The 144,179-nt window shown below is 41.6% G+C and overlaps 2 long non-coding RNA genes across 3 annotated transcripts; one reads left to right on the top strand and one right to left on the bottom strand.

Moving 5' to 3' along the window:
* Nucleotides 1-45,612: 45,612 nt before the first annotated feature.
* Nucleotides 45,613-104,274, bottom strand: LOC109994687 (uncharacterized). The gene is made up of 5 exons (XR_002278421.3): nucleotides 104,068-104,274; nucleotides 101,992-103,640; nucleotides 64,552-64,614; nucleotides 48,843-48,907; nucleotides 45,613-46,366 (listed from the first exon to the last, which is right to left on the bottom strand). It is a non-coding gene; the product is annotated as an uncharacterized lncRNA (long non-coding RNA).
* An 8,669-nt stretch (nucleotides 104,275-112,943) lies between these two features.
* Nucleotides 112,944-130,582, top strand: LOC109995229 (uncharacterized). Of its 2 annotated transcripts, XR_003809288.2 has the most exons (4): nucleotides 112,944-113,314; nucleotides 115,286-115,478; nucleotides 127,467-127,675; nucleotides 128,038-130,582. It is a non-coding gene; the product is annotated as an uncharacterized lncRNA (long non-coding RNA). The 2 variants fall into 2 exon arrangements; XR_003809289.2 differs by lacking the exon at nucleotides 127,467-127,675 and having other exon boundaries at nucleotides 113,066-113,314.
* The last annotated feature ends 13,597 nt before the right edge of the window (nucleotides 130,583-144,179 follow it).

Here is a 144,179-nt window from a genome sequence, read left to right as displayed (position 1 = left end):
GCTTGAGATGGCTAATTAGCACCTACAATGGGTGCGGTTTTACAAATAAACAAAGCAAAATAACGTGTAGGTTTAGGTAAACAAATGATTTAAACTTAATAGATAAATAACGCTGTTAGAAACTGCTTTTGGGAACAACTGTATAAATATAACATTCAAATCTGAAGACTCCAGTTTGTGGTTTACTCGCATGCTTCAGGGTTTGTTGAAAGTGGAACTAAATCTGGGAATGTGGGCACAGCTGAAAGAGAAGTTACACTATTTCAACACAATATACCTCATGGAATTCACTCACAAACTTAAGACCCAGGTGCATTTACAATAGTTGTTCAAAATTGGGATTCACAGTTTGACTTTACTGTCTTGGCAGAATTGCTGATACAGTGCAGTCAAATCAATGACATTTTCTTCTCTGTTTATCAGCATTTTGCAGTCTAAGCTTGTTTATTATGCTTCTACTTTTCTTGTCAGACCTGTTTGTTATCTCTGCCCCAGATTCTTCTTCTGCTGGTGCTTATTATAATGCTACTCTGGTAACTAGCTGAAAATGAAACCAATACTGTGTTATATAAACTGCCATAAGAAAATAGAAAAAATTAACATATCAATATGCAATGATTTAAGGCTTGTTGTGTTGATGACAAGATAATGATCGTCCTGCAGGCTTGACTCTTTTGTCTCTGGCTAAATTTAAAGGCTGCTATCTTCCCCTCTGACGTCGAGGACCAGGCAGAGTGTGAGAATCCCCGAAGCTGCCCCCCACAGAGAACCCCAGGGCCACATCCATCAATGGATCTCCAGCGGCTTAGACCTGGAGGGAGGCAGCGGGGCCTTAGAGCCTGACAGGGTAAAGAGAGGCCAGTTAGAGAGGACTGCGCAGATGATGGTCCGCGGAGATCACAAGGAAAGGTCAGAAAAAAAAAAAATTAATGACATGCCTTGAATATTAATGTGCCACTTTTGTAAATGTCTGCAATAAGACACATTCTCCAAATCTGGTACAATACTGACTGTATTTTTAAATAATAGCCTACAATGTAATGTATCTTTGGTTTGAAAAGAATCATTAAACAAAGACTTCTCAAAATTATCTGCAGCAAAAAAATAATTAATTTGCTTTACCGACTCATATGAAACGATCACCTATGGGGGGGGGGGGGGGGGGGGGTCACCCCAATCTACAGCACTATTTTTGGTCAGCCCTATTACGAAACTTGGTGTCATGATCGTTGGGGTGAAGGACTCACTTTAGGTTCAGATGGAAGCCAAACTGCTTCAGCCCATGTCTCTGAGTTCTCTCGCATTCATAACATGCTTTAATAAGATATTCTTTATATATATATATAGAGAGAGAGAGAGAGAGAGAGAGAGAGAGAGAGAGAGAGAGAGAGAGAGAGGGACCAGTGTTTCACTGTCTTAAACACTCTTTTGGCCTGGAGGGGCTGTGCTTAGACATTTGGTATGGCCACTGATATTTCCATCCATTCCCTTATTCATCTCATCCAGATCTGAGGAAGTATCTTCCAGTAATCAATATAAGAAAGTGGATAAACCTGGGTATTATTAAATTTATTGAAATAAGTTCAAGATTTCAGTTCAAGAAATTAAATGAGCAAATTTTTCTTGCTGCGTTGGAAGCAATCATTGCTTATTACATGCAATTCAGGCCTTATCATTTCCATGTAATTTCTTAAAATGAGATGATTATCTGGACTTGAATGTGGCTTATATTATGTGTAATGAGACATTTATGACTATGAATAGGACAAGTTTACATGCTATGAGTGTCTGCAGTGTAAGAGAGCATTCATCACTTACATTCACATAATAGTTGTTAAGTGAAGTTGTAAAGCCAAGTAGTCGTAAAAAAAAAAAATTGGCATAGATTTCACAGGGTACGTTCACACTGTCTGAGCTGGCTCCATCACAGCTCTCCTGATTGGCTCCTGATGGAAGATATTGCCTGAAAGGTGAAATTGGGCCAACATCTCCGTTCAAGAAATACAGAAAAAAAGTCCACTTTGGTAAACACAGATCTGTGTCCCACCAGTTTTCAGAGAATGAACAGATCATTTCTGTTGAATTGTTTCATACTCAGCTTGTTGGCAGCGTGTGTGTGCATCTGAGGAGTTTACATTTGCAAGTCCAGCTCCTCAAAAAGCAATCATGGGTTCAGATAAAGTGAAATCAGGTGTTCAAATTATCAGTTTAAGGAAAGTATTATTCCTTAAAAATTATAGCTGATCAGTGATTAAAAAAATACTTTAGCTAATGGTTACTTTTACTTGAAAAACCTCTTTTAAACCAATTTGCATGACGTTATGATCCAAGACTCCTCTAGAGCCAAACCAAGCATCAAGCAACCCTGTATGCTAAGTCTGAGGCGAGACAGAGTTCCTCTTTTTGCTTAAACTTTTAAACAATGATGACTTGTGGATAAGAAAAAGGTTAGATATAAGGATCATTTTGTTGTTTTTTAAAACAATTTGCTGGAACAAAGCGTGCTAATATGCCTTTAGCAGTAAGCATGCAGCATTGATGACAATTTTCAGCATATTTCATCAGAATAGTTTGTCATGTGTTGGTCACAGAGGAGCACCCCTTCAGGAAATGACTTAAGGATTGAGGCTTTCTCGGTGTCAGACCACAGTGACTCAGTGGAGGGGTTGACACAGACAGTCTTGCCCAGTAGCAGCCCAAACACACTGATGGATGTTATGTGTTTCCTCCAGCAACCGTGCAAGAGAAAGAGCAACATCTGATATTAAGGTGTGAGAGAAAAACGTGCTATCAAACATAAATCTGTATTTCAAAAAGTCATCACAAGGCAAATTAAAAGCATCTTTCCCAAATCACGTGCCCCAGCCTCCTGACCTCAGCTCAGAGAAGCCTTGGCAGCAGCGGAGCGACCCAGCCAGTGAGTGGATTGGTGCAGCGATGGTACACAGCTCCCCTCCAAACAGCAGGAGTGCACTGATGAATGTTTCCGAGGAAAGGAATCGGAAACAAGACCAAATTTTTCTTTCTTTTTTTTTTTTTTTTCCCAGACGGGCCTTTACATGGGCAATTTTCCCAGGACGACCCCATTATTATTCCACAGAGACGTCTGCCCCCTCGAACCCTATGGGTGGTCTCTGTAAAGGCGAAAGGAAGAGGAACAGAAAGAGAAAAGGAGAGAAAAAAATGTGGTAATACACAGAGAGACTGGACAATAATAAAAACACGACAAAGTAAAATGAAACAAAACGAGATGACGATCGAAAAGCAATCCAATACATTTTAACTGTCTGCTCCGATCGACTGTTTGGCATATGAGTGTATAGTTTTGCCTGACAGTATATTGGGGGAGTATTGACTCTAAAATGACCTTATCAAGGAAAAATAAAGATAAAAGTTGTAATTCTTGAAATTACTTATGTCCTGTATATTGTATTGTTTGGTATCTATTTGTTTGTATTCCTCTCTTGTGTTTACCCTCAGGTACAGTTTATTAGGTACCGTTTGAAGTGACCCTCACAGTTGCTGTTAAATTGTCCAGACAATATTTCTTAAAACAATTAACAAACATCCAGTGGAGGAAACATCTACTAAATCACTAAGAAAGACAAGCTGCTCCATGGAAAATAGGAAGGCACATTTCTTCGTTTTTTAAAGTATTGATTATTTTGAACTTTAAATCAGAATAGTGACTTGAAAACAGTTAAATCACTCGAAGGGAATGGTCCTTATTTAAGTTTACGATCCCCTCTCCTCACAGTGTGATTCTGCTCCCTGATGGAGCAGACTTAGGAAGTGAGACTTTGCCCCGCAGCCATCCATCTTGCACCGCCCGGCCCCCATGAGGACATCGGCCTGTGCCAAGAGGCCGAGCCGGGCCAGCCTGCTGGAACCCTTGGTGAGCTCCCTGCCTTTGTCTGAGGATGTGGAAGAAACCTGGCACCGGCCCGAGGTCAGCGTCACAAAATTATATTACCATAATCCCATTAAGTGTGTCTGAGGCCTCATGAGCTTCGGCTCAGTCTGGGAGGAAGGTAGATGAGGACTGCCAGTGGGTGGGTTGGAAGCTGAAGAGAACAGGCAGTGAATGATATAAGATGGTAGCTTACCTGTACTTTACATGTGTATGTGTTAGGTGAATTTTATTATAGAAAAATATGTTGTACATCCATTTCAAAATACAGGGGCATATGACTATATTGTGTCCTTTAAAACTTAATTATCAGCTGCACACTGTCTAACACACATGTATTGGCAACCTCTTGGTAGACTGATAAATGTGTAGCACTGTAACAATGCCAATGGAAGTATATCAGACAGTGTGCGGGAGTTAACTTGTATTTTACTTTGTGATATTTGTAGCTTTTATGCAGGATGCAAAGATTACCTGCAACTATGTGCATTTGGTAAATTCAACTGAAATTGACTGCACAAAAAAATGTATACGTGCCAAAGAGCAAAATAACCCTAAATAATCAAAGCCAGGAGCCTAAATGAGATGATACGTGAAGTGGGTTTGTCTCTAAGCTTAATACAACCAAGATTCCTCATCCTTATCTCTATTATCCCTCATTCTCGAGAAAAGGATTCTCCCCAATAAAAAAAAGATTTTCCATCCATCTTTCCATTTGTTTCCAATTTAGCATCCGAGGGAAACTTTTGGCTGTGCAGCTCACCACGGATACGGCAGTTTGTCTTTTCTAATGCCTCATGTCTGTACCTGGTAAATCTCCACAGAATGTATCACTTTACAGCACACATATACATTAGATGCAGGTTATTTGAGGGGACGCAAATGGACATGTCAGCAAAACTTATACTCTCCTCGCAGGGCGTGAAAGCTGAATATAAACCAAGCTCTTGCAGTTGATCCTTCAGGCCTAACTGTGGCTTTGATATATAGAGAGAGATTCTGACTTGTAACTTAGGAATGCTAATACGTTTCTGTGTTGTTTCCTTGCTCTATATTGTGACCACAGCCTATGGAGTGAACAAAAACCAGCCAGAGATTGTTTTTTTCCCACCATGCAGTATTTATAGATTGGTTTACCATCTGTCATGCAAACAGGATGATACCTCATTTGTGTTTGCTTGCCTTGTAAGATCATGATTAACTTCTATATTTGTCCTGTACTGGATGACAGCATGAAAAACAATGTTAGCGGACTACTTTTTGCTGAAATAGCAAGCTAAGCTAAGCTACAAATAGTGTTAGATCAGAGAGAATGGGAGGAGTTTCACATGGTATGGGAGTGTACGTGAGGGCATCTTCCTAAGGAGAACAGAGGTATTAGCTGCTAGTATTTGCGGTGACGACAGTGAGCTAAAGCATTTCTTTACTTACAGGGCCAAGCTTCTCAAACATGCCTCCCTTATATTTGTCCATTCCTTCTGCAGGACAACCAGTAAAACGTAATCCCTTGTCCAAATAAGTTAATACCTAAACTAACATGTAAAAGTAAAGTTCAGGGCCGAATGCAGATTCCTGAGCGACAGACGGAGCTGAACCTGGCAGTTAACCAATTAATTACACACAGAGTCACTCTGTTTGTCATGGAGACATGCAGCAACACACACAGCTCTGCAGGCTCTCTATTACACATAGTGCTTTTGTTTGGTTTTCAAATGTTGTCTTAGTACAATCCTCCACTTTGCATACCTTTTTGTATTAGCGTTGTTCATATGTGTGTCTTCCCCGATTCTCACTCTCTTTTCTTTCCGTAGCCCCAACATGTGTTCTGAAATGGGTTGTCTCTGCAGCCTTTTCCTTTGGGAGGGCAGCTCAGTGAATTATGGGCAGAATGCCTCACGGTCAATGGGGTCTTCACCAGCCTCATTTCCTCCATGCAGAGCTCTGTCAGAGAGCGCTAAGCAGAGACCCCCAGGCCTGATGTTGACAGCACAGACGGAAGCAGACGGTATTAAGTTCCCTTAGAATTAAAGCAAATATCACTGTAATAAACAGAAGCAGTAACTGAATTTGAGGTTAATAAGACATAAGTTGTTGCTTAAAGTTTGCTGGTTGGACTAATCTTATCATCAAAAAACTGGTTGACAATTAGCTGCAAGTTAAACATGCAACGACTTTGTAAATATCTGTAATAATGACCCTAACCAAATGTAATAGGTACACAGGAGAATGCATCATGTGCCCATGCTCTCATCCTGCAGCTTGCACAGAGTTATGTGCGCAGCCTCTTTAGTGCATTAATTGGTAGCAGTTTTGGCATGGGGGGTTGGGCAGGCCTTGGGTTTGTTCTGCTGTGTGCCCCTTTTATTTTCTCCACAGGCAGTTTAGTGCTTTCCAACTACCTCTGAAGCATCAGCAGTTTTGGTCTTATTGTGTGCAGAGGGCATTTCATTGTAACAAGGTGCATTGGTACTCTCGGCAGGAAGCTTTTATGCAACTTCAATTTTAGACAAAGTTGCTTTTACATGTGTGCATTCCACCTTAGACATGCTGTCAATATTAACAGTTACAAAAGTTAAGAGTTAAAACCAATGGAGCTGCTGTATTTTAAGCAAAACTCAAACTTCCAAATAGTCTTTTTCAGCTTTCTTTTCTGTTGGACACTTAAAAAAAAGAGGGAATTAGCATCATGTCCCAGAGTCCTTTGCAACAGCAGCTGGGGTTAACAGGTGTGTGTGGTGACAACAGGGCAAGGGTGATGAGGTCTGCCACATGTTTAATGCATAAAACACAGCAATGCTGCCAGACTGATCCAAAGAGGGACAGAAAGAGATGCCTTCTTCTGCTGGACCCATGTCTCTGTTAGATTATACGAGTAAAAAAAATAACTAGTCAGTCCATCTGCAGAAATAGACAGTGGAAAAATTGGAGAAAATGTGCCAGTTAGGTGTCTGTATGAGGTTGGCTAGATGAAGGACACATTTGAATCACTCACTTTAAAGCAGGATCACACAGTGAGATTTCAATAAATCAAAGAGCACTGTGCTCTGCCAGACAGTACATCCAGACCCCTCTCTCTCTCTCTCGCTCTCCCTTACTCACTCTCTCACCCTTTTTTTTTCTCAGTCACTTTCAGTAACTTGCTGAGAAATTCCAAGGAGACATCAGGAAGAGTAGAATCAGGGGCAGACATTTGGTACTGGAACTAATATCTTGAATCTTTTCTTCTTGTAGGACAAAATCTACTTCTATATTGTATCTTTGATATTGCTGTCAAAACACAAAAAAATATCTCTATCTGTAATATTTCATCATTTTTTATTTTAACAACAAACTGATGATAGGGAGAGGCCTTGGAATCATTGGTAGCCATGGTAATAAAGCGTGCTGGTAAATTGGCATTGGCCAATAGCAGGTAAGATGTGGCTCCCATCCCTGGGAAAAATCATGCCTTCTCCTGATTTATGATAGCTGTGAAAACTTCAAAATTCTCTCCCAGACGTGTCAACAAACATCACAGCGCAGGTCCAGCTATGCATGTGCTTATGTGCTAAGATCCACCGAGCCTGTTGACACCTTGTTAAGGTTTTCCTCTCCTTCCTCCTGAACTGTCTACTCTTGCACATCCATGCTTCTGTGGCCCTTTGGGCTTCAGGCATTGACCCCAAAACTCTGAAGATCAATGAAAAATCCCTACTAAAGAACACAACACACTGGCAACATTTGGCATCCAGATTGCTCTTTCCCTCAAGTTTTATAAACAAATGTATAATTGTTTAGCAGTTTCAGTGGCACTTCCTGATTTACTGCTACTTTTGACAGACACCAAACACAACCTTATCACCACAGAATCACAAGCTCAAAAGACTGGGCAATAGCTGAGAAGATTTCTATAGTTTCAAAACTAGTTTTTCCTGATAATACACTGTTCTGATAACTTCCACATTACAGGTTTTATGTTCTACCTAAACCATTACAAGGACCTGTGTCCCTGTGTCTAATCTGCCAAAGAACTCCACAATGACCATGAGAAAAGCCTCTCCTGTAAGATCCAGGAATGCACTGTTGCATATCAATGACCCAAATCAACAGAGAAAGACAGAGAGAGAGAGACAACAAAAAGAGAGGATGAAAGGGCCCCTTCCTAACACTGGCCAAACACACACACACACACACACACACACACACACACACACACACACACACACACAAACGCACACAGGGGCAGGCAAGTCCGTGAAATATGACAGCCCCACGGTGAAGAAGGTGGGGGTGAGGGAAGCCATATTGTAACAATCTTATTCTGTGGTCATTAATCGTATCCTGCTGTTCCAGCCTCCCCGACCGTGTGCGCTGAGCGTATGTCAAACACATTTCCCCTCTCTCGGTGGGCGCACTCCCAGCCAGCTCCAATGCCGCACAAAGATACAAACCCTGAGAGCTCCTGAAGCTAGACAGGCCAGATAATCTCCCCCCTTGGACTCCAGCGCCAAGTCCAGAGCTTGCCATAGAGACACACAGAGACACAGGCCCACAGGGAATGGCCTATTGCCTGGCTGCTACTGATGCTGCCACATTATATTCATTACAAATACAGCCATGAATCACTTGTATTGTGAATTAATAGAAACTATTTCATAAAATCTCCCACAAAAAAGTAAGGAAGTGCTACAGGAAGTGTCAATTGTTTTACAGCTAACATGACAGAAAACACTCCACCTTAAAATGTACAGTAGCTGTGAAATAGCAAGCATAGACTTTATGATAGCGGCTGAATTTTCTCTGGTCTAACAATGGAGAATAACACAGAGAATCTTGTTATCTGGAGTCAGATACAGCCCTTAAACACTTCAGCATCGATTATAGGTAATGTCCACATTGTGTTCCCATGCTTGTGCTCGTGTGTGAGCAACTGTACCCGGCCGAAGCACACCTATTCCAAGAGTGCCGCAGAAGAGTTTTGAATTTATCTCAGTCTGTGGACTTTTTTGTGGCCTTTTAACCCAATCAGCGCGTATCTCCTCTGCCATTTTTTCAAATATCCCCCCAGTACAAATGCAACTGTGGGTCACTTTTTTAATGCAGTTTCCGAGTGCCCTGACATATTAGCTCAATTATCTCCACTTAAAAAAAGAGAAACTTAATATGACAATCCTGTACAAAAGTACTCATCTGAAATGCACTTGTATTATATAACTCATTAAAGTTTCAGTATTCTGAAGCATTCAAAATTCTGGTCATTGATAGACAAAAAATTTCTGGGCAGTGATGCGTATTTGGCAACAGTAGAGTGGTTTTTCTCTCTGTTCCTTTTCATCCTTCTCTCCCTCCATACTGCCTGTCTTGCTCCCTCTTTCCCCCTCCTGCTGGGAGCTGCCTCATTAGGGAAGTGATAACGTAACCCCTCTGTTTCATCAGGCGCTGCCATTTGTCATTATGACTGACAAGTGCCGAGTTGGGCCAACTGAGTGGCGGAAAAAAATGCCTCCCTTTGGCCCACTATCTAGTTTTTATCTAGTTTTATCGATGGTTATATTTGGCTCTTGCAAATAATGTATTTGCTTAAATAAAAACAAGCTTGGAAAACAGTAAATGCATTGTCACTGCCAATGCTTGCAAATATAAACGTAAAGACAGGGTTGTGATGACGAATAGCTCTCACATTTCTAAATGTTTGGAGGGTATGCCCTAAAAACTTCAACTGGCTATTGTTGGAAACCTGAGATGTCTCCTGACAAGTGGATTCTCTTGAGTACTAGAAAATCTGTCTGAAACCCATCAATCACAGGCACAGGAGCTTGTTGAAGGACCTGCTTTTCACTGACAGTTTGGACTGAGTTCCTGACAAGATAATAGATTGTGAGGCTGTCAAAATAGCTTGATTGCACAGATGGATTGATCATAATTCAAATACTTTCCAGGCTGTGCAGCTACTGAACGTGATCTGTTAGCACGACTACTTTTGCTATTAATAGCAGACTGCTTTTTTTTTCTTGGAATTGGATCTTTTGTAGGGATATTTCATCTTACCAGATTAGCTGGTCTTTTGTTACATCCATGGTTTACACCAACACCAATATAAAACAGTTATTTTTTTTATCAGAAGCTACCAAAATAGCCTAAACAGGAAACTATTTGCCAGGACATTATTCTGAGTACAACAAACTCTACATTCATGGCAATACTGGACAAAATGACAATCTAAATGTGAGAGCAACAAATAAATGCACAGTGAACACTTCTAGCCTAAAGAAACACTTAAAATAATCAAGATAGTTTGCATGTGGTCAAGGGAAGAGTGTTGGAAGCTGGAGATGCCTTGACAGAACCCTTGACCTGTGGGTCCTAGCTGTGTGAGTGCCCGTCAGTAGGGGTGATTGATTGGGTCCCTGTCGGCAGTCTCAGCTGGACATCCTAGAAAGATCTTCCCATCCATCAGATCACCCAAACCCACGGAGAGCCTCTTCCAGATGGGCCGCATTGTTCCAAGGCCACCCTAGCAGAAGTCCAGAAGACTCTGCAACCCCAAAATGTTCCTGACAGCAACCACAAACTACCCACAACCTCTGCATCTGTGCCTGTCTGTCTGCACCCTTCTAGAGTCGTAGCACACACCCAGACTAATCAATACGGTACATCACATTGGACTTGCAGAAACAATAGCTGTCATTACAATCACTATCAAGAGCTCAGGGATCGTCCATAGAGTGGAGATAAGAGGTACCAGCGATGGTGCGCTGGCAGCGATCACTGAGTCTAGTGCCTAGTGAGGCGTAACATGGAGTCTTAATTGTGGTGCAAGGCCTAATTGCACGGTCAGGACAGGGGGTAATGAGTTAATCCCAAGGCAGTCATCCATGATGAGGAGAAGCAAGTCCTCAGCACAGTAATTACACTGCTGCTCATTAACCTCTATGCCTCAGGACACTGGAGAGCGGGTTTTTGTTTTATATTTTTTGTACAATATTTAAATTCTGTTGTCAAGTGGGTTCAATATAAGGTTTTCAATTTGTTAGTATTGATGTTAAAAGTGCAAAACTGGCAAAGAAGCATCTACCAGCTAAACCAAGGAAGCCCGAAATTCAGTCAGTGATTTTGAACACCTCAACTTGCCAGGTTGCAAGCCCTGTTGACAGATTTGAATGTATTTTCAAGGAGGGGCTATCATAGAGAGGAGGACCAGGGAGATGTTTGAGGGGAATGGGAGGGGATATATTTGATCCCGTGGCCCCACTATGACAGGCGTCACGCCACCCTCTATGTAATGATCTTTTCCATATGGACCAAGGAATGGTCAGTCTGTGTTTACACGAGCTGATCCCCAAAACGTGTCCCAAGACTCGTTCTCTGGCACTGCAGCACAGGAGGAGAGCAGACGAAAGGCGCTTGAGCAATCAGGACACCCCCTACTGAAGATCCATTAACGTAGACTCCAGAGTGGCACCAAGCAGAGCAGCAACCTGCCAAAAAACACAGCCAGTTTCACATGCACTTAAACACACACCGAGCACTGTTAGAGATTACACCCATCATATTTTCATAATTGTTGGAGGCACCTGAAGTCAAGGCCAAGTCAACACATTTTGCCTGGCAGCCTCTGAAAAGGGCCATTTATGTGGAATGTATATCAAAAGTATTTCATCTGTGTTTGCTTCAGAAAATTTGAGAAAATATCAGTCACATTTAAATGACACCCATACAGAATGTGAGATTTTTTGTCAACCTTGGACTGAAGGTGTCAAATAATTTTAACAAGGTGGACCTCAAAAGTCTCCTAAGTTTCAATGCCAAACTAAATCTTGGCAACTGGGGGGTAAGATTGGAAAAGACCATTTCAATAGTACTTACAACCCTCCGCTCTGAATGAAATACAAAATTTGAAGAACTTTGAACATACTTTTTGGTCCTTTCAAAGGGTGCATATAGAAGTCTAAGAGTTTTATCATGTGATACCCATCTATGTTAAAGTGACAGAGACATTTATCTGTGGTACTTCATAAAGGTTCACATTGGATCAGCAGAGCGTTAATACAGAAAAAAGGAGAGACATGTTCAAGCTTCTGATAGCTTCACCTCTTTTCAAAACAGAGTTTAAACCCTTCTGTGGATGTTTGGAAGAGGGGGCTCTCCCCATAGTCTACTTAAATAACCACTTCCCCTGGAATGAAAACAGATCCATTATAGGACACTGGTATCTCCCTTCCTACTGGGGTACCTCTCTCAGTCCTGACGGGGTTCAGGGTTAGGGCTTAGCGATGGGCCCTGCGATGGCAGAAAAATGCCCCTTCTCTGTTGACTCAGAGCTGGAAGTGAGTAAGCTGAACTCGGGCCTTGTCTCACTAGGGACCAGCCGCACCCCACTAATGACATCCAGCCCCTGACATTCTTAAAAAGTCTCTGGTTATTAAGGAAAACAAACAAGGACATCAGACTCACTCACATAAACACCATCCCCAAGCAATCCAGTAGATTGCTGCTGCAACCTAATAGTCCCCTGTTGAAAATCAAATCAGGTTATGGTGATTTGGAATGTAAAGCCAGTGTAGCCCCGAATTTACTCTGTGAAGTGAATGGAGGAGACAGCCGTAGATTTGATAACACTTTGTGTGCAGGAAGGGAGCATGCCTTCCCGACTTAGGGGATCAAGTTTTCTGACAACTATTCTGGGAGGGACAAATGAGAAAATTCATGCACACACACATTTTTTTATTATTTAGTTTCGTGATGGGATGTGGTTCTCATCCCATTGGAGGGAGCTCTTCTACCCCTTCCACCTTCCCCAACATCCCAAGCTCCTCTTTCCCTCCCTACCCTCCCTTCCTCCCCCGTCCTGCCACACTTCATTGCCCCGCTAAATGCTGACAATTGGTGACAAATGGACTGCACAGCACACTGTGCATCAGTTGCCCTGGGAGACGGATGGTGGCGGACTCGGGGCAGGGTAGAAGAGAAGAGGAGGAAGGGAGCGGGGACCCATTGCATCAGCAAGGCGCCTGGCACAGGTGGCTGAAAATCAATACAGATCCGGCCTCTGATTTGGCCTGACAGCACAAGAGCAGTGAAGTGTGGGAATCCGCTGAGTGCCACACACTGCTAAATTGGATGATGGAGGGTTAGAGAGCAAAGGAAGAGCAAAGGGGAGTGGGAGGGGCGAAGACACGTTATTCCACATTATCACAATGACATTCTGACAGGTTGACAAGGACACACTCCGAACACATGGACACATTATACAGGATAAATGAGGAAGACAGTTTAACAGATTACATCTGAGCACTTATGCACAGTTCATATTTTGCATGTTTTTGTAGCTTAATTATAGCTACCACATCCCTAAAGCATATACACTGGTCGGGGTTAAACGTGCAGCTGCTGATAAAGAGGCATGTTGTGTGGCAAATTACAACACCCTCTGCATGCATTAATATTTGCCTTTGCAGACTTGCTTTCTTTTGTGCAAGAAATACAATTACAGAGCTTGCAGTCACACTAATTTCCGCCATGGCTGAGTGCACATGAAAGTGTGACATTGTGGCCACTTTTCAGCTGACAGGCTCAAACATGTGACCGGCAAGTCATGCAGGCCCAGAGAGGTGCAGCTTATTAAAAAGGGAAACAAAAGAAATGAGCCGTTGAATAAATAAATAAATACATTTTAGCTAGTAAAGTTACAAAAGCAAACTCTTGAACACCATAGTCAAAGTTTTTAGAAGGCTGTCATCACTTCTGTCATGTCTCGGAGGAAATAAGTTGGCAAGTTCACATAAACAAATGACAAAATTGTTTTAACACCAGAAAGTAAAAAACATGTTTTTGCATTTTCCATTGTTTACCTTCTAGATCAGAATTCATCAACACGCTTGTGTGTAGGAAAATTCAAATTTCCTCCCCGGAGACAGGTTAACCTAACATATGTAAGTGTAAGTGCTATCACATTTTAATGCAAGAAAGGAACAGCGAAAATCATGGAAAGGATAAGTCACACAAGGAAGAGGATTTCATCAAACTTTTATGGAAAGAGTTCCTTATGGTGGTTTTTGGCCTGTGCTCACACTGTGATGTTTGCTCACCGTGACTAAAGATTCCATTTTACAGATATCAGCATATTGTATTTTCTGGCTGTGGTTATGTAATTTGTATAAATTGGAAACACTTCTGATTAACTGAGCTTTAAGCCAGAAGTTTTCTTCAATGAACAGTTGGAACCAAGTCATGGGGGACCCAAGTTCACTGCCAGTCTATCTGACAGGGAGGAACGTTTAGTTAGTGACATTCCCACCCTGCACCCCCTAATGAAAGACCCATCCCACATATGACAGTACAAATTAATCAAGATCCCAGACAAACCCTCACCCTTCATGCAACAAAAGGATTTTCCCCATGCCTCTGTGGCCTCATCAGGCAATTAAACTACATGTGCAAGTGAATATGCTTGTGTGCATGCTTTTATGCAGTTATATCAACAACTGGCTCCCATTTCATAAATTATTATTCATGCATTAAAGATGAGCAAATATCTGTGTCAAAACCAGCAATGTATATTTATGTGTGTGAGAGTGTTTGCTTTGTGTTTGTGTGTTTGCACATGCATGTGCAGGGAAGTGTGTTTTTGTGTGAAAGGGGGGCACAGAGGGGCGCTGCGATCAGCTGTGTGCAGGTTGCCGTCTTTGAGGGGATGCTGGGTGGGGGTGTGAGGACATGTCGGCCCTGTGTGTGGGAACCCCGCGCTCCTCACTTCTCATACATTGTTCTCCTGCTCCTACAAACCGTTAATGCCACAAAAGATGCTCAGCCTATTGTGGCCCGGGACAGCTGAGGGGGGAGGGCAATGGGGCGGAGGCTGGCAAGGGAGGAGGGGTCTGGCCTAGCCTGAGCCTGGTATGGCTGCCTTGGCTACCTCCCCTACTTTCCTCCTCTCTCCTCTGCTCTCATATCTCGTCCTCTCCTGTCCTCTCTCCTCTCTCTGCACCCCTGTCCTCTGCTCTCCTCCTCTTTCCTCTTCTCTCTTCACTCGGCTCTGCCACTTAGCCCCTCTCAAGAGGATTTGGCTGGGCCGGATTTAGGGGGTCGATGCTTATCATACAAAAGAATTAAACCAACTCAAGGTCCGAGCTTTCTCTTCTAGTCTGCTATGGCTAATCTGAGAATCTGTGAAGGAGGGCTTAGGTGATGTTACATTTTCATTAGACTTCTGATGGCAAACGGGACACTAATAGTAAGAGCCCTGGGTGCCATTGTGATGCAAATCCTGATTATTTCTTTAATTAAAGCATCAGAGGGGGGGGCAAGAGGGGAGAAGGGGTGGAGTTGACACCGACAGAAATGCATGTCCTTACCCCTTCTAGACAAGGATTCTCACGTCCATCCCAGACTGGAGATCTGGGGCTCCAGGGGATTTGGCTGGTTTTCTGAAAGGCTGGTTGGGTTAGGGGATTGAGGCTGAGCCTTTGAATCTGTGACACAGGTCGCTTATATCGCCTGAGAGAATATTATTTTATCTACACCCAAAACAAGTCTACGCCTGCCAAGTTCTTTGATCCAATTCTTTGAAAAAAGCTTGTTGACAGCATCTCATACATATTTATTGAAATGGCTTCCTGCAATGACCAATGCCAATCACATTTGTGCTCATGTTTTTAAGGGCTAAGTCACAAAATGTTCCTCCAAACTGTTCACATTTCATCGTGTTTATCATTGCAAAATTAATTCCCGAAAAACCACAAACCCCAGAGAAGATGGATTTTATGAGAACTAAATTGGAACTGTTAACAATAAACAAGCAATGCGATTAATAGCTGTGATGACTGTCTGTTACTTCAGGGGGAAACTGCAGGCTGTTGCTGCTGGTTTGTGTCCACAAAAGAGGCGGGCAGAAAAACATTGAATGTTGGGTAGCGGAGCAATCCACCCTGAGGATCTGTATTGTTTGTCCTCGCCACGGTTCTGGTATTCATAGGAAGACTCTGTGTACCCTGTGCGGCTGTGGACCAGATGTGGACTGGGTGGAAGGACTGGGAGGACTGTAGGCGCTGGAGTCAGAGGGAGGGAGAAAGAGAGTGGTCAAGGTGCCTCCCAAAATGCCCTGGACTCTCCAGTAGCTTGTGAGAACTATATGGGTGTGTGCATGTGTGTTTGTGCACACGTGGGTGATGGTTGGTGGTGGAGCACGCTGCTGGTTATGACTGTCGGAGGTGGAGGGATGGTGAGGGGAGGGAATGGAGTAAGGGGGAGAGGAAGGGGTGTGCAAGGAGTGTGTGGAAACCCTGAGAACTTTTTTTTTCTCTTGGCGTAGCTGCGCTGCTCTCCAGGACCACGGAGTGTTGCCCCCCTGCAGCTTAAGCCTCTGTCTCTTTTTGTCCCCAGCACAACAGCCTGTGGCATTCCATGGCAGCAAATCTGGCTGTGCTGTCACATGGGGGAGATTAGCCAAACTAAGACCTCAATAGAATGCTCACTTTACTCACCCATTCCAGCAGTGGCCACCCCCCCTGTGCCCCAAAACACCCTTGCACACCCAATTTAACCGTTCCTTGTCTAGACAGAGTGCAAAGCGATTATTATTGGCATTATTAAGACTTATATGCAGTGCTCTTTTTTATCAATGTCACATTTCCAGCAGAACAAATAAGCTGCCAAGCAGTGAGCCATTTTTTCCCACTGTGACGGACACTTTCTGGTTTGTTGGGACCGTGCAGTGATCCACTTGATCAAGCTGAAGCGAAATATCTTATTGCAACATGCATCACTGTTGATTTACATCCACTTCCGATCCATTTTCTACAGTAAGTGTGGTTACTCCTGCCTTCTGGCTCCTCCGGTCCACCTCCCCTTTATAATGCAGTTATTCTGGGCTTGGTCACAGATATTTAGAGTTATTCTAGCCACACCACCACTACCCCCACACACACTCATGCACCGTCCTTATCTGGCTGGGGACTCGACTTGGAGGAGGATCTTCCAGGAAACTAAACTCCAGCAGGCAGGAGAGGTCTGTGGCTGCCTGGAGGGACCTGGGATGAACTGGGGAGGGGGATAACAGTGGAGCCGTGGGTAAAACAGAACCTACTCCTAGGAGGTACTGCAAGAACAAAGCCATCTGACTGCATTTATAGACAAAGAGGGAAACACATATGGTTCATGTTTGTAGCATGTCAGACTTACACCATTTGCCCCTTTTACACAACCCCTCCAGCCTCATTTACATATGTATTCATGCCCAAATGGGTATTATTAGATTAAGATTTACCAGATAGATTCCCTGGTTATGTTTTTTTCAACCCAGCTTACATCAGGTTGGAGTTAATGCACTGAAAGAGGACACTTCACAGATTATTGTAGTAGACAGAATCTGGTTATGAATTTAGAGTTAAGTCCATTGTTCCAGTTATTGGTTAAGTGAATCAATCTTACGCTTTGGGTCAGCTTTGCAGAGATGAGGAAGGCTGTGCTTCATGAGGCCCAGGAACTGGGGCCAGAACATTAGTCTGAGTTTGCAGCTGGAACTGGGGGCCACGATTGCTGCAGCACAATGAATAATTAGGTTTATTTTCACGTAATGGTCTACTGCCCAGAGCAGCACCATTGCTAAGCATAGGCAAAAAGCTATTTTATCGCTGCCACATAAAAGGACCTCTCTTACCGCCTCTCAAAATGGATGTCATTAATGGAGCAGGTCTGGTTGAAAAGGGGTGAGGGTTGGGGCATCGCAGGCAAACAGAGTGTTGATAGATCAAGGAGGATATATGAGCGAAAGCTGCCCAATCCAAACTGGCGAACCACTCAAGCCGTGCCTCAGTGGCACTGCCTCCATCACCTGTTTTAAATTACAGGCCGAGCAAAGGCAACAGTAAACCGTGAACCATGAAGTTTAACCATTAAGCATTGCAATATAATTGCCATCTAGAGTATTTCTGCTCTGAAGTCACTAACTTGACACACATATTGCTGAACAGAAACACACAAAATCCAAGCTGCATATTGACCAAGGGGGAGAACCCCAGAAACCTCCGCTTTATTATGTTTTAATCACAATCTCCTGCCAATTCTATGAGAGGTCACAGCAAGCCTTTTGACCTAAAAGCTGAGAACATAATTCACTGAAATTGAACAGATCACAGAAAATAAATCAATATTTTAAATTATTGCGAGTTACCCAACATTTCTCCACCAAAGACCAGCATTTGGTACTTCTTTTTAACAGGCAGAAACTTTGAAAAGAACCAGACCCATTGATAGACACCCTTCTGCCGAAACCAGGTGGACAAGAAAGTTGGATAGAGGAAACAAATTGGAAATGGACAAAAAAAAACAACAGAAAAAAAGAAGGTCAAAGAAAGAGATATTCTGAAAATCAGACCCTGTCATTGTCATTGTGCATGTACAATGACATTTGGTCAGTTCAAAAACCTTCATATTCAATTCTAGTTTAGATTTTCGTTCCACTCACATTAGAATGTTTTTATATATATATATATATATATATTTAAAATAGATATCTGGTAGCTGCATTCATCTGCAGCAAACCTACAGCTCAGTCTCAGCCCAGTCTCGCCAGTCCTGCAGCAGCAAAGGACCTGCTGGCATTTATTCGGCAAACTGAGTAACGCTTTTGCGTCTTGGAGACATGTGAAGCCCAGCGATCATCTAAGCCATCAGTGATCCAACACGACAATTGGAGGGGAGCAACAGTGACGTCTGTAGATCCCATAATTTTCCAGCTAGTGCAAACCCTTGGATCTCCAACCCACGGAGAACCCTATACAGAGTGCCTTTTTCACAGTGCTCCCCTGCAATACACGTCATGGTTGTCAGTGATTTTTGCAATAAAATGCAGTATAGCCAAGAAGTGTTAAAAAATAAAGTCACAAAAGGGAAAGTAAGGCTTTGGATCAGAGCAGAAGTGGAGGTCATGGGCATTAAAGTGAGTAGAGGCTGGGGTGCTCCACCCCTGTAGGTCTATGGGATATGGGTGGCTGCCTTCATCTTTCACCTTCATGAGAAATAAAGCGCCTGAATTAAGTTTACCACTCTTTATCAGGCTTTTGGTGCATGTCAAACAGACAAACCTTAATCACCTTCTCTTGGCAGTTGACCCAGTTCTTAAAGGCTGGCTTTGCAACATGGAAGCCGACGGTATATTCAGCAGATCCATTAAGTATGGATTAATCCCAAATCGTTACATCCCCAGGGGGATGGGATTACCAAAAAATCTCAGAAAATGAGGACCAGATTATTTATGGGGAGACTGGGGAATGTTTTTTTCACTGATGACCTCTTGGCACTCACGCACACACAAACCCACACATTTAAGAGCAGGAGTGAAGTCAGCCTTGGCCCCAATAAGCATGTGTTGGTACCTGAGATGTCAAGCTCCTGGCTCCACTGATTCAGGGTGTTATTGTCTCACTTTTTATTCCACCCACCCACCCTTCCGACTTTCCACTCTCAATTTCGCTTTGATTTGCCAGTGGGGTCGCCATCCCACACAACAGTCTCTCACAATGCTGTTTTGTCCATAATATGCTAATACTGGTAGTAAAAGCAAGTGATTTTTACACAAAAGCTGACCAAAGGATTGGGATTTTGCTCAAACAAATGTCCCCCATCTTCAAAAGATTCAACTATCAGGCATTTTCCAGCTGTCTCATGTGGTAGCCTTTTGGCTAATAGCACCTAAATTAGTATTCATGAAGCATCCTACACTTCCCTGCTTGTTTGCTCTCTGCTGTGTTCTCACCATAAATTTAGCTCCCAGAGCAGCAGCTAACAATAGTTAAAATACTTCTTGTTTTGTGGCTGTGTGCATGTGCATAAGTTGGTTACACATGTGTGAAGTGAAATGTGTTTTAGCATGTAATAGATAAATGTTGCACACACAAAAAAATAGGAATCTTATAAGTGAATCTGGAATTTCCATAAAAACTTGTGACCTTTTGATGTTAAATTGTTGTTGTAGTTTACAGGAAAGCGCTTTTCCAAATTTCTGACCTTTTCAATTAAAACACAAACTTTTACTGCAGCTTTGAGAGGCACATTTACTGCCTTTTGAGATGCAATTGGAAATTTTGAACCCATGCTCTGGCGTGGAAAACATACAACCACAGAGGCAGGTTGGACATGCGAACAGAGGAGTAAGCAAGCTGAGACAGAAGTTGTGAATCCCCACTCCTTGAAGGCTACAGCAGGGAATGTGTGACATTTTGTACTGCCCATGGCAAAGGGAATGCACGCCTAGAAGCCACTGGATTCCCCAAACCAACTGTGGAGAAAAGAGAAGCACAAACCATAAAGGTTACCACAAAATACAACTGAAAATGAAATCACCACAATAATCACGTCACTACACAGTGAAAATGACGGACAGCAGTGTGTGTCAGACCCAGACGTTCCCTTTTTCGAGTCTGGTGAAAAATGTATCTGTATGATGTCAACTTTGTCAGACAGACGTGACAAAATTAAGAGAAGTGAAAGTGCATAATGTCTGTGGTCGCAGTGATGATCTCAAAGCGTCTCATGCACTATCAAGGGAAACATTACTTGGAAACATTAAAATCTGAACTTTAACTAATATTGCTGACACCTCACTATAACACAGTGACAGTAAACCTAGCATTTCTTACACCTACCGCTGTCCTGCCTCATACTCCACCAGAGTTGCCAAATTAATACAACTATACTTGCACGACGAACGTGTCATAAAGACCACAGAAACAGTGCACACGGTGAGGAAACTGCAGTTGTTGCCATAGAACAAGGATTTTTCCAGCACCCGGTCTGAATGTGGAACGAAAGTCTCATACCAGGTATCACTTTCCACTTTCCAGCTCCCTATAATTGAACAAATTGCTTTGAATCAGATTTTCTTGCATGGTCTGTTCTTTGTTATAGGGGTTCAGAGAGATTACAGGATCATGACTGAGCTTTGCCTCAAATGATGACAAACTACATGGATTCTAATAGTAATGTGGCCCCCCCACCCCCCAGCAGGACTTATGTTGCTGTATTGCTGGCACACTGCTGTGAGGAGAAGACTAGCTCAAGTCAAGATGGAAAGATTGGGATGTTTATATTGTTGTATAAAACCAGGGCCTGATTATGTTTATTTGTGAGTTTTTTAAAATACTTACTTTATAGATAAGATAATAAAGAACTTTTTTAATCCTAAAGGAATTATTGTACAAGGTTTCTCCAATATTAGAATACAAAGAATATATATATATACCTGACCTTTCATCATTCAAGGAACTGGCTTCTTAAATTGAGACTCAATGTTTTGCATTATAAAATTATTTGGAAACTCATTTTCAGCCAAGCTATTTAGTTATTAATTGGCCACTTGTTGCTACTTACCAGCTAGTTATTACACTTTCCGAGAAAAATCCTTCATGCAGATTATTTGCCAAAAGCATGACCATCATCAGAACGTGCACTTCAGATTAAGTATCTGATGAAATTTCAGGCTGATACTTGTACAGAAAACACTCCCACAAACAGACACATACATATGCATTGTGTTTAGAGGTGCACTGCAAAAAAAGCAAGTAACCTTTGACAGCCTCTAAATACACATAAAAATAAATACACTCCTTTTTCTACTTCAAAGTGGAAAACAACTCAAATAGGAATCTTTATATAAAAAAAAGTTGAGTTTTCTGTCATGTAGACAAACAGAAAAATAAAAAGGACCTAATTTCTTACAGCTTCAGTAGTTTTTCTGGATTTCTTTTTTGTCAAACTTTCATCATAACAAACTACAAAAACTGAGACATACCAATTTGTAATAAGAAACAACAAAAAGTAAAAAAAATAAAATAAACAAGTTAATGACAACCATAAAGCAGAGTGTCCCTGTGACAGACAGGACAAAGTTGTAAGTAAATTGAAACCATTGAAAATTGATTCCTTGGTTACACATTTAAGAGACCAAAAATCATTTAAACACAGCTTAAATGAGGGAGGTGAGTTAAGGACTCTGGCCTTATGGAAATATAGTATACTCATAAAATAAAGAGGGTGATATTGCACATATTTTTCTTGCTTTATTCCTTCATATAAAATTCTTCTTTGTTTTGTGAACTAATAGTTTTGGCAGTAAAATACAACTGTGATTGAAGCAAATCAGTGAATGCACCATGCTTTTCTTTGTTTATCGATGTTTGTCATTTTAAAGAACAATGAGGCCAATGAGGCGTACGCTCTCTATCATCAGCTGCACTAACCAACAACAAATCTGCTGGCATGTGAATATCAAACAATTCAGCTGGTGCAGGCCCCGAGTACACGCTCAATAAGAAGAACAAATAATGAAAGCAAATATATCAACAATGCACGCAATCCACAAATCCTGCAAGTGATCTTGCACAGTTCATTACACAAGAAGAGCTCCAACAGGTTCCTTTTTTTCCCATAAGAAAAAGCTTCTCCACAATGTATACACAGCACTGCTGCACAATGCAATAATAGAAGTGCCCTGAGTTTCTGTTGGACTCACATTCCCATGGTTTCAGCTGTCCAAGGTGCCTGCCAGGATGTTGCTGGCCCATGCCACAGACAGCCATTTCCTCCCAGGACCAGGTGATGCATTGACAAAGACACAAGGGGCCACAGAGCCAAGAGTGCCCGTTGCTTTACTGCCAAGCTCTCTGGGATATTTTGCCAGTCCCATACTGCACAAAAGCAACAGGAGATAGAATGCCATATCAATTACAGTTTTAATGAGCACCTTCTTCACTCAAGGTTAATAAGCAGAGTCAGCAGCTTTTATCTGAATGCGCACCTTACAGGAACATGAAAAAGTGCACTTTATGATTGTGGTTGTTATTCTAAACCCAACAACATGAATGCAGCCGGTGGCAGATTTATTCTTTGATAATGACAGCATAGTTTATGTGGAAGTGATTCATGTCTTTAAGCTATCATATTTATCTCAACACAGTACAAAAAACATGATTGTGAAGAGACTTGCAACGGAAGAGAGTAAAGTTCATCGCAGTAAAAAAAAAAAAAAGGGACGTGATGGAAGACCCGACCTAAAGATTTGAGGCTGTAAACAACTGCGTGTTATCCAGCTTATGGCAATGAGACGTGACCGATCATCTCCCCCGCCCCCCCCCTCGGTGCATCATCTCCCAGGTACCAGAGATACAATCAGGCGCTTAGTGATAGAATCAGATGCAGGCCTCCAAACATCCCTCTGCAAACAATATCGCTAATTTGTCCTACTTTCTCGCTTCCCTTGAGTTCCCCTTAGTGTACGTAACCTGCTGGTCTGTGTAGCAAAGACAGCGAGTCAGATTTCTTGTCAAAAGTGTTTTCCTTCAGGCCTCTTTCATGAAAAGTTTGACTTCCAATCTGTTGACTGCACTGATGACTCCACTCATCTGAAAAGATCTGTGTGTATGTTGTGTACATGTGTGTGTTTGTGTGACTGTATGTATGTGTGAATGGACAAACATAAGACTGCACGTTTCCTCGCAGTAGCTGTTGAGCTCATCAGGTTTTAAGGAGACGGCCTCTCTGACAGGTGTCGTTAAAGAATGAGTAAGTGTATCTGTGCACGACGCCACTCACGGGCTCACAGTTGCCTATTATTAAAGAAAACATTCGGCAGTCGCCATAGCGATGGCAGCGCTCTGAGATGGCTGCTGGGAGTGCTGACAGGCCTGTGTCAGAGCAGAATTTCCACCCTGCCATTTAGGCTCACTCCATCTCTCCACCCCTCTTCACATTTCTTTTGTCAAACCACTGAAGCGTTCTCTAACACTACTTTTCTTTGCACTTATCTCGTTCCTACCCCTCAATATATTGTCATTTTCATATTTTTTTGAGCTCCCTCTGAGCTCTTATTGGCAGCCCCCCATTCTCTATCACACTTATAAACTAGAATGAAAACACACCTCTATTATTACTTGAGAGACAGGCAGCAGCAGGCAGAACCGCCTCAGTTTTCACACCCTGTCCCAGGAACTACCATGTCTTTTAAGGTCTTCATATTTACCATACAATCCCATTATATCACACAGAGGCAGCAAAAGGAAATGCATTCTTTACGTAGAAGTACAGATACTTGTTCACAAAAAGACTGGTATAATAAGGACTTATTACTCAAGTTAAAGGCTTTTAGAGTTTCTAACAGAGTAAAAAAAGTAACCCTCAAATTTTGCTGGCTGTTTTTGTTGAAAACTAACTTTGCCAATACATAGACTGTTAATATGATATTGCACAGCAAACCTGTTATTGCAGCAGAGTTTTCAGTTGCTGTTTACTGTTTATTCCTGCATGAATTGCGTAATAATCTGAAATAATGTTGACTGAATTAAGGGGGTTCAGAAAGTTCAACAGTATTGGGTACATACATTGCATTCTCACAGTACAACGCTAAGCTGACAGGTAAAGCCCCGTATTCACATGTCACTCACTGTTTGGTTTATTAAGTGGCCAAATAATTGTGTGGCATAAAGTAGCACATACCGGCCCATGTGTAACAGTTCACCCACCCTGCTCGGTTTACTGGGCACAAGCTGTCAGCTTATGTGTTCTGCATGACTCAGATTTTCTGATTAGCGGCCTGTTTGCTTAGATACAGCACAACAGGAAACAAACGGGGCTGAACTATAACTTCTTACATGCTCAAGTGAGAGGACTGATTTAGTGACATTTAAAGTTCAAATTATGGTCAGCAACAACCGACTGTGATTTATGCCTTTGTGTCACGTGTTTGCATGTACAGTATATGAAGGAGTGAAGAGCATACATTACGCTTATTCACAGCAATACATCCACAACTTAATGTTGTCAACACGCATATTAATTTTCATGTTACAGACAATAAATCACCACATCTATCTTTCAGACAAAGAACACAAGAGCAACTGTTCAAATGACGTGACTAAAAAGCCTTCTGCTCATTTTTGAAGTCTAATGAAACTCTGCTGATTTTGCATTTATGATGTTGAAAGTGTTAAGTTACATTAGGATTAGACGAAAGTCCTAAGAGGACATGCAGCCATACATTTACCTTTACTCCATTTTCCTGTGATAATGAGTTTACTTGAGATTCTGATTTATTTATCTTGTTATCTAGGATAACAACGCTCGTTTGTCCATTAAATGTTTATTTTAGTCATTTCCTCCATATCACCTGTATAAACAACATTTTTATCTCAAGATAATGACATAAAAAATTCAAGATCTCAAGTAAACTACCATAACTTTCTGTTATCACTGGAAAATAGGGTAAAGTAAAATGAATAAATGCATTTCCTCTTAGGGCTTCTGTAGGATTTGGCTTATTAATGCATGTCTGTCTATGTATTGGCAAACTTTGCACGGCTTCCCGCTCTAAATCTTGTCAGCCTAACATGCGCCAAATCATCACAAAGTAATATGCAGCCTCATTTAAAGTTTGTTGTGGTTACAACAATGCAAAAGAAAAGAAAAGAAAAGATGATGTATTGCACCTTTAGACGTGTTGACATGTCACCTCAATGAAATGTGACAGGTCTCCGCCCCTTTGCATTGAGCAAGCTTGTCAAGCTCCTACATCTAATGACATAAGTGAGGGTGGGAGGAAAGCTCAGGGGGCTTAGTATATGTTCTTTAACGTACGCGATGCTCCAAGATCCTGTGAACCCGGCAGCATTATATAGAACTGATACATATATGATTTATGAGCACATCCATAATGGCTATCTTTGATCTGTTTGGTCTGATTACATGAGGTAGTCATAACAGTGCTCATTTATCTCCTCACAATATATGTCATGGTGGCCATATCTTCAGGGATATCTCAGCTTTAGTAATGCAGGATGGATTTTTATTTTTTAATTTGAACTTTTCAGGAATAATGGTTGCAGGAAACTTGGCATGAAATTGTTGTAGTTGAGAATTCATTCCATCGTTCATCAACAATAACGAGAGTATAAAGAGGAGATTATAAATAAACCTTCATAATTATCAGACAACCTAACAAAGAATGACAGCTCATTTTCCTATTTTGCTAAGAATGTGTAGGTGTGTTGAATCGTAATTTCATTGTCAACTGGTGACTCATGTGACTATCATCAATGTGCAGCCAGCAGATTTGAGTTGTCTTAATGGCAGGAGGAAGCAGAATCCTTTTATTGTTCAGCTCAACTGGTCACTGAATGGTCACTGGCAAGTTGAAAATAATTATTTGCTATCCTTATCATGGTCACAGCAGACATGTGACCATGACGCCCCTAATGTTCCAAAACTATGAATGCACTGATAAATGATGGCTTTATCGTGTTAGCTTCTGCCATATTATTACTAAGCTAATCCTTCAAGCAGACTGTCAACTACCATGGTCAACAGCCACTACCAGTGGTCATTAATAAAAACCTGTGTCCATTAAAAATCCCTCCCTGATTACGTTACCATTGCTGTAAACACCTTAGACAATTTCAAATTTGGATGGAAACCACTGACTGTGTGTTGACATATGTGTGTCTCAGTCTCCTTCTGTTTTACAAAAGTGAAGCTGAAATACCCTTGTGACAGGTGCTGACATATTACACTGGTGATGTTATTTGGAGACAAGACATGAGCAGAAGAGTGCTGGCTGGTGTTGCCATGCCGCCTCCGCTTACTGAAGCATAAATATAAGTAAACAATAAAATGTCAAAGATCCCTGAGATCGGTACAATCCACAGCAAAACAGATCCTTGGAGCTGACACTCAAGGTTATAGAAAGTTCAATTACTGTATTGATCATTTTTTAAATATTTTCTTTCACCTTTCCTTCTCTACTCTGCTAATCTGCTGAAGAACGCTGCAAGGAGTCACATTTGTCAACAGAGTTGTCAATCATGATGTCGCGTCAGCTGTTTTTGGTACCAAATAACTACTCTGTAAAATAAAAAATTGGACTTAAATCAGTTTGATAATATCTAACTGTCACGACAGAATCCGGGTGTGAGAAAGAAATATTTTGAGTTCATTAACTTTATAGTTTGACCCATGTCCCATCTGCTAACACTGAGGAGGTGGGGTGTATGACCTTACAGGGAGAGCTCTCAATATTTTGGCTTCACTCCCAAGTAGCTGTTGCTCAGTCCAATCTCATATACAATCCATGATTGAAAACACTTTTCTTCTCATACTCATACATGCACAAGACCTTCAACAGTTAAAACCCTATTGTGGATTTGGGTTTCCATTGGCTTTAACACATCCACCCATATTCCTCTAAATAACCTTCAAACTTAACTTATTTGTCTTTTAATATGTTCTGGCATCGTGGTCAATTTGCAAGTCATGGTCCTGCAAAAAAAGAGCCTCTGAGAGATTTGCCATAGAGCAGCTACGTGATTTATGAATATTTTTCCACTAACGTGAAATCATCACCACTGTGCTTTAACAAGCAGGATAATATCATAAAGTTTTGGCACTCACGACCAACTTCTTTCATCTTATTCTCTTTTCCTCCTTAATTTTCCTCCTAATTTTTAGGTCGCATGGTAATAAAGTCGCTAGAAAGAATTGGAAGGGCTGCAATCTGATGACAGATTCATGGGGACTCTAGGAAGAGGCTTTTCAAGTGACGCACAATGAAATTGTTACATTTCAAGGCATGAATGGAGTTTGGAAACCTTTCTGGATCCAACTGTTAACGAGCCCCAACTCAAAACACTTATGGACGAGGGGACGTGTGATTTGTTCTGTGCCAACTTATAAAGAAGGGCAAAACACCCATGTTGTATTTCCTCAAATTTCCAACTTTGCCCTTTTAACCAGCTAAAACATCATGCTAATACATGCATGAGTGCAAACACACACAACGTGCACAAAGCCATCGGATACAGAGCTGCTGACAGTTCGTTTGCACTGATACTCTCCAGCTACAATGACAGGCCAAACAAGTCTGAGCAGTGTAGATTCATACACTTTTCATCACCTTTGGCCTGAGGGCTTCGACACAGTAGGCAGTCGCAAGCAGGGTGGGGCTCATGAGCCTTTTATTGTGGCACCAGACCTGGCAAGGAAGAGTTCAAGGAGCTTGCTCACTTTTGAGCACTTTGTCTGAGCAAATCTTAACTGTGATTCATCTGACAGCTCGGTAACATTTTGTTTATAGAGGTGAAGGTTCAACTGCTTCATGCTCCATCACATGAATACCTGAATTTCAAATTATTTTAAAGGTTTTGTAAAAATCAATGTAGCATACACTCACAAAATAGAGCTGTGCCATTCATTTTCATAGACTATGACTATACATGACATCCCATAACTTGAACCCTGTCTCTTTATCAAGTGGTTGTGTACCACAGAGACAACATCTACTCTACGTAAGCCTGTCCTCTCAGTGAACTGTGCGCTGTGCCCTGTTGAAGCGAAGGGGAACAACAGCCCTCATGGCGATGGGACAGGTAAATTGCACCGTGAAACAAGGGGCTGTTTGTGTGAGACAGAAACATGACACGTTCCGATGCAGGAAGTGAGTTTTTTTTGCCCCGTCCACTGTAAAATAAAGAATTAAACCATGGGAAGAGGGAGCTTTATAGAAACAATACTGGCACCTTTGTGTCTGTGAAGGTGTTAGAAGAAGGTAATGTATGACTGACAAGCAATATGTTCCCTAGCTGTGCATGTCTCATCATGAATGAAAGTGCAGCACAGTTTGTACAAGAGGGGGATATTACCGTTCCACACAGTATGGTACAACTAAATTGCCCTTGGAGCTCGCCCAGGCAGTAACCGAGCAGTGGAAGTGTACAAGTCTTGTTTGCAAGTCACTGCAGCGCAGACATGATATTAAACGTTCTCTGCTTTCCTTTTTACAATTGCTTGGATTACATTGTTGCACTGGGCAATGATGAGAGACAGAAAGACCCTGCATGCATTCTACTTCAACCTGCAGGATTCAGTTGTTTTATTTGACCTTGTTGCTGCTCATCAGATTCCTTTTGTCCCTTGAGAAAAATCCTTGGATTTCGGAACATGTAACCCCACACCTTCACCATGCCTTCTGAGAAAGCTGTAGGTCAGGCTCAGGTGTTGATTGCCTTCTGTGACGTGAAACTGAATATAAAATCATTAGTTAGTCGCCCTATTTGGCAGCACTGCTGTGCTAACATGTAGCGTCATAGAACCATTTTGTAATGCCAAGGTGAAGAGACGCTAATGATTTTTGCTGTGTGGGAAAGCTGGTGCAGCATCTACGGATGGGATTTTGAGAGATTCAGATATGAGTAATATATAACCATGATATAGATACCATATGTTTCCCTGGCTCTCTGCGAGTCAAGGAGGTTGAAGGATGATGAGGTGCTAGGACGTCAGATCCTTGACACTCAGAAAGCTGGGTGATAGAGGGGAGGAGAGGAAGGAGGTGGAGGAGAAAATGAAGAGGGAATAGGAGGTACGGGTGCTGAGAGAGAGTCAAAGACAGTTCCCATGCATCATGCCAAGTCGTAGGCTGGGGCATACAGTCTATGACCTCACTGCTTTGCGGCTGGGTAGAGCTGCTCGGCAACTTCACTGCATTAGCCCCTCCACTTATGTGGTTTTGTTTGGGATGGATCAAGAAAGCCCAAATGGAGCACAGAACATGGAGGTGGGCTGGCAGCCCAAAAATGAGCTGGAGCCGGCCAAGTGCTTGTGGTCGTCTAGTCAGGTCAAGCCTGGTCAGGGCAAAACAGCTCCCAATCCATCCAGCAAAGTAGCAAAGGCGTCTTACCCCGCCCCTGGTAACGTCTGTGTCATGAGTGAGGAGCCCTTCTTTCTAACCCAGGTCCTTAGTCTGTGCAACCCCTTTGGGCTGAGCTGCCATGCTGCTGCATTGGGGCAGATGCTGGAGCCGGAACGAGGATTACAGCCAACTGGCAATGGAGGTGGAACCACTGCTCTAACCCTGCACTAATGTGAAAAGTAAGGCTGTGTGGGAGAGCAAGGAGAGGAGCGTTCTGGGATTAGGATTCAGTACCTTTAGTGGATAATTCAAGTGGTGATGAAATGCATCCCGCAGAGACACACATTGAAAAAAAAAGAAACAGGATAAAAAAATAAAGTTAGAAAAAAGTAGGATATGTGGGTGGCAAAACAAATACAACAACTCATTCTTAAATGTGTTAAAAGTCACAACCCATTCTTTGGTATTTATGCAAGAGGTACTCAACTCTTAAGCAACCTTAAAAACTAAATGCAGTTAATAGCAGATACAGCAACATCTGAGTTGTACCCATGCATGAGTAAAGACATATAGAGTCATCGAAATAAGTAATGTTTCCCTGCCAAATGATAACAGCTATCCTGCTTCGCTCTCTAGCCCAATATTTATTAAGTATTAGCGTCCCCTGCATGGCCATATGCAGGCAACTTGCCAAGATTTGGTTTTGATCAGCTTACATTAAAAACTCTCTTTACCTCTTTCTAATACTTGTTGATCTACCAAGGAGCTCAACTTTGTCCAGCAGCTCCATCCAGCACAAGCAAAGATGTTAACTGTTAAGAGAGGCCAGCCATGAAACCAAGAGGGTGTTCTTTCTTACTCAGAAGTTGCTGTGTCCTAAATAAATCTTAATCTTGATGAAAAAACACAGAGTGAAGATCTTTGCTGGAACTTCCTTTATTTCTCACAATACTTCCTGTTTTAGTGATGTGTCTGCTTGATAAAAATTGAGAGGCAGTACAAACCTGTTTTTTTTAAGTTGCCTATTTTCTTTTGAACGCAAAATGCAAAGCAAGGCATTCTGCTCGATGCTTGTAATCCTCTCCCGCCATTGTGCATGTACAGTCTGTCAGGTGCGGGTATTAGGCCATGAAGGCAAATGTGGTTTGCACATTGCATACATGGCCTTTTGCCAGCACTGTGTGAGGGTAATGTGTTTGCAGACACAGGCAGGTGAGGGAAGCGGTTTAGTGGCTACGTGCCTGCAAAATGGTTTGACAGGGGCCAGACTAAGGGGACACGGTACAGATGCTGGGAGGGGGGGGGGGGGGGGGGTGCAATGATAAATCTCACACAGTGCCACCATGCTCTGCATATAGATATGCCATATGCATTATGCACACGTGCATACCAAGAACAAGCAAAATAACACGTAATCCCTCCTGTATCTCTTCCATCACAGCCCCTCCTATGTGCTCTATAAACTCCCCTCCACCTCACCTATGACTTCCTCTAGCCCCTTCCAACACTTATCTCTCATTCCTTCTCCTTTAGTCTTCTCCTTGAGTTAAAGCTGCCACCTTCTATGAAACCAGTGGTTTTAGATAGCAGCCAAAACAGCTTGATGACATCATTTGTTCCACGGCTACTATCACCCCCATTACCCCAAAATCCTGTTCGCCAGTGTCATTATCTCACCTGGCATCGGGCCCATGATTCATTGCCTCTGCTCCTCGCCCCTCCCCCTATGCCTTACTAAGTAACACAAGCATGTACATACACACACATTACCACCTCTAACCTGGAGTCAGAGCCAAAGCCTGCAGCGGGCAGAGCTGTGCGAACATGTCCCCCACACATACACTTTCTTAGAGGCCATTTTAGTTTGTTTAGCTTGTCTAAGTCAAGGAAAAGGTACAAAGCTGGAATACATTTGTCTTCCAAAATGACAGGAAACTTTTTTTGGTGTCAATTTACATCAGAAACACCATGTAATTCAATGCACTGGGAATTGAATACTGTACATCCCTTACTTCAGAGTAAGCACAAAATGATGACAACTTGCCAAGCAGATCCACCCAGCAGCTGCAACGCTGCAGCTTTGGGCCTTGCATTTGAGGTATAGACATACATAAACAAAGCAAACACTGAATATACACCCAAAAATAATGGACTTTCCAGAGACACTTATCTCTTCCAACACAATGAGGTAATTCCCTTCATCTTTTATTGCCTTACTCTCTAAAAGAGCTCTATCACTTCATCTTCCATGTTATGTGAATCCGGTGGGTTTTTATCTCTCCAAGCCTTTTGTTGTTGCATTTCGGGGTCAGCCACAGGCTAGCTGATGTCACTTGATTGTGAAATCAGTTTGTTTTTTTTGTAGTGTCTCTATCAGTCGTCATCTTATTCAGCTACTGTTTGTGTTTCAACCCACACGGAGACGAGACTCATGTCAGCACTCCTATATGACATCATGAGTGACAGGCAGCTCATTTGGGAGTGAGGTGTTGAGGAGGTTGGAGTGTAAATTGTAAAGTGTATGACGGAAGGAGAAGCATAGATGTCGAGGTAAGTTATGGGGAAATGAAACATAAGAGTGATTTCCTGCAGAGAGAAGCCCTACTGAGGGCCAACTAGAGGCCTTTGGAGACTTCTGTCATTTCTTTCACAACCAGGATATATTTATCTAAAGCAAACTTCATTTAAAGGCTGCAGAGCTAATCTCAGATTAAAAATAATAATTAATGATAAGGGAGCACTAAGTTAAAGTAATGCTTCTACATGCAGGTATACATGCAGAACTTGTAAAGGAAAGAATTTGAATCAAATGAGACAAAATATTTTGGGTTCAGTGGTGGATTCTATTTACATGATAGAAAATGTAATAATCAAAAAGCACTAAACATTCTGATATTAACTGTCATTACTTAGACCTGTCACACAGTTGCAATTATCTTGACATGTCAATCATGTGTTATACGTCTCTAAGCAAATGCTCTGAGTTGATTAGTAAGGGATGAATGACTGTGTGGGAGTAATGAAGAAGGCATTAGCAAGAACGTGAAAAACAAGTATTGTTACCTGCCAGTCACTGGTGGTTTAACGTTGAAAAAGAACATTTCCATTTCTTCTCCTTTGGCAAACATCCATTTACTTCACAGGAAGTGTTTGGCTCTTTGCAAGGTGGTCAGGTGATTAGTGAGTAAGAGATTGTATTAATCTGTCACACACATTCTAATCATAGTACTTTTTGTACAAAATGATTGAATGTACCCAAACATTGTGTGTCTATAACAGAAACTTGCCTGACATGCATATGTGTTTGTACATGGGTGTCCTATGTGCTATGACACACAGGTGTAGGACAGAAAGTTAAGATGGAGGGGGTGAAGTCCTGTATGGTGTTGCTTTGCGAGGAGGCAGTGGGTGGTAGGGGTGGAAGTGCAGTGGAGATAATCCCCAGCTTTTGCCCTAAGTCCTGTGCACGCTGGGCAGATCAGGGACTGTGGGAGGAGTGGTGCTACCCCGTGGCAGTCACCCAGCCCCGAGCCTTCCACCTGACCAACCTGGCAGCCCTGCAGGCTGCAAGCCCGGAGACTTGGCCTTCAGCTTCAATCAGGGGCTACTGAACACTTACCGGTAAGTCTTGCTCAACAGACTATTGGCCTGCTGTGTCCTAAACTGCCCCCTGTCCACTCAGTGATAAAATGCTCTGAATTGCTGTTGAGCCTCAGAATCATACCTCACATTTAAGGTCCCAAATTATTTGCAAATAAGTGTCTTGAGGCCTGTTATAATAGCTATTGTAACAAGTAAGCGAGGGTGAAGTGTCTTGTGTATCAATAAGCGGGGCAGAGGGGGTCAGTGGGTTAATGCGTTCAGTATGGCTATGCGCTTGGCCCTGGGGAGCGATGAAGTTGAGAGGTTAAACCAGGGGCTAAAAGGTCACCTAACCCCAGAGCTCTACTCCAGGCCGAGCCCCGTTTCAGCTGGACACCATGAGGAAAAAAACCCATCAACCCACACATCACCCTGCATGCAGTTGGGAGCACCAGCTGTGAAGAGGAGCAAAGGAAGGGAGGGGAGAAAAAAATGAGCTCAGCTAACAGGATGTGCTCCTGTCCCATGACTCTTACACTCCCCTCCATCCATCCCACACTGTTTGATATCAATCATACTGAGCACTTTCTACATCATTTAAACTATTCCCCCTCATAAAATTTTAGCATTTTATTTAATCCTTAAAAACAGCTATAAATAATGGCTTTAAGTGACACATATCTGCATGTGAAGCCGTAAAAACACTGTGGTGTCACAGTTAATTGGTCCCCCCTAGTGGCAGTAAACTGTGGCTCTTCCTCAGCCGGTCGTAACCTCTCGCTAACCCCGTCACCGCCGCTGTTATTTTGGCCATCACAAGTGCTCTCATCATATGATATGGGAAGCTTGGCTCCAGCTGTGAAACCACAGCTTCACACCCATTGTCCACTGGCCTGCTGATTGACTCCATCATGCCCCGCTTGTAAACACTTACACACAAGCCTTGCATATAACTATGCTGAAGGGATTCTTGGAATATCTGAGCTTAATGTTTCCCCATTCTACACCACAATCACTGTCACTTCCTTCTGTTTTTTAAACCAAGTAAGTCCCTCTTTTGCTTGTCTTCCTCAGGGAAGTTCCCACTTGCTTCAAATGAAGACAAGAGGAACAACAGCTCGACTGGAGTAAGGGTCGTTGGATTTTCAGTATTTGATGAGTTAAAGTATAGTGGTATCACATTGGTTTGAGGGACGTACAGTAGGTGTACTCTTTAAGGTTATATAACAGGGTAAAAATCATAGACTGTATTAAACATGGATGTTGCCTCAGTGACATCACCCATTGGTTTCTAATGTGAAGTGTTGAAGCCCAGCAGTGGTGGTGGCCATGTTGGAAATGCTGTCTCAAACTAACTTTTGGTTAACCTGGCAACAGCAAAAGTAGTGGAGCTGAGGCGCACAAATGCCGCCTGTCAGTCACATCAGCTACACCTGCATTATGCAAAATCAAATGCTGATTTTACACCCTGTGCCAACACAGACATGAGCTGTTCAGACCAAAACAAGTTTTTGCACCAGCAGTAAACATGCCTAACTCTGTTGTCAAAATGGACATTTTAAAATGGGTTGTTTAAAATACATAGGACTGGGGCTATCGAAGCCAGCACCAAGTGGACACTCAATGAACTGCAGTTTTTTGCTTTTCCGCATTGGCTTTATTCTTGAACACTGGAGGTTTCCACTTGGTGATAATAGGATAATTTGATGATAAGAACACAGATTTCTCACAGTAAAGAAAGACACTTCAGTTAGAGTGCCATTGTACACTTATTGTGATTTCTAATTATACCAGAAGCTATTTGCATTATATCCCATGAGAAACTGGGTCTGATCCCAACAGGTGCCAAATTACCAAATTACACTCACCTGTTAGATGACAATGTCATTCAAAGTGTTAAGATGAGACTTACTGCTAATGGATGTTCTCAGGGGGATTCAACGTGAGAAAATGTATCCACCACTGAGCACAATAAAGATTTTTTACATTTGCATCCACAGAAAGAGCTGAATCATACCATGCAGGCAATTGTTAAAACATTCTATTTAAACACACCTGACAGAAGCACACAAACAAAGCAAAAATTTCAGCATTACAAGTTCCTGCGTTTTCTCAAGCTAAACCATATGCACGATCAACAGCCAACGTTGGGAGCATTTTGGCTTCATGCCACCAGGTTTTTCAGAAAAGGAATATACCTCCTGGACCAGCTCTTCAATACAGACATAACCAAAGAGAGAGAGAGAGGACACATGGATCAAACTGCTGGAACACACAGTCTTGACGTAGTCACATCAGGCACCAACTTGAAAACACCACTTACTGTCAGCAATTGATACGTGTTCTTGCTGGATGCAGGCTATCAAACATGCCTCAGCATATGGGCTTGACACACAAAAGATCTATATTTATAATGTCTGGCCTTTTGGACTGAAAATAGTGGGTTTTCAGAGCTCCACTTTGCCTGATCAAGTTGTATTAATGTGTCAAATGTTGCCACTGACGGACGCTACTGCAGAATGTCAGCCCGAAATTCTTACTGTCTGGATAAAAGCCAGTGTATTGCATTTCTCCATCCAAATAAAATTCCCTCAAATGACTGAATTCATGTTTGTTTCTGTGGACACTGAAAGTAAACCCTTGGGAGTAGCTCAGCTCATTTACGGTGTTGTTTTAGCAAATGGACTTGCTGAGTTGTATCCAGACACTTTTGAACTGCTCAAGCTTAAAGTCTAGAAATACAGATGTCTTGAAAATATCCATGAAATGATTCCTGATTAGATTGGATTTAAATAAGCATCATAGTTTGGAGGACGTTAAAGTGTCACTATTGAACAAACAACCAATGTAGAATTCTTACAGGTTAATCCTTTTAGGTGATCATTCTTGACCATAATTAAGCTTTTTTTTATTTCTGCTTTACACAGTTAATAACCATAGACCTCCTAAATATTTTCTGGTCTTTCCAATTTAAAGGCCACATATTATCCTCCTTTGAAACAAGTTTAAATAAGTCTCAGAGCTCCCCAAAACATGTCTGGTAAGTTTCTTGCCAAAAATCCACTCCGATCCTGTATTTGATCATGCCTATAAACCCCTCTATTTCAGACCTGCTCAGAACAGGCTGTTTCTGTGTCTATAGCTTTAAATGCAAATGAAATGTGTTGGACCATGCCCTTCTGGAATATAGTTTGTAATAGTTGGAATAATTTACTGTGAGAAGGCAAACTCAGAGGACAGATCAAACACCTAGGTGTGGGAGAGTCACCCACCTGGGGGAGGGGTTACTGCCCTTTGTGATGTCATGAAGAGAAAATCTCCAAACAGTCAGTTTGAGAACACATTTTCTGACAGGAGGAGCAAGCTAAAGACAGAGAGGATGAACTTTTGTAGATATGCTAGAGACACATATTAGTGTTGTATTTTTCTTAATATGTGACCCTTAAAGTCCCCTTCAAATGTGACGTGCACTTAAACAATTGTTCTATGCTATAGTATGAGTGAATGAACCAAGAATAACAGGAATGAGGACAGGTAGAGGAGGAATGGTATCGCATGAACATGTATGTAAACATACTTACATAAATTTGTACTGCTTATTTAATGCACTTACATTTTCACTATGATGTACTTCATTTGAACTGAGATATGTTTGACATGTTTTCACATGAGCTTATGTTTAATGTTTAATTTAAAATGACTTCCACTGTGTGTAAAGTTAATATAAAATGTGCACAAAAAAAACAGACTTTTCAAAATGTGTCAAATGCGGTTTAACAAAAAGAAAAAGGCTTACTGTATAAATGAGATAATAATGTAAAGTCTTGCTCCTTAGACCCAGGACCCTTAGACCCTTAGTCCCAAAAACTCAAGACCCATGATGTTTCTTTAGAAGGAGAAGGACTCATTTTGAATTCCTGGCAAGGACACTCATGGAGCTCGCTGATAAGATCGCAAAACGTCAACTTTCTGGGCCACATTTCAAGCAGGATGAACAGGAAGACAAAGCCGCCTTTGAAATACAAACAGCAGCAAAGCAAAAGCCTGAGTCTGCAGTATTTTGATCATCCTCTGTTTCAATATTAAAAAAAACAAGTCTAATTTTGTCTACAAGATGGTTTCATTGGATTTATTCCTACAGGAAACTTGCTGGATCTCAACCATTACATTTTTTTGTCGTTATTATCTGTGAAAAAACATTCAAACTCGCTGATATACTCAGAGATTATTAGCTGCAATTTGGGTAGCAGTTAGAATATCTATTTTTCCCAGAACCTCATTCACTTTTCTGTCTAATTTGTCACCTTTAGTAGCCTTAATTTGTGTCATGGCCCCAGCCAGAAGGTGGGAAAGGAGTAGTTGGTGTTGATCTTTTCCATATCTTTGTCAAGTCCTTGGCTGTGTGCAAATACGTGTATCCAGCAAATATCCTGGTGTGGTTACATGTGGTGAAGCAGGTGATGGAGGGCCTCACTGGCTGTTTAAACAGGACCTAACAACCCTGAGAGTTGATGGCTATCGACCGTCCCATACACAGGAATGACATGTCTTATCTGGACCGATGTCCACGTGAGACAGTGGGTTGAAGTTACTCTCTGTTTGACTTTTGTGCAGAACATCAGGAGAGAAACATCAACGTTGCACAGTAAAGTAACACACTGCCGCCATCTTGTTTTTGCTATCATTGTGATAGATGGCTGTGTGAGATTGTTGTTCCTCACCTCTCTGCCAGCTCTACACATCAGGAAACGAAATTCATGTGCTGCGTGTAAAAAAGGAACTTTGTGTGTGAGGGTTGAGGGGTCACTGCTTTCTCTGACTAGAGGATTCCTGCAGAGTGGGAGGCATTTAACTGTCTTATCTGTAAGAACAAAAAAAAAGGAGATCCTGATATACAATGTCATCTTATCTTAAAAGTCCCTTACATCAGACAGACATAGCTACTGGTGCACAATCAATATACCAACTTCTGGTACAACAGGCAGCCTACAGTATATACACAAGCTTTTCATAAGGGGCTGTTGAGTGACTTGTTTGGGTTTTATTTAAATATGGATGATAAATCTGTGCAACTGTAGACTTTGACGGGAAATATTATTTTTCTCTAGTGTCCAAAATTAAAAAAAAAACTATTATATGTCTGTGTGTACTCAAGTGGACTTTTCCAGGATGTCTCTACACTATTTCTACACACGTATACTGTGTCTACTTCCCATTCCTTACATTATGAGGACATTATAATTATAGCGTAAGTGGACCTGTGTCTTCTGACACGTCAAACTCACTTTACAGCTGAGAACAGGACTCGGGTTAGCGGGATATTTGATCAAAGCAGCAACACATTACCAAGCCAAACGATTTGAGAATGGGACCACCCAAAGTTTATTTTCACAATAGTCAGTACATCTGTTTACAGACTATAACATTTTGTTTAGTTTGATTGATAACTTGATGTTGGGTTAGCTTGAGATAGCTGAAAAGTATTTTAATCCAATCATACACAAGCAGTTGTCCTTCAACTTAAATGAAAGAACAAAATGTGCCTCACCGTAGGAGCATGCTCATTAAAGTAAGATTGGGAAGTCATTTTTTGGGGGGGATTTCATTGGCCGATATCAGCGTGTACATTTCATGTCTTTGGAGAATTGTTCTATTGATCAATTTTTAAAGAACTTCAAAAGCATGAAGCGTAATTCAAATTTGAATATTTCGTAGATGTTTTCAGAAAATTTCTAGATGCTATAATGCTGCATGCACACTGCACAAATAATGTGATCAACTCTTTGTCACATCCTCTCTCTGACAGCCTCACATGAAGACATCATTTGTCCCTGCAGTTGACAGGTTGACACCCTCTGTCTAAATTCACCAGAGGCATAATGAGACATCTCTATCTGACTCTGTTTCCCAAGGTAAACTCCAGACTACCACCCGACCTTTTCTACCATTAGGACAAGTACTGACCTGACCTTTGACTTGACCTTTGTTTCACAGATAGAAGAAATGAGCAACACTGTTCGAGGGGAAAACGCACCTCTAAAATTTTTAGAGTCTTCCATTTAAATCTGATCCTTCCTCTTTGCCAGTGAGTAAAGGTCAGGCCTCTGTAGAGCGGCTGTGCTGAATCACCCTCTGCTGGAAAATGTTCAACTGAAAGAGCGGAGAAAATAAAAAATCATTTGTCATAATTTCCCCCGTCGGACAGATTTGGCTCTGCAGAGCCAGTCGGCAAAAGTTCAAACGTGGTGCTCAGCGGGCTGGGAGTGACGTTCTCACCAAGCAGGGACAACCCGAACTGTTTGAGGTGGTCTCTGCGCCGGAATTCTGAATCCAGGAGTGAAATGGCCTGTCAGTGTGATGTATGATGTAGAGGGGACAGAGGGCTGGCATCCTTCAACGTGCTCCGTCAGAGGGCACACACAAACTCTTTTACTGTCTCACACATCCATATGGAAAACCAGGGAACTTGCATGAAGAATGAGTCACAGCATTTCAACAACAACGCTTTAAATTAAAGGGACAGCTCAGGTTATTTTGTCTGAGGTACTTATCAACTACCTCTATGACACAGATGGAACAAACATTGAGCCTAAATCCTCAGGTAGACATTCTGAGGTGGATTGTCAAACACAATCCAAATTCGATTAGGCGAGACCAGCAGGTGAATCTGTGTCTGGCAGGATAGTAAGACTTTGTGGTCAGCAGCTTCAGAGCACCGGATTCTTATGTGCACGTAGAATGAGTACTTAGAGTAATAGTTGACTTTTATTCACCAACCCAACACAGTTCCGGATAACAAATTTGTGTATTTTAATGTCTTATTTCTGAACTTCTTTTTGGTCTTATTTTATCTATTTACTTATTTTTAACATATTTTCATATTTAATATTCTCTGTAATTGTTTGATTTGTACATTTTTTATTTAATGTTTCTGTTTCTTGATGTCTTATGTGAAGCACTTTGAGTTGCCTTGTTACTGAAATGTGCTGTATAAATACACTCGCCTTACAGTAGATATCAGTAAACAACTTCCCCCGATAGGATCGATGGGTCAGAGTATGGTACGAGTAAGTGGAACCTAAGCTACAGTACATACCCCTGTTGGTTGGGTCTCAAGGAATGCATACTTTATCCACTTCTGAAACTCCCAAAAAGGGAATATTTGTTAAATGTACACATTATTTTTGTTTATTTTCACAACGTCACCTTGAGTAAGAAAGCCTTTTGAATGAGACAATGTTTGTTTTAAACATGCTAATTACCTGTGTTCCTACACATCCTGTGCATGATGTCAGACAAGTTTTCAGGTCAGCAAATGAAATGAATATATACATGAATAATTATAAATGAACATGAAATGAAAATACATTCATATAGAAACTATAGGGTCGTCATGATACCAGCATTTCTAACCTTTATGATACTGATGATAAGTCAAATCAAACAATGTTGACACCTGTTGGGATACCACAGCCATACAGAAAAAGAAAAGAAGTCCAAATTCTGTAATTACCAAACATGAAATATGAATATTTACAGGCAAATTTCTGCTCACTGGTGCTCTTTTCCTTTGATTGCATTATATTTTGGTTTAAGGGTAAGCTGAATGTCTGTAGTGTTTTTTTTTTTGTTTGTTTTAAAGCTTTGGTGCTTTTCAATCCTATCAATAACGAAAATAACAGAGAGTGTATCATTTTAAAACATTTTGTATCGAAAGGAATCAAAATATTGATACATTTTTTAACCACCAAATAGCGTCGAGACAATGAGATACTGTGATGAAACAGAGAACACAGATAGTGGTTTCATTTACATGCTTTTTTTTTAATTCATGACTTTTGTTTAACTGATGTCCAGAACAGTACAAAGAAAAGCAACTATGCAAGGGGTTCTCCAAACAGGGGCTGTGCTGGCTGCTAACTACTGTATGTAATGTAATTACTGTAGATCACTACCTAATGTAAACCCCATTAAGAAAGCCCAAGCAGTCCCTTTAAGGATTTGAAGTTGAAATGCTATAACTTGTTTTTCATGATCTCGCCCACAGCTGTATAGCGACACATTATCTCCGACAGGCTTCCTCAGACAGGGACCATGCTTAAACTTTCTGAACTATCCCTTTATTTTCTAAAAGATCAGATTCAAGCATGACTGACTGAAAAGTTACTTGTCCAGTTTGTATATGACCTAAATCAGAAATTTAAAAGGGTAATTGATTAAATTGGATATAAAATGTTCATGTGATCACTGGCTTCACTTGTGATGATGCACTGGATACTTCCTCTGTCTATAAATATTTCTTCTCTTGTAACCACTTCTCCAGAGAGTAGAGTAAAAGTAGAAGAGACATGCTGTACTGAATCAAAATATGATTCGCTCATAAGGTCACGCTCGCGTCATGTTTGCCATGATTGAAAGCAAACCCACATCACTCTCATCCTCACCACCTCTCACTCTCATTATGCCCCCCTCCCCACATACCGCTCAACCCCACCCCTAAAACTCTCCCACACCCCCTTGCCCCCGCCCCTCGCCTTGCCACTGCCTCTCTGCATTGATGCTAATAATTACCGCTGAATGGATCCGCAGATTCCCATGGATGTCAGCGGAGCCTTTGGCCTGTTCTGTTGCTTCCCTCCTCCTCCCCCTCCTCCTCCTCCTCATCCTCTCCTGCTTCCCCAGTCTCCCCTTCCCCTCTTCAATGGGGATTAAGAGAGAGGCGAGAGATGGAGAGTGTGAGAGAGGGTGCTTTGCCAGAGCGAGGGTTTCCCATGCAACTGCCTCATCTATGTCACCTTGCCAATCAGAGGCTGTCACCATAAATAAACCAGACACACTGCCGCATGTTTTATGATTTTCGGGAAGAACATAACCTTAATGTCACTATCCATTTGCCTGATGATGTATTGATAAAGTTCTTACTTGGGTAAAAATAATGAACTCAAGGTAAATCCCATGACACTTAAGACAGTGGGAACCTGGTGGAAAATAGGTTTCCCCATAAAGAACAATTGTGGAAAATACAGCGAGAAAGGAAAGTTGTGGATTCCCACCACTTCTCCTGTTTGAACAAAGTGGAGTGGATCGACGTCATGGTCACTGGGAGCCCACGCAGCAACAGCATGCCAGAGGTAACCGATACCAAGTCAACGCTCATCCAAGCTCCAAAACCCACTAAAGCCATGCTTAGTTCCAAGGAAGTCCGAGGAGTCGCCAATCCGGCACACCGCAGTTAATCACAGCACACCACAAGGAACGGCAAGAAGGAGAGAGCATGAAAACTGTAAAGAGTTGCACTTAAAAGTTGATAAAAAACTTGGAACGATGGACACGATGAAAACAGAAAGCTGTACAGGAAAAGGAAAGAGAAAGTTATCTTATTTTTCCCCCATTTAAACCAGTACACACCAACACTACCATGCGTCACACATGTCTCTTTCACACAATATGTAGCATTCGACATGAAATGTGGACCTTTTCCAAGACCAAGTAGTAATTGTGTCATTTTTTTCCCTCAGATGGAGCTCCAATTCGAGGAAATGGTTTTGGAGTGCACTTAAAGGCGTCTATGCTGCAGGAGTGTTTGGAACCAACAAGGTTTGGCTCCGTGCTGCATGTCAACCTCACTTCAAATTATCCTCATTAACGACAATTCTGAGGGGAAACGGCCATTTGTATGTGTGTGATACTCTGGTGTTCAGGGTCTGTAAAAGTTCTGGATGCATACCAGAATGAAAAGTGGCATTTATTAGTCAGGGTCATGGATTGTAGAGAGCTGAGCTGGACAGCCAATAGCAGCTCCCCTGGCTCTGAATCTGTGGGAGAACATAACATTTCTTACTTGACGTCAAAGACCACAGAGGGGAGGAACTCCCCAATCACTGACCTTTTTCAAACTGAGGGTACACAGAAAAAGAGGCAAAAGATAAATATATTGTAGGCTGAAAGTTAAAGCTACTGTAAGGATTTTCAGTTTGTGTCAATTTTGGCGACCCTTGTAGACAGAGGGTATGTCTCTTCTCTTTGCACATCTTGTCCCGTACATGCATACGTTTTTCTGATTGAAAAAACCTCATCTTGCTTAAAATGCAAGCAAACACACTTCCAGTCCACACACTGAAAATATTTCTTTCTGACTATGATCCATCAGCAGTGATTTGCATTAAACATAACACAATATAGATTAACGTATTTCGGATTGTGTTGTTTACTTGTGTGGGTCATAAAGAGGCATCCGCATTAATTTAAGTCAGTTACATAACGACTTCAAAAACTCTGACAGTAGCTTTAAAGCTCCTGTGAGGAACTTTTAGTTAGTGTCAATTCTGGCGACCCCTGTGGACAAAGCATGCCTTTACCTCGTTGCCAACATGTACAGTTCTTGATGAAAAATTCTCATCAAATGTAAAACTCATTATAAATCTTTGCCGTGAAACTTAAAATAAAAACAAACGGGGTTGTAAATCAACTCATCTGACACCTACCACTCGGCAGCTATTCCAGGTATTAAAAATAAATGTTAAATCCTGTGGCTCATGGTCTTGTTTGTTTTTAAAGCGGCATTAGTAATAATTTCAGACTGTTTCATAACCAGGTCAAAGTCCTCATAGGAGCTTTAAATACAACTTTACATACTAACATTGAGATTAACTGAACTAACAATCCAAAAAAGAAATGGTACTGTTGAGGACGACAATAAAACATTGGGCCGATCCAACAGATGTGAACCCTCCATGCTGAATTAACAACCTAATCAATGTAAGAAAATGAATCATGGCTTGTGGGCTGTTTACCCCCTTTTTTAATTGCCCCCCTCTTACATCCCACAAACACACTCCCTCCTTGAGAGAGAAAGTGAGACACATTGAAAGTTGGCAGAGCTTCAAGAGAGAGCTCACCGACCGACACAAAGCTCACGCTTGACATTAAAAGTTTGTGGCTTGACATGTCTCGCTGTTTCTTATTGCACAAAGTTACATCATCACTTAGACGGTGGAATCAAGAGGGAAGCCGCCATCATACTCAAGACAGTCTTCCTCATCCCGCCCTTCTTCTATCTTTTCCCCAGATTGTTTTAGCCCAAACACAAGAGCGACGCCGCCCGAGCTCATTATGGACTGACAAACTGAGAAATACTGCCAAGTCCTGCCCCACAACCCTGGGCCTAGCTCTGTTGTCGTGGCAACCCAGCATCCCGGAACATAGAGGGGTGGGTTGGTAGTGATGTGTTGAGGGGGTGGGGGGGTTGCATGATGTCATCCCGTGGCATGGAGGGGGCCAATCAAACCCTGAGAAAATTATGTCACCTTTTGTTGAGCCGGTCCATTCAGAGCTTTAGAAGTGCAGTGAATTGAGAGCTGCAGAGAGGTCATTTTTCCCCCTGAGCGGTGTATGTGTGTGAGAAAAAGCAGGGGAGAAAAAAAAAAAGAGAGGAGGGGCGGCAGGGGAGCAGGAAAGTCCATTGTGGACATGCTAATGTTGTTGACCATAAGCACGGCCATAAAGATGTCATGAAGCTCAACTTCCAGAACATCAGCCCCGGGGCCTTCACACCCCCTTTTCTGTTTCTTCAGATGGCGATGACCTCGTCGCCCACAAACTTGATTCTTAACATGATTGCTATGACGCTTTGAAATACTTGTCAGAACATCGTCAAAGGCCGGGATAAAAGCCTGAGCACACAGCAATGGAGCTAAACCCGGACCACTTTGTTTTATCACAGAAAGAAAGAAAACAATACACAACCCCTTGAGGAATAATTACCCCTTAGCAACTCTGCTACCCTGCACTTCTGCGCCCATCCCCCCTGCCCCCCCAAGCCAACTCTTATTGAATCACAGCTAAAATTGACAGTGAAAGACAGTTGAATGGGGAGGAAATGCTGAATCGTTGAACTAACTTGAAATAATAGAAAAGAAATGCATTTGTCTTTTCCCTGGAATGTCTTTCTGCAGAAGAGAAGGCCCTGTTGGGATTTTTTTTTTTGCCACAAAATGGTGAAAACTCCCTGCAGTTCCACCCATGTTGACCTAGACTGTGACATTTAGCACTTCTCTGTAAACATCATATATAAAGAAAGTACACACAGAGGACAGAAATACTTTCCCTGATGTCATCTTTTGTAGGAAGAAAGCTTCTCTAAGAAAAGCAAAAGTGTTAAAAGTTTAAGATGTTTTTTCTGAATCAATTTGATATCACTTTACATATAACCATATCCCTATAACTGGTAATAGAAAACCCAGAGATTTCCACTAACCCTGGACTTTATCAAAATTTAAATGTCAGATTTTTCCACATTTGCTCAGCAGAAGTGAAATAGAAATTTATCCAACTCCTGATTGTCACCCTCACAGACACTGGTCTGACAAGTAGTGTAATGAAGCCAGCATGAGTGAAACCAACAGCAGACACAAAAGTAACACATTATCACTTGTCTATCTGCAGGTGCATCGACAAATAAAACAGACAGCTGTCTGTATAAACTTTTTTATTTTCCCTAACAGGCTTTCACAGACACAACAAACGTTATGAGCAATCAATCATGAAAATAAAACAACTGACAGGGTTATTAAGCAATATTAACACAAGCTGACAGATGTCACAATGATACGTAGTGTCAATAGGAGAGGTTTTGGTTTGTACCTTGATTACAATGGCTCCTTTGTGATCTCAATTACAAGATGTCAAAAGAGAGGTTCATTTCCAATGAATGACTAATCCCTCTGAGGAAACTAGATCACATTTGTATTAATTAATTATACACTCCCTCTGAAGAAATAATATTTGTATGTGGCTGCAGTAATGCAAGGGCTACAAAAACACAACCGAAAAGGAAAAGCAACATCTAATTATTTTCCACTTGAAAGTCCAGCACTTGTTGATTCTGTAACCAGAGCAGATACACACACAGGGACATCTTAATCCAGGTAAAGAGAAAGTCAAACAATTCATAGATCCACTGTGGTTCACACATTAAAGTGGACATCCACGCAGCACATTTTCCAACCGACAGCTTTGACTCATCAACCATAATGTCTCAGCCGCAGAAAACACTCCCATGTCCTGCTGCTTTTATGGCACAGCTCCTCCAAGTCCAAACGGCCTGCACTGGATCTTCAGAGAGATTGTCAGTCATATGGAGCTCTTGCTGTTAGTAACCATGCCAGGAGAGAACATCTGCTGCAGGGGATACTGGTCCAAGGTCCAATCCAGGATTTAGTTGGATCCTAGAAAAATAACACAGAAACTAATGATTGACTGAAGCCAAAACCCACATTAAGCTTGACACATGTTTCTCATACCCACACTTTAAGAAATAAGCAGTACATCATATTTTCTTTGGCAAAATTCTTTGTTAAAGCGTTAAGAGTAACTGATCAGTGATGTAGCATGAAAACAGCAGAGCAAATTGATCAACACAAACTCCCCCTGACCTGATTCCTTTCACAGGTTTGGCTGCTTCACAATCTTTCCACACGAGCTTGAGGCTTCAAATTGGCAAAAAAAAACGAGAGTTGCAAATAAACCAACAAGAGCCTTACCCACCACTAAAACTATCACTTTATACTCTGTGGCAAAATACAAAATTTCCATCAGTGTCGCTACAAATCAGCCCATTAATGGTGCAGGTGGAGAAAGCCAACGTCCAATCCTATACCAGAAGTTAAATGCTGCCCTAGTTTTGTTTGAGGCCTTAAACATCCTGTGAGAAAAATGTCTCTTAACAATGACTTCAAATATAGCATCTTACTACGTCTTGAATAATATAGTGTAAAAGGTTGAGGGATTATTTTCATCATTATAAATGTGCTGTTTCCTTATGAGAAAAGTACTGATCAGTTTCAGCCAATACTCATTCCCAAGGTGTCAAACTACTGACGCTCAAGGAACCCTTTGCTTCTGCAAAAGATGCAAGAGGCTTTCAAGTAGCAGTAGTATGACGCTTAATAAAGTAAGTGATGTAGTAGAATGACTATTGAAGTCTGCTGAGTGTAGAGGTGAGGGTTTCTTTCTTACCCCAACCTTGTTGTTAATTGGGTGCTTGTTTCTGGCAAATAACAAATATTAGAACCGATCAGTTATTATAGCCTCCTGTGCTTAAGGGCTACCTGGAAACAGCCTCCAGTGTAGCCAGGGATTAGAAATACATGATTTAAGGCCAATAAGTCCTTTTTTGTTTATCGTCCAAAAGGCAACTTCAGAAGTGAGAGTCGAGTTGAGAAACACGGCAAAGAGTTGATCATTAGCTGCGTGTGCATGGTGTTATCTGTGTAAGACAGTTATTAGAGCTCAAGCATCCTAAAATGACTACATTATGGGATTGTTTTCCCCTCCTTTGCCCTCACCAGTGTAAAGCCATAGGACATACAACAGTGACTACCTAAGGTGATGCGAACGGATGAGATGTCAGAAAAATGGGACAAATTGTCAGTATTTGACAATCTGGGATGAGAATGTGTTGTCAGTGCACAACATCTGCTTTTTTGCACAACAAGGTCAAAACTTCCCAAGATGAGGTAATCCAGGTAGGTGGCCTCTTGACAACCCGCACTCTGCTTCACCTGTGCGTACACACACCGCCCACAAAATGACATCGCTTTGTCCGCCCCCGCAGCTCTCTGGTTGTAATGGCAGCAGAGTGGCGGGACCGGCCTGTCCCGCCTGTTCTTCGCCCGGGGAAGGAACAACGTGTCAGAGGATAAGTAGTCATCCATCAATGTTTCTCATCTGCCTTTCAGCCTGTCTGCACCTCTGAGCTGGTTTACCTGCAGTGAGTCACGTTTCACCAGAGTACAGGATGTAGCCTCACTCTCTTTCTTCATCTCTCTCCTTTTGGCCTCGTCTTTTAGCTACTAAACTGCAATAACTATTTTGCTTTTTGACAATGCCTTTTCAGCATTATCTCCCAACAGTAATCCTTATACCTCATTCCCTCCATTAGCCCTCCATTCCGGTTCCTCTTTCACACGTTTCTCTCCTATGCCTCACTTTGGAGCAGAGCCAGTCTGGCAGCATCAGCAAACAGAACCAGGTCCCAACCTGCCTGTGCCTGGGGCTGCGACTGAGACCGGCCCCTATCGCCCTCCTTCATCAGCACATCTACTGTACCTGTCTGCTGGCACCCTGCCATCCACACACACACAGTTCCCCTTCATTTACCCAGCAAACCCGGTGGACGGGTGAAAAAGAAGATAATGAAAGGCTAAAATCTACAAAAAAAAAAGACTACTCATGTTGGGGTCAAGCATGTTTGACCTTCATCGAGAACACCCACAGGTACCCTGTATATAGTACTGCTCATTCAGGCTGCTGGCTGCCCTGCACAGGCCCATCAACAGGTTTCTTTGAAGGCCACCGACTCTGTGGTGGGCCATCAAAGCATATCTTCATTCAGTTCCACTGAAAGGATCTTAGGCTCCTGAGAGACGCCGTGTTTGAAGTGATATCTCTCTGCCACTGCATTCTTTACCATGCTGTCATGACTTGAGTTTCACAGTAAAAAAAAAAGCAAAGAACATGGGCATAAAGCCAGTGCCACCACCCTGATCATGTCTCACATACATGTGAACTACCAGCACTTTGTTCTGATCAGCGAATGTACCGTACTCTGGTTGTTTGTAGCAACTGACAGGTCATAATAACACAGCGCTGTGTGTGATCACCAATGAGTGAAGATCAAATAAAACACAGAGTCATCCCTACCTGATGAATCCTTTGAGATCATGTTTCTATTAGTCAGCGTCTTCTCGACGCACACCTGAGATCATCTGAAAGAGATAAAGGACAAGGAAATAAAATCATTCACAGAGGTGCTCAAGAAGAAGACAAAAACACTGGAATCAGACGTAATCTAGTACAACGTTGCCCAAACTTGAAAAACACTCTTGCAAATTTGTTTTGTGTGACAGTGCACAGAAGGAACAATAACCTCCTTCTTCCGTTTACAGAGCTATGGTGAAGTTTTAGTGCCAAACTTTAGAGTCATGGAGGGTCCCAAGATAAGAATGATGGTGAGCTTATAAACAGAACAAGAAAACATTTTATGCCACATGAAAGCTAGCAAAATGCCAACAATCAGTGTATGAAACATGAAGTTTCAGTTATAGCTTCAGTGATGTCACCTAGTGGTTTCTAAAGAGGCATTATGAAGCCCAACAATGGTCATGAGTCGGTGACCATATCAGAAATGCAATCTTCACCTGACTTTCGATCAAACTATTCACAAACAAAGAGGTGGAACTGATGCAGGCCTCAAGCCAAGTAGAGAGCAGCTACAACACATCCACCTGTGTCAGTCAACTGCCTCATTATGCAAATTGACTGGAACCCTTAGCCTAATAATAAATACCATTATAAAACAAATATGTCTAGAGATAGGACAGTGGACAGAGCCAGAAACAGGGCTGAGAGAAAGTGGAGGATGATTTGGGGTAAAGGAGCCACGGGTCGGATTTGAACCTGGACCGCCCGCTCTTGAGGTATAGACCTCTGTACATGGAGTGCACGTGCCCTAACCCTATACAGATTTTAACCAATGAATGGCTTTCATTTCTCAACACTGAAGGTTGCACCTTGGTTTTGCCACCAATTGTATGCATATCCTCTTAATGGTTCCAGTAACAAGGGGGTATGTATCAGCCAATCCTCTAGTCTGAGTAATGGAATCATATTGTTAAGGAAAATGATATTTATACACCTCTAAAAATAACAACACAAATCAAATAAGTCATAAAATATTTGCCATACCTTCATCACTGGTTTAAGCACATGTTTGGTCACAGAGCACACAGGAGGGAACACTGATTGCTCAACATACAAGCCACAGTGGCTGGTAAATAAAAGTATTATGAAACAGTGATTTGTGACGTTTGTGACAGCTCAGACTGAGTCCCTCAGTTTTTCTGTTGCGCTCTAACACTCAGAGGAGAGTTGAATTGAGGACCAGCGATCAGGTAAACTGGTATTCTCCCCTCTACAAGTTTCAGCAAAAACAGCAACGTACAGAAGAGTATGCTCGCCTGCAACAGGCCTCTTTCGGTCTGTCTTGGGCTTGGACACAGGCTATGTGCTGAAACAGATTTCAATCTCCATTATAACAGGTCCACCTGCCATGTCTCACTTGTACTAAGTCCAAGATTATTAAAAGTCTCGTGGTAATTGGAGTGCAAAGACTAAAACTGCTGTCAGCGTTGTTGAAAATCTTGGCTATTTGTAGGTCCATTAAAGCTTGAATGATTAACATGTTCTATTTCTGCCAAATCTTTCAAAAATAAAAGTCCCCTATTTTCAAAGAAGATAAATCTTAAAAAACAAAAAAAAGCAAACTTCTCTGAGGGGGAAAAGTCCGGTCTCGGTGCGTGATTATGTCTTCATATGCTCAATCCCTTATAATTCTGTAATACCGTGATATAATACCGTTATAGGAAAAGCTACAAAAACATACCGTGATTTAAATCTGAGGTCCACCTGTACCCTCTTATACAGGCTTAGTTTTCGCTCAGCTGTCCTCACTGCCTTCTTTTGCATTTATTTAAGGCTCTTGGTCATTTAAAGCTGGTTTTATAATAGCCACAGGATGCAGACCTTCTCCAGTATCTTCACTGAACATTTAAAAAGTCAAACCTGGAATAGTGACATTGATCAGCCCACTCTGTTAAATGCAGATCTAGTTTCAGAGGAGCTCTGCAGCAGTTGGCAGGCCAGGAGAAAAGAAGGCAGTCAAAGTGGCTTTTCCATTATGGTATTGAAAAATAACCGGTGTGCTGGTTTTATTTTATTAGGGTTAATAGGTTCAGGTAGATATTGGATCATGAAACTGTTTTTGATCACAGGTTTCTTGATCCCGACATGTTTAAGACTGCTGTGCTCTGGATCATCGACAGCCCCGGTCCCTCTTGATCCATTCACGGACAATGGTGCTCTCTGCTACTGAGTTTCACTATGCAAGACCAGTTACCTTGGCAACAAATGCACTGTTTCCAAGTGACACAAAGACTAAACCGAAGAACCTTTCTTACAGGTTGAAGGCTCCAAGAGTCGAAGAGAAAACAGCAATAACAGGACGATGGGGAAAGAAACTGAATACCGGCAAATTGCTTCCCAGAGTTTCAAGAGGACATGGTAAAATGATTCTTTCTTTCCTCTCCCTTTTAAAATACCTCTCGCTGGCACCAGGCACCATAGGTAGCTATGTTCTGGTCCCATTTCTTTTATATCCCTTCTTGTATTTCTGTTTTTTCGAGCTATCGTACCAAGCTAAGTGAGTTATCATGTACACCAGCAGGCTGGAAGCTGCATGCAGCTCAGCTTAGCGTCCAGATGAGGTAATGTTTAGAAGGCTGGTGAGCCAGGAGACAGGCTGGTCAGGTCTTGATTAGCTCAGTGGTAGGAGCTCTCTCTAATATTGGACACCCCTTTGTGTGGAGAGATTACTACCTTATGAAAAACTGCCCCTGCTGACGCGCCCGATGGGATCAGAGCTCCTGCCTGCTTCATCGTCCTGCTTATGAGATCTCCACACACACAGGAGAGAAACACACAACCAAACACCAAGCACACACACTTGAACTTCTAAGAAAAGACAGCAGATCATTCACAAACTCATAAGTTCTTTGCATGGACACATCCAATAAACATGGCTGGAAATGTCACCTCCTACCAAGAGCCTCCTCTCTTTCACTTCTGTCTGCGATGACCACAACTGATGACCCCCACATGGAAAACAACCGGCATTTATTAACAAGGCCAGATGACACATAAACACACACTCGGGTATGCTCACTTGCTTTTACTGTGGTCGTCTCCCCCCGGCCACTCTCCAATGAAAATCACATGATGGCCCACATGCAGCGCTATAACAAAATAAAGGAAAATCCCCACCCCAAAAAACATCAACAAACAATGTTAAAGAAGCAGATTCAGAAGCAAACCCCTTTAGGGGATTTGATACAAGCAGTCGTATTAATGAAGCCGAGGCTATAGCATGGTTTGAATTATTTGATGTTCCATTAGTTTAAAATAAAGCTCTGATTAAAATGGTGTGTCAACACATAGTTGCAAAGAAATGTCTGAAGCAGAGTTTGACTTTTTTTTTCCCGATGTGTTATCTGTTAATTAGCTAACTAGAGGGTTTATATTAATGTATTTCTTCTCAAATAAATCTCATTCAAAATGCAAACCTGAGGAATGAGTGCAGCCTTCTGGTTCGTTTAACTGCATAGCAAACATTAACACCTTCCTATTTCCACGGTAAGGGCGTGTACTTTAACGAACAGCGCACTTTGTAAATACAAAGTAAATACAAAGTATAATAAATGTGGATGTAGGCACACAAGCATGTAGGCAAACATGGATGCAACCACGCACCCACCCACCCACCCACACACACACACCCACACACACACACACACACACACACACACACACACACACACACACACACACACACACACACACACACACACACACACACACACACACACACACACACACACACACACACACACACACACACACACACACACACACACACACACACAAACCTGTCGGGGACGCTGGCACAACCTTGCGCCAGTGGTCCTTTAAACCAGTCATGTGAAACGACCCGTACCTTTCTGCAAATCAGATTACGTCTCCGAGCTGAGGTCTGCAATTCCACACACACATTTAAAGCTCCAAGCTCAGGTTCACGCAACAGACACTCTTACACACACACAGATGCACACAAACCCACACAGCTTAATCAGATTCTGCCCCACAAACCTCCCGTTTTACTGAATGCATGCAAACTGCCAGTATCAGTCAGTCCCGGAAATACTGTCTTAAGCACATATAAACTTACAGAACACAGTAATCATGTATGGACTATGCAAAAATAACTAAATGAATAGGAACAATTTTATGTTAAGGAAAACAGAGGGCTGTGATAAGCCTCCTTTCAGCAGCGCTCGACTGCTGTTTGGCAGCGCTGCTTTGGAATGAGCACATGTGGAAACATGTTTATAGTGTGTTTGGCTGGAATGTGAATGATAGATGATTCGCAAATGATCCAAATCCAATTCAGGTTACCAAGCACTGATGTGTGGAAGCAGGAAAATCACACAAGTTTTCGGTCCTTAAACCTTGTCAATTTGGATTATTTGTGGATTTACTTTATCTTATCTGTAATGCACAAATTTCCCCCACGGGGATCAATAAAGTTTATCTTTATTTTTATTTTTGAACAAACTTCATTACATTTTAGGACTGAGTGTGTGAAGAGATAAATAAGAAAAGTGAACAGTGATTAAACATTATGAGTGTGCAAATAACTCTATGCTGTGTCCATGACAATCTAGGATTTTAGCTCCAGTAATTAGATTTGCAACAATCCAAGGTTTTTGCTCAATCTTCATCATGACGTAAAAGAAGCTCGTCGGCTGGCTGCTAGTGGACTGGCCTAATTAAGGACAGACAGTTGGAGGAGGTACAAGCCTCCGTCCCAACAGGATCTACATTAAGTCTCCACTCTGCTAATCAGAAAGCCCTTAAACTACATCAGCATGTCCCTCTGGCCAACCAACAACCAAATCTCATTCATCTTGCGAACATTTGAGGGAAAATGTACTTGCAAGATAGAAAATCAGTCCCTGCTGTCTCATTACACATTTTAATAAACTAAATCCTAAAAGATAAGCCTCGTTGCTCATTGTCTGTGCTCCTTTTGCCCTTGGTGTCGTGGAGGTCAGAGGGGTGGGACATTGTGGGTGGCAGGAAGCTGAGACAGTTGTGCCTACAATGGGGTGTAAGGACTCTGTCAGTCGGCCTAACTCAAGTTCAACTCATTTGGGTCATTCTGTCCTCACATTGACATCTGAGAATCAGCAATAGAGACCAGCAAAGAGGGAGAATGGAGCAGCAGAGGGGCCGCACCCTGGGTTGGATTGCACTGGACGCTCAGATAAGACGACAGGAAAGGGCAGATTGGAGCAGGGTAACGGGGGAAGCTGGCCGAGTCTACTGTTACCCCAGGAAGAGCTCACTCATCTCTCAGATCACCTGCCACACCTGTAGAGGACAGGACCTGATTCACAGTGCCACCAGGCTGGAGTCGGGAATCGGTCACGAGAACCACAGAGTGGATTCAACATAAACAGATGTAAAATAAATTCTACAGAAACTGTGTACAGTACAGTACAAGATTGTTGAGGTAATTTTACATATGGGACTTATGTCTCCCTTACCAACCAATGACAATAAAGAAGAGGCCGGACTTCCAAAATCCCATTTGTCAACAAAAATCACAACTCATCACAGACTCGTTTTTTCAAGGGTATACTCTCCAGGTCAAGAGCTGTCACTAATGCCACAACATGATCCCTTTCCATTTTTTCTCTTTGAACTTCCTAGAATAAATGCAAATAACAAGAAAATCAAATTATCGGTGACTACGGGGGGAAAGGGAAATGCTGCTGGACAATTATTATAACCTAGCAACAGTAACCACAATGAGAAGCGCTCTTGAGTTTGTGGTTGCTGCTAGCACAAAAACATCACTACTGGACACAGGGCCTAAACAGACAGTCATATTTTAAGTTAAGAGTTACAGCTAGCAGTATATGCTGGGTCAGTCATGTAGAATTATAATAATATAAAATGATTTTTAGTTTTATATTCAAACAATTGAAAATCAAATAAATCTGTAAATCACACTAGAGAAGCACTGTGAGTTTTGATAGAGACAGTAGTTTTACCCTGATATATTGATGCTATATAAATAAGAAACAGGACACTGAAAAGGAGTGATGCAACTCAGGACACCTATGGTCAGTCCTACAGCTCACATGCCTCACAAACAAAAACACACACACACACATACTGGTAAAATAAACCACATAGTATCTTCATCTGGAATGCATTTCCTGTCCTCCGTGTTGGCATATGGCCACTAGTTTCTGTTTTCACACCACTTCATCTCTCAGTTGTAGTTCCCTGCCTGCACAGAAACAACTGTGATAGCTCTGTAACAACACAGAACTTTTAAGGACAAGGACTACAACCTTAGACTTCTGTTCTGAGTTTGACAATCTCAGGCAATGATATGTACTACCCACATCTGGAAAAATGCTACAGGGTGGATTACAACGGTTTAAAATCTAGTTTTGATAAGCAGAGCCCTCCCCAAGAAGCAGGGAGGTGCCATAATCAGAGTCATACACTGACCTGAAACCCAACCTGGAATGGAAATTTAAGAGGATCATTAAATTACATCAAGTGCCTCTTTAATAAGACAAATTAGACAGCTCAAGCATCCTGCCTCAGTGAACCTACTGTGGAAAAACCTAGTCGGTGTGTCGAGTTTTACAAGGTGAGAAGTAAGGAGAAAGTTCTATTCAGCAGCTGTGGTGACGAATTTTCTTATCTGAAACAAACATGTCACCATAGATCTTCTATCACCTTTCTAACCCAGTAAAGGTAGTGACCAGCAGTGGTCACAGGAGCTGTGAAATGTTAGTTTTAGAGGGAAAGTAAACAGCCTTCTCCCATGGTGGGCCTGTACCCTACACAGAGTAAGCACATGTTTCCTATTGTGGTTAAAAGGAAAGGGGATTAAAGTGCAGTGCAGCCGGAGCCACAGTCATACACCCCATGGTGGGATCACAGTCCTCTCAGGTCTTTCAGTACTGCTGATGCAGCCCAGTTAGATGTGGCTGCTGTTTAGGGAGACGCAGAGGCCAGATCCATCAGATGGACTAGTTAGATGGTCCTCTAGAGCCCAAATTTGAGGCCTGAAGTTGGGACTGAGGAGGCAGGCCTGTTACCATGTTGACAGGACTACCGGACTGAGACAGGCAGACACTCGCACAAACACGAGCTAGGTAAGGGTTATGAAAAGGTGTTGAAACTAAGCGGGTTTTGCTTTTAAGAGGCCTCATGAAAAAGAGATCACCTTCAAGACTCTTATTAAAGACAGAAACAGAGGTAGAGTTCAAAGAGGAGAAGGTGGAGTTGGACTGAAAACAAAGTCGGGGAGAAAAAATCTGGTCAATGGTTCAGTGGTTCTGCCTGCAAAATATGAGGTAGTCACCCCGGGGCCTCAGGGTCAAATAGGCCACATTCAGGTACCACAGGGGACAGTTAAAGCAGGAGACTGTGACTGTGAAGCCAATTAAAGGACACTTTAAAAAAGGCAAATAGTGCAAGGGACATTGAGGAAGATATGCATAGTGGAGCATATCTGCACTTACCAAAAACTGCCAATTAACTAACACCCCATGAAGCTCAGCTGTGACCGCTTCAGCTGGACAACTTCCATGTGCAGTGAGTAAAAACACTCTTATGTGCAGGGTAAGAAAGGATGCAGACGGAGGGTCAAATACTGAGGGCACACTGAGCATGATTCAAGATTTTTTTTAAGCATCTGACTAAAGTTATAAAACATGTTTAAGGACTTGTCTTGAGACTTGAAAGCAAATATCTGATTAAAACCCAATACCTGCTAATTTGTGCTAATACACCTATGCTAAAATTTTACATATAAAAAAAAGTTTGGGCCAAGACTCCTTGGACTGCCTGTGAGCCGCATTATTTAAAAAAAAATGTGCATGAAAATGTATCTGCAACCAATAAGACTGCAAAAATATCAGGTTTGATGCACACGCCAAGTAGGCTTCAAGCTGCACCTACCTGTTAGAGTGGCCTACCCTTAATAATGCATTATCAAGCCTCAATATAATATATGTTTTATGAAAATCATCAATAAGAAAATCAGCCCCCATGAAATTGAACTAAGGAAATAAGAAATGTTAAGCAACATATTTGTGTCTCTCTAACAGATGTTTCCTTCTGCTGTAAAGTTTGGCATTTCAACATGTTGCTGTAAAGGAATAGACTTCTTTGAGCCAGACTCAAGTGGCCATTCATGGAACTGCAATTTTGGGTTATTTTGGTTTAACTTCCTTTTTCAGTCTTGGAGTGTGCCCTTTGTCAAACTTACACAATAAAATAAAATAGAGGACAGTTTAATGTACATTTGTTTAACTACTTTATTCCATTCTGGTTCTTTAGAGACTATTAGAGACTTGTGGTTTTAATTGGATATGTCTTAAATGACTTGAAATATATATAGACAAGAATCATTCTTGGCCTTTTGGCCTCAAAGCCTACACACATTGTCAGAGATAATTACAAGTCTATGTCATGTGTCTGTCAATTTATGAGACATTGGTGCGTCTGCTTCCCGATGTTTGAAGGAGAAATTGTGGAGATCAGATTTTGTGCTGGGCCTAAGTGTTTGAGCAGATCTGCAGGACTTTCTCACCCACAAACACACGGTGGGCGAGTGAGTACGGCATGTTAATAAGCATGTGCGTGGTCGTGTTTTGAAACTGGAAACAGATTTACGCAGTGTTGGGGATCAGCCCTTTAAAAGGTCACACTGAGCAAGTTCTCAGTAAACACTGTTCTTTCACCGATCCAGGGGACTGTTAGGCCTATGGTTTCACAACAACACAAGACTGACAAGTAAGCACTCTGACCGCTTTCTCCTCTTGCATGACATCAGTAAGTTATGATTAGAATGACGCCACACTGACATTTAGCATCTTTGATTAATTGGTTCCTATAAGGGTCTTAGAGTGTTTCTGTATGACCAAAAACAAGGGGGAAAAAGATTTCTGGAGCCCTTAATTGTTGGATGCAAACAAGCCTCCCACCTCAAACACAGCCTCATAGAAGAACACCCTGGCATGGGATGAAATTTCCCCAACAGTAACAGAACTTTCCTTTTGACACTGGTCATACCGTTACATGGGATAGACTTAAAGGGGATATCTGTTAAACTCCCTTGATTACAAACATCCTTCAGCGACACATGTGGAATGGCAAACAAACCTAAACACACATTCATGCATGGACAGAGAAGCCTAGAAGTACGCCATTAAATGCATGTGTGTGTGTGTGTGTATATACACACTGTCTATGCAATCATTAACTGGTCATGCAAATCTCCTGATGTAAATGTCAGGGAGTGAAACGGTGGAAAAAAAGGTGGGATGAGGAACACCATCAAGATTAATCCGTCCAGGGATTAGCAGCAAGCAAATATCACCAATAATAAACAAATGACTAACATTCCCAGCCTGTGTGGTTTCAAGCCTAAGGCTCCGGCTAGAACCCAGCAGGGTCTGGATCCAATCCCTGCTGTTTATCAGTGAGAGTGGAAACGGCCACTTGTGAAACCTGCATGACAAACACTTGAGGGACAAATCCAGATCGGCCAATGAAGGAGTGCAGACCAATCACTCCCTCCTCTTTAGAGTTAAAGCCCAGGCCTCAGAGAGATATCAGCTTGAAATTTAGACTGAAATAGTTTTGGTACCACCATGTTATTCACTTCGACACTGTAATCTTGTCAGCCATATTTTGTGGGGAACTAATTGGATTGAGCCCAAACCAATCTCCAGTGACTGTCACAAATCCGTCTACTTCAAGGTAAATATAAGTGGACACCAAGGGCAAGTTAAACTACAGCAAGTATAAGTTAGGCAAGACAGTGTTCTATGCAGACGATGTGCTAGTTTAATTAATTGAGAAAGAACACGCCTCAGAGGAAACTTTCTTTAATATTAAATTTGATATTGACTTTTAATTTTGGTATAATTACATACATTAGCATATGAAAACAAGTAGGGTTGTCATGATACAAGAATTCTAAACTTGAATATGATACTTGTAAAGAATCAAATGTTATCGATAGTTGATTTTATACCACGGCAACAACAAATCCTGGTCACAAAACTGTGAGTTTCCATGGGTGTCCATTATTGTCTGACACCATTTAACATCTACTCCCTTGTTATCTTTTTTCGACAATGTCTTCCAATTAGAATAGAAAATATCAAAATGAATGTTTATAAATGATTGACAAAGAACCAAATGTAAGTTGTATCCCTTAATGTATCCTTGGTACATGGTCTTACTTGATGCAGACCTCTGTTACCACTTCACAAATCAGGGAAACAACATTTCAACAAAACACAACAGTTAATTTTTTAAACTACAAATGTGACTTACACAGTCTGAAACCATGTTACCAGTCCAAACCAGTCTGCCTGTTAAAGGCCAGACAGAAAAATGGCAACACAGGAAAAACAACAGAGCAGCACACCTGTTTAGCATTATTGACAAAATATTGATTGCTTGTCTAGGTGTAACCAAGGAGATTATTGCAGAGGAATGTTGTCCGGATAAGGTAATGAGCCATAAATTCCCTTAAGTAGTAAAAGGTATGGTTAATTAGCAGTGTGTGATGAAACACATCAAAGGTAAAATAGTGAAAGCAGGTTGTAATTTCATCTCCATGGCTTTCTGTAACCAGGAAAGCAAGACTCGACCTCTTCCACTAGCTTTAAAGCTCCAAAAATCTTAACTATGATGGATTTTGCAGACCTTAATCTCACTCTGTATATGGGTGTGTGTATTTGTGGGTGTGCTGGTAGGTTAAGTAATCCCTTTGCTCTAATCCAGCTATTTTGTTTCGGTCCACTGTTCAGATTCAAGGTGGAAAAGTGCCGAGACGACAACATTTTGCCTTCTCAGTGTGTCTGGCCTGCAGTGTTCTACCTGCTGAGCCCACCGCCTCACCAAGCCTGAAGGACTCTGTTACTTTAACCCTGTCCCCAGCCATGTCCCAGGCCCGCACAAAAGCCATCTGGGGTGCGGCTGAGAGCTATAGCAACAAAATAACTCTTTCAATGTGCACTCTGCATGGTTCTGACTGCAGGGCGTTGAGGTCGCCAATACCAAGACTGGACCACCTCCTCCTCCCTCTCCTCCACTCTTCTAATCCTGGCCTACATGACTGACTCTGACTGAAAGCACCACACGCCAGAGGTGGGAGCCAAAAGCACTGTGAGATTGAAAAAAAAGACCACCTGCTCATCAAACTAAATTGCACTCACTGAAGGCAATGGGGAATAGAGAGAATGAAAAGGAGGGGAGCAGGAGAAAAAAATAAGTAAGAATACAAAGAAGAACAAGTCACTGCTCTCCCTCTGTGATCTTGGCAGACAAAAGAACAAATTACATTTCTGCGTCATGCCCCCTGAGGGTCAAAATCGGCACAGGGTCCCTCTCAGTGCTGTTTGTGTGCGAGCACGTTGATATAGGTTCCATCAGTTCCCACAAGAAAGTCAGGGAAGTGGATGGGCCTACCTTTCAGCCTTTCATCTTGGCTTCTTTTGTATTCCACTATGCTTGTGTCTGTTGTCTCTCCCCTCTATTGGGTAGAATTGACTGTTATTATTCCAAACAGCATTATCTTTATTAATGCCACAGGTCTCAGGACTGTGCACTCCCTGGGAGCTGGATCTGGAGAGAGCTGCAACCAATCTCCCTAGATAAAAGCTCAGCAGAGAGCTGTATGCAAGCCAGACAGCCCGGACAAGCCTTCATCCTCCCTCCTCATTCTCTCAGAGAGGTATAGGCCCTACAAAGACTAAGATATGGCTTTAATCTTAGCACTTTCAGTCAGACAGAAACATTTGAACTGAAAGCAGCTCTGTAAAAAGCCATCAGAAGTCACTCCAGGTTGTTAGCCAACAGTCAGAACAAACACCTTGTTTTATAACTATTCAACAATTGCAAGAAGAAGATTATCAATAATGAGTTTTAAAGTTTTAAAAACCTGGAAACTGAGGGGAAAAGGTTACAAACAGTTCAGGTTAGAAGTCATGGATTTTTATCTTTTCTACATTTTATGAGTTTGCGCTCCAGTTCTACTGCGGCTCATGTTGGAGGTGGCTCGTACGCCATTTCCCGAAGTCAGCCATGCATGACGAGTTATTTTAAAGGTGGTGTGGAGAGCTGACGTGTGGCCAGGCCAGGCCGGGGCAGCTGCTGGGGTCTCGGCTTAGTGCCTCAAGCCCCCTCGCTCCAGTGGTCACACAGCATCAGCTCCCGGCCCGAGCCCGGACACTGATTTATGGGACAGGGGGGATTACCATCAAACCAGCCGTGAGGACCACCCAGATGGTGGCACAGGACGACAGCCGCACAAACACACTGAGGCACACATGCACGCAAACTCAAATATACTAACGCATTTACACAAGTACCTATATGTACCTTTTATAGGCAGGTATCCAGAAATACATGGCTTTAAACAAATATGAACTTAAACGCTAGTTTTAATATAGCTGTTTAAGATCTTCCCCCAAAAAATCTCGAAATAAACAGAAATAAAAAGCTGCACATGACATTTGTAAGGCTCTCTTAACCATTCAAGTGCGTAGGAGGGATTAGTTTGCTGAGGTTTCCTCATTACCACAAAGCAACGGAGCCAACTTTGCTCATCGAGGTTCATATGTATCTGCAGGATGAGCCTGGTTAGAAGTAATCCCACTCAATTATGTCATACAATTTGTTTTCTTTTTCTCACTGAAGCTTGCATGATGCAAAATTTTAAGTGAGTTTTGTGTAGTTCTAACCCAAACCCTAAAAAATTCCATATAGACGCAGGTGGGGATAAAAGGCCTGGCTCTAAATCTATCTCTCATGACTTTTAAGTGGATCTTTACGTTTGATCATTTTCTTTCTAAATCTCTGGCTGCAGGGACCGGACTCATCCCTAATACTTATCCGCCCAAGTCATGTTTTCATGTGCAAATACACTGAGCCAAAGAGGAAAAAGAAGGAAGGAAAGCACATATTTCTTACTTGCTGGGGCACAGTGCAACTCAACCTCAAGGCACCAGTTGGATGAGCCGAACAATAAGAGTCAATGACAAATCGGACGTGGTGCATTCCTTGGGCAAACACTCACTTCATAAAGGGAGACAGGTAGGCAAACACTCACCTGCCCTGAGCTAATAATGCGCGTGGAGGCAAACACACACACTCACACATGCACACACTCGAATTTGTCGATATGTTGAGACAATGATGGGAACTGGACTGAGAAGAACGGTGTTGGTATGTAGATAAGATCAGATCTTCTCAGGAAAACTAAAACTAGAAAAAATAAATCTCAGAGTCACGTGTAGTTGTTATTCATAATGAAATCACGAGAGAAGAATGTGAAAATCCTGTGTAAATGTGTGCTGAATTGCTCTGCTATGTGAAGTGTGGAAATAGGCTGGAACATACAGCTACAGTATATATGATAGACTTGCTCTGTTTAGAGTTGTTCTTAATCATTGCACTGCAAAAATAAACAGAATAAGTATTATTTTAAACAAGGCAATCACAATGGCTGCAGGAGCAGGATTTAAGCGGCTTACACAGAATGCATTTTATAATAAGTTGCACATTACAAACCACGTGTTTGTGTGATCGGAGCCTCCTAAAAACTCGGGTGTATGTGTGGGCATGTGCACTTCTTATCCTGTAAAGGATTGTCAGAAAATCATTAATGACTGTGCTCACTCTCCAACCAAACAAATCACACACATTTACCCCTGAGGCCTTCTCAAACCTCCAGTGACAGCTGCACTCTGCTCAGTGGGATGCACCCTCAAAACTTCCTGACCATGCTACTCCCTCCAGCTGCCTTCTGATTGGACGCTCACAGGCGGAGAGGATGAAGAGAAGAGGAGGGGAAGTGGTGGCAGGGAGCGGGCTGGCAGCGGATACATGGGAGAAAACAAATTCCTGCCCCATCGCCATGGAGATGAGTCAACAGCAGGTCGGGGGCTGAGGGGCGGGTTGGGGGGCACAGGCTGACCTGCTGTAGTTAACAATTCATCCCCGTATCCGGCTCCCAAATGATTGGGCAAACACGGAGTGCTGCAGAGTCAAAAGGGCCCCAAGGGGCTGAGAGAGGGGCATCACCCTGGGGTGACACGCTGACAGGCACACACTGGTTGGTAAAGGGGTGCACCAGCTGAAAGGGGGAGGGAGAGATGATAGTGGGGAGGGGGTCTTGAGGGATGTGGGAGAAGGGCTAAGTACAATCAGTGAAGAGGCATAACTGCACAGTCATAAAATGATGACTGTTGATGGCTATGACTTTCAATGTTTAAGAAAAAAACATTTTCAGGTTGTATCAATCAACTTTAAGGATGCACCGATTCTGAAAATCAGGGCAGATACTGATGCAGGTGTTGGAGAATTGATTTTACCATTTTTTTTTTTTTTTCATTACTTTAATGTAATTCTTTGTGTCTACTCTCACACTGCTGATGTTTTCTTTCATGTCTGACCCTGAAAATAACCACCGTTTTTCCAACAGCTGACTTCTTCTGCCCAATAAAAACCTCCTCTCTGATTTGCAGTTAGTTATACTAGCTCTCCAACATCATATTAGATATACATCAGCTACTGATATTGGGGCATGCCATATTGCTGATGAGTAAACAAGACTGATAACTGCGGATGCTAATGTTCAACCAATGCAATGGTGCATAATCATCTTTGACTTATAAAACCATATCATCTAAGTTATCTTAGGTTAGTTTACAAAAAGAGAACACACATTAACCATGTGAACAGAATGATAAAAATACGAATAAAAAACTACATGAAGCAAAGATTAAAAAAATAAAAAAACCCATTGCATTAAGAAATGCAGAAAACTATTTTTTGTGTGCTTTTTGAGTAATGATTTCAAAAAGGGGGAACCAAATTGGCTGACCTGAAATTACGTAGGACTCCAACAACAGATCATTTTGCCTCAGAGTCTCAGGCAGGGCGTAGGAATTAAAAGAGTAGAGCAGCAGCTCAGAGATTTAGGTGCCAAGTCAGACAGGGCGGTTAAAATAAGAAATTAAAATAAGTTTAAAAAAAACTTCAAAAGGACCCACATACTGTAGGTAATGTTGAGATGCAAATATAGGGGTAACATAGTTGTTTCTAGGCTTGGAAGAAACATGAGGATGATTTACATTTTACACATTATCACTGTTACATGTCTGCTGTTGGTTTCTGCTTTCTTTCACTTGATTATTGTGTCTTGTAAGACTTATTCAGGCTGGGCATGTTGTTCATGCATGACACAAAAATCGAATCAATCATAATCAAATTTTTGACAGCTAAAAGCTGCGCTGTAGCCTTCTGGGAAACTTGCTGGAAACAATAAATTTTTGGGGGAGAGATGAATAAAGAGAGTTGCTTGAATATAGATGTCATTACATAAATGTACAAATAACCCTCTTAAGATCAGTGGATGATACAAAAGTATTTGTGCTCTATAAGTCTCTGAATATGCAGTGATACAGATCATAACAAGGTACGCCACATGTGCTGCATAGCAAAGGCAAACTCTGGAGATAATGTCTGCATTACATCACTTTTTACAATTTATTTCACCATATGGATACATATGTTGAAATATGGTGAGGACCATGGGACACAGAGCAGTCAGAGGAGAGAACTTTAACACTGATACACCACAAGCACACAGAAAGTACATTTTGTTTTCATAGATTATACTCACCAAAAAAACCATGGGAGGCAATTCAAGGTTTGACATCTCATTCCCAGAATTATGAATCCTTCACTGTGAAAAAATGAAAAGAGGAAAAATGTCACTTCACACTCGAGCTATAGAGTATTTCATTTCTATCTGTGCCCTTAACCCTTGCCCTTAACTCTTCATTCTCCATGTGTTCAGCTGGGTTAATTTAGGTAGAATAATGTCAGAGGCTGTAACATGAGGTACGAGTGGAAAATGGTGCAAATCCTTAACCCACAGGACCAGGTTCCAAAACACTGACCACTTTCTGTTGAAGCACAGAGACGGTGGCAACAGGTGAGCTAAGGGTGGATCTTCATAAAGTCACATAATACAGAAGAACCACAAAGCTTTAATACTGTAATTATCCGGCTAGACTTTATGTAGTGTAAGCTTTGTACTAGTGAAGAGAAGCTGTCACATGAAAATTTATGCACTGTCACTGCTTGGTTTGCTCCCCAGAATGGCAAACCAAATCCTGTTATCCAATTGGCCATTTTGCTTTGAAGGGGTTGAAATGCAACCATTACTTCAGACCTTTGGAAGCGGTGTAAGTAGGGTGTGTAAGCAGAGAGGACCTGTTACTGGTTCCCTGCTGCCACTAACGTCAGAGCAGAGTGTTTTCAAAAACACTCCCGATACATGTACTTCCTTCTGTGGGAATAAAGATCCTCTCTATAATAATCCACCCAACAAATCTTAGAAATGAAAAACAGGTCTGCATCATTTATAGTGGGCCCGTCAGAAGAAGAGAAAGAGAAAAAAGGGAGCAAAAACAAGAGGAAAAAAGGGAGATGATGATAAAAATAGCAGATGTCTGGAGTCACTTCTCGAAAGGTGTGTCATTCGGGGAGTTTGGGACGAACTTCTGGCTGCTGCTCGCGTCTAAATTTAGCATATTTACTAAAATAAAAAGTGAGTTCAGCCACTGGCACAAGAAGTTTCTCCGCCCTCATTCATGACCTCAGCCGTGCAGCCGGCGTCACTCCTGACGGAATACAAACCATATAAAACAACAGAAACAGACCTCCTCAAATACCCGTGGTATATAAGGAAGCAGCTTCAATTTAATGATTCCTGTAAATGATTCTGTTAAGGCAGCCCAAGTCGACAGAAAAATATATTTTTTTCACATTCTAACTTTTGAACAGAGTACAAGCTTAAAGCTCCTGTGGGGAATGTTTGGTTTCAATGTCGGCTCCCACAGTGGACAAAGCAGTAGTTCGTATGTTCTGCACCTGAATAGGTAATGTTTTCTATCACAAAATCTCATCCTGCTTTCTTTGGACAGTCAAATGTATCACTCACTGTAAATCTTAACAATGGGAAATGAAAATAAAAAGCTGTTTCCTCAGCATGCTCTAGATTATATTGTCTAAGATAGACACCATGGCAGTGGTTACCAACATTAAAATAACAATATAGAGATAAGAAATTTTGTATTTTCTGGTCTGGTTTGCTTCCATAAGTCATATAGAGGCATCACTATCAATTAACAACCAGTTAAAAACTGCTCACAGGGGCTTTAAATGTCCTTTAACACAACAACTTGAACAGATACAGTCACATTGTTTGATAAAAATGACATTGGGCCTTTTATTCATGACTCTTTTTGTATGATATTTGCAGGACGCATGACACATGTAGCTACTATGTTTGTTTCCTGTGTTCATACATGCTGAGGATGAGCCTGTGTGTGGCAGGCCGCATGGGGAGGATGCCTCCAGGCCTGGCTGAGGAATAAGTGAAGCAGAAGTCCCATCTAAGCTCTAAAGCATGCGAGTATCAGGCCTGTAACTAAAACACAAGCATAAACACAAGCGATGTTAGGGATTACACCCTGCAATACTGCCGCAGGAAACCACAGCCAGCGCAGGTGTAACCATCGCCTCGGACACATTCTTCCCCAGTGAAGGTGGTCTGACTGACAGCTCATCATCTACTATTGTCGGCTGTGTGAAACTTGTGTAAACATCTGCAGGCATGTGTATGTCTTAGTGTGTGCGTGTGCATGTGTGTGTGCATTTGTGTTTGTGTGTGTGTGTGGGGTGGAAGCTACAGGTGACACACACATGCACACAGAAGGATTACAGTGGCCTAATGTCATGTCAAAGAAGCCTTGCAGCACAATACCTCGCATTCTTTTCGAAATGACTGGATATTATTAATTAAATTTCATATTATTTGTCTGACTTTCCCCCTCGGGTGTTGGAGCTAATCTCATCAACAACAACAAAAAAAACCATCTGTGTACTCGTTTAGACATAAATCAAAGATCGGAGCAGGAAATATTTAAGATTATAAAACACTGCTGGAATGTTTTTAGACCATTATGTTTTTCAGAATGCACAACATTTAGAGAGAGGAGCTGGGACGAAGGGTGAGGAAGAGCAGGTTTCCTCAGTAAACAGCACCCTCTAGAGCGGCACCCATTCAATCCTGCACCTCACTCCCAGTGTTGCTGCCTTTCCTAACAGCAGAAAAAGACTCATCCATAGTCATTTTTAATCAATGTTAAAAGGCCCATATTTTTTTAATTATTAAATGGAAATACCCAAAATGTTTTGCATTTTTCTGCTATGACAGCAAATAAGCAGCAAGTCTCGGCCACAACTATATGATTACAGAGGTGAAATTTAACTGCTCATTTTGCTGCTGCGAGTTGATAATGAAGCAGGCTGTTATTAACATGTTTGCTTTAATCGTGTTCAGGGTTATTAGGGGCGGTTTACAGTACACAGGAGAGATTAAGGTAGGCCACGCATGACAGAAAGAGCTGAGGAGGCCAACGACAAGCCTGCTGTACTCACAACTGTGGAGCGAGCAGAGAAATATGAGTGCACAGTAGGACACAAAACCCAGCAGGACAAAACCTCTACCTCTCTCTCTCTCTCTCTCTCTGTCTCTCTCTGTCCGCCTCAAATCATGTTACACAACCACAAAGGAATGCCTCGTATATCTTGGACAGATTTAAAACAAGCGGAAAAAGAAAAGAACAGTAAAGAGAGGGATCTATAGACGCGGTAGGTGTTGTTTGGTTCCTCCATGTTCAGCATGGCAGGGAGCTCGGCAGTACTGTAAAGACACACAACAATCACACACAAGTCCAGACAAATACGCACCCAACTGCTTCACACATGCTTACATAAACTAAATCAGCCCGAGACACGCCGTTGTGCACACCAACCAGGGAGCGCTACACATTTCCTCGATATTTTTCCACGCCATTAATGAAAATAGACATTGTAGTGTTTCTATACATTTTGTTGGAAATTTGGGAGCACTTGAAAATCCATCATTTTATGAGCTCCAAAACTTTCCCACAGAATTCCCACAGTTTTATTTTCCAGTGCATTTGACCCACACACATTAAAGTAGCACTCAATTAGGACCAAAACGGGGCGCTCATATGCTGTTTAAACATGAAATACAGCACCCAACGCCCATGTTTATGAGCCCTGTGATGCATTTAAAAACAATGTTAATTTCACTTTGTGGACAATGGAAAGTCATTCATTAAGTGCAATCAAAAAGGATTGTATTTTTGAATATTTTGAAGCTGTATTGAGTCAGTAACATCAAGTAGATCTGAACTATATTCATCTCTTCAACACTAGGAAGATAAACAGCTTTTCTTTAAGTCAACATTAGCCAAGTCTTTGTAACCCTTAACCCTGATCACATTTTTAGCACTGCATACTTTGACTGAATCAGTGAAAGGTGTGTGTTTGTGTGTGTATGTTTGTCTATGTGTGCATCAAGTTAGCAGAAGGTCAGAGTGGTGAAGTATTAGAGCACTGTTTGCTCTCTTCCATGTACTCTTGGGGACCAGCCTGTTTGAGAGTTTGAACAGTGACGTGTGAAACCCGTAAAAAACAGGACATAGCGCTGCTCTGTTTGCTTAAGTACACTCCAAGAATGGACTGCCACTACAAAACAAATCTCTCAGCCTGCATTCCTCCTGTCCATCAAACCCTACCTGTTTAACAAGGTATGACACAGAGCGGATGAGGTAGTTACAGGAACATCTACTTCATGGTGCGATGACTTGCAATTTGTTTAAAAAGTTGTCAGCTTTATGACCTTTATATCTGACCCAAGGAAAGAGGCATGCATCCACAAGTTTGCATGAGAGTAAATCCTCTCTCTCTCTCTCTCTCTCTCTCTCTCTCTATTCCAATGAGCATGTGTATGCCAATACCCGTGGCCAGACCAGTTGGCATCCAATAATCCCAAGTGGCCTCTTTGTTTTAAACCCCAAGGGCATTTATAATGATCTGAACAATAATGTGCAATAATGGAAACATGTCTTAAATCAAACGCAACGTTTCTTAAGCGGCTGTGAATGAATTGAGTCTTTGATATGAAATTCACAAGAATCTTTGTAAGGTGTGGTGGAGGCCATATTTTGTAATCAAGCCAATCAAACCATAGCATTGCAGTCACACCTAATCATCCTGTTGGGTTTAATTGCTTTGCATCATTGTAAATCATATCTTGACAGCACCTTATGACATTTAACCATCAAAAACACAATAGCAATATAAGAGCTAAGCCATGAAGCGTCAATATCATCAGCATAACTACACTGACGGCACAAAATGTTCAGTTGGGAGGAAACCTTCCTTTGTTCATTTACTCTGAGGGGTGGAAGCTGAATTAAAACTGTATTCGTTCATGCAAAGCTGTCTGAATCACGTCCAAAGCTTCTTGCCAAAACATATCAATAAACCAGACAAGACAAAACTCTGTACCAACTTTTAGAGTGAAAATCTGAAAAGCTTAACTTACTATTATTAACCAAAACATATTGCAGACAACAGGCAGAAAAGGGTGTATTACAGATAACAAATACTCCACAGCTGTGGGTGCACCCTGAGTGTCTAATGCCCCCCTGCCCGTAATGTGTAGTTCCTCCTCTGGAGACTAGTCATATACAATTTCAGTGTCATTTGATGCAACTTTAATGTGACATATATAGAGCTGAAAGTGATACTCAATTGACATTAAATATGTCAGCAACTGCTTTGATATTAAATTCATCAATCTAGTCTTTATTACAAAATAATCTTGACATTTGATACTGAACATACAGCTTCACAAATGTGACAGTGATTTTGATTTAATATTATTCAAAAACAAATCATAATGGAGTTTGGACTGTAAATCTTTCACAGCAACCTTGAGCTCATGGATATTATATTGCCATACATCACTTATTGTCCATGATAAATGACACATTAATTAATAGAAAACACGATCACAGAAGTAACAATGATGATTTGTGCCTTATTTACATCAGACAGCAGAAGAGAGACAGGAAATGTTTGGAACATGTAACGAAGGTTGTGATGAGGACTCTAGGCACCGTACATGGGGCGCCCAACATACCCGCAAGGCTATCCGGCGCTATCAACAAGGATTATTTTTATTGTTAAATCTGCTGATTATTTAATTTCTATAATTTAAACTCACATATAGTTTGCTGGATCTAAAGACTGTTTACATGTTTTCCTTAAATTAAACTGAACTTTACGTAGATTCTACACAATAGTAACTTTATCGAGAAAATAGTCATTCTTTGTTTTATATCTCTGGTTTTGTTTTTTGCACATTGTCACGAGAGCCACAATGTCGCAGTGGGTCTTAATTAATGTTTGTCTCCATAAATCAACAGTTAGTTTAAAAGACAACAGTTAAATAACTGGGCCTTGTTTTCCACCTTCTGTCCAGCATCTGTTAAGTCAAACATTTTAATGATGTTTTCATCAGAGATACCCTGCTTTATCTGATGTAACATGTGAAAACAAACCAGTGCATCTGATAGTAAAGCTGAGGTGACAGTGGGTGGAAATCCATCAACTGGAACATATGAAAAGAGGAGAGGCACCACAAGATTCCAGCCGCCTCCCCTGCTCTCCCTGCCATCATCCTCGTATCAGAGGAGCCATTGGGAGAACTGGATGTGATTTGTATGTGTGTTTTTGAAGAGGGGTGCTCATAAACAGCCATGAAAGGGGCCCCTCTATTCAACCTGCCAGCAGAGATGCGCTTCACTGCGCCGGCCTTTTGTTTTCGCCTGTTCACAAAACCTTTAGCATAGAAAAAAAGGGGTCGATTCTCTGGATGTGTGCAGGCCCAAATGATGCCATTAGATTGGGTGCCCGCTTCAGATGAAAAAGGCTTCAGTGGCGTTTGAAGTGATTTAAAAGATGGAGGAGAGAGCTGCCTGCAAATCCTGTTTGGGAATAACACTAGAGGAGAATGGGGAGGTAAAATGCCAAGCTCGTGATCATTCTATAGTATGCAAAACTGCTCTCAACTGCATGAGTGCTGGGGATGTTAAAACAAAAGATGCAGAGCATTCCTTTGTCACGTGATGAGGGTCAATGTGCTGCGGTGGTGCGTGGGGTCAGGAAGTTCACCAAACTTCCCACGCTGCCTCGCACCATAAGATCGTGGTTGAAGCCTGTAACCATCTTCATTATTGGCAGTGGAATTCAGTTTCCATAAGGGCCTGTGCCAGAGTGCCGACACAGGGGTGAGCCATCGAAAGAAAAACATTTACATGACTTCCTCCTCAGCATGACACAGCTAAAACACCAATACCCGTAATGAGACTGAGAACTTTCCCCCTGCAATTTTGTTGAGTATCAATCCAAGAGAAATGTGTCAGATTTGTGCAGACATATAATTACTAAATACCTGTCAACTATTAAAACTGTTACACTGAAATGGAATAATTAAAGCATAATGTCCTCCAGTAATCAGGAATCATTCCGGTCAACCGAGCAGGTGATAATTTGACAATGACATCGTGCCAGCCAATGGCATTGTGCAGGGCCATGTCATCTCGGTGCCCATTTTGTCGACAGCAACCTAATAGGCATGAGAACCTGACAGTGTCAACAAAGGGACAGTGCCAAACAAAACCACTTGTTGTGAGCCGGAGGGCTCCTGAAACAGGCTAGGTCCGGTTCCACTGCTGCTTCAGCACTCAGCCTCCATTTCTAGTTACTTGACATCTCAGCCATCAGGAAGAACATTGTGTTTGTTTTTCTTTCACAATTTACGTTCTATTTTCAGCTGCCACCCACGCTTACTCTCAGATGACCCTTTCAGCATTTGAATTCTTTGGACGATTTATTTGTCTACTTTTGTAGAGTTTAGAATTTCTTCTGTTGCTGCTATTTTAAGACTGACTGGCAAGACCAGTCTTTGGCATTTCCTCACCTTCAGCTCATACTCTTTAAGGAAAATAAGCACGTTGATAAAAGGGAATAAATGAGAGATTTTTGTAAGCAGATATGTCATCTTTCTGCTTCCAAAAGACATGAAAAAAGCAATAATATGTTTGGTATTACATGATAGTACAGTCATATAAATGGGAGGCTGTCTTTGTTTTGTTTTTAAGGAAAATGGCCTTCTGGACAATTACCACCAGCTTGGTAAACTTTTACATAATTGCACAAAAGTAGATTAACAGATATAATGCCGGTAAAGGGAAATAGTAATCTGTGAAATCTTCATGAGAAATCATTATTCACACCCAACAGGTGAGCCAACAGAGAGTTAGATGGAAACAGTCACTGACTCAAATGTACTTCAAACTGTCAGGTTTTCCCCCCATTTGGCATATTTGTCAGCTGTCTGACCTGCCAAGCAATATTAACTCAGATTGCTCATGGACAGTGTAGACAAATGCCCTTAATACCTTACTTATCAGGGCTTGTTAGTAACACAGTTTGAGAACTTTGAGATAAAGTTGCTGCTGTGGACTACAGTGACCTCTGGATAGCACTGACAGTTACTTTATGTGGACACACTGTTTTCTTCTCCACAGGCAGTCATATCAGGAAAGGATACTAAGCTGAACAAATGAACCAACTTCTCTATTCTATTAAAAGTTAGGATAGGAACCAATCCTGTTATCTGCAAGGAGGCTTATTGTGCAAAAGTTCAAACTTGAAACCACTGCAGCTGCTCCTCCAGAGATTCTGAGCATTACGTTTCCCACATACTGCTTTAAATGGTATGTAAACTACTTATCAAAAGCAGGGTTTATAAGTATGATGTGATGATACTGTAATCTCCCGGGATGCATCCACACTCAACAGATTGCACTAGTTAATCAAACTTGGGTGTTGTTTGCCAAATATAACAGGACAATGCCAGGACAGCACTGGTACAAAGAATGCTCCTTCAAATTAAAGCAGAATCAATTGATTTCACATCAAAATGAATTGGTATGGCCTCTGATAACAATCAGTTCCCGATCCTGGTTTTTAATTCAGCTGTCAGATTAAGGATGTGATGGTCAGCAACACAAACATGTGAGACAATGTAGCATCCACTCCTAACCCTATAGTTTCAGATATGTAGGCTATAGTAGACAAATGGCAGTTGCCCACAAACCACAACTTGAGCTCATTCTAACCGCTGGTCGAGCAGTTAGGTCAACGTATACAGAGGCTAAAGTCCACCAAGCAGGGGCCAGGCCTCAAGTCAAACCCGCAACGCCTTGCCTGCATGTCACTACGCAATCTATCCCCAGGTTCCTACTCTAACCACGGTTCTCCAAACAAATTGAGTCTTTAAAAATAAATCTGACTTTTCTGGGGATTTTACAAAATAATATAATAAAGTATTTGTGAATATTGTATTCCAATTCAGACAAAAGATAACCTGTATTCTTGCATAATGGTCAATTAAGTGACATTTTAATTGAGTGAGTAGCCATTATGCGGTGTCATATTCTTAAAGCTTTCCTGTGAAACCAAGTAGCAGGTATTAAAGACAGAACATATAACAGGGATAGACCCAGGAGGCCATGATGTCAGTGGAAGCCTTTACCAGGATGCTTGATATGGGTCCTGTGGGCTCCTGCTGATAAGATTGAAGAACAGGTCATTAGGTGACCCTCAGCAGAACTGCCTGTCGGCTTACAATGCTGCCTCAGTCCCAGCTATCGGGCCATCTCACCACAGACCATATGTGGGCTAGCCGGACTCAGGTAATCAGGGCTGTCAGAATGGGAACAGCTGTCTTGCAGAAACTATGAACTACCGTCTCCACCCAGGAAGACTATTTTCACAGCACATATCTCACAGAAAGTTGCACATAGCAACACATATTTCCGTACAGGAGCTGAAAATTGCCTGTCTACTGTAGATTGGCACTTTTGCAAAGAATCATTTTTTTCTGCTTTTTGTAATGTCAAACAAGCATTTCTCTCTTTAGTGACCCTCCTTGCACAAGCATCGCCACCAGCTCTCTGTCAAACCGGTTGGTGGTGAAATCACTGTTCGTTGTGATACCTGTTGTCATGGATACGCCCAGGTGTTGCTCACGAGCCAGCGCAGAAGAATCAGAAAGCCAAGGCGTTCGCTAATCCTCCTCCATACCACAGTGTGTCAATAATCAGGAATGCACTGCCTAAACTAAACCATTGTTCCTCTGCCAACAAAATCACAACTATAAGCACTGACACTGCCTCCGGGCTCTGCTGTCTATGGGACGGAAAAAAGAAATGAACTGAAGAAAAAACAAGAGTCAGAGATGGATGAGAGAAGCTTTGATACCTCTCCAGATGGATTAAAACTATCTAAATCTCAAAGCTTTCTATTACAGTGCATGGCAGGATGTATAGTATTGTATTATTGGAGATTGACAAAAGCAGTAGTAGCTTTTTCATACAGTAGGATAAAGTCAGAGCTCCAGAGAAGACCAGCTGCTGTCAACAGTTGGACGGCTTTGAACTAGCATTAAGCCCTGGGACTGCAGGAAATATCCTCTTCACTTCTTTGAACTCAGCCCCATTAGGTTTCACTTCAGAATACGAGATGTAATAGAAAAATAATCTCACAAGCATTTACACAGACGCACCTGACAATAGCGTCTGATCTTTGTGGATAAAAGCAACTAAACCAAGAAAGTGTCGCCCACTATTCATGTGTCATGGATTAAATTTGTATTAGGTTGATCCAGAGCTGGTATGTGGAAAGCAGCCATCCTGAGAATTACTTGGGACTCGTGAAAAGTCATTTGTTTCCTCCTGCGTCATTTTTCATATATGTCTTACTTCTAATATGTCATACTTCTAATAGCTCAATGGCAGCTGATGCGTTAAAAAAAAATCCTTGACATAAAGCAGCAGCAACCGTCTTACACAAAACCACAGCTCATACTTTAAGACCAGACATGCAGACATGAGTAGTTCTGAGTCTTTCCTACGTAGGACAAGACAATAGCTCGCCTGTTGTCTCCCATCCTCACTGTCATTTTTTCTGTGTGTGTGTGTGTGTGTGTGTGTGTGTGTGTGTGTGTGTGTGTTGTTGCGGTTTCAGAGAACAGGGGAGCAAGCAATGGGGCAAACGGATGGGGCCGGAGTGGTGAGACCATGTGGAACGCCCCGGCACTGGAAGGTCCTCTAGAGAGCTTTGTTGTGTGGGGTAGGCTGGCCGCAGAAAATTCTATTTCCTAGAGATGCAGGGCCTAGATTCAAGCCACAACAATGAGCATCTTTGTCAAGCAACGCCATTATCTTTGCACATTACTGTAAATGACAGGAGAGGGTAGTGTGCGGAAGATCCCATTAAATGAGCCCCAGGTATGTTCATGTCAAAAAAACGAGAAACTCATTTTAACATCTCCAGAGCTTTAGTTTTGAGGAAATGAAATTCCCCAAATCTAAATCAGTTGTCCTATATCATTTCCAAAACCAGCACGGGACATGAAACCCGAATTCTTTAGAGACAAGTGTGTATTCAGAACAGTTTATCTTCACCATGATTTCTAATGTGAGTGTAGCAGGTTTTATTCTGGAAAATTCACAGTGAACATATATGCTTGCAAATATACGTTATTTATTACTTATTGTTGATACTGTAATAAGTTCAATTACATGTACATGATACGAAGGCAGAATTGCACACTGTTGCTCCGTCTCCTATATCCGAGTCATCCTTTTAACATTATGTCCTGCTGCATGAGACACACACAACTTCTGTTCGATAGGAAAAGCCCCCTACTGTGAGACTCATATGTGAACAGGCAAGTCAGGAGAATTGCAGTAGCAGCCTGTCCTAAAATTTTCTAGAAAGCTTTATTTTGTTTTGTACCATACATCATCTTGTTAAGTAATCAGGTCATGGACAACCAGACAGGCAGAGACACTTGACCTTCCGTTCTAGACTACAGCTCAACCTGAACTTGACCTCTGTGTCACCTTGTTTAAGAACCTGTATTTAAAAAGAAGCTAGTTGGTTGAGGATTATCTGACCCCAGACTTGAAGAACTTGGTCCTCCCCACTCTACAAGTGCTTACTTGTCTTGATGCCATGTGTCTAATTGCTCTCACTGCGTGGGATGTGAAGTCTGATATAAGGTACATTGTTGACTGTGAGAGCACGGGTTTGTGTGTGTGTGTGTGTGTGTGTGTGTGTGTGTGTGTGTGTGTGTGTGTGTGTGTGTGTGTGTGTGTGTGTGTGTGTGTGTGTGTGTGTGTGTGTGTGTGTGTGTGTGTGTGTGTGTGTGTGTGTGTATGTCATCAGGAGCCAAGCTAACCCTTGCCTGCAGCAACACACACACTCATGTCTTCACCCGCCACAACCTATCATTACCGCTGTCACGTAGCCACCTCCGCAGCGGGCCTCACAAGCCCCGACAACCACCGGCACACACACCTGGAGGGCCAAACACTTAGTTCCCAGCTCTGTGCTTCGTAAACACAGCCTTTTAACACACTCAGATACACCCACACGTACACATTTATAAACACACACACACCTATTCATATCCTGCAGCCTCAGCTTCTACCTCGCCCCTCCCATTTGCTGTAAAATATGTCTTACTTTTCTGTCTTCCTCACCGCAAATGCTTTAGTGCTATTTAATTTATTTCCTTTGTTATCATTATCCTCACCAGCTGAGGGAATCAGCACACAAAACGCAGAGCCCGATTGGCAGCCGCTTCCAGGCTGCTCTTGTGACTAGACAAACAACGGGCCGCAGTTTGTATTCCAGAGCAAACACAGCACAGAGAAAGGGATCAGAAGTTGAAAGGTATAATTCAACAAAAGAAAAGGAACTTTTTAATCCAGTTTCAGGTGGAACAGATTATGATTCTACAAGCCTAATATTCAACTCTAGCGTGTTTCTTCATCTATGTTTGCTTGAACCATGGGCAACTTGAGAGCGTACACGGTTGAAAGAACACCTAAGACTACTGCAAACACATAGCTGACGTTGTACACCTGAGCTACACCCACCTGCCACACATGCTCTTTACAAAAGCTGTCAATGTGACAAATCAGACACAAGAAAAAGAAAACCTCTGAAGACCCCAGCCTGTTGGTTTAGGGCTGCTCAGAACAAACAGACACTTCAGTCAGAGTTAATAGAGGGAACAATGGAGGACCTCTGGAACGTGCTACCCCAGCAGAAGCCTTAGAGAAAGGCAAGAATCACTGTGGTGTTTGCCCTTCTTTGTCATGTTACAAGGTTGTCTTGGGCCTCTGCTTGCTCTGCACCATGCTCTATTCACAGAGAGCTTAGTGTGTAGCAGGTTACTCTGAAAGGTGTGTGAAACTTGAAACGTAAAATGCATGCAGATGGAGAATCAAGAAAAGCAGCTTGTCACACCTACTGGCTTCAATTCCAAGAAACTACAATCAGATCATCTAGATTAACAACGCTTATTCTCACAAGATCCCTTAACATGGAAGACTTTTCTCCAAAATGACAGATTGCAGCATGTTTTCATTATTCGTGTATGTGCAAAAAGAACAGTAAGTTGGAAGCTGTAAAGTTAAGCGAGGAGGGTAGGCAACCTTCCCTGGGACACTTTGTTCCACATTTTATTATCTAGGGCTGGATATTACTGCTCTTCTATTGGTCAAATCTGTCTTAGACTAAAGTATTTCACAAGTATTGAATCAGCTCCAAAGAAATCTGATGAATAACCACCAGTGATGACACTTGATGCAATGTCAGTTGAAGCCTGTCCAAGAGGAAGTTCAATGCTACATTAGAAGCAACTAAGTAAACAAAGAAGTTACCAAATATGTGTAAGAGGTACTCAAACGTCTATGTACAAGTTACTCCGTCCCACTAATTTCTATGGAATCTGCCAAGAAGAAATTACAAAGATGTTCCAGTAAAATTACACAAATCTTTCCAATACCTTCTGCAATATGGGTCTATAACCCCTCCCCCAAACAGCAATGGCTCTGATGCATTACACTGACGGCCATTACACTTGATTGGGCTGTTACAATTTTAGAACTTATTGATTGGATTAAATAATATTTAGATCGGGCAACTGGGAAGATAAACGTAGGAAGAGAACTTTAGACACATATTTGTTTGTTTGACTAACGTGCCTTTAATTCTCATTATATAAATGCTTCTTTAATTGTGTGTATTGAAGATTGGCCCATTTCCTTTGGGATGGGATTTTCCTGCAAACTGTAGGCAGTCGAGTTGAATTGTGGGTATTGTAGGTGTAAGTTTTGACAAAGAATTGTAAATTGTGGCTTAAATATACAATATGTAGATTCCACCGCCAGGGGGCTCTCAATCAATACTACAATAACAAAAGATGATATCGAGGCTAGTGGGGAATCATGGGAGTTCTCTCTGCTACTCCCCCATGGACAGTCACCTGGGTTAGGGCAGGTGGTTTGGGGGTGGGCTCTTACAGTAATGGGATCTACACAGAGAACAAATAGAGAGAATGTAACCATATGTGACCAATCCAGAAGCCTTCTTTGCTGTCTTAATGGTATATAAATTCCTATCTACATGTGTGTTGCCCAGAGCCCATGCCCTACAAGAGCTAATTTAGCCCAGACTAGTTTTATAGAGGCCAAACTTGGACATAGCTTGGAAACCATACCTCTTTAGCATATCTTTCTACCAAATGCTGCTGTTTAAAAATGTTTAAAAAACAACTGCAGAGCAAACATAATTACTAAATGAATATTCTCTTAAAAATATGGAGTGAAAATATACAGTACATGTGACCTTAGCTAAAAGTCTTCTTTATCTCTGCCTTATTTCAGTCCCTACTATTGTGTTGTCATGCATTGCCTATGTGTATGTATGACCTATGTGTCATGAATGACCTCATCAAATCTTAGAATATACAGCCAAGGGGTCTGGGTAACATCAATTTCAGGCTACGCCACAGACACACAACGTAGTTTCCCCGCTTCATTTACATACAACAATATACAAGTCCACAGGCCACTCCCAAACACACATACACAAATCATTCACGGCATGCTAAACTCAATCTCACTCATGGAATGTCTGTGCATGAGTGTAAATGTGTGTGTTTGTTTACAAGCGGGCTGAAGAAAGGGCAAGATTCACTAAAATATGTTATTTTCATCCAGTATTATAAGTTGTTTTTTGAGGTATAGTGAGATGATGTCGCTCAAATTCAGTTTAGCATTGCTACTTGCATATTTTTAACAACAAAAATGAGTAATCTTTTATTCCAATCCTGTTAGTGGCACCGTGTGTGATTGCTGTGAGAAATATGCAGAGCTGTCTGCAGGGAGAGAACTTGGGGAAAGATCCAGCCTGGGGATATGGTGTGTGTGTGTGTTGTGTGTACATGCAGAGGGCTCAGGCATGATCAAACAAAGCACATTCAGGTACAGTATGCCATCTGTACTCCCCCACCAGCCCCTCAAAAATCTTCTATCCCCTCCCTCTTCATCGCCACACAGTCTTTGCGGTATATGGAGTGTCAGAATGAAAGAGGCCTTGTCTAAGAGGCTAATCCTTTGGCGATTAGTCAACACGTCTCGATTAAAAGCTGGCAGTGCTGCCACGCCCCCATCCCTCAACCCCCCCCCCCCCCCCCCCCCCCCAATCAGTGGAAATAGCAGCCCACAGGTGTCCATACAATGCGTATCATTACAAAAAAAATGGATGTCAGGAGGTGGGTTGGGGTGACTTTCACATGAGACAGTCGAGAAGCACGATGAAGGAGCAAGGCCTGAACAATCCCTCACAAAAGGCCTGATGACGGCTGCAGAGATGCCAACACAGGAGCCATTATGGATAACCTTTTTTTTGCGTATTTCTTTTTTTTCTCAATTAAAATGAGAAACCCCACCAAAAAATCATCGAGAAAGAATGAGAGAAAGAAAGAGGTGGCACATATATTTTCGACAGATTATCCCTTCATCAGTCGTTGTTTTCTGTAAACAGCCTTTTTGAAGTGGAAGGATTGAGAGCAGAGACAGGTATTTCACCTAATCAGCCTTGCTTTCCATCAACATAAATACCTCATCTTAGGGAAATCTCCTGCCACAACATGCCAACGCTAACTAAAACATTCTGACTTTGACAAAACTGCACACGAGATCAGGCGAATGTTCTCAAAGGGAGCTTCAGTACACATGGTCATCAAATTACAAAGATATGTGTGTGTTCACTGTTGAAATAGATCACTGACGCTGTAAAGTATTTTTATCTGAGACTATAAAATGACGTGGTCTATGTGACGTCACCCATTGGTGTCTGAAGAGGCGTTTTAAAGCCAAACGATGGTGGTCATACTTACAAGCAAAGCCAGAGTTAAGGCTGGCCTTGACAGCTGCAACGCATTTACCTCTCAGTCAAATCAGCTACACAATCATGCAAAACTCTTAGCCTAAATTTTATCAAAATATATAAGTTATAAAAAAACTATTTCCCTCAGAACAGTGTTTACGAACAAATGAGATTGATGTGTCAGAAAAAAGGCCAAGCTGTAAACATGTTTAATTCAGCTTTAATAACTGCACTTTTTGTACTTCTACAAAAGCTTAGTTTTTCAGAATTGGAGGTTGCTGATTGGGTTTTACATTGTTTTCTTTTTGGCTGTCAAAAACATACATGCATTCTTAGGAAATGATGTGTTTGAAAGAGGTAAAGAGTGATTCTATGAGAGCTTAAGATCCCTTTTCCAACATCAGAGAAAAACAAATTAGCATCAAAAAAGCTAAAGATGAATAATGTTTGTGTGCTAATTTGACTATGTATTATAATTGACAAATAATAATGGGTTTATGTATTTAAGGTGTAACAACTCAACTATCAGTTGCTTAATTCCTCGTTGTCATTGTGAGTTTTGGCCTTTTTCTTAATCTGCTCCTAGTTAACCCATGGCAGCTTGAATATCAGGAAATGACCTCTGGCCCTGGGGACAGACTACTGTACTTCCCCAATCACATCCATCGTGTGTCTAACCTTGAATGAAAGCTCTGAGACGGGGGCGTGTCTTTAGAGACCGGACACATAGAGGAATCACTTACCACTTTCCCCCAGAGATCCTAATAGGCTAATACAGAGCAGAGATTCAAATAACAATGGCAAGAGGGAGGGGCTGAATGTTTCCTGAGATCACATGTTGTTAAGACGACCAAAGCTCTTGCCAACCAGCCAGCCAGGCCGGCTGTATGTGGAGGTTCACAGGGTGAGAACACACATGGTTTAAGTTTGGCTCCATGTAGGACCGGGAGGAAAGAAGGGGGCCTGGTAACAGGAACCCTCCAATTCTCACTTCCTGCTTCTGCTGGAAACACGATCTGAGTGCCCGTTGTGCCCATCAACACAGAGCGCAGTGTTCACCGTCAGCCGAGGGGATAGGATGTTCGTGCACGGGGCAACCCATCACACCGAATCAGGCTGTCAGCACCCTGAAACCCAGGCAGGGGGGTTTTCATAATGAGCTGGAAGGAGACACTAAGGCAATCCCATTCAATCATGCTGTCAGTCCTCTTGTGCCACAGCGGCAGGTTCAGTGACATTTCTTCACTTCTACAGGAAGCATTTCTTTAACTCAAGGGCTGATTACCAAATATCTTCTGACTCAGTTGAACAGGCAAAATATACAGAATGTTTCTTTCTCTAAACGTACACATATTCAGCAATTGGGATGTTCACAGGCAGCTAATTTCAAAGCTGATTAAAACACAAATAACAATTCAGACTATTTAAATTGAAAAGCGCTCAGAAACTGAAAATTCAGTATCATTAATTTAACATGGCTAAACACAGGTGAGGGTCTGCCTCTTTACAATTTCAGTTCAGATTGTCAAATTTAGCCTATGTTAGCAGCGCTAGCACCACTGGCCTAAACAAATAATACCAAACCGCTACATGCTTCGTGAATCCATCCACTGTACTGATTTACATCTGGGTAGTAGAGCAAATTGGCAGTATGTCAGTATCCATTTAGCAGACCTACAGCCAGCTAGTGGTGGGCGGCTGCCTAGACCCATCATTTGACCAGCACTGCTAGCCTGACTTGATAGGAATATAACGTGTTAGTTTTCCCCACCAGTAATTCTGGTACCAAGGTTGATAACATTCGATCGTTTAGTCGACTTCTCTTGCACATCCCGAGTCAGTAACAGCACCAAAAACAAACAATATCCAGTTTCTAAAGAGTGGCGCAACCTGTTTCTATTAAATACAGTAAAGTGTATTTACAAGTGATAATGAGAATAGAAAGAGCAGATAAACATGGGTGCCACATGGGGAGAGGCCTTAATTATAGACTTGTGCAACCATGTTAATTGCCTTTACTACCTGAAAGCCAAAATTAATGTCACTTAAACTGCTCCTGGAGGAAAGAACTCTAGCTGACCTTACCGTCCCTCCCTGACAGCAGAAGATGACTCAACTAAGAATACCGCAGGTTACATTTGGTCAAGTAAACACACCACACTAATAAAACGACTTGAAACAGCCCACATGTATACACCAATCACACATGTGGAGCTTCTTTCTATTAAAAAGAGATGAAAGAGACAGTCACAGGGACAATTTTGCAGGAACCAAAGCTGCTTACAAAAGTTGCATGGGGCTAAGTGTGAGTTGGTGTGTGTCCATGTGTGCTGTGTGTGTTGCAGAGGCCAGAATTCTATTGTTTATGCTCTGCTGTGTCTGGGTCAGCAGGGCTCTTCACTGAATTCTTTCCCCAGCATGCAGAAAGTTTTACCAGTGTTGTTGCAGGAGGAGGAATGATTACATTATAAAAATACCCCACACCATATGTCCTAGTGAGAGCCCAAACCACAGGATGACATACAGGAGAATCCAACAGGCCTTGAACCCTGCACCTTCTGCACTTGGACAGCTGACACAGCCTCACAGTGGCTTTGGGGCGATTTACTCACCTGCAGTTGTTATAAGAAAAAAAAGTGACTTTCGGACAGAAAATGCCTATTCAGCAATTCCCTAGCTGATGGGAAAATGAAGCCAAAAGACATCACAAGGGAGAATTTGTTCTTATGAAACTTTTGGTAAGCTAAATGTCTGGTTTTGCTCATAATCCTCTGTCCTGACCCCAGATTTGGCAAGTTTAAAGTCCAACCAAACACATTAGCAGTTGATGTTAATGATGTCCACACTCCTACCACTTCTCCTTCCTTTCCTTGAAGACTTTCCAGTCAGAGCAATTTGCCGGTGGTGTGTGTTTGGTTAGGGTGAAAACATGCTCCTGGGTCTTGATGACACTATTCAGCTACAGAGTGAGGCATTGTGGGAAAGGTACAGGCAGAGACGTGTTAATGCAAATGTGGCTTTGCTTGCAAAAGTCATCTGAGCTACTTCACACAAACACAAACAGGCCACAACCAACTTTTTGCGTTCAAAGTTGCCCCCTCGGTGTGAACCTTCCCACACAGGTACATTTTGGTATGGAGCCATGTCGGTTACCTCGATCAGAACCTCGCCCTCTTTCTTCCCGTCTCCATTTCTCTTTCTCTGTACTCTCCTTGTGTCTCATAACAAGACGGAGCATGCTAACTGTAAAGCTCTTGGGGGGTGAAAGGGATTGGGAGATTAAATTTATTTTGAATTCCTTCCCCTTAATGTGGCAATTACCCCCCTCCTTCCCCTCTGCCTCACCTCTTCTCTCCTCTTCCAGCAGCACAGCAAGGAGTCTGTTCCAAAGCGTTAATGTTTTGTACACAGAAAAAGCATTTCTTTCACCCGAATCTCAAACTTCATAGAAAAAAAAAAAAAGGTCTTCCAATCATGCAACTTAAGGTAGATTAGATGTAGGTGTACTCCTGGAAAAATGGGCGCTTTCTTAGTTTTGGAAGGATAGGAAAAGATCCAACCAAAATCATTACTCATAATCACTTTGTATGCATTTATGACAATGAAAGCAAACACACGGAAGCCTAAACTTCAGCTAAAAAAAATCTTTGAAATGCATGCACGATTTAATGTTTAATGTTTTGTAATGAAAATGTAATTTAGCTGCAATTGATTTAACTTCAATCAAGAGGAAAACAACTTATAACTCCAAGTATACAGGGATTTGGTTCTAGAACTTTACGTTGTTTACAGCAGATAAACTCGTTAAACCAGTCTTGTGAAATTAAGTTTTCCTCAATGAGTCAAAAGTAGATGGCTAAAACTTTAAAACCATAATTCTATGGATCCTAATCACACCGTTTTGCCACGTCATAAGCCAGGTCATTTGTGTCTAATCTTAGTAAGCAGATCAGAAGACTGTGTACGTGTGTGTTTATGTGCGTGTGTGTTTGCTGTGCAAGATGCATGCTGTTCCACTTTTTTCCTGCACCCAACCCGAACGCAAAAACTGACTGATTGTGACGTCTTAACGATGATGTGGACTTTTGGTGTAACAGAATCTGTCGGGGGATTTGAGATTCCTCGACTCAATTTCAACGCTCGGGTACCAAACAAAGGCGACAAGGACTCTCCTTTGGGAATTGATTTCAACAGAAAGGCTTCATTTTCCTCTTTTCTGTGGGTGGAGGGCCAGTCGCAACCCCTCTTTTCACTGCATTTCCACACATTCAATGCATCCAAAATGGTCTCGTTTTCTGTCAACTAAGCCTTTTAATTGACAGTTCCATACAGGGAGGGATTAGCTGATGGGGGTTGGGGGGAGAAAGAGAGGGAAAGCAAAAGGAAAAGAGGAAGTAAACGGTCAGTTTAGGAGGGGTGGCGGGACACCAGAGGATTACCTCTGTCATCTATTCTGTGATAAAAATACATCTTCAGATGTGTGGAGAGAAGGGAAGACTTTGTGAGGCCTCCAAGAAAAACCAGAGCTATCAGGCACTTCGGAGGGAACCTTTTCTCCAGGAGAGAACAGAGGAAGGCCCCTGCAGAGAGGATTCAGTATTTCCTCCACCAGTAGCCACATTTAAGACCCTCTGAGGACCTTCAGCTCTTTCCAAAGGCTTCACATTGGATGTACTCTCACAACGCCTGGCTTAAAGCCCTCATTTCTCTACTTTTTTTTTTTTTAATGTTACTATGTTACCAGGGCCCACTCGTGTACTAAATATTTTGTCGTCTCGTCATTCTGTTCTCCTCTAATCTGTTCTTTCCATTGTTTGCTGACTTGCCAGCATGTTCTATGATTTTCAGTGCAAAACAAGAAAAGTAGGGTTGTAAAAGAAGGTTTCGTGCTGTTATGAGACCTTCAAACTCTTTAGAGCAAAGCTGAAGAATGACTAAGTACAACTGGGACTGATATAGTCTAAAACCTGTGTACACACACACACACACACACACACACACACACACACAGTTGCAGAGTGCCAGCTGTGCCACTGACGTAGGTGGAGTCCGAGTATCAAGCCAACACAGGCCTTTATAATTGTGCTAGATTTATAGGTGTGGTGCCCAGTGTTCTATATCTAATTACAGATTTGTACAACGATAGAATGTTAAATGAAATGTAATACAACAGCTCTAGAAGCATTGCTGTAGCCTAGACATGGCAGCCTCTACCTTTTTAATTCCCCCGTATAGGATTTCAGCAAAAGAAGAAAAAGCTGATATGTTTCCTCCTCAGGGGGTGCGGAGGTATAGAAGCAGACAGGAAACTTTTTTTTTTGGTATCTTTCAGTCTTTCCTTTCCTAAAGCTGCCTCTCATTTTCAGGCTTATCACTTCATACTGTCTGCCCTCTCTCCTCTCCTTCTCAGCCCTTCCCTCTTAAAGGTATAGGATTCTTATATCTAACATTTGACAAACAAAGGGGCCATTAACTCGCCTTCTTATAATGTTTAATTAAGTTAAAACTAGAAATAAAAAGTCCAGGACAGACTACAGGGAATTTCCAGCTGAGGATGACAGAGTCAGCAAGGTACTGGGAGGGGTTTGTAAATGAGGGGGAATGAAAGTGGAGCACAATCTTATTTTGATAGATTGGTACAGACATGGAGAAACTCTACACACTGTTTATTTGACCATGCTTTCCATATGCACGTATCATATTAAAAACCACAAGTGTTGGGAGAGGAGTCAGAAGAAAAGAGCTCTTTCCTTCCTCCAACAATACCCAAGCTGTTTGGTCTCAGTGAGGGGAGAGAAACACACACTTTCATGTGTCACTCACTAACACTCCATACTGTCACACATGATCCGCAATAATAACTGTCATGTACGCAAACACTCGTAAGCATTGTGGACACATGCACAAACACAACGAGCGTAGATTCACGGGTGCATCTGTCAGTTGCCGCTGTAATCTTCAATCAGACACCTGGCGATCAGCAAACAATTATAAAGCCATCAAGCGAGCAAATCCTGGTGGTGTTGAAACCACGATAAAAACGCCACCAGATCTTTTTAACCAATCACCAGGATACAAGCTTATTCCAGAGACGTACTGGTACTACACCTTTAAATATATATTTTCACATCTGCAATTAAATCCTAAAAAAACGAAAAGCATGCTTTAAAAGTTTTATGAAAGGAAAAGGCTTAGGTATGCAGATTTGGCAGAAGAAGACGAGAAAGAGTTGGAGTCAGTCCAGTAGAAGTGAACTGTAGGATGTGCATAGCATGATCAACTATCTCATAACTGGGAGATATGGGAGTGCGAGGACAGAGTTAGCAAATTAAAGTAAAGGGGATGTCAGATGAAGTAGTAAAAACAAGTCAGGGGATTTGGATAAGGAGAATAGTGCCAGTTGTGGGCAAAAACGAAGATAGATGAATACCATCTACCTCCTTTGTTCTTCTCTCTTCTCTTAGGTAGTAGGGGGAGGTAGAGCAGCAGCTTGGTCCAGAGGGGGTTAGTTCTAGCCCTGATCAGAACACCTCCCCCTGGCTCGGTTACCCCCGTCCTCTTTCTAAGATCCATCTGCAGACTTTTCTCTGTGTTTTCTATTTCCTATTGCTATTTTCCTTCTTCTTTCATATTTAATGTTGGCACAAGGAAAAGTTGTGGGGAGTTTTTCTTCATACAATAGCACAAAGAAGTTTGATGTGTGGGTACGATGGGTGGTAAGAGCTCGCCCCATGGAGGGAGATGGCCGGAGAAAATTGTCAAGCCTTCCAGGGGTGTCATGGGACTAACTGGATGAAACATCGCTGGAAGGGAGGTGTCCGTTTGACAACCCTGGGATGTTCTGGCTCTTGCAGCCCCCTTGTGAGGGCCATAAGCTGCCATGCAGTAGGGTAGGTAGTATCGCTGTCTGAGCCGTGGTCTGATGAAGGGGGCAATGCTGTTTGGGCTGCATGGGCCATGTGGTAGGTTATGTAACTTATCAGCAGGGCACAAGTTCGTAATTGGGATGAGGGGTTTCATCACTGAGCGTTTATCCTTTTCATTAGGGCACAAGTATCTTGTTGTTATTTAAAATTCAAATGTCATCCCAATTAAACTTCAATATGCATCAAACTGGGTTTCAAAAGCGTTCTGAGAACTCCATGTACCCTCACATTTGCAAAACAGATGTCAAGATTAGAGCCCGGCAAGAAACATTATAGAGACAAGGGATGCAAAAATGAGCATAGACAGTCAAGTTCATCAACACTGCAACACTGAGGTTTTTTTTGTTTTTTTATCATGTCAGCAAACCCTGACAATTCAGCACATTAAACATAAAGATAGAACAATATATGGATTAAGGAATACTACATGGAGTCTAAGATGATTGGTGATTAAAAGTTAAGACCACCCATTTGCTGTAAAAAGCTAAAGGCTATATTAAAAAAATGCAGCTCTCTGGTCCAATCACATATCATAGATCAGACTGTTTATGAGACAACCTGTAAAGACCAGAGGCAAAGGCTCCGCCACATGTTTTACTGCTCTGTTTGAACAATCAGGTACAAGTAAAACAAACAGCTACAGAAGGGATGTTTAGCAGGGAGATCGGGATCCAATCGGAGTAATAAGTGTTCATTAGTTTTAATAGCCTGGCTCCAGGAGCAAATGAAATGAAGACCAGGAGACCACATCCAGCTAATGTAAATAAACTGAAAATCTCTTTCACTGTCTGTCTTGACGTTTTTCTCTCACATTCTTTACAGATCAGGGTAAGAGTAGAGCAGGAGCTGAAAGATTCTGATGAAAAAGTATAGTAAGTATGAATGAAGAAGATGTGAAGGCCTCATGTGCAAGCAGGGGGGGGGGGGGACTCCTCTGGGTTCAGATACAGAGTAAATAACTATTAAACTACATCTGGATCTGGATTTTTTTTCTTCTACTTTTTGGTTTTAAAGTGCCGTGCTATGACTGCAAACCAGAAAATGTGCAAGACACGAGTGAAGGATTGTTTAATCTGCAATAAAAGTTTAAAAATACAAATCTCCAATGACCCAGTGGTTATGTTTTAAGCTAGTCCATTAAGCAGACGCTGGCATTCGGTGAGACATCTTGATTCCACCTGAGCTCGGAGAGAGGCGGCGAGGAAGGCGCAGTGGTCCAGATGGCCCCCCCTCAGCACAGGCCTGAACATAAACATGGCTTGGGTCTGGTTGAGGAGAGGGAGACCCCGTTTATTTATGGACATGTCTGGGTCTGGGACACAATTATAGAAAGATAGATAGAGGAGGTGAGAGACAAAGGAAAATGGCAGTGGAGTGGTGAGGCCGAGCTTACATATGTGGATGGCTGCCAGTATGGTCAGGCAGTTGTGAGATCTGGCCCACCTACAGTAGCTGACTGTTATTGTGAGTCTGAGTCAGAGTATGTGTAAGGTTAAATTGTCCTATTCCCACAGTGTTCTTATCTACACACTCAGTCCAATGTACAAACTATAAAAAATATTTTTTAACCAGCAACGACTTGAGGAACTGATTCATATACCCGTGACGTTAAACGCACCACAAACAAGCCCATGTATCCCGAGGCATTGGCTGCAGGGCGGCAAAAGTAGAGTGAGGGTGTGATGCCGGGGAATTCAAAGAATTTTCCCTGTGTGCTTACCGGTAAAAACCTAGCCCACTGAAGGGTTATGACAGTATGGCTGAGCGAGGCCCTTTTCATCTTTCGCTGCGCTCCCCTCAACTCTATCGCTTCGATCTAGATTTTTACAATAGGGCTTTACAGCTTAATAGCCCGGCTGCAGAAAAACCAGACATCGTAAGGTGTTTTTATGGCTCTTATAGCTCCTTTATGACTCGGCCAAATGTCATTGGTGCACTGTACAACGCAGGGGCAGGTAGAACTTCAGAGGAAGTATGCACGGTTATTTTTTCTTTCATAATCACGTCAGGATTGAAGACACCAACTGGGAGAAATGTTGCCCAAATGAGGAAGCGTTTATGAGGAGATCATTGGCTGCAGCTCATACATGTGCACACAGTTTGCACTCAGTTTAAACCACTCTGGCAGCTCATGTGTTTTTGGTTGCCTTTCACAAAACAAATATCCAATATAAAAACCAAGTTACACACTGGAGCGATCCTCATGGGAGACTCTGCAGGATGTTTCTTTGTAGGGAACATTTGTTATGTTCAGGCGAGTATATGATGTCGCATAAGGTAAAATGTCGGTGCAACAAAAGCGACTTTTCCTGGTGACTTTTAACATTATGATTGATCAGAATTTTTGCACACTTTAGCGATGTTACGACACAAAGCAATAAAAGAAGTGACCACTACAGAGGCCTGACACAGCGTGCAAACACACACACTAACACACACACACTGGAGTTTAAACATTACACAATCACACCAAAGCTAAGAGCAGCTTCAGCTAATTAGGACCACGCTGCCTTTTAATGCCTGTTTATATCTGACTCTTAAACGAATGCTGCCCCTGGAGCTCCTTCACAAAACAGAGGGGAGGTGATAGGGAAGGTGGGATGAAATGTACAGCAAGAGAGGGGGATGGGTGACATTTTTTTCCGACCATTTAAAGATTTCAAAGAATAAAAAAAGTTTAGTTGATCAAAAGAGGCTCTGAGAAGCAGTTTAGCCCTAGGATGCTGTTAACGTCATCTAAGCATAACTGTTAATTAGATGATTATGGGAAACCGACAATAAGACAATCCAAGCAAGCAAGAAATCTTGAGGCCTGAGGATTATCTAATGTGATACGCTGCTTTGATGTCTTTGATCTACATGATTCAGAGAACAATTAAACACGAGCATGGCATAGGGAGCTTTAATACCTCACAATCAGTGCCATGTGGGGCTTTATTGGTGCACTGCTGCCATTCTCGCTGCCTTGGCGGGCATGAAGGACGCAGAGACCCAGGGGGCAGAGGGACTGGCCATCGCTCGCTCACATCGTTAAAAGTCGATAAGCTGGCAGCAGGAAGGAGGGAGAGTTGCCATCAGTAACCACAGGGTCCCAGACCACCTCGCTCACATTTTCCAAAACCTTTTCTCAATCTGCTCTCTGCCTTTTCTCCAAGGACTCAGCCTTCAAGAGCACAGGCCCAGTTGGTCTGACACATGGCTCTGTAGTTCTAACAGGGGGATGGAAAAAGTGCTATCTCACCTGTGAGACCTGTCCTCACCGCCTCCAGGCTCTCCATGTAGCAGTGAACATGCTAGAGCAGCTACATTAAAATTAATACTTCCTACAGTATACCTTCTTGTACTTAAGGTCCACACTTGTAAATAAATGCTAAATTAATATAGAATCCTAGAAATGTCAAAAGTTGTAACTTTATTTGAAGATGGAAAGCCTATTTTCATATGCACAGATTGGGGACACAGGGTTTGAATTTCGAGTTGGAGCATGTACGGACATGGAGATTAAATGAGATGGTGGCTTAGGTAGGTGTGTGTGTGTGAGTGCGTGTGTGTTTGTTTGTGTGTGAGTGAGAGACAGATGTCTGCAGAGACTAGGTTGGCAAAGTTTACAATGGAGTAGCTGAAGCTTTGTAAACGAACAGAGGAACACGCACAAACACACATACCCCCCTCACATAAGCTAACTCCTTACGCAGCACACTGAAACCCAAGCTAGCAACACTGCTAATGTGTGTATATGTGCATGCACTCACATATGTTAATGTGCGTTTAAGTCAAACTCCAATTTCCCTTTCTGCAGCTTTCCATGCCCCGGACACACGTGCACTCCATATTAATTGCTGCTGATAGCTCCGATAAGGGGGGGGGGGGGGGGGGGGACATAAGGGGAAAGACGTAGTTATTTTTTTTCACTGCACCAGGGTTCCCCTGTTTCTAGTTGGGGCATTGCCAATGTTACCCAAGGACGCCTTTGGTGCTAGAGTGGAGGTCACCGGGTGGAAGCGTGATGCAGTGTTGCACAGCACAGAGACTTGGGGGTTTCTACATACGTTAAAAAGGCCTGTAAAGGAGCTGCTGCCACTAACAACACCCCATTAACGTGAACCACAGGGAGCAAAGACACACAACCATAAGAGGTAGTTATAGAGAAAAAGCCCACCATGTAATGCTTTATTGCACTGCTGCAAAATGTGGTTACTGTAACAGCCAGCGAATGTATTGTGAGGGTTGAAAATGTGAGAAATGCTGCAGCTAATGGAGAAATGCTCTCCTGCCTTCAAAGTCGAGGAACACAGAGTGCAGGGTGGATGATTAACTCGAACGGTAGACAGAGGTGCAACCACGCCATCGACTAGACAGATAATACACTCAGACTTCCTCCTCTGTATCTCCACCTCGGCTTGCTCACTCCACCCGCCCTGCCATGCCTCGACATATAGTCTGCAATAAACAAGAGCTTGGGAAAAACATGGATCTCTTCCCTGAAGGCAGGTGAGGTATTACAGTACCTGCCTGCCTGCTTGTTTTTTCTCCCGTGGACACGTCTGGTCAGGTTCTGAGCTCGGCTAGCCCGCGGTAGCTGTTATCAAAAGCTGCTGACGGATTTAGATGATCGATTGTTATAAAGAGATGAGCAATTTCGGAGAGCTTAGAGGAGATGGGAAAGATAAGCAGCTGGGAGCAGTGTTGCAACAATCCGCTTCTGTTGTGGGCTAGCGATTGCGCGAAGCGAAAATGAATGAGATGTGATGCAGGTGCTAATGTCAACAAGCTCGGAAAGTAGACTGTGGGCGCAGACACTTGCCCTTTCACTGGCGATGAATGAAGAAGAAATTTAAAAAAAAAAGAAGAAGAAGAAGCAGAAAATATCAAACACCTCTGATAAACTGTTTTGTAAAGGAAGCAAAAATACATACGAGAATGTAAAGGAACTGCAAACGTATTACGTATTACAAAGGTTAGAAGGCTGTGTGTGTGTGTGTGTGTGTGTGTGTGTGTGTGTGTGTGTGTGTGTGTGTGTGTGTGTGTGTGTGAGACTAAAGTCCCCTCAGTTGACGAACCCAAAAGGAGAAATCTGATTAGCTGAAGATTATACACAACTTGAAATTCCAGTAGACTCGGACCAGTGCAAGAGGTGTGTCTGTGTGTGTAAAGTACACACCCTCTTTACAGACACACACATGTCCTCACCCTATACCTTAAAGATACTACACTGTAATATATGTACACACATAACATTACAGTATGGAGTATAAACGGTGTGCACAATGAAGCAATGTATTTGAACACGTTTGTGCACACAGCGTGACAATACACGGATGATGATGAGTCAGTCGTGAGCACAACTTCTTCCCATGGCACTCTTTCATCATAATCGACACCTGACAGGAACCTGAACAACTACATACTTAGAAGTTTGATTACCTAAAAGTGAATTGGTCAGCTTTCAATAATGCAGGCTGCACACTGAAAGGTAACTGAGGATAAGGCCTTCCGAGAAGAGGAGAAGATGTTTTAAATAAGTATAGAACGGTAAGGAAGGAATCAAACCTCTCATATCCCGTCAGTGGTTTTAAGGAGGAGTTGAGTTTTCAGTGGTGAAAAACACATTTAATCACATGGAAACCTTTTTTTACATCCACATGCAAGCGGTTAAGCCTGGGTATAATGTGTCCAACAAATAAGACTTATGCACACACATACAGGACAACTGTGCGACTAAACTTCAAGTGGATTTATGCTTGAGCCATTACTGACATCCAATAATATGCCGCCCCACCTTTTCCTCAACCATGTCACCTGCGTCTCTCTCTTTCATTCTCCGAGTTCTGTAACGTCTGGAGTTCATAGGAGGAGAGAAGCCAACAAAGAGACGAGGAGCATGCCAAGTTTTCATATAATTGATCAAATAGCCAGTGACCAGACTGGTTTCTGCTTGTTGTTTTCACACTGAAATGTAACTCTTTGTGAAATACACTAGCATGCATTGAGAAAATGATACCCCAAACTTTGCTCAAAGTAAATCAAGACGAGAGAATTCAGAATAATTTGAGTCATTATTATTCAAAGGCTGCATGACAAACAACTCTGCTGCTTCAACAGAGCGACAGGGAGAAAGGCCGGTAAAGGGTTAGGAGCAACAGATATATAGAGTGAGCAGTTGGCTTTATTGAAGTTCACTGTGGGTTTATCAGCGTCGGTACACACAGAGGCTCACGGACACTTTGATCTTCAAAGGGAGATGAGCAAGAATAAGGGGCAATAAGAAGATAATAATGCCAATCTGATTCAATTACTCCAGAGATCACAGGGTTACTCCGACAGGCTGCACAACTTTTACTTTCCAGAGAAGGAACCAGTTTCATGACACCACAGTGCCATCTAGTGGTTCAACTTGAGACTAACTATTAGTGCACTTAAATTAAAAAGGATTCAAGACACCACTTTCCTGAAAGTAAAGTGCTGGTTTTTATTTATAAAAGAATTGCATATTTACTTTAAATTAACTTTACTTCACTTTACTTATAATAAAAACACAACTGACAGTAGGTAGAACTTAAATCTGAATCAACTTCACACTAATGTTTGTGAGACTCTTCTTGTGCTTGATTCAATATATTTATTTTCCCCTGTGAACTTAAGAGAGTGACAAATACATTTTAAAAATGCTTGTGAAATAATTAGTTCCTGTCACCATTTTGGATATATGAAAAAAGAAAGTGGAAAACTGTTCTATGTACTGAAAAGTTCATTCTTGAATCTATCCAGCTGTATACCTGCAGTCTTGTGTTAGAGCGACACCTTGTGGACAGTACAGTCAACTGTAGAGCAGTAATTTCATTTTCATTTCATTTCTGTTGAAACATGCAGGACAAACCCAAGAGCAAAATCAGGAATTTTGGTCTTTTTATTATATGGTTTGACTTCAAAGTGATGTTCACAATGACATTTTAACGGAGTACAATAGAAAATGTATGACACTGAATAAGTTCAATAATATTTGACAACCAGACCCCCATGGCATAATTTTTTAACATCCTGGTTAAAAATAAGAGTACGTGTCCAGACAGCAATGAAATGCTGACCTCTAGTGGTGTTAAAAGCAATAACTCCTTCTTCAAAGAAATGGAGGCAGGACTACAACACTTCCTTCACTTGTTAGTTCATGTGATAAATATGACTTAAGAAATTAAAAGCACAATACTCACTACAAATGTAGAGCTATCTTATCCACCTACCCATCTCATCTATCTATCCATCTTTCTATCAATCTACAGTGTTCATCAATCCATCGATCATCTAAAACAGGTATTTTAAAGATTCTTCTAATAATAGCTTTTTAAGTCTAAAATCATCAAGTCTTATTTTTGTATTTAATTATGTGATGCATAAATATTCCCATAATAAAACTTTTTCAGTTTGTATTGTTCTTAATCTGTTTGATAACCTTTTTATTCTACATTTTCAGTATAATTAATTCATACATGTATACTTTTAAAACACATTGATAATGCTTTCCTTCACCAAGTTTCATCATCCATACTGAGCAACAAAAGTTTCCTTAACTAAACCCTCTGAATATGTAACATCTTCTCATCTGTCACTACGTCACCCTCCATCAGCATCTTATTCTGACAAAACTGCCTCACAGACAGTTTAAAGCTGACGAGTCCTTTGTGCACATGTGTAACTTATGAGACCGCTGTGAGAAGCATCACTAGTTTAACTTTTGGGATAAGAATTAGATGGTTTATATGACTTGGATTTTTTCCTTCTTTGGACAAATAAATATTCTTGATATTTCAAATGCTGTCCTTCGTAACACTATAAAAAAATGTATGAAATAGTCGACTTTGAGAGATTGTGCTGGAAATGTCATGCTCTAAGAACTACACGCTGTCTCTTTTGTAGCTTTGTATTTGAAAACATGTTTTATAGTACTAATTACATCATGTTGTTTTGGTACACACTTTAGTTTTTGTTTGAGGATATGACACTGAATGATTTATATTGTGAAGATTAGTCATGTGACAAATATGTATTTAAACACACCTGTGTTTATATATTTTATGGTTTATTTGATAGGGACAGATATATTCATAAACAAACTGAAAACAGCCATCCCAGCAACTATCATAATGTTTATCGAGGATGCTAAAGCACTATGATGCTGGACCAACCTGAGGAAGCTACAGGCAAAAGAAAACATTGTTTGCTCATAATAAAGAGACAGTAAAGTTATTTTAAGTGAGAGGCAGATTATTTTTTTATTTTACAATATTATATTCCTGAAACCGACCGGCAACCTGAGCATGTGGACTGGCTGTGTATGGGGTATCCTGATGGTCCCTTGAGAAAGTCAAACATGTATTTGGTAATATAATTGTTGTCAGTGATACAAACTACATGAACCTGTGACAGTCGTAAGAGTTAATATAATACTTATGTCTTTTTTAATTTAAGTAACATCCTTCTCTTTAAACTACTGAATAAGACTTTATTTGATAAGTTTGAATACATATTATTTATATCTGTACTATAATGAAGTCAGACAAGCCTATTATCTTTATAAATGTTGAACCTAGTAATAACATGATATTGATTGTGACAAATGAGGTGAACGTACAGCAGCATAAACTGCTTGTTTGCTACACAGATTTTTATAAAGTAAAGCCTTCAAGCTATTTTTCATTGTAAGTATGTGAAAGAAAAGAAGAAACTTCAGTGCAGGAGTGTCTTCACTCAGGTATAATGTACATAAACACACATTGTATAATACAATTATTCTATTTATAAACAGACTTAAGTAAAGGTTCATATAGTTAGAGAAATAAGTAACCAGCTCTTTTTTAATGTGTTCAATGAGAGAGGCACATTCAAAAGTAAATGTGGTCTGTTGAGGATGAAGTTTCATGTTCTTCATTGTTTTTGCTTTTTTTCTTAAAATTGTGGCTATAGCATTGAATAGCTATTAGTGTCACTGGGACAGCTTTATACAAATTGAGCTCAATAGAAAAAAAATCTAAATTCTGAGTAATGCAAAGACATTGGAGAATGTGAAGAAGTTTGATAATTTTATTTTGACGGATGATAATTTAATGGCATACCTGACATTGTTTTGAAATGCAAACAGCTGATTGAAGAAAAAAAAATCATGTCTTTAAAAAAAAGTCAATTAGCGCCACATACCCTTAGTGGACAAAGGAGGAAGTACAGCACAGTAAACTATTAATCTGTCACTGCCTATAATTTCCACAAGAGGGCAGCAGAGTTCAACAAATGCACAACTACAAAAAATGACACACAGACAACACAGTCATCATTCTAATGCCCCTGTGCTGCTCTGAGAGTCTTTCTGATGCTATTATTTTTACATGATAAAGATTGTACAGAAAACACTTATAACTCAGGGTTAATTTTGACTCATTCAAATGTTTTTGCCACTGATTATTTGATAATGAGATATTAATTCTTCCAAAAGTGACTGAAAATCAATCTGCAACAACTGAGGTACAAGACGTCTGTCTCTTTTCTACAGCCGGTGAATGATGACCTGCGATGACAGCCTGACGCCTGGACAGCCTCTGGTCAATTGAGCTGTCATCACAGCACTCTGGCACTGTAAGCTTATCTGTTCGTCTAGTCGGGGACGCTGACAGCAATTGCTCCCACTTCAGTGTCTGTGTCAGAACAGGGCTCCCTGTGGAAGCTTGACCATGTAGCATACAGGGCTACTAGGGGAGCTTCTATCTCCCAGTCACTACAGATTTTATGAGACGTGATAATTTGTGTGCACTCTGTAAATGTCAGGACATTAGCAAGTCCACTGTAATTGCATGTTTTGTGTATAAATGGGTGTAATCTGTGTCATTCAATCCACTTCAGACAAAGCAATTAAAATGTAAATGCACTAAAAGCTGTCAACGTCACACTGATCTTCAGCACAGGGGCAGGATTTAAGCCACACATACACACACAAACAGACACACACACACAGTCGTCTGAGGAGCCTGGTGGTCTGCAGTGTCCCGGGGAGGTCACGCAGGAAATTTCACGCTCCTCTTCACACTGAAAATGTCTCCTTTATCCTCCCCACTGAGACGCATAGAAAAGGGAAGAGGAGTGAAAGAGTGGATTTAAGGGAGAAAAAGGAAAAAGAAAAACCCAACTGCTGAATGAGGATGGCTGTGTAGGTGTGACTAGCTGAAACCCAGCGGCATTGCCTTGGCAACCCACACCCAGGCAAAGTAAAGGAACAAACATGGTCACAGGTTTGGTGGAATGTGACATTTGTGAGAGCGGAGCACAAAAGGAAGGAGGAATTTTCCCTCCAAAATGAGAGCAAGAAAAGAACAAGTGAGGTCAGTTTGAGAGAAAACTGTAGGAGGAATGTCTGGTATTTAAAGCATGGCACAATCATTCTTTCTTCATTTTTTTCCGTTTTTTTGTTGCACGCACAAAGATCCTTCTAAGTCCAGGAACATTCACTCACTGGCTTCACAAGCTCTGACGTGTTAGTGAGTAAAATTACAGTTCCCCAGTGCGGCCGAATTGTGTGTACCTTGCATTTTAAGCATGTTCTAAGCATCTCTTATTCTGCAGACGCATAGTGTCCTTGTTGTGAGGAGGGTGTTGCTTGCAGACTTCCTGTGGCCGAACAGAGATTGAATGGAGTGCTGTCTGTCCGTCTTGGCTGACAGAGATGCCCCTGTGCTGCTCTGTGTGTCTTTGCTGTTTGCTCGGCATGTTTTGAGGGAAAGGAGTCTGTCCTCCACCCATCTTTCTCTCACCTCTCGAAGTGCTCCATGTCATCTATGCTCCCATATATATTACTGCAAAGTATGGTTGCAGAAAAACACTTTTTTCACAGGAGGCCAAGGACAGAGAGGAAAGCAGAAAACGTCAGGGGAAGTTTGCTATATTTGATCATTGAATGAGAGATGGTAGGCTGAGCGGCAGCGAGAGGAAATAAAGGTCTAAACACCAGGTGCAGAGAGAGTTTCATCAAAGACGACAAGCTTTTAAGTGTCTACCCCAGGGGGCATCAATTTAGAAGAATCCCCCACTCATGTTCAGCACTTCCTCCAAAGCACCCTGCCACACTCTCACTCAAGCACAAGCTGTCTGTCTCTCTCAACCTCTCACTTCCTGATAAGTCCCAAAGCAGAATAACACACATGCCACCCTCTAAGTTGTGGTTTCCCCCTGTAGGAAATCAGCAATCTGCTTCTATTACCCCCACACCAGTATTTACTCCTCCTCCCTCCACCTACGCTCCTTTTCCATCACCCTCCCTCCTCCCTGTTTAAACAAAGCGTCTCTCGCTCATGAGCATCATTAGAGAGAGAGGGAGAGGGGAGACAATTGTTGGCAGGACAGCGGGGAGAAAGCGGCACACAGACTGTGGCGACAGGCCAGAGGAAAACACAAAATAGCTAATTAGTCTGAGGCAGTGGTCTGGTGTCATGGCATCACAAAGGTCTTTGGCTTTGTGCAGCAGGGTAGACGTGCTAGTCTGATGTGTACAACTCAACATGTATGCTCTTTTATGAAGAATTTGACACCTGTCGTTGGCAGTAGAGGATTTTCTGCTTAAATTGTTTGCATTTCAAATGAAAAATAAATAAATTCCAGTGATATTCTGAGGAAAGCACCACTTACAAATGATATTCTCAAAGACTTTCAGTGCAAGACATCTTATTAAACCCCCAAAGTGTATATTAGAATTTCCTTAAACCTGTGAGAATCCATCACCGAAGAGAAAATCACAAACGGACTGGAAATCACTAAAGCACTGAGTGAAAAAAACACACTTTATAAAGCGCTCCCAGCTTTCAAAAACCCTCTCTCCTTCTCCCTCTCTTTCTCACACACACACACACACACACACACACACACACACACATAAACACATAGGCACAAACACATACACCTCGAAACAAAGGTGCCATTTTACTCAGGAAGGGTCAGCAGTTCTCTCCATCAGACAGGGGCTTGTTCTTGGTCAGAGGCTGCTGCCCAATCTCAGGCCACCCTCCCCTGGCTCCACCGGCCCCCTCTGGCCCCCACCACCCCGGAGACAAGCTCCCCATTGTTCCTGCACTACTAATAAATGACAGTTCTCCTGTTCAGACAGACTTTAGAGCCCATTCTACACACACACACACACACACACGCACAGTCTCAGTAGTTCCTTATATGACAAGATACACAACAGCTATTTAGATATTTCTCATGCCCCTCATTCAAATGTTATCTGACACTAATGATGGAAGGATATTTCCCTGCGATGTGAGCCTTACGCTCAGCAGACCTGATGAGGTAATGCTGAGGGCACATTTGCTGCAAACACACGGTGTAATTAATGCAAAAGAAATGCTTCTATGCTTTCAATTTCCCCTCAGAGGTTGTAAGCGGTCATGACATCGAGTCTCAGTTCACCATGAGGTCACTCTGCTCGGTCTGCGTTGTCACCTGTGGGCAATGTCACATACTAACACACACACTTCAGGGACTGAGCACGGTCGAGGCCAAGCAGGGACCCCCGAGGTGAGGCAGCGGGGCTTGAGTGGTGATTTTACATGATAAATCACCACTCAAGCTAAGCTCATAAACACACCATTAACACGCTCGACCACAGCAACTCGATCTGTTTACCTGAACCACTGTGCAGGGGGCCGGAGACCTCTGGCAGGCCTGTATTAGCATGCCTGGGAGGGCTGATGCACATCACTAGGGGGCCAGCAGCCCCTGCTTTAGGGGCCACAGAGTTCTCTCAGTGGAGTCAACGCTGCATGAGGTCATTTTCCAGCACTTTTAGATCTCTTCCGTGCAGGTTATGTATTTAATTAAAGGATCAGACTGAAATAGCACCACAAGCCTGGAAAACAGTTTGTGTTTATGTACTCTAAAATGTGGTGCGTAAATTGGCCTTGAAACTTAAACGTAGAGACAAATCCTGAAGCAAACATACAATAAAAGAAATGACAACACAGCTCAATCTGAGCACAAAAAAATTGCAAGTGATGAGAAAGTTCTGAGTGGGGTAAATACAGGGTTGTTAAGTGAGTCCAACCCTGCTGTGTATATGTCTCTGTGCTGCGGTTCACCACAAGGATATCATATGACAGCTCAGCCAGCACACTCAGCCCTGTGAGAAAGCAAATTCCTGCTAAGCTATTCTCTGCTAGACATAAACAACAGTATCCACACACAAAAAAAAAAAAAAAATGTAGTAAAATTCTAGCTGCTTTGATGTCTAGCAGAGAAGTCTGAGTTTTTCAAAGAGTGGGCGTGCATGAGTGTATCGGCACAGGGGGCTGATGTTAGCAGTGTGCAGGACAGATGCGGGACAAGCCGAGGTCACGTCAACAGACATGCTCTCCCGCTCTGCCGTTCAAACGACAAAAGGAGGAGGAGGAAGAAGAGGCAGAAGTTGTGAGAAGAGGAGTTGCAAAAAAAAAAAAGGCCCAGTGTTTAGTCAAGGCCTGCTCACTGACACAAAGTCCGTCTTTGTCCGCCTCCCAGGGTGCCAGATAAAGGAATTCTTGTGTGTCGGGGGCTCTGACCGAGTTTATTTGACACTTCAGCTCCTTTTGTGCAGCAAGTGTCCCACCGTCAATGCTGGCCATGAGAGTCACTTGGCATTAGACAGAGGGTCCCTCTTCAGTGGAGAAAGGGGGTCTTGTTTGGAGAAGATTTTTAATGGAGGGGGTGTGTGGGGGGGGGGGGGGGGGGGGGGGGGCATAGCTGGAGGGAGGGGAGGGTGGGTGCTCTGAGCTGTATACCGACATATAGTGGGGCTCTGTCCCCCCCTGTGCCAACAATAGGTGGAATTCATCATCGCTATAAGGAAGGGGACGAGATTGAGGAGTGAGAGCTGAAGGGTGCAGAAAGAAAGAGAAGGTGCTTTATCTGATTACTTGCATCTCATTTTAATATCATGCCATCATGTCACAGTATGCTCCTTGAAAAGGAAAATGGCATCATGCAGAGCCAGTAGAAACCTGTCTCATTTTGAGGCTGACAAAAAAAAAGATGACCAAGTTAAAAATGCACCTGTAGATTCTCATCCAAAGCCTCCAGCAGCGCTGAGTGGATTGCTCAGGCAGCAGCAGCAGCCTGCACGAATGACAGACAGCTTCACATTGCAACCACCCCACCACACACCCCCACACTGACTCCCACCTGAATAGAGTGCCTGTAGCAGAGGTTAGAGGACTAAATGTTGCCTTTTATATGTTTCCACACTGATCATTTATACTGCTGCACCTGGCTTTTCACAAATTCTGACAGGCTCTGGAAATGGTCTGTGGGCACCTGGCACTGCAGGTGTATGAGGACACGGCTCCTATACTGTACAGTAGGTGTTCACTTTAAACATAGATCACTTATGTGAGCCCAAGTCATACACGTGAAATATACAAATAAATCATCTTAAGGCTGTGACAGATGTGCACCAAATGAACCCAGAGAATCACAACACAGCAGAGATCTTAAATTGAACAGGTGAACTCTGCATATCGGAGATCAGGGATTCCCGTCCAACTCTTCTTAGTGAACACGCCCCCCTCTATAGACACACATAAACCCTAAATTGAAAGGAGTTAGGATAGGAGTCCCATGGGACAGGAGTTGTATTGTTAAGTATAATTTGGAAGTGAAGTTGAAGGCCAAATGGGTGTGTATGAGATAATGAACTGGACCTTTGATCTAAATAGACATTGTGGAAAGTTTCAATTTCGTTTGAGACATTTAAGATAGTGGAATTCAATTATTCCGATATGGGACCCCTCAGGAACAGCCCATACTGAACTGAATGTGCTCTACGTTTTTACAAGTAGGCCTAAATTAACTTTAAAAAAGTGAATTTATGTTAATTCAACATGAATCGTAGAAGTTATGGGTACATTTCTATTCGTACATACCTTGTGGATGAGGAGATGTCTTTATCCAAATTGCAGGACTTCTTCAGAGCATCGCTCTAAAACTATATATTCCAGGATATTCATTTCGTTGTGTCAAAATCCAGAAAAACAAATATTGATCTCCAAAACTGTACCATTGCACCGGCAATCAGTGACACTGGCCACACTTGAACACGCGTAAAGTATCCCAAGAGACTCGTCTGTCCGCCAAACGGCTTGTCCAGCAGCTGAGTAATGGACACTCATCCCGAGTGAGGGACAGTATTTCCTTAAATCCAACCGAAAGACCCCGAGCTGGAGTGTTGAATCCATCAGCTGCTGCCATCGTCAACTTTGACTTAGAAATAAAAACAATAATAACTCCTCCACGTGTGACAGCGCTGTAACATTTAATCCTTCATATTTGCGTCCGAGGAATCGATGCGTGAATCGATCGATGTTCTATTAAATCCAGCAGATCGATCAGTGGGATTACTTCCAATGAGAGATAAAAGAAGCTGCTTTCCTCCTGCTGGTCCAGCGCTGTGATGGTCTCTGCTAAAGTTCAAACTGTACGATGCGCTCCTCTGAAGAGCCGGAGCCGCACTGAGCCATAGTTGGAGCACAGCAGCGCAGCACATGCTGCTCTGAGCTGACGTAGGCGCGCGAAGCATTATGGTTTGTGGAGTTCATTGAACTTATTTTCAAATATTTCAGAAAGGGAGGATATAACCACAAAAGTAGAAGGAACAACACTTAGAAGTAAATAAATTCATAATCTCAAAGTGTCACTATACAAATATTTGATGTAATGTTATAAACTATGGAAGCCCTAAGAGGACATGCATCCATGCATATGACTTTTCCCCCTTTTCCTGTACATTTCAGTCTTTTTTTTAAAGATCTCTACTTATATATGTCATTAGTTAGAAATAATGACACTAGTTGTCCTATGGTAATGACTTATTAGAAGTTGTTTTCTTGAGATCTTAAAAATTTACTTATTATTGCCAGAAAAACGGTGTTGTCATCTTCAGATAACAACATTAATAAGTGAAGATTTAAAAAAAAGGACTGGAAATGACTCGTTATCACAGGAACAGAAGGAAGTAAAAGGTAAGGATTTCTTTCAGCTTAGGGCTTCGTAAACAACCCGAGTTGTGGCTGCACGTTTGTATGAAAAGAACTACTTAAACTAGGTTGAGTTAAGGTGAAACTTCTTTATAATTGAGAGATAACCTTATTAGTCTTTTGATTCTTCCCTCACAAACACAAAATTAAATCAGCCCCTTTAACACAAAAGTGCTACTGCTATGATCAATAGAATGACATTTGATTTGAATCCCTGTCATTATGATCACTATTATTATATGCAACAGTCAGGTTAGTTGTTATGTCATGAATAGAGGCTGTTATAATCTTGTTGCAATCACTCATCATCTGTCAGTCTGATCCCAGGTTGCGTGTGAGCGCTGGGTGAGCACTGTGAGTGAGTAATAATGATCATCTGTCGCTGCGCACAGATACGGGGATGTCGGTGCCTTAAATCACCTTCCAATGAATGAATCTCTTGTCTTTCTCACCTCACTTTCATGTCCTAACCACCTCCAGGCTTGCTTGTATTTCTGGGATCATAGCGTTGCTTTAACGTCAAAACAAGGACTGGATTCCTGGGAACGGAGTACAGACAAACACAAACTGAACCGCCAGGATTGAGATGTTCCATAACACCACGACCCCAAAAAAACCCACTAATTTGTATTTGTGGAACAAGCTTCAAACCAAAACGTTAATGTGATATGTTCAATTATTTAATTATTATCCCTGTGATTGATAGTTTTAAGAGATTATTTGAATCTACTTAGCATAATATCATCTTAAAAGTACAAAAATCATGTGTGTCATTGTAAACTCAAATACTATTCAACACATATGATTATTTTGTAAATGGCTGTTTGTATTCTGTCATTAAATTTACATATAGTGCGGCTGAAAGTGATCAAAAAGAAGTATATCCTAAAACAAAAAATAGGTTAGAAATGTATGTAGGAATTTCTTCTCTAACTGCTAACATCTAATGTTAAAAAATAAATGTACCTGTGCAGAAAAAGGAGTGATCACAGGAGGCACTCTGTACTGCTGTGGCCAGGTGAAGCTCCACTCCACCTTTTCCTTCACTCCCCATCTGGCCGAGCTCCAGTACAATCCTGGAGTACCTGAATTGCACGCGATTCTGTCAATTGCAGGTACTTGATGGCTTTGGTGTGTGCCGGGGTTGAAAAGTTGCTGGAGGTTTGCGCACACAGCATTGCGTGACTAGAGCTGGGGATGAAAACACAAAGACATTGTTTTCAGTGATCAAACCCCCTTTATAGTAACTCAACAGCATTCCTGTCTCACATTCCTAAGCCACCGCTGCTGTGTGAAGGTTCTTTTTTTTTTCTGTTTAAGAAAAAAAAAAAGAAACAAAGAAAGACAAGGAAGGTTACACATTTTTATCTGGTTCACTGTGTTGACCTCCCCTCTTGCTCTGAAGACATTCTGCTCCCTTAGCTCATTAATCATTAATCAAGGCTGAATGAAAGTATTACAGGCAATTATCTCAGAGAGGTAATTATCTCTTATCTGCAACAATGCGATGAATGTAAACAATACAGCCAGCACTTCTTCCTTTGCACGCTCAGAAGCAGAGCCAACTGAATGAAAATGTTTTGTTTCTCCATGTTTGTGTGTTTAATGCATGCTTGTCTGCAGGCTTGCCGATGTGTGCGTGTGTGCAAGCAGTTAAAAGTGTGTGTCTACTTTGTGCACCATTCTCCACCATGCATCCTCTCATGCCTGTGTGTGTGTGTGTGTGTGTGTGTGTGTGTGTGTGTGTGTGTGTGTGTGTGTGTGTGCACTAATGTGCGCACAAACGTTTTCCAGATTGGTGTGACAAGGATAATCATATCCAGAAAGCACAAAACCTTTGTGAAAGCTGCACACGCAGATGAGAGTAAAAAGAGGAATGCATGAGAGCATCCAGGGGGAAACAGGGCTGACTGAGTGCAGAGATTTAGATATTTTTAAGCTGCATAAACAAATGGTTAAGGGTTCACATCCAGATGCAAAACTGTGAAATTTGTGATGCAGGGATGCAAAGGAAAGTGGAAATCCTCTCCGTTCAAAGAGTCCTAGAGGAGCCAGGGTGATCATCTGGTTGTGGTGAAACAAACCTAATATTTACTGGAAGCTACGACCTCTACGACTTCTTCTTTCAACATACAAAACATAGAGAGGAGCACAATGGCGTCAGTCATATCTCCAGTGTGTGCTCTGAGAGTGATTAAGACTAGAGCACATTCATTACTGGCCCGGCTCAGACAGAGAGGGGCTTCAGAGCAGAGCTCTTGTGTTGGACTGTTTGGATGTCCTATCCCCTTGTATCTCTTTGACTACCTCCAACACAAGGCCCTATTCAAGCAGACTGGGAACAAATGTTTCCTTATGTGGCTCTGAGTGCCTGAACTCCAGCGACGGGATAGAGAGTAAGAGCCAATGAGACCCAAAGACAGAGAAGGTTACAATAAAGCAGACCATACTGTAGCTATTTAACCTCCCAGCTCATCTTAAAGTATGATGTGAGCTACTTCTTTTACACCATGGAAACCACGGGGAGGATGAGAAAATGACAAGTATTTCCCAATAACAGCAAGCCCTTTCACTGGCCTGGCCCCCACCTCGGGCTGGTTTCCCCTCCTTATTTTCCCACTCTCCCACTTTTCATGGGTGTTATTATTTCTACATCCGCCTGGGAATTAATTCGGTAAATATCAGCCAGGAAACCTGAGGTTGGATTCCATGTTGGCAGCTCGTGTTCAGCCAAATGCAGACTTCCGTCTGGTTTCCCTACTCTCCGTGGGAACGGGCAAAGTGGAGCTCAAGCGGGGTCACAGTAAGGTTTCAGAATGACGTGTGTAATGATTACTCATTTGAGAAAAATGGTTTAAAAAATGGCCTGCTCTATATAATAAGACATAATGTGGCGTGTACCGCTTTTCTATAGAATCACCCAGGATAAAGAGCTAATCCTCTTGTGCCGTGAGAGTGATAGAGCTGGACTGTTTCCAAGCACCTCAGGGAGTCAGATCTGTGGAGGCTCTTTCAAAGAAACTTGTTATTCACTATGTTATTCTTTACATTGGATTGGTAAAGATTGTGGTCAAATCCTTTCCTCTATCCTGAGCATTTGCCAACTCCATTATCCCTCGCTCCCTTCAGGCCTTTCCTCTCTTGTCCTGCATTAAGATGTCAAACTGCAGCTGGGGTTCTTAAGTTTACTCAAACATGTTTTCCCTCTTAAGGAGAAATTAAATCAACTTTTGGCTTGGGCTGTCTGAACAGTACCATTGGCATGACTCATTCCTCGTTCCTCCCTAACATACACTCTTACACTTGGCAGAGAGGAGGGTTCTTTAGGCATACACACCAACTCTACAGATTTAACTCAGTGTGACCATTAAGTCTTTTCAACCTGCAGGTTCTTCTGTTAAGTGTATCTCATAAACGCCTCTTAAACACATATAGCATTAGTAATAATAATAATAATATATTTATTTATATAGCACCTTTAAAAACAAATGTTTACAAAGTGCTGTGACAGACAAAGAAAATACAGCAACACAACAACAGAACAGAGATCAACAGAGGGGCCAAACAAAGAGAGCAAAATTGTAAAAAATGCAAATAACAGGAATAAGACAGATTCAACAGGCAGGTATGGAGAGGCAGTTCAGTACAATGAAGGAAAAATGAGTTTAAAATCAACCAGGAGAGAACAAAATTAAAATTGAGGGAGAGTGGGACGACATCACATCACAGGCTGTAAACACAGAATGAAGATAAAAAGAAGAGATAAACAGGACATTGGTTAAATGAATAAAGCAACAGAGAGCTGAAGAGTTAAACGATAAATGGAGTAGGAATTTAAAAAGAATAAGAGCAGTAAATGAATACAGGAAGGGATACATTTAAAGGCTAAACCATTTAAAGAAGAGGAAGATAAAAAGGTTAAAAGCATTAAAATTAATAAAAGGAAGGGATAGATCTTTAAAGGAGAAATCACATAAAAGCAAGTCTATAAAAGTGAGTTTTAAGAAGTGATTAGTGTCCGGTAAAGCGTTTTTTTGAGCTAACATCTCCCACAACCTCAATTTCTGAGCGCTTCTCAAATGTGTTTAATGCTGCTATAGGCTACAAATGGCAGCACTTTCACTCACCTTCATACTGACTGTTTATACGGTTTTAAATCGCTCTGTATGATCAATATTTGTTAAGAGCATTTGTCATATCGCAATTCCGCAACAGCACCGTCACAGCTCAGAAGTCGGAACATCTTTGTACTTTCTCACGCTTCAGGAGTGGTGGTATATCGGTGTCTGTTTATTCACATTGCCTAATGGCATTGCTGTGATCGTGTACGATGCTGAGTGCTGAGAATGATGAACTTCATTGGGTTTGTAAAGAAAAAAAAAGCCTATAGTGGACACATGACCTTAAAGCCAACACTCCCAAGAAGTTTCTAATTAAAGTTGATTTAAGGTTCAAATTTAAAAAGTTAAAAGTCAAAGAAAAGCTTTAAATAATGTAACCAAACTGAGGGGTTAAATAAGGCTTGCAAGTTTTTGGTAGCTTTTGTCTCAGTCTAGTCTTCAAGGTGTGTGTGTGTATTATCTCAGCGGCAGGACTGTGTGTAAGCAGCTGGGAGTGTGGCAGGGCTATGCGTGACTAGGAGAAATACACCTGTCTCTGTGCTCAGGTACGGAGGGGGCGCCGGCACGCATGGGCCTGCCAGGCGAACAATGCTCTCTATTGTACCTGCGCTCTGACTGCAGATGCTCGCAAGGAGAGGAAACCCTGAGCTCAGTGTGTGTGTGTAGCTCGCTCGACCTCTCTTTCTCTCCCCCTCCCTCCCATGATCACACGACACGGAGTCAAATTATTTATAGTACACATATTGTGCTGACCGCAGGCGCCCAAGGCTAAATCCCAATAACTCTGCCTTTTACACGCAAGCCAATCTGAGCTGTGATTGACAGATTCGTCCTCCAATCAAACAACACTTTTGTTGAAAAGATGCATTACAATTTACATGCATGACATTAATAAACAAAATATGACTTTTCATACTGATGTGTAAACTAATTTACATGAACATTCATTTGAATATAAAGAATAGTATTACTTAAAGCCCCTCACAAATATAATTCAAAGGTCTAACTGTAAATGTTTAGAATCATAGGAAGCACAATTCTTGCTCTATATAAACATGATGTGACTATTTTTAAGTAATCTATTATCAGTTCAACACCAGCCCAGGTTTCTTCAGACTCTTTGATCCCGGTAAAGATAAGGCAACCTTGAGATAGAGAGCCAGGATACTTTAGATGTGGAGACAGCAGGAGACAGACATTCAGACAGAAATTTAAAAAGAAAGCAGGAGAGAGCCCGCCTGCCCGTAAATCAACACGCCTCTCTGAGGTTTCCACAACAAAGGCCGAGTCTCATTTTGTCTTGATTTGTTGGCCAATTATGAGGAAAAAATGAGCAGGGCGACCGCAGAGAGGGCCGGGGACGAGGGGGAATGCTGAACATCTGCTTTGAGACGATTTGGATGTGAGCTCGAGCTCTGGATGGACACAAGTACCCCTTCTGTCAAACAGAAACTCCAGCCGTTCCACAGATGGGGGCGCTTACTCTGGTGAATAATATGTGGCCCCGAAATACTTAGAGTCTCTTTGATCCCATTATCTGGGAGTCACCAAGCCTTTCTTCACTTCTTTTACATGATTTAGCTGCAGTGTTAGCGCCATCATTCAGTTATCTATTCCTGTTAAATTCCTTGACGTGTGTGGGTGTGTGTGTGTGTGTAACACCAGCAGTATCTTACAGTAATAAGTGTGTGTGTGCTCACCGACTAACGCAATACAGTCTTCATAAAGGTAGTATTGTTAAGTTGCGTGCGAAGCTCATGCTGTAGGCTTTGGGTCCCCGCCCACCCCTGTAAACCACGGCCTTTTTTTCCTCTCCTTTTTTTCCCTTCTACACCTTCCCCTTTCTTTTTGTTACAGGTAAACATTTGATGTCCGCACGCAATCCCCAGAGAGTCTCCTCCCCTTGTTCTCTCCTTGGCTCCCTGGCTTCCACTCAGCGTTACTCATACTCGCTCTCACACACTCAGCCCACATGTACACACACACACACACACACACACCTCTCTCTCTCTCCGTCCCTCTCGTTCAAGCACACACACTGACACGCTACCCTTCCCTCCCCATTCTTCTCACATTCCTCTCCTCACTGACTCAGCACCTGTTTCCTATGAAGGTTATGAGTTTCTCTCTCTCTGTTCTTAGTAACTGACCGACTTCTTACTGACTGGGAACCCCTTGTCCACGATCAGACTTTACCTGTACCTTCTCTTCTTGACTTAGATATCTATAATCTCCTTTATTGTTCATTTTGAAAACCTTTGTTGAACCTTAGGAGCTGGATCCCTGTTTAAGTGGATGAAAATAAATTACAAAATTAGCTGAAGAGCTGAAAGGACTGACAAATGAAATCAGAATCAGTCAACTTGTTTTGTTATTTCAATTATCATTATCATCTTCAACCTGTGGTGAAAATAAAAAAGATAATTAATAAATAATTAATGCTTCATGAAACTTATGGTTACAGTCAATAAACAGCAGGACATTGCTTAAACTTTCAAGTGTAGGATGAATCTTTATAACAGTTGAAAATGTTTTACAGAGAGAGAAAATACTCAGATAATGCTTCATTGGAATATAGTTGGCAGATAATGACAGATAAATGAACATTTCACAAAAGGAACACTGGATTAAAACCTGGGAAATGTATTTGTCACTTCATGAGGACTTTAAAAATGCAAAATAAAAAGGTGGCATGAGTAGAGGGGTTTTCATCTCTCACAGAAACGGGAAACCCCTAAGCAGTGTTTTCGGAGAACCGCAAATGTTTTTCATTTACAGGAGCAGCTACAGCCAGCCAATGCTACATTAGGTTTCCTTCAATCAGAAACAGAGAAGGAAGGAGATACAAATGTGTATCAAACAATACACATAACTGCATTTAAGCAAATCACACGGAGCTGGATGGTTAAATCACCGTCTACTGAAAGATGGAAGATGACAATTGAGTGGAATAGTAAGATGTAAATAAATGTTTTTTTCTCTTTTCTCTCTTTTTCTCTTCATATTTATTTTCTTTTTGATTGTTAAAGCGAGACAATAGAAAGGCGGCAGGAAGAAGGAAATACAAAAAAGGTAATTTGATAACGTGTAATGTGAAATAACTAACCTGCAATAAAGGAATAATAAAGATGGAAGAAACTTTCACAAAAAAATATGCCTAAACTGTTGTCAAAAAACAGCTCCAAAAGGTATTTGTTGGTATGTGCGCCTGTGTGTTTGTGTGTTTGTGTGTGTGTGTGTGTGTGTGTGTGTGTGTAAGTGCGTGTGTCTAAGTGTGTGTGCGTCAAATTCATTTGAACAAAATTAAATTCATTAAAGCCTTTAATTACATCTCATGCCCTCATCAGTTCCAAGAAACCTCCTAACCAAAAAGTCTAACCTTAATAACTTAGTGAAGTAATTCAACAGGTTTGACATTTGATGGTTGAAACTTGTTGGTTCGGTGCGTTTCGGTCACATTAAACTCTGGTGAACTGAAGTTTGGTGCATTGTGTGTTGTTGCCACAAGATTTGTGAAAGACAATAAGTGTGAATAACATCCAAAGTATTTATTGGTGCGTGTGAATGATTGTGATCTAACAGATGTTGAACACTGAGGGAAGGTAATAAAACAAGCCTAAGTGTGTGAGCTCCAGCTCTGCTACCAATGCCAATCTCAGTCACGCACATCCCTCAAGCATGCGCTGCACAAACTCCCAGACTGCAGGAAGGTCTGACTGGTTCTGACACATCATGGGCAACCATCACGTCCAAGATCAGACAAACTCTGTTCCTTTCTGCCAAAGTTACCAGCAGCAAATATGACTTCAATCACTCCATGGGCAGAGAAGAATAAAACGCACAACCACCCCCATTTGGATACAAGTCTGCACAAATACTCACGTGCTGCCAATTGACAAACACAGACAGACATTAGGGGAAATTCAGATTTCAGGGAAATCAAAAATAGTGCATTGTTCCTACTGAATGTGCAATTTAATAAGATCTATGTAGAATCACTTTGATGAATAATACACAGTTTAAGATCACTTTTTTAAGGGGTTAGGTTTCAGATGATTCCTGCTCTTTGATTTGGAGTCAGACTGTAAGAGAGTAGCACACAGTCCCATGCATGCATAAAAGAAATTATTTCAATCCCTACATTGTTGTGTCTCCTATGATAATTGTGCCCGCTGCTCTCTTTCATCAGGGCCTTTTGGCTCCCTCCAAGCAGCTCAATTAGCAGCGCTGCCGAGGTGGAGCGTATTATGCAAATACAAACAGTTACTGTACCAGCGTGAGTGGCCCCCATGGGTAGCCTGCAACAAGGCTATGTTAAATGAATATTAGATTTGTTGTGCCTACAACAAGTTACCTATTGTTGTGCTGGCCTTTCTGCTGCTGCTCGGGAAAAGCCATTCAAACAAGATAATCTGTCTGCGTCTCGTCATTGCAGTGCGCGGACAAAATACTGAGACAAAGGGGCTGTTTGATTGGGAATATGAAGCAATTGGTGGTGGAGAATAAAAGGGATACTTTTTATATTGTCAACCGTTTGTCACTGAGCCCCTTAATGGGAACACACACACAAATTAAGACAATCAGAACTCTCAATTCAATTCAAATAACTTCCCTTTTTATTCTGAGCTCAGTGTCTGTCTATTGTTTCTGCTTTATTTAATCTCTTGCTCTCGATAGGAACAATTGCTTTTGTCCACAAAGCCAGTGTATGTCCTGGATATGAGGTGTGACAGTTAGGTCAGGGCTGTGAAAGAGCTGTATTGTGCTTCCTCACACCGCAAAGGTGTGCTTGGAGACAAACCAGCACCGTGGCAACGTAACGATGGATTAGGTTTTCTCTGTAAATATGGACCACATGGCAGCTAAAGGCACCATTGTTCCTTTTCATTGCCCGCATTAAGTGGTTAACACATTTCAGTGTGTATTCATAAAATACAGTCGTACAAAAAATGCTTTTTTGGACACTGTAAGGCTGATGTAATGTTGTCTGATTTCTTCATGTGGAGCCATGCAGATTGTTTTAACTGTCATAGTTGGTATTTGTTAAATATTTGAAGCATTTATTTGTTTCAGAGAAATACTTGCTCCAGCGCTCCATAACTCTCACTGTGATGTTTTTCGTCTATAGTGTCACATAGGCCGAGACAGACGAGCGCTCTGGTGTTGTACTTCACAGTGCGTGTGTCACTTTCTCTCTAACCACGTCAGGCAGCTGTTTGTAAACACAACTCCCCACAGCCGGGCCCGGCTAATGACAGGGTAGTGCTTGAACACAAGGTTTGCTTCCAGGCATGCTCTAGCAGAGAAAAGAACAGCACTGACAAACACAAGAATACAAGAAGTTCATCAGAAAATTAAGAGACACCACCGTTTTATCACAATAAAACAGATCAATCTGGTATTCATTAAATGTACTGGATTTCACAGGTTTTTTTCATGATTTTAGTACCAGTTGCTACAATGTACAGTGTCAGGCGTACTGTAAGTATTTAACCCCCTTTAATGTTTACAGTTGATGGTGTTAAATCCTGAAGACATTCATCACTTGGACTATGCAATTAATACAAACGTCAGTTATTGCTCTTCAGCTGTGTGACATCTGAATAGACGATTACCAATTGTGTCTGTTTCCCTGCCGCGAGGGAACACCGACAGGTAAAACATCCAACAACCACTTCAAAGGGACAACAAAGAGTCGATTTGACAGGTATGATAAGCACTAACTCTAATACCATCATTACTGCTCTTATAGGTCTACCGGCAAAACAGCGCAGTCACGCTTCACAACATTGTTTGTCCCAGCTAAAAAGGAGTCCAATCTTTGAATCCCACGCCTTTGAGTCTCGGCGTATGGAGTCACTTTAACCTGCCTTTGATGTGTGGGAACGGTATGCTGAAGTCCGACTTCCCTCTCCAAAGCAGACTCACTTGACTGGAGCTAGCGTGAGAGCTGAGGCAGGTTAATGTGTCCCCCCCCCCTCCAGACAAACGCAATGAAATACGACTGACTGAGTGACGGTTGCCTCCAGGCAGAGGACATAAAGCGCTGAGAAAAGAAACTTCTCTGTTTCAACATTTTGGTGTTTTTATGAGTGAGTTCTTATCTTTTTTTTAAAAAGTAACAGGGAGTTTGTCTTGTCTTTGTACTTAAGAAGTCAGAGCAAATAGTGCGATTAAACACACTAACTGTATGCACATCAGTGCACACATTAGGAAAGGATCATTATAATCACAATCCATTCTGCCGCCGGGCAGATAGAGCGCACTCTGAACTCTGTGTAAAAGCTTTATGAGACTGTCACTGGTATATGTGTATTCAGGCCCTAAACTGACTCAATCAAACTTTTTCCAAAAGGCAACTTTGAAAACGCCTTAATGGTAATGTTTTGCAGAAGATTTTCTCAGGAGAGCAAAACCTTTAAGAAAACAACACACAGATTTCTCTAGATAAAGGACACAATTGATGCTATTGTTAATTTAGGGCTGGTTCTTAAAACAATAACAGAACAGTGTGTGACATGCCTGGCTCTAAAGACAAATATCAGCTGGTTAAATCAACCGTATCATTGTCATGGAGCTGAACACACAGATACACATCCCCTGAACTTGTGTGTGTTGGTAAGTTCTTTTCAGTTCAAGTCAAAGTATCAGTAGGCTGTCAGAGGAACATCTTAAAATAAATATTGCCTCAAGCCTGAAGCAGTGCATTATATGAGAGTGAAACAGCGCCATCAAAGGTGAAAAATAATAAAAATGCTGTAGCCTGGGGTAAGTGGTTCAAAAACAAGTTTTCTTCTGGAAAAGGAATGACTTTATTATATTTAAGAATATTTGTATATTTTATACCACTTCAAATTGGACAGAACATCCAAGTATTGCTCTTGGTGATTTACGTCTTTGGTTTTAAAAATGGGTTGAGGTATGATCCCACATCTCTGGTTGAGTCAGTGGCCTCAATGAAGCCTCATAGCACAGTATAAAACCATGCATGTTGAACTAACAGCCAGCATTCCATCAATGCATTGATTTTTCTTGCTGAAACCCTGATATATGCACAAGGGAAAATGTAGTATATGCTTAAAAGTCGCCTTTAACTTTACTGGTATTGGGTTTATATACGGTGAAGTAAAGAAAGTATTTAAAAAATAAAAACAACAATTCCACAAACCAATCATAGGAAATGTCACAGCAGCTATCTGGCAGTCTTGCTGGCACATTTCTAGAAACTTAAAGTGAGATGTACAGCTAAGACACTTTGAAAGCCTGCAGACACTTTGACACATTTTCCCATCATCTGTAGTTTACCCACTGCACGTTACTGTGCACCCGTATAGCAAAAAGCTCTATGTGGGCTAGAGCAAAAGCAAACCCATCAAGAGTGGAAAGCTTTTAAGAACCGTATCAACATAATAATCATTTTATATTTATTTAGTCAGAAGCATAAACGGAGCAAAGTTCCTGCTGTCGGCTCACTGAAGAGGTGGGGAAGTTATGAGGCAGAGCATGGTGGTCCGGCTAGATTGAAGTGAAGGGGCTATAAAGGATGTGAGGGTAAAGGGAAGTGGGTATGTTAAGTAGTTTGTGGAAGTTGGATGATGTGTTCTAAGGGAGAACAGTATGTGTGTGTGTGTGTTTTAGAGTGGTTGATGGGGGCTGAATGGGGCACTTGTTTTTAAAAGAAGATATTGCGATACATCCTCTGCTGGTGCCCCCCCCCCCCCCCCCCCGTGTTCTGTTCTTTGTGCAGATCACAGTAACTCCTCATAGGAAAGGTAAAACCAGGAGGATAGGAAGGACCCAGCCTATTCAAAAGACATAAAAAAAACAAAAAACCCAGAGACACTTATAAAGACATCATACTCCCAGAGGTGAACACGTAACAGGTGTTGCTGCACGACTTGATCTGCACTCTCTCGCTCTCTCCTTCTCATCTCTTTCCATTGACTGACGTTTATAGCACCAACAATGGGCTGTTAACCTCCCAGTAGCACTTTATGATGGCGCAGGATTTGTGTTTTTTATTAGGGGCGACTGTTGAAATGACTGCTCATTCTTCTCTCCAGCTCTGGGACGTGTGATTTGATCCGCCTGCGACACAAAGTCCAGAGTCTGCTGCCAACACACTGAGGATGACGCGGACGATCGGTTCACTTACTGAACAGGGGATTACTGGGACAGCTCGACAGCCAGGTGACCCGTGATTTCTCTGGGTCAAAGAGTCGTTCAGGGGACTGACTAATGGAGAAAAACAAACTGGTACTTTCATTTTGATCTGGACTATGAATGTGAAGAAATCTACTTATATATATAAATATATAACAAGAGAAACAAAGTAAAAATAGTTTTTGCTTTCTTTCCTTTAATTAGACAAATAAATGAGACCATCAACATAAAGATAGACTATTTCTATTACTATTTCCTTATGCCTGAAACCACTGCCAGTAACTGAATGCTACAGAGACAGCCTTTCTTCCCTTTTCCATGGCAGAGATTCTTTAATACTGATACATATTGTTGGGGTTGTATCAAGTCAACTTTGGTTATATTCTTTAATAATTATATTTAATTATTAATAATATAAATAAAATATCATTAAACTATGTTTAATCGTGTTTGGGGCACCAACCTGTACTCAGGTAAATATAACCAAAATATCACTCAAATCAGTCTCAAATTAGTTACTTAATTAATAATATTATTAATAATTAATAACTATATTCAATAAATTGAAGTCGTGAAATCTGTACACAAAGCCTTCGCACCCAGCTTATATCACAATGCAAATACACCAGTAACCACAAACAACTGCTCTCTTAAATTATAACAGAATTTATTTAAACAAAGCAACATCAATCCAAAATCAATGAACTTAGATTATAAAAATTATAATCTAAGCAACAAACATTATCAAGCAAAGGCTTGTGGGGGAAGATTACTTCGTCCCACGTGGTCGCCCTTCCGATGGCGCACACCTAACAAAGACCTAATGAGGCCTTAATGTCTAAAAGAGAACGAGTTCGGCCCTACACGATCTGTGTCTCTGAGGCGTCTGGATGTGTGTGTGTGTGTGTGTGTGTGTGTGTGTGTGTGTGTGTGTGTGTGTGTGTGTGTGTGTGTGTGTGTGTGGCCTATGTGCGTAATGGCGCGGTGGTGGAGTTAGTCAGCGCGTGGAAAGAGAGAGAGCAATGGAAGTCTTAGAGCTTTGTAGCCTGGCCTGCTCCATGGGGGGTCTACCTCAGGTCCCCTCCAATGAGGAGAGAGAGGTTCCGGTCCCCCCTTACTTCACGCGTAGGTGTAAAGTACTGCAGGGGATTCTGGGATTAAGAGTCCTTTTAGGCCTCTTTGTGATCTCAGTGAACACTCAAATGAGGTTTTTACAGAGGTGCAGGCCCAAGTCCATTGTTTGACTGTCCTAAGCCTGCGTGGCCCAAAAATATATATCTAGATACACATGCAGGCACATATGATATAAAGAAAGCAGGATTTCTAAATAAAAAAACACTACTAACATATGTGCAGGACACTATCAGCAAAGAGATGTTGCTTTGTCCACAGGGGGGCAAATATCAATACAGCATGAAAGTTGATGACAGGAGCTTTAAAAGAAAAAAAAATGACTTGTCCTGGTCTATAGCTATAGCTTAAACACTGTTGTGCAATAATGTATATCCTGATAAAGTATTCCAGGTATTCCAGCTGTGGGTGTTCCTTCTCATAAACAGTATTATTATGTTATATAGGTGTGTGTTTGTTGACAATGTCACACTTAAATGTCAACTGTGGTAGACTGACTCCTACACTTATAGCAACTATAATCATTTTACTCCTCCAGGAAGCTTCTGCAGATCCTATTAAAGCTGCAGGTGCTGATGAAAGAAATCAAGTAAGACAACCACAATAAATTATATGCAATCCAGGAAAGCTTGAGCCAGTGTAAAAAAAAAAAAAAAAAAAGAAAAAAGGAAAGGAGAGAGATGGGTTTTTATATCTGCCCACTTGCGTGCCTGCATGTGTATCTAAATGCATGGATATTAGTGGAGGTGTGATGTGCGAGGCCGAATCCAAAGTCATTCCTTTGTTATGTGGAGCGGTGTTGCCCCGAGGGCTGCAGCAGTGTGAGTTTGAGCTACGTGGTGCTCTGGAAACAAGAAAAGCGGCTCTGTTTTTGGATGGCTGTCTTGGCTTTGTATGAGCGCTTGCTGGCACACAGTCAAGATCCTGCCCCTAGAGAGGGAAGATTAATGACAGCTAGTCACGGAAAGGCTTTAAAGCAGCAGAGAGAGAGAGAGAGAGAGAGAGAGAGAGAGAGAGAGAGAGAGAGAGAGGAATAGGATTGGGAGAGGGAAGATGGACAGAAGGGTGGGAGGGAGGGGGGGGGCGTGCAAAGGTGAGTTAGTGTTGTTTTGTGTTGAAGTGGGAGTGATAGGTGAGTAAAAGGTGTGTGAGTGTGTGTCATAAAATAGCCCAATACAAACAGTTTAACAGATTAATTCAAACCTCAAAAACATGCAACAAATCATTGTGAAAACAGTGAATGCAACGACTTGACGCATTCTTCCTTGAATTTCATCACATAAAGAAGAAAAGCTCTGAAAGACATTTTACTCAACCTGCTCGAGCTCTCGATGCACAGCACCCCTGCCAAACCCAAGGGAGTGTGAGAGATAGCCAATTACACAGCTTTTGTTTAGTTAGGGTCTAGACGTTACATCTATGCCCTGTCCTGAAACAGACAGAGCTGTGAATCCTCCTCTAACTCAATGTTTGCCCTCAATAAGGGTGTTGTACTGTACACAGGGTTCCATGAGAACACAAAACAATATCTGGAAATGTCAAACTTTGTTTTTGCTCGCATGATTTATACTGTAAAAAAAAAAAGTAGAGTATGTCTTTTCTGTAGAGGAACTGAAACTTAGAAATAAGAAAAAGAGACTAAAGAAAACTGTAGGTAGGTAAACTGTAACATGATTGTTCTACAGTAAGTGAGCCAAAAGCTGGGGTGAGCTTACTTTTTCTCCCTGTCTTCAAGTCCAAACCCCAAACCGAATTCCCTGGCTGCAGGGTTGTCCGGGGTCATGCTGAACTCACTCTCCTCATCACCTCTTTCTTCCCTGACCACACTGCAGATGACCTCACTCTCTTTGGAGTCCCTGACTGACTTAAGCATTTCTACCAGGGATGAAAAACGATCCAGTTTTACTGAAGGGACCAAAGATTCCCCAAAACCAGAGAGGCCCAATTCTTGCGTGTCTGCTTTTCTTTTTGTTTACTTCATTCTGTGAGTCGTGCTGGATTCCTCCATTATAATGCAATGGCAAAATGCTCCACTTAATGGTGCCAGGCTATTCTGACCACAAGAATGAAGGAAAGTTGTGCTGTTAAAAATGATTTATCTTGGGAACATGGGAGTGTAGAAAATGACTTCACAAGACACTGTGTTGAAATATTAAAGACTGACTCAAACTTTCTGGGAATAATATTCATATTGGACACAACTTTAGTACACAACTGACCTCCACTGCCAACAACCAGAGGCCGTGAACAGAGAGGGGAACTAAAAAGAAAAGTTTTGGAGGTGGGTTAAGAAGGCTATGGTCAAAACTCACCCTGCAAGGGTGCCAGAGTAGCTGACCTGTTAGAGTTCAGACCCCAATGCTGAGTTCTGGCCACAGCAGCCTGCTGAAGGTTCACTTCCAACTCTGGGTTTTTACTGCACTTCATTACCTCTCTCACTTGCTCCCTTTCTGTCCCTCTTAAGCTGTCTCTGTCAAATAAAGGACAAAATGGCAACAACAACAAAAAAGTCTAAAAATAAGAAAAAACATGGCTACACTCAGTCATATTTAGTTTACATCAGCATTAAATCACAATTTAGACCTTTCATTTAACTTTACAAGGATTTTACCTTATTTCACAGTTCAAAATATCTTGAAGATAACTATTTTTGTGACATAAGTTGTTTAAACTATTTTGTAGTTCCAAAAGCAGGTGCACAGCCGGTGTGATAAAAACAACAAGTAAATACATTTATGTTGAAGAAGTGTGGTAACCAGAATATAAAGACAGCTCTGTTAGATGTGCTTCAGGATAGCAGATGGAAACTGAAGCTGCTATAAATCATATATCTCCAACCGTGCTATCTGTAGCAGTGTCAGTGACGCTATGACGCTGGGCTAAGACATGCTATAAAACCCTGGGGGGTGGGGGGTGGGGGAACAAACCACCCCACAAACCACCCCTCACTCACTTTCACAACATCTTTGTTTTTAATTACATATCAGTGTGTTATGTATCATTGTAATTGATTGCTGCTTGAACATTACTATAGACACATAGCTAAAGTTCACTGTCCTGATGACAAACAAAGTTTGAAATATGGAAAGGCAGTCTAGACTGAAAGTCTGAGGCATCCTTTATAAAAATCATCCATTAAACAGGGATGTGGACCAGTTTTATTCTTAATTATTATTATTTCAAAATGAAGTTTTCTGAAAATCATTTTGCATTTCAGGTGTTTTGGGGGTTTCCATAATTTACAATGTTAGCTGAGTGTTTCTGTATTTACATCGTGTCAAAACACCCTAACCTAACCCTATCCCACTTTACAAAGAGAACTAAATGTCATGTTTTGTATTTGAGTTTCCCTGTTTTATCCCAGTGTTGCTTGTTTCCCTTGTGTGTTTATGTTCCCTAGTGTTGCTGGTTTTTCCCTTGTGTGTTTCCTAGTTTTGTCTTCAGTGTTTTCTGTTTTATTTTGTCATTTATTATCCTTGTGTATCTCTGTGTTCTAGTGTGTTTTGTTAGACTCTTGAGTTCTGTGTGTCTTTAGTGTGTCATGATTTATTTTGTATTGTCCTCAGTGTTTCTGGTCTTGTGTTTCTCCCTGCATTGGTTGCCCTGATTGTCCTCACCTGTGTCTTGTTAGTATCACATGTGTCTGATTACCCCATGTCTATTTAATCTCTGTGTTTCTTCCCCTCGGTGTCAGTTCATTGTGCTATGTGGTTTGTTGTATGTCTGTTTAGTTCACCAGTTTGATAGTGTCTCTTGTGCTTCCTCGTGGCTCCTTGTTTTTTCGTGTTTTGGACTTTTGATCTTTACTTTAAATAAATCATTTTTGTTAGCTCTGCATCTGGGTCCTCCTCTTAGTTTTTCTCAAACCTTGACACTAAATCTATAACTTCTGTCACCTAACAGGCTGGAGGGAAAAGAAACCCACGCTGCATCACTCACTGAATCCTTTCAGTATTTCCATTTGTGCACCTGGAGGAAATGAATTCAGCTAAGGAAAACAGTCAGACCCAGTGGTACCTTTCAGCAGCGTATTATCAGAATACAGACATTATTCTCCACAGCTGTCATATCTCTGTGTCGATCTCTACATTTAGGTTTTCTGTTTAAGACAACAGTACACCGGCAAATATGTTACAACTGACTTAAAACACTTCCATGCCAATCTCCATACATACTTTCTTGCAATAGGACATGGCTTTTTACTGAATCACCTGCCACCCATTATGTGGACATGACCAGGGGGAAAGCAGAGTGGGCGGCAGGGAGAAATGGGAAGAAGGGAGGGGTGCTATTGTTGGCACGCTCCTGAAACTCTGTAGGCTGGGGAATGTGTAGAGGTGGAGAGTGGGATTAAAGTGAATAAATATTATCCTTTCACAGAACTGCTTTGAAACAGTGTTGAGCAGCACATTTAAAGCTGTATGGATTGGATGACATCATTCAGGAAAAAAAATGTTGCTATGGTTACCCATACAAAAAAAGGGAAACAAATGTTAAGCAGTAACAGGAAATGACTGAATAGTTAATTTAGATGAAGGACAAAAGAATGTGAGGAGGGATTAGAGCTTCGATCAACTTCAATATTAGAAGATTTATGGTAGGCAACATGTTTTTAAGATAGTTACTATAGTAACTGTTTTTAATGATCAGACTTTGACAAGGAGATTTTTTTAGACTTGAAACAAGGCTTAAGCCAACCTATCTATACTTGAATAATATTCAATATGTGCATTTCTGATGACTTTGGTTGATGTCTTCGTGTGCTTCTGGTGGCGATGAGCCCAGGAGGAGGTGACCAGTTTGAATGTTGTTCTTACAAGCTGCAACGAACATTCTACTGACTCATATCAGGAAATGAGGAAGCAGATTTATTAAAGGTTTGCATGTCTTAAAACGTGTGCAAACTTGATACCACCAGCAAAGAAAGTGCTATCTAAATCTACTAATACATTTGCCTTAATGAATATGCAATATGGGGCGTTTCTGTCCTAGCGTGCAAAATACTGGGAGGAGAAAATGCAAACAAGTTAAGTTAGTACACGCATTGCAATTTACCAAGCCTGACAAAAATGGTGGTGATTGTGACTGTGTATCTGTATTTAACACCTTTGAAAAGAAGGTGCTAACCCAGGAGACCAGTGTTACACACAACAGGCTGCTGTTATTGTAGTTAGGAGGAGACATAGGCACAACCAAAGAAGGCATAAAGATCGTGTTTTTCCCCACAAATGTTTCAAATGACAGAAAAATAAATGGCATGCATTTATTTTTTAATTTGATTCAATATTCTAATCGTTAAGGAAGAGAAACACCATGATTAAACTACAGGCTATTGTTGCCATATATCCAAACAAAACTGAACATTCACAGCCTCTGCATTCAAAAGAATTTCAACATCCCTCTTTTCACCAACATTATATTTTAAAGTGGGGATTTCCTTTTTTCTCGGGTTGTGCGTCTCTCCACCAGCTCGCCCCCTCCGGTGCACTCCTCTCCATAATGCGCACGTCTCCTCCCTCTACAGCCCGCTGCTGATGCTACTCTGTAGGACGCTTGGATTGGGGTACCTCACCACTGTTTGTACCCCTGTCTTCGATGCCTCTTTCCAGGGCATTTATGTCCGATCAGACACAGCGCTGGCCAGCTGTCTGGTGCGCAACAACGGCCCGAGTGTAGAGCGCGAGGACACAGCTCGCACCTCCTGCGCAATGTATGACACTTCATTCTTAAGATTAAGGGAAAAAAAGAGGCCCTGTTTAATGCCAAATTTAATACTCCAAATTTAGTACTCTTTAATTGGGAGCTTAGTGAATCTGGCCCTAGAAAAGAAACAATGTTACTACTTTCGCTATCCGGTGCTGATTAGCATTTTTGAGAAATTTAAGAGAGACATAAAAAAACACACATTTAAAAAACAATAAACACATCTATGCAATCATAACAGCTTTACTGTTAATAGGTTAAATTCCCAACCTTAAATCAGTTTCAGTGGTTGTGGCGGTGGCTGTCACTTTTTTATCCCTTGGAGTTAGCCATGTTGTGGATAGAGTTGGGCAGTGGACTCCCAGATTAGTCTGAGGTGATCAGAGGGCAATGAAGTCCACTGAGTCCCACAGTAAGGAATAGAGGCGATCTTTGGTCCTAGGTGGTAGGGCACAGAGAGGGCAGTGTCTCGGGGAGAGGAACCCTGATAGACGGGCACAAAGGGACCATTGGTTTGGCCGAGATGCAGCAGGAATCCAGTCAGAGTTCCGTTGGAAGATTTGTGGTCAATGAGACAGATCTCCCTCTTTCTCTCTCTGTCCTCAATGAGTCTGTGACAGAGAAGAGGGGATGAACCCTTCAACAGAGCACTTACAGGCAACACTCAATAATTCAGTCAGTCATTATTACAATCCAACATAAAATCTGCACTGTTACAAATGCAAGCCGGGAGTAAAACTCAAAAAGTAATGAGACCTGTGGTATCAATCCTACATACATCAATATCTGGATGTTGCTTATTCCTTCAAATGTCAATGAAAGTAATAACATTGATTCCCTATAGGGAGGTTATCCTGTTGCTCTGTGTGTGTCTTGGCCTATGCCAGAACATGTTGCAATCCAAAGCACACACTAATTCCTAATGAAATAAAAGCACCACTCTGATCCAACGCTATCACAGATATCCCATTGTTCTTCATGCAAACCTGAGCCTCTACAAGCCATCTTTGCACTCCTGTTGAACACAGCGCTGCAAGTGCATTAAGATTTGGATATTGTCAGCAAATGCAGGCAGGTAGAGGACAATGGACAATAAAGAAAGTAGCAACTGTGTCAAAAAACCTGCCTCTGGTCTTCATGTGATGACCCTGTCACTGCCTCAGTCTCTGAGGTATATATGGATGGCCCTATCATACTGGCTGATTGTTATGAGATGCCTAAGGTTGTCAAACGTTTCATACTTTGATACTTTTCAATTCCGAAAATATGCAGAAATAAGTACAGAAGTTATGAAAGAAAAAACAGTCATAATTTCAACCCACGGCTGTCACAGCCACTTCAAGTCAAGCCAAGTTCTGTTATGATGCACACATAATGTTAATGTCTGTTGGAGATAGAGAGCAGAGGAGAGAGACAGCAATGTCCCCTGGTCCCTCTGTTGTCTTTGAGTCACGACCTTTGGACTGTTGACTATGAACTTAACATCACTTACCTAACGCTGATGCCCATAAAATAACAACATAGGGAAATATAGACAGAGAGCAGAGACCCTACATACACTCTTTCTGGATTATGAAGTATAATTCAGAGGTAACATTTGATTGTAGGAAATATATCTTTTAGTGGAATTCTTTTCATTCTCTATTTGTTTTGCCTTTCATTGCTATTAACAGTTTGTCGAATGTGTTCATTGACTCTTATGTACCACCTGGAAATCAAATATGCCAAAAAATAAAAAGTTTTTAGTCATTTTCTGTTGCCATGGTACTGAAATGGTATCGATATAGTTTGATTTTACTATTATAGTTTCAAAGTTCAAATATTTGAATCGAGACAACTTTACATCTGCCATGAAGGGTTCTGTTTGCTTTGAGTAAAAAAATGATTGCAATGCTGATTCTCAATTTACTGAACTTAAACGAACTGTGGCAGCTGGTTTAAAGACCCTTAAAGACCACAGGGTACAAAGGGAGCAATTCAAAACAGCACTAACGATTAATATTCCCAAACCCCAACCAATTAGAATCAAACTATCCTGCACTGAAAAACAGACAAAAATCCATCTTCTTCTCTTATTTCTGATTTCTGGTTATACCTGCAAAAAGTTTTCCATGTTATGTTTAACACAAATTTATACCGATGGTGACCCCTAGTCCCTTAGTCATTGCCCTACATCCAGCATCTATCCAAAAGTCAACTATTCTTCTCCGCGCCTCTTGCCCCCTGCAGTCTTTTTTGACCCCTTCCACTGCTCTAAAACCCCCCATGACCTCCAGGACTCTACCCTGCCTCCTACCCCCTGCACCTCCTCCCCACCCTTCTGTGCCCTCCCTGGCACCTTTGCCCCACGGCCCGGCCTCATTCATCTAGCCACCCCTCTCCGGCCAGGGGAGCTGAAGGCCCTCTTTGTATGCGCTCCCTGGGAGATATTAACCCCCCATCTCCGCGCTCCAACCAAACAAAGGAAGCACTTACTAACCGCTAAAGCCTTAACAAACAGCGCCTTTCAAATGAACCCTGCTCCATGCGGTGCAGAGGGAGGGGAGTGCCCAGGAGAGAAAAGCCCAAAACATTGGCTTGTTTTCGCAGATTACAGAAAACCTGGTGGTGCTGTACTCGGATCTTGTTGAGGTGACTTCTCTAGGTTCCTACTTAGACTCAGTGGAGTAAGGAAGGAAGGAAGGAAGGAACAGTCTAATACACAAACATGGACTCACAGAGACTAGAAGTATCCGCTGACGAGAACTTCCTCCTGACACAAGAGTTCTAATCTAAACACTAAGCTTTGACTTCCAGTCTTACTCTGACTTTAAGTTATATTCCTGGCTTTGTTGATTGAACTGGGCCCCTTTGCTTTGCTTCACAGCTTCTTTTTTTTCTGTTGTCAATGAAGGGATTTATTCCGTGACAGCTCGAATTCATCATTACAACCCATGACTTAATGACATTAGAAGCAGTGGGTGATACTGGTTACATAAAAAGATCAAGAGAATACATCACATTGGTGCAACATATTGCCAGTAACTACTACAACATGCTGAATGGCTTTGAACTTGCAATGATCAGGGCATAGAGCAGGTTGTCTGCACTAGGGATGGAAGCAATTGGATGAAATTGGATGCAATTGCAATTGGATGATTAAACATTGTCGCCTTCCTTAGTACACACCGAATATACTCGTCTGTTAAACTGATATTAAAATTGAATAGATGTAGGCTGATTGCTATGAAATGTTGTGTCTAAGGCTTTGATGCAGCTATCCATCCCTAGCTGGGGGCTGTAGCTCAGGTAATTGGGCCTGCTCTCTCCGTGCTACTGCCTCATGGTAAACCAGCATAGTGGACGGATTTCATCTCATTGGAGCAGTGCAGGTAAACTGGGATATAAAAAGTCCTCCAGAGCAATGTATAACCACATAAAGCATAGGCAGGTGGAGGTTAACCTACAAGGAGGACTGAAGGTTGGTGCGGCTAGTACTGTTAACGTTAGCTACGCTCGGAAAACCGAGTTTACATTGTTTACCTGTAGACACTGTGACCCCATGGGGTCAAAGAAAAAGATACCCTCATCACAACAGTAGTATAGAATACAGTAGAATAGTAATTCTTACCTTAAGACTAGTGGACTGGTCCGATTAATCGACAGAAAAATGAGTCGTTAGGAACACCCCTAGTCTCAACTTAGTTTGACGCCAGTTGGTCGAAGACAACTTGTGTGACAACAATATTAGTACTTTTTTGGTACAAATGTATCCATCAAGTTTAAAAGTTGGTTTGGTGCCCCCTATAGGTTGATTTCATAAGGCTTTGGTGTGAAAAATGATCAATACATGTGTCTAATTGATGACTAATGTTCTAGACTGTCTTTGCCTACTTGCATCAGTCCTACAAGGCAGTAAACCAAAATGTGTATTCAATCAAAATACAAAAAACAGTTGTCAAATTAGGCCTGTTCTACTGGATGTTTCTAGAGGCTTGTATTTTAAGCTTTAATTTGAGACGTGTGTTAAATGTCATATCAATGGGACTGGTGGGTGTTATGGCCTAATAAAGTTTTTCCCTCAGAGCATGAAATATAGTATCACCATCAGGTCAGCTAGGGTCATATATCTTGTGACGCATGTCCAACTACGGTCAATAGTTTTATGTCTTATGCTCATAGCAGCTACTGCCAAATTTAACAATGGCATAAGACAAAAATAATAATAACCAGCAGAAACCTAACCTACCATTTTCAAGGTTTGATCTCTTGATAAGCACCTTTGGCTGACATAACAGATTGTGTAACATTGCATGTTAAATATACAGTGCTAGAAAAAACTAACCAGACACTTCCTGTTAAGTAAAAACACGTCATGTGTAACCGCTTTAGTTTGTTCTGTTGATCTGAACCAATCAAGACAGTAAAAACACAAAGCAATGCCTTACACTAACATGCACATGCACAAAACCCACACACCAGCGTCTCATGAGTGAGTTTCTGGGCAAGAGTGTAATGTGGTTGAGGTTCACAGCAGGATCCAAATTCACCCAAGCTGCCTCTGAGGTCTGAAATAAATCTACCAATGACCTTTTATCCTCTCAGAAATGTGCACTTTATATTACGGGGGAAATTACTTTATGATGACTTTGCCCTCAAACGTTTTGGAGTCTGGATGGCTCTCCGGTTATGAGCAAGAGGGAGGGGATGGAGAGATTGAGATCCAGATGCAGTGTAATGGTATTTTATTGTTCTGGAGTTTTGTGAGGGTCATGACCCGGCACACCTGCGAGGAACAAAGACAGAACAATCACACACATCATTATCCATGACGTATTACACCAGCGTGTGGTTGAACGATAGGTCAACAACCTCTGAGAGCCTTGAATGCACTACTCTTCTCAGCAAACTAAAATGCAATCATACAGAAGAGTCATGCTGTGCAATAGAGATGTGTTCAATTTCAAGTGCTAAATCCTGAGCAACATTTAATATTGAGTTAAGAGATATGGGACACTGTAAAACTCGGGCAGCAGCAGTAAAGAGCTTTACAGCCATTGTTCTGCTGAGGTGATAACCATTGTTTAAACTGCAGAACATGACCTTTATTGGACGTCATTACACTGGGACGTGCTGTTAGTTTTATGCCTTATAGCGTTTATGAGTGTCATCACTCTCTATTTGAAATCTGGGACAAAGACTGTGTGTTTGCATCTACATGTAAGCTATTGTAGGGAATGTTTGATTTTTTTTTCTCTGTGTTTGTAGTATTAGTCATATTTGGTGGAGCTCAAAGGTGAAGTTTCACCCAAACGTTGGCATGCCTTCTTTTTCCTGATCAGTGAGTCACCCACAGCAGAAGAGACTCAGAGCTGGTGGATATTCTTCCATCAAAAGGCTGCCTGTCATCTCAAGGTGTGCCATCACCTTTACAGCTGTCAGGGCTATGTCTGCAGGCCGCTGACTCCTGGCTTAAGGTTGGGACATTAGCTAACAAGATGATGAATAATAAGGTTACAGGCATGTTGTAAATTATCCAAAACACACAAATCTATTTGACATGCTAATTGGGAAGCTTCACTGTAAGTATAACAAAATATCTTATAGGACACTAATTGGTGCTAGTGATATTTATCCTATTCTTCTTTTGGAATTACCGTGTCTCTGTTGTATCTGGGCTAACTTAAATTGAAAGCCTTTTACAATCTAAAGTCAATCCTATTGCCAAAGACTGCTTCTCCTGACAGGAGAACTGAACACTATGTAAATGTTCACCTTCTCACTGTCCAATCCAACATCCCACTGTCCAAACACATGTAATAAAACCCTCTGTTCACAGGACAACACGAGACCCAGGAGGAGTGGACCGGCTCAGGTCCAAGTCCCAGGAATCATCTTCCCACATCTGAGCTTTCTGCCCAATGAATGAGGCTTTGTCTGCAGAGGAATGAGATCCATATCTCCCATTTGGCATCGCTCATGTCGTCACTAATCAGAAGCAGATGAGCAGACAAGTTGTGCTTAGCGCTGACTGTGTACGTTAGCAACTTTACTGTGTGCATGCTTGAGTGTATGCATGTGTGTGCAGAGCTTAGATGGGTCTTACTGCTGAGCTATGGGACATGACTTGAGTTAAAAACAAGGTTTATGTAGAGATCAGAACATGCTGATGTAAAACATGCACTCTGTTCTGAATCACTTTTATGACTTCTGTCAGTATGTAATTCACAAATTCCACTGTTAAGAATTTCAGCCGGACTTAATTGTTTGATAACAGTCCAAAAATATAATTTGTATTATGAAATGTAAAGATTTATGAGTTACTTACGGGCACTACAGGAGGGCAGATGCTTGGAAACAGGTTTTGAACAGTTGCAGGACAGACCACAACCTTTGCCAAACACATGGAATCATAAAGATATTTTTTGATTTGAGAAAGAGGCCACAAAGCCGACTTTTGTAATCCAAAGTGCCGTTTTTGGTTGACTTCCCTTACAGTATATACAGTATATGCGAAATGCTCCTTCAGTCATGTCGAGGACATATGGCCAATCCCAAGTTCCTATGTTGAAAGTAGATGTCCCACCAAAGGGGCTTTTTAAAAGCAACTTTGTGATGTTTCTCAAACCACGCCGTTCCCAAACTTCTCATTGCCACATTCATTCTGTACAAAGGATCTCTGTTCATTCTGGCCTCTCTCAGTATCCCTTTGTGAACTTAGTCGGCAAGTCCTCTGCGCTGGAATGCTTGTTCTCAGGGTTAGGAGGTAAAACGCACACAGAGGGACACACAAACACATACGCATTCACTTTCCCACATATTTTTCAAAGACAGCCGCATTTAGGCGTAACTGAGAGCCAAAGACAGGTCCCTGTGCATCTCAAAACGGTGAATATGTCTTCTCTAATTGAGACGTGCAGCCCTCGCTGTCATTATGGTCAACCACTGCTCATAATGTTTAATGATAATGTGAGTCCCGTGGGCCTGAATGGAAGAACATTCATTTGTATAAAAATGAGAGAAGGAGATGGAGAGAGTTTGGGAAGGGAGGGAATATCAGAGGGAATGACAGGAGATGGAGAAGGAGAGAGAGGACGCAGAAAAGAGTGAGAGCTTGGGAGCTTCAGACGACCTCTTCACCAGTAGAGACTGTATTAGGGGGATGAATGTAGTCCTTTGTGCTGGGCAGACTGTGGGCTCCAATGTATGTGTGTGTTTGCGAAAAAGAAAGAGAGCACTAGGCGGCCCAGGCTCAGGGCCTACAGATGTCTGGAGCTGCGCCGCTCACCCCCGGCCTTCACAGGCAGCAAGCAGCTGTTGTCAGAGAGAGACAGGCCGCCCCGGAGAGACTGGGAGGGGGCCAATGGGCAGAAAACAAGAAAGAGGCTCTTTCACAGCCTGGTATGTCCTTCTGGATCCCCACACAATGTATCCTTTGAGGACCCAGAAGAATAACATTTAGATTTAAAGTTTTCTCATCCTGGGAAGTTTGGGTCAGCTAGCTCAGTTCTGCCGCTCTCCAAACTGTTGAAGGGTTGATGCTGAGGTTAGGGTCAGAGCTTTGGGAAGACTGTGGCTGGAGTTAGGATCCGAGCCATCACGGCAGTCTTCGATCCAGGAGCAATGGCACCCAGATATATTTCAAGCACCCCTTGACCAATACAGACAAGGAAATGTCAAGAAAATGTCAAGACTTTAGGGGACCCAGAATTTTGCAATGTTTTTATTGCAGAGGACATGGCACATGTCCATGAATGCAATATAAAGAGCTTGACTCTGTGGTCACCAACAGCTGACAGTTCATACAATATATCACAAACTTTAACCAAGACAAACATAGTCCAATGTCGATTAGCTGGGATTCAGAGTTCCACTCCCCCTAAACTCCCAGCAGGTGTTTATGAAATTCGCTCCCAGCACCTGCAGAGGCAAGGGAACTGAGCCACTCTGTGTTTCCATTGCTCTGAAGTCAAACAAGGCACAACACATTACTTGTTGTACTACAGAATGTGCCTTGACATTTTTTTGGAGCCAGGTTTGTCAAAATATTTCCACTGAAGGATTAAGGAAGTGCAGGGGTATCCAGGGAGGAAAGGTTTTCTCCGTGGTCTCTGTGAACTATAGCGTTGTCAGCTGGACGGTGAGGAAAGAAGGAAGGAAGGAACTTTTATTTCAGCTTCACTTCATCCATAAAAAGTCAAAAATGTCATGTTGTTGGAACCACTTTAAAGCGCTAACAATTTACCCTGCTGGACCTTGGCAAAGATTATGACACCTGTGGCAGAAAATTCTGAATGAATGTCATGTAATATCGACAGACTTTGCATGATAGCTCATGAAGGTAGTCATAAAGGAAGTCATTAATAAAGCCTGCCAAATTATAATGTACAATGTTTTGATCATTATTGACTTAAAAACTGACATAACAAGTACCAGAGTTTGACCCCGTTTTCTGACCTCTAGTGCAACTCAGTCTAAGCATTCAAGTTGAGAAAAGCTGTTTTTTATCAAATAGTTATTTTCTAATGCAGTGTGTCCCAAACTGTGCGCCACGGTCCAAGGGAGGTAATTCAAATACATTCAGAAAAAACATTATTTTTGGTTTAGCACATCACTTTTTTCACTTATTTTGTTGCTTCACTAAATGTTGCTTATGAATGAAATATTAATTTTCACTGCAACCTCATTTGCAATAGGCTCTGATTTTTTTTTTTTATTATTGGAGACTGGCATTATTGAATTTGGGATTTAAGTCTCTAATGCAATAAAACTATGCATGACTTAAACCACTCAAAAGTAAAGACACAATTGAACATTCAACAGAGAGATAGTTAAGGAAAATATTAAGAGAAGCTTGTGATACAGAAATGAAGATGTTTTAACAAACAGAATAGCAGGACTGCTTTCTTGCTGTCTTCATGGTCATCCCTGGAAACATAAGGATATTTTCCAATTCCCTGCCCTACATCTCCAAGGACATCTGACATAATATTATTTTGTTTAGTATGTGGGGCATGTGTGGGATGTAAGTGTATGGCAGATGGGCAGGGCTGACGTGTTGTAATAAAGGGCAGGGTGGCAAAATGGATCATACAGAGAGGGATACTCTGCCAAGACAAATACAGGGCAGAGACGAGGAGACGCATGGCTGTCTGCTATATATGCCAAGAGCAGAGTAATGGCATGTTTGGGCAGGAGGTAAAACCAGCAGATTAAGTTAAATCCTCTGATTAAGTCTGGCTGTAAAGGAGACAAAACAAATTTAGCAAGTCAGACAGTATTTAGTCAAATGGTGCATATGGTTGATTTACATTTTACAATGATAAAAAAATGATTTGAATACAAACGTACATTTCAAAGTAATCCTTTCACAATCCAGTTTATTCTCCTCTTCCAGACATCATGCACGCCTTCTATGGGTTGACCTGCTTCATAGAGAACTTGAATCTAACTGACAGCCCGGATATCAGAGCTATAGATATTTTCTAGAGTTTCTTAGTGTTTAGTAAATAGCAAAGAAACAATCTGAAATTAAAAATGTGGAAGTCATTGCATGGTGTCGAGTTAAACTTCTTCACAAAGTCATCAATAAAAACAAAATATACCTTATACTGTGGAAAAACCACATGCTTACATGACTAATGTGACACTGAACAATGAAGAACATAAAGATGTATCAGGTTAGATTATACAGAAAAGTAAGAAGATTAGCAGGATGTAAGGAAATAATAGTCAACCATGACTCATAGTATGAAATGAGTCACAACGCCTTCAATTCCAGGAAATTAAACAAAGGTTTTATTCAGTTCATTTATTTGGGTATAGCATTATAGTGTCACATTACAGTGAATATGATCTAGTCTGAGCAAGTCAAAGTTGGGAAATTTTACTTTAAAAAGAAAATTGTTAAATGAAAAGATTACTACAAAAAAGTTTAAAAAAAAGTTATGTTACTGTATTACGCACTGAGAAAAGTAATGTGTTTGAGTCCTCTCCTGTTAACAAACATTAAAGCCCATACCGGTCAAATGGTCCCGATGGAATATAGCTGACTGTATAGTTTGAATGTATGGACTCTACCGTCACTGCATGGTCTCTCTTACAGCCCATGCTCTCATATAGTCTATAATCTGTAACTCAATAATAGGAATGACAGACACAATATAAAAGTCAAAATAATGGGTATATTTTCAACGGGTAGAAAGCTGCACTCTCCATCATCTTGCTTGCTGAATTAGTTAGCTACTCATGTGCAGCTACCTGAGGAAACGGGTGCAATGGCGCTACCCCTTTTGTTTCTTCGCTATAGCAATGTGCCAACCATTCGCCTGACCAAGGGGGCACTGAAGGACAAAAAAACATTTGATTCTTTCACAATATTCAAGCTGGGTTTGAAAATGGACACTGCATGTTTCTGGTCACAAACCATTTGAGATCAATTAATTGGATGTATGAATGCACAGATGGGTACAACTACATACTCACACATAATGGGTGCGGTTGCATAAATAGCAACTGCATCTTCTGGCAATGATTTAAATCAAGTGCAAGATAGTAAAGACATTTTTTTTAAATGTTATTTGTGGAGAGTAGTTTTACTTGTTACCATTTTAACTGCATGTTTAATTGAAGAGTTGAAATCTTTTTATTTGATATTAACAAACTGGGTTGAACATGTACTGCATCCATACTATCTTATACCACTGAGAGTACAGGAACAGAACTATTGGAAAGGTACAAGAAGGAAAATACAAGTGAGGGAATGAGAGGAGAAAAAAACGGAAAATGTTTGAGAGAGAGAGAGACAACAACAGGAGAGAGAGAGTGGAACACTGGAAACTAGAATAGCTCAACCACAAATAGGCTCTTTCACTGGAAGAATGTACAAAACATACGGTGGAGTTTCTTTGGGAGTCTGGCGATCTCATGAATGGATTGTTTGTTTGTTAGCCACTGAAATGATGCGGGGAGCACCACACGAGACAATTACAGAGACAGTAAAAAAGCAAGAGCAGTATGTGGAGGGGGGAAGGAGCAACTTATTTCTGCATAAACCATCAGTTTCACTTCTCCCTATGGGCCTGTAGTCCACCATGGAACAAGACTTATGACAACCTTAATGGTCACATCAATATTGAATATGACCTTTAATGCAAAGTATCTCTCCTCTCTGTCACTTTCCGCTTCTAAAACCCACTAAAAAATACAAATGGAATTTAGGACTAAGGCACCAAAATGTTTCCCAAATGTTTAGCTGTGTATTAGCTAATGTATTACTTGAAAAAAAAAAAACTTTTAGGCTTTTATGCTATTTTCTTTTTTTTTTCTGAGGTGGGATAGAATTCAAATCAAAATGTGTCACTTGATAATTTCAGGTATTTGGTTGAGAATTGTTCGAACTATGAACTTTATAAAGGTACACACCTGTGCAGTCTTATACAATCCCTGCCATCAGCCCCTATACAACAGCCCTGCCATCATGTCTATATCGAGCAAGTGGCATTGCTGGCACACGGCAGAGACAGGCCGCTGAGTGCGGAGTGCTTGAAAACTGCCAGTAATGGGTAAAGGTTATTATAACTGTGACCATTTAGATTATGAGCGAGTAAATGTATTGTGTATGTTGAATGCAATTTCTATAAAGTTTAAGAAATATGTGAGAACAAAGTGAACAAATGTTTATGCTACTATGAATAAGTAGCCACATGTGTTTTAAGTTGTGGTGTGTTTCTCTGTGTATTGTGAGACTAATTTTCCTATTAGGACCCTAATGAAGATGGAATGAGGAATCCAGCCGGCAGGAGGTGGAGGAATGGATGGAGGAGGGGGAGAGAAGGAAAAGGACCCCTATGGGCTTACCAAACAGCCCAGGAATGCGGTGGTAAAAATGAGTTGGGCTCTCTGGCACAAGATGGTCCGTGTGACTGGGTTTAGATGATGGCCGTGACAAAGACCCCTTTCTTACTGACTTTAATAACTACAATGCGCTGCGGAGCCACACACAAGCAACCACTTGTTGTAGAAAAACACTGATACACACTGATATGCACACACGAGGAAAACACCCTAAGTATTCAATGGAAATACACTTTGCCTTTCCTGTGTAGAAAAGCGATACGGCCCTGAGGATCCTAGTTGGATGCACTAGATGTTATCTATATTTATATGCCTCGAGGCATCAACTGTAAGCAACTTCTCTAAATACTAGGGGAGGACATTGTACTGTATGTCCTTGTTGTCATCCCCATTAGGAAGTAGCTTATTGATTCCATTTTTTTTCCCTGCAGAGTTGTGAGAATGTCGATGTCAATTCATTAAACAAATTCCTCTAGGCACTTGTCCATGAAAAGACTCCCCCTCCTTTCAACACTTCTCTCCCAGGGTCATTTAATACATATGAAAACAACATACAGGAGGCTAGGATCCATTGACTGTATAAAACATGTGCACATGGTCCCAGTGACGTCTCCCACTGGTTTCTGAAAACGCATTTGAAAACTCAACAGCGTCAGTCGCCATATAGGAAAATGATATCGCTCACTTTTGAACAATCTAGCAGCAGTGATGTTGAGGTTGGCCTTAATGCTTTGTGCAAACAGCTACAATTCGCCCTACTGTCAGCCAGCTAAACTACGCCCCTAAAATGTGTTAATTACTCTTAGTCTGGATTTCTATTTTTAAAAATAATGAGTTGTAAGAATCTTCTCTCTACCAATAAAAAAAGGGATTATTTAGACCAAACATTTTTTGCTAAAAGGCTGTAAAAATATTATATCTGCTGTAAAAATATTTTATTTTTAAGTATAAAATAACATTTAAATGTGAGACCTAATGAGTCCTTGGCTGTTGCTGCCACTTTCCGTCTGTGCCAAAATGCTTTGGCCTGTTACACCTAGCAAATCAACCCCGCCCCCCACCTTTGACTGTAAATTATCAAAACAGCTAAAACCAGGTGTGGAAAAAAGACATGGAAAAAAGAAAAAGATGTAATGAAAGAGGTGCAAGGAAATTTATGGACACATTTTTAAAAAGATGTGAAGTGGACCATGGTAAGAAGTTACCATCCAGGATAATCTTCAGTAAGGTAAAACAGTGACACGCAGCGCAGTCACTGACAACAAGATTTAAACCCAGCTTAAATGTTCAAGTCAGTTAGTCTGTAAAAAAAAACACGTTCCCTCTGACAGAGTGGCTCAGTCTGATATTGCAGAGAGACAGGGAAGAGAGATTCAGCACTAGCCTTTAGGTGACAGGAGCAAAGACCCGTCCCGGTGTATAGGTAAGCACAGGGTGGGAGGGGCTACAGGCTTCAGCGCTGGTCACATGGAGACAGAGAGAGACGGGATCGCTACCCAACCAGAGTGAGAATTTTTTTCTAGAGGTCAAATACCAATTCCATATTGTTAAGTGAAGTCACCCACTCCCACATAACCACTGACACACCCATCCAACCCCACCAAGTTATATCCCCCATCCTGTCTCGCCCCTCCACATCTGGACAGTGGTTTCCGTTGCATTCCTCAGGGTCCAATGCTTTCAATCGCTCTATTCACATGCCGTTGCTACCCTGCATGACATGCACCTTACACAAGTGTGTGTGTGGGTGTGGGGGGTGTGGGGGGGGGGGGTGCATTTTTGTGAAAAGAATGATTTAAACCCTTAAGCAGGTGGTCACCTAATGCACAGAGCAGCTGAAGAAGGTAGTTTGTTGTACTTGACCTCCTCCCTAATTAATAATAATTATAATTATAATAATGTTACCCAGCCGGTGGAGAAATATTCACTCTTCTAGAAGAACAGTTGTGACAGTCTTGAGGGTTTTAAAGAGTTAATTATTTGAAAAATATGACCATGAAGTGAATTAAAACCTGCGTGCTGTTCAGAGCAGCCCGTTGGGCCTGTGTCCATTAATGGCACTTTTTGCCCTGGCAGCGCCAGCAACCTAAGTTTCAGAGTGCTTCCAGCCAGCACTCACTGTTGCTAGGTTACGAAAGCTACTTCCCTCGGTATTGAATGTAAGGTCAGTTTTAATCGGAAACTGTGTTTAATAGGAACACATCATGGACATGGCGTATAATCGATTCCTGTCTTGCATAATCTAGAAATCCAGGATTGTAAGAAGGCCGTATCAGAACAAAACGATTCAAAAAGAGCAACAAAGTCGGTCAAGTAGCAGTCATGTTCTCTGCTTGTTCTCCATTGTTAGACTAGACTAGAGAATATTCTGCTATCAGTCTGAGGTCGCTATTTGACAATAGCATATTGAAGAAATGTTAACGTGGAGTGTTTTCCTTTCATGATCCTCAGTGAGTGTATCAATGTTGTAAATCTATCAAGCCACCTTAAATGTCAAAATGATAATTAAGTATTGTGTTTGTTTTAATCCTCTCCCTTGCATGACAAACACTTGAACCAGTTTATGCAAATTGAAAATATTCTATTTCCTCAACCTGGCCCTTGAATCACGGTACAAGAAACAGTGAAGAAACTCTGAGGTTAAAGTTTATTCCTAAAATCATTAAAACCTGCTTTAAACATTGTGTTAGTGCCTCGGGATATTTTTCCTCTGCTGCCCATTTGAGACACTGAGATCACAATGCTTATGGACCTCAGCCAGAACATTTCCTTGGCCGGAGACGAGCCATTTCCCATCTCCTTCTGATCGGCTTTCACCCCTGCTACCAGTTCAGGTGTTACTCTCAACAAAAGGCATCTTGTCCAAACTGTCACCCTTCACATTCCTAAACGCGTGTAATCCCAGCTCCACTACATCATAGTGTTACCACAGGTGACGAATATCTGCAGCAGACACAGTGTGCTCTTTGTTCCCCCGTATGTTTGGTTTTCCTCCTTAAAACACACGGCATATGGCCAAGAATGGACACAGGCGCTGGTGAACTACACCGGGTGGGATTCATTAGGAATTTGAGTCACAGACAGGTGTAAAGATTAAAGACTGATACCTAGCACCTGTTGAGGACAGACATATCAACTAATCAGAGTTTTAGATGACAACCAGTTTCCATTTTCAGTTCATAGATCATACTTTAGACCTCTGAATGTAATTACCTTTATACCTTAGGCAAAGACATAAAACTAGCTCATGTTCTACATAGTGTGGTTTATAAGTGTGCAGGATTTTGAGTCTTTTCCATGAGAGTGCAGAGGAAAACACACAGAAGTCAAAGTTTTGAAAATTAGTCCCAACAATTATAAGAATTCATACAGCAAATTCAAAGTGCTCTCCGTAGAAAGCACAATCTTGGAACACTACTGTGTGGCGACTCTCGATCCTGGGAGTGACAGCCAACCTTCCAGGGTATATGGTGCAGCCAGAGTTTAGGAGTAAAGGGCATCCAGCCATAGCTTCCTTTTCAACCATAGCTTCCTATATCGTAGTCAGTTCAGAGCCAATTAAATTGAATCGGGGGCTACGTATGGCCCTAGTGTTCCAACTCCTCCTCCCCCCCCCCCCCCCCCAATACAAACTATTTCACCTTGTACAGACAAAAATAAACCAGAACACTTCCAACCTTAAATGAATTATGCCACTTACTGTATTTATGTATATTATCTACATACAAATATATGTACAGAGAGGTTATAGTCCACAAAAAGAAAAGCCACAGATAAACATTTAAAAAATAATTTGCAGTATAAGAATCAAGCACAAAATGTAAAAAAATCCAAATATATGAATTCAAAAATGTTTCCTCAGATGTTATAAAGCAAGAATTGCTTCAATGGTTGTAGCACAGCAGAGATGTATTGTGAAAACAAGTCAAAGTAGATTTCAGAAAATCTAATATTAACTCGGAGATGTTTTACAAAACTTAAGAGTCATTAATCTGGACTCTTAAGTCATGCAGGTCATACAGTCCTTTAGGGCAGTAAGGGTGCATGCTTTGTTCAGCACATGAGAGATGGCCCACTATGAGTAAATCCACTATGAACCTATGAGGCTCAAAACCAGGATGTGCATGTTCTTTGCACCTTTTCCCTGTCTTCTTAAGAGACAATATATTTCATATTTTGGTAAGAAAATAGTGTAGATTTAAGGTTTGACCAGTAGGTGGCATCCCCACACAGCTGAGGTGGGTTTACATGCAACACATACAAGAGAGAAGACTTAAATGAGTGCACACATAAAAATGTACGTGTCTTGCTCGCTGATAATGCTTTTCATTTTAAGGATTCTCTGCTTTTCCTGAATTTTTGTCAGTGGAACTAACATGAGTTAAATCAGGGCTAAAATACTACCTATAATCTGCAGTGTTATTGTATCTATTGGTTCTCAATTAAATGTTTCACCAGACCACAAAAATAATCAGTGTGGCCTTTCATGTAGTCTGCACTGAATCTCTCCTGAGTCCTTATCTATAGCTCTTCAATCATTCAACCTTGATCTTTCTATCGAATCTGTCTTCTCTCCTTTGGATGATGCTCTGATGATTTCCACAGTTCTGTCATTGGAGTCACTGTGTATATTGTACTCAGATGAATCACCCCGGGCAGTCTGAGTTCTGAAACCCCCCGCCAGCAACCTGCCTCATTCATGAGCAATTACTGCTCCCAGACCATTCATCACAACAACACAGCCTCGGTTCCACTGAGAGAGCCGCTAACCATTTATTAGAAGCACCACTGCACATATCTGTAGGTAGTCCACAATCATGGAGGCTTTGATCTGGATGCTATGCAATTTGCAGGACAGCCTTTATCCTAACATAAATAATAACAAACACGTATAAGGGGACACATGATTTTAATTATATATATTGTTGCTAGCGTCTCAAAGTGTTATATCAACCTGTTGAACGTGCTGACTATAATGCATCCTGCTGTAGGGTTGTTACAATCCCAGAATTTTAAACTTCAATATGATACTAGAATAAATAAAATGTTATCAATTTATCTTTCGCTTCCACAACAACTACAATAAATATCAGAGCCACACAATATTGGGTGACATATTTGTTTTAATTACTAAAGATTGCCTGTGTAAGAATGATGTCAATGTATTTGTGCAATTGAGACATTGCGCTGCATCTTCAGCCCTAGGAAGCTCCTGAAGATTTGCAGTTTATTTTTTTAAAGCATTGCTTGTTTTTGATACTAAAGATCATTAAAGTAACGGAAAATGTATCATTTAAAAACATGGTACTAAAGCAACAATATGTAACTTTTCCACCTATAAATATTAGTTTAAAGTCAGATTTTTTAGTACAATAACTTTCAACAAGGAGAATGGCATCTCTCCAATTTCCAGAGTAGCATTGCTGGTCATCTGTTTTCAGCACTATGCAACTTTGACCGTGGGTCTCAGTTCTCCCGCCTGAAGTGCGTACAGCATTACAGCACTAGTTCACATACCAGCCTTCAGCTAAAAGAAGCCAGTTAGACCGGATACTATTTGATACAATGGCCAAAGAGACGAGAGACGATGGTGACAGATGAAGCTAAGAAGACAAAAAGAAGACAACAAGAGAGAGTGACCGAGGAAGAAGCCGGACTACAGTAAGTATTGGACAGGCTTTTACACATTGGCCACAGCTTCACAAAACAGAAGGCTACAAGTCTAGGCGGGCTGCCAATGCACTTTTTGTTTCACGACAAGAGAAGAGACCTTTGGGGGGCACCAAGGGGCACCAACTGAAATTCCTCTATAATGTTTCTTTAAATAGTATCTAAATAATAAACATTTTGACACCTTTATCCTACTGTGATATCCTTTTTAAATGTATTTCCTGCAACACTTTTTTGCATGTACTATTCTTGCAACCACTCATTTGGTTCTATGTCATGATAACTGCTGTCGTTTCAGTCTTTCCAAAGCAAAGGGACAATTTCAGCTTCTCCTTCAGGGGTTATTCAATTCTGTCATATTGAATAAGATATTTAAAGAAAATTCACCTGATATATTTTCAAAAGGCATGGTCAGCTACTTTTTGTTCCCTCATTATTTCACCTTTTTCTTCACCGACTGCAAAGACGCCTGGTAACGCAGCACAGCCGTCGCCAGGGGCCATCTGTGCCTCTCTGCTCCAGACATGCCTGCCAAGCCCCCAAAATCATGAAATCGCTGTCATTTTCTCACTTCATATTTGTCCAGTCTCTGCTCGGAGACAGAATGTGACTTTGAGGCTTCAGTGGGGATCACTTATACATCAATTTATCTAAAATCTTTTTTTTTTCTGTGGCCTGAAAAGACGTTATGACCAAGATCCCCTGCAAAGTATACAGATGCAGGTCTGTGTGTGAGGAATCATCACCTGGTCAAACCACTTATATCATATAAAAGGGTCCCTATCATCTCTGATTCAGTGAAGGGCTCGTTCAAACAGATGGGGACCAGTGTCATGATAATCTTGTGAAGCTTTCTGGATGTAATGTGTGCTCTGTGATTCTAGTTTGATCCGGCTGATAGATCTAAAGGGATCTCTGAGCCTTCTGTAAGAGGAAAAGATCACTCCCCAATAAGACTGAGAAGTGCTTTTGTAAATCGTTTCTTCCTGAAATCAATAATGCCATATCTAGACTTCAAAAGGGGATATTGGTGGGCTTATCACAAGCTACTTCAGCTGATGCAGGTGGTATCGTTACGCTATTACTTCTAATTTGCGCGTTTAATGACCGACAAAGCTCGAGCGACAGGTGGATTGAGTTGAAATGTTGTGAGTTTGCCTTCACATGCGGTGTGTGTGATAACTGCCTACACAACAACAACGATATCCCATCATAGCTGACATCGCAATGTGTTCACTAACAGAGGTGTGAAATCTCTGGATCAACATCTGAGTGACGCACTGAGTTCAGTCAATTTTGAGCTATACGAGACCAGGTTTCATGTAAAAAGTCTGTGAGAGCAAGCTGTACATCAGGCAGAGGTTTCCATTTTTCCCAAATGGAAGGAAAGGAAGCAATGTCATCAGGTGCATACTTCTTCTACAAGATGTAATTTATGCATGATTGTGCCATTACAGCTTTGTAGTCCTCTGAAGATTGATCCAAGAAACTATCCCGAAGCCAAATCCGCCATCTGTATTTCCCCTACCAATTCCTGTCTCCTATTTGCTTCATTGATTTTAACAATATAGCCTGGAACACCAAGTGAGCTATGTGGATTCTTCTGCAGTCAATTCTTCCAAATGACTCCACAGTTCTTTTTTTCCCATTGTGCTCACTTCATTTTTTTCAGGACATCAATCACAGGGTTCAATGAAACACAAGGCAAAGGACTGCAGTAAGAGAAGATGAGGCTTTAAAAATAGAAAGGGACCCAATAAAACTTCACGGCAACTTCACAATAGGAAGGATTTTACTGGCAACATGGGGTGTACATGATTGTTTTAAGCAAACCCTGGAGAAGACTTCCATTGTTCATTAGGTGTGAATTTAAGTGTTAATATGGTTGTGTGTGTGTGTGTGCGTTAGAACTCTGATAGCTAGGACTTGTCCTGCTTGTATCAAGCCTCAATCTCAACAATACATTTCTGTAAATTGGTAAGCTCTGTTAGCAGCATTGTACTGATGGCAACGTTGGTCTGTCTTTCAATGGGTTTGTCCAAGCTTCCACTTCTAAGGACAAATAATTTGAAGATTGAATTGAAGATTGTAAACAATAAACTATTTAAATATCTGCACGTAGGCACTGTCACTATTGGAGCATATGATTTGGCTTGAAGCACTACTTTGACTTAGTTAAGCTTCACAAAGCTGCCAGCATGGCTGGAGACTCGTTGTCTTGTTTGTCATCCACAGGAAGAATAAAGTGCAGCAGGTGAGATCTGTGGTATTTGACAGAAAGTAATGAGCAGGGTTTCATTTTTAATGGGTTGCTTTTACACACCCTCTATTCATACCTGGCATTTGAGTGTATAGCCAGCCAGGTAATTGCAAAACTGTCACATACACAGAGCCAACATTGTTGGAGGCCCAGCTGTTAGTTAGTCTTGCCTTTTATCTTTTATAATGGAATACTCACAATGAACGAAAAAAAATAATCTGAACAAGCAGAAAGGTTAAGTCCCGGAGGAATGACTCTGAAAGGAATTAGTTTGTTCACATCATGGCTGAGAGATTCTCAGTAAAACTAAACATGAACCATGATCCCCAAAAATGATGTTCCTTCCGTTTTAGTATTCTGTGTTACAATGAATGCAAGAAAAATGTATTTTTCTTCTTTCTTTTCAATTCCCTGAAGCCGCATCAACTCCCATTATGAACAGGTCGCCTATTTGTGCATGACACACATTGATACAGAAATTAAGGGGATAAGAGGTGCATGTTTGAAAAGACTCAGTCAGTATTATCGGAATACAATGCTGGAATAAGTCGCTCAGCATAGAGGGAAAAATCTAAATAGTATCCAGAAGTACTTAATGCTGCACCTCTGACATACTGTGGAAAACACAGATGACAATGATTCCTGAGACATGTATCATGTATCACATATATCAGGCCGAAGCCTAGAGCATCAACATCAGTGTCAATTGATATTTCACCTTGGAGAACAATAACTCCAGGCTGAAAATAAAATATTTAATTGGATTACCTTTATTGTTTCTGGTGGGTGATAACTGGGTTCTGCATTCAAGAGAACACATTTTACATAGCAAGGAACATATTAAATAAACTACAGCTAACATGTATTATCACACATAGAAAGCCAACACTGTGATAATTCAAAGGTCCCCTGCAAGCTTTGAGATTCGGAACATATACCCATTTCTAATAATATTACACAAAATCTCTACACCAGGATACTAAAAACCTGTATTAAAATATAACATCAATGCACTGCACAAGAAGTACAATGCATTAAACTAAAATATGCATTAAGGTGCACTACATTGAAACTTTTGCACCAGTGGTCTGCACTGAAAATACTGCACCAAGGTGAACTATACTGTAAGTATCGCAGCAGAGGTCAAGGATAAAAATGTCCAACAATGCACTACACTTGGAAATATTGCACAGATGCCACTTGAAGCCAAAAGTACTGCACAGATGCACAAAAGCAAAACAAATGTACCAACTAGTTATAACGAAATTATTCATAAGTAACTTATACTGGTATATTCTGCAGTATAGATTCTCTTAACCAACATAACTTGTGGTAGTCCTGCAGATGCACATAACAGAAATTATACATCCAGATATTGCCCTACCCCCCCACCTATATCGCACACACACATATTAACCCACACACATCCACAAAGAGTGATCACTGTGATTAATAATCAATCAGTTATAACCTTTACAGTGTACAACTGAAACACCAGCAAAGCCAATTAACCAGGTATGAACTGTAATGAGCCGAATCAAAAGGCATAAATTGAACTTGGTGTTCAGGCCACGAAATGATATCAACAGGCACTAATCTCCAAAGGGAAACAAACTCCACTTCACCCCCTCTTTTTCCTGCCCATATGCTACATCACAGAATCATTATCGAGAACAATAGGCAGGTGAGCATTTCACTGGCTTGCTGAGATCCTTGGCAAGACAAGGATATGTTCAGGAAAGTTTTGGATTTTGCAAGGTGACTTTCTGGTTAATTTAAAAACTTGTTAAAACTGCACATTTGTCAGCAGAAACAATTTCCCATTATCCTCCTTGTGAAGATGTACAAAAAATGTAGAAATTGTTTTCATGAGCTAGAGGGTTACAAAATATCTTGCGCAACAGACATATAATTGCACAAAGATATCCAGAAGGAGAAAAGAGTCTGATAAAAATAATCAACGCTTTGGAATCTGCCTCTGAGCTGCAGCGAATAGAAGAGCTGCTATGACTCTAATGATGACAAATCGAGGCAGCATGTTGTACCTTGGCATTTACCTGATGAGTTACCTGTTTTTTTTTACCTGTTTTTCAAATGCAATTGGTGCATGGTGATATGCAGGAAGAGGTTTAAATTCAGTGTACTACACACAAACATTGTCCGTCATTAAAGAATAAGTGCCTCGAGTGGCACTA

This window comes from Labrus bergylta, chromosome 16 (assembly GCF_963930695.1).
Source record: "Labrus bergylta chromosome 16, fLabBer1.1, whole genome shotgun sequence".
NCBI lineage: Eukaryota > Metazoa > Chordata > Actinopteri > Labriformes > Labridae > Labrus > Labrus bergylta.
The sequence above is the reverse complement of the archived record's forward strand: the minus strand, read 5'-3'. Positions and strand labels throughout refer to the sequence as shown.